The sequence below is a fragment of the Oncorhynchus nerka genome, linkage group LG9b (assembly GCF_034236695.1).
Source record: "Oncorhynchus nerka isolate Pitt River linkage group LG9b, Oner_Uvic_2.0, whole genome shotgun sequence".
NCBI lineage: Eukaryota > Metazoa > Chordata > Actinopteri > Salmoniformes > Salmonidae > Oncorhynchus > Oncorhynchus nerka.
Window position 1 is genome coordinate 4,022,216 of NC_088424.1, and position 131,586 is coordinate 4,153,801.

Here is a 131,586-nt window from a genome sequence, read left to right on the forward strand (position 1 = left end):
TGTTAACCTTAGAAGCCTACTCCCTAAGTTTGCTTTATTCACTGCCAACCCGGATGTCTTAGCCGTGTCTGAATCCTGGCTTAGGAAAAGCACCAAAAACCCGGAAAATTCCATCCCTAACCATAACATTTTCCGCCAAGATAGAACTGCCAAAGGGGGCGGTGTTGCAATCTACTGCAGAGAGCCTGCAGAGTTCTATCTTACTATCCAGGTCTGTACCAAAACAATTCGAGCTTCTACTTCTAAAAATGTACCTTTCCAGAAACAAGTCTCTCACCGTTGCCGCTTGCTATAGAACACCCTCTGCCCCAGCTCTGCCCTGGACACCATATGTGAATTGATTGCCCCCATCTATCTTCTGAGCTCGTGCTGCTAGGTGACCTAAACTGGGACATGCTTAACACCCAGGCCATCCTACAATCTAAACTTGATGCCCTCAATCTCACACAAATTATCTATGAACCTACCAGGTACAACCCCAAATTCGTAAACACGGGCACCCTCATAGATATTCCCCTAACTAACTCGCCCTCCAAATACACCTCTGCTGTTTTCAACCAAGATCTCAGTGATCACTGCCTCTTCAAAGGGGGAGACACTCTAGACCCAACCTTCTACATATCTATTCTACCCTGCTTTTCTAAGGTCATTGAAAGCCAAGTTAACAAACAGATTACTGACCATTTCGAATCTCACCGTACCTTCTCCGCTATGCAATCTGGTTTCAGAGCTGGTCATTGGTGCACCTCAGCCATGCTTAAGGTCCTAAACGATATCATAACCGCCATTGATAAGAGACATTACTGTGCAGCCGTATTCATTGACCTGGCTAAGGCTTTCGACTCAGTCAATCACAACATTCTTATTGGCAGACTCAACAGCCTTGGTTTCTCAAATGATTGCCTCGCTTGGTTCACCAACTACTTCTACGATAGTGTGTCAGTGTGTCAAATCGGAGGGCCTGTTGTCCGGACCTCTGGCAGTGTCTATGGGGGTGCCACAGTGTTCAATTCTCGGGCCGATGCTCTTCTTTGTATACATCAATTATGTCGCTCTCGCTGATGGTGATTCTTTGATCCACCTCTACGCGGACGACACTGTATACCTCTGGCCCTTCGTTGGACACTGTGTTAACTAACTTCCAGATGAGCTTCAATGCCATACAACTCTCCTTCTGTGGCCTCCAACTGCTTTTAAATGCAAGTAAAACTAAATGCATGCTCTTCAACCGATCGCTGCCCGCACCTGCCCACCCGTCCATCATCACTACTCTGGACGGTTCTGACTTAGAATATGTGGACAACTACAAATACCTAGGTGTCTGGTTAGACTGTAAACTCTCCTTCCAGACTCACATTAAACATCTCCAATCCAAAATTAAATCTAGAATCGGCTTCCTATTTCACAACAAATCATCCTTCACTCATGCTGGCAAACATACCCCCGTAAAACTGACTATCCTACCGATCCTCGACTTCGGCGATGTCATTTACAAGATAGCCTCCAACACTCTACTCAACAAATTGGATGCAGTTTATCACAGTGCCATCCATTTTGTCACCAAAGCCCCATATACTACCCACCACTGCGACCTGTATGCTCTCGTTGCCGGCCCTCACTTCATACTCGTCGCCAAACACACTGGCTCCAGGTCATCTACAAGTCTCTGCTAGGTAAAGCCCCGCCTTATCTCAGCTCACTGGTCACCATAGCAGCACCCACCAGTAGCACGCGCTCCAGCAGGTATATCTCACTGGTCACCCCCAAAGCCAATTCTTCCTCTGGCCACCTCTCCTTCTAGTTCTCTGCTGCCAATGACTGGAACGAACTGCAAAAATCTCTGAAGCTGGAGACTTACGTCATTCACTAGCTGTTAGAGCAGCTCACAGATCACTGCACCTGTACATAGCTAATCTGTAAATAGCCCATCCAATCTACCTCATCCCCATACTGTATTTATTTATTTAGCATGTACATATTACCTCAATTACCTTGACTAACCGGTGCCTCGCACATTGACTCTGTACCGGTACCCTCTGTATATAGCCTTGCTATTGTTATTTTACTGCTGCTCTTTAATTATGTGTTACTTTTATTTGTAACTTTTTTGGGGGGTATTTTTCTTAAAACTGCATTGTTGGTTAAGGGCTTGTAAGTAAGCATTTCACTGTAAGGTCTGCACCTGTATAAGTCGCATAATTGACAAATAAGATTTGATTTGATGCTCGGCCCAGGCTCCCGGATGGAGCCATTACATAAACAAATGAATAATGGATAAATAAAAACAGAAGACAATGGAAGATGATTGTCAGACTAAAAAAATCACAAACGGTCCGTCTTTTTATGTACAGTGTCTTCAGAAGGTATTCATACTCATTCCACATGCTATTATGTTACAGTCTGAATTCAAAATGGATTAAATATATTTGTTTTTCTCACCCATCTACACCCAATACTCCATAATGACAAAGTGAAAATATGTTTGTAGAATCTTTAGCAAATGTATTGAAAATGAAATACAGCAATATTTCATATACATAAGTATTAACACCCCTTTGGTAGCAATTACAGCAATGAGTCTTTGTGGGTAAGTGTCTAAGAGCTTTGCACACCTGGATTGTACGATTGTTTTTAATCTTCAAGCTCTGTCAACTTAGTTGTTGATCATAGCTAAATAGATATTTTCAAGTCTTGTCATATATTTTAATGCTGATTTAAGCCAAAACTGTAAGTAGGCCACTCTGGAACATTCAATGTCATCTTGGTAAGCCAGTGTATATTTGGCCTTGTGTTTTATGTTATTGTCCTGCTGAAAGGGGAATTTTTCTTCCTGTGTCTGTTGGAAAGCAGACAGAACCAGGTTTTTCTCCAGGATTTTACCTGTGCTTAGCTGTAATTCCCTTAAATTGTATCTTATAAACTCCCTAGTCCTTGCCAATGACAAGCATACCCATAACATTATGCAGCCACCACCATGCTTAAAAATATGAAGAGTGGTACCCAGTGATGTGTTGGATTTCCCCAAACATAACGCTTTGTATTCGGGACATAGACTTAATTTCTTTGCCACATTATTTGCAGTTTTAGAACAGTTTTATTCTGTACAGGCTTCCTTCTTTTCACTCTGTCGTTTAGGTTAGTATCATGAAGTAACTAAACTAAGCAAAAAAAGAAACGTCCTCTCACTGTCCACTGCGTTTATTTTCAGCAAACTTGACGTGTACATATTTGTATGAACATAACGAGATTCAACAAATGAGCCATAAACTGAACAAGTTCCACAGACATGTGACTAACAGAAATGTAATGTGTCCCTGAGCAAAGGCGGGGTCAAAATCAAAAGTAACAGTCAGTATCTGGTGTACTGCAGTACTGCAGTGCATCTCCTCATCATGGACTGCACCAGAGATTCCAGTTCTTGCTGTGAACTGTTACCCCACTCTTCCAACAAGGCACAAGCAAGTTCCTGGACATTTCTGGGGGGAATGCCACTAGCCCTCACCCCCCGATCCAACAGGTCCCAGATGTGCTCAATGGGATTGAGATCCGGGCTCTTTGCTGGCCATGGCAGATCACTGACATTCCTGTCTTGCAGAAAATCATGCACAGAGCGAGCAGTATGGCTGGTGGCATTGTCATGCTGAAGGGTCATGTCAGGATGAGCCTGCAGGAAGGGATGTCTTCCGTGTAATGCACAGCATTGAGATTGCCTGCAATGACAACAAGCTCAGTCCGAGGATGCTGTGACACACTGCCCCAGACCATGACGGACCCTCCACCTCCAAATCGATCCTGCTCCAGAATACAGGCCTCAGTGTAACGTTCATTCCTTCGACAATAAACGCGAATCCGACCATCACCCCTGATGAAACAAAACCACGACTCGTCAGTGAAGAGCACTTTTTGCCAGTCCTGTCTGGTCCAGTGACGGTGGGTTTGTGCCCATAGGCGACTTTGTTGCTGGTGATGTCTGGTGAGGACCTGCCTTACAACAGGCCTACAAGCCCTCAGTCCAGCCTGTCTCAGCCTATTGTGAACAGTCTGAGCACTGATGGAGGGATTGTGTGTTCCTGGTGTAACTCGGGTAGTTGTTGTTGCCATCTTGTACCTGTCCCGCAGGTGTGATGTTCGGATGTACCAATCCTGTGCAAGTGTTGTTACACGTGGTCTGCCACTTCGAGGACGATCAGCTGTCCGTCCTGTCTCCCTGTAGCGCTGTCTTAGGCGTCTCACAGTACGGACATTGCAATTTATTGCCCTGGCCACATCTGCAGTCCTCATGCCTGCTTGCAGCATGCCTAAAGAATGTTCACACAGATGAGCAGGGACACTGGGCATCTTTCTTTTGATGTATGTCAGAGTCATACAGTTTTCATAACTGTGACCTTAATTGCCTACCGTCTGTAAGCTGTTAGTGCCTTTACGACCTTTCCACAGGTGCATGTTCATTAACTGTTTATGGTTCATTGAACAAGCATGGGAAATAGTGTTTAAACCCTTTACAATGAAGATCTGTGAAGTTATTTGGATATTTACGAATTATCTTTGAAAGACAGGGTCCTGAAAAAGGTTATTTTTTTGCTGAGTTTACCACGTTGTTGATCAATCCTCAGTTTTCTCCAACCAAAGCCATTAAACTCTGTCACTGTTTTAAAGTTACCATTGGCCTCATGGTGAAATCCCTGAGCTGTTTCCATCCTCTTCGTCAACTGAGTTGGCTCGCAAATAGGTGTCCCTCTTTAAGAGGCATTGGAAAACCTCCCTGCTCAACTGAGGGACCTTACAGATAATTGTATATGTGGGTTAAAGATATGAAAAAAATCATGTTAAACACTAGTATTGCACAAAGAGTGAGTCAATGCAACGTATAGTGACTTGTTAAGCACATTTTTACTTCTGAACTTATTTAGGCTTGCCATAACAAAGGGGTTGAATACTTATTGACTCAAGACATTTCAACTTTTCATTTTTTAAATTAATTGTAAACATTTCAAAAAACCTAACTGGACTTTGTCATTAGGCCAGTGATAAAAACAAATCTCAATTGAATCAATTTGACATTTGTCTGTAACACAACAACATTTTGAAAAAGTCTCTGTACAGGCTCTGCACACCCTTAAAATTGTAATACTTGGTTGCGTCGTCAACCAAACTTAATTAAATATTTATTTTGTAATACAGTAAATAGACTAAAGTTCGGGCTATCTTAAAAACGAATGTAGGTTAACAGTATTTATTTAACCTTAAAATGAGTACACATCCATGGCCACAGTTTGAAGTTACTGTAACTATAGTTGTCTTCTTATGCAATCATAGAAAGCATGCATGTTCAAGATAGCATGTAAAGTCACAGATCTGTGGAGCTCTTTACAATTGCTATAATAATCTGTGCAGAATCTCGAAAGGCATTAATCACTTGCACTATGTACTTGTAATGTAATCTCAACTGCTATCCAGGTCATATGGTTGTGCTATTAGACGAAGCACAGTGATAAAACTTAGTTGCTATAATGTTTTTTCATCAGAAATGATTATTTATAGGTACCTTCATGTGTGTGTAAACTATTACTGTGTTCAGAGTTTTAATCTTTAATCCATTGTTTAGCTGGAATGGAATGTTCGTATCCTGTATATTTGACTGTGATATGTGGTTGTCTCAACTAGCTATTTTACTTTTACTTTTAGCATTTGCTAAATTACTAAAATGTCAAATGTAAACATTTTACATACAGATCTCATATTACTGTATTGACTTTGTTTTTGATATATTCATGTCACAAATGTATTTTACATTTACATTTAAGTCATTTAGCAGACGCTCTTATCCAGAGCGACTTACAAAATGTATCATTTGTACAGTTCTTTATTAAATGTTCTGTTATTTCGTTCTGCCCCTGAACAGGCAGTTAACCCTCTGTTCCCACATTTACATTTACATTTAAGTCATTTAGCAGACGCTCTTATCCAGAGCGACTTACAAATTGGTGCTTTCACCTTATGACATCCAGTGGAACAGCCACTTTACAATAGTGCATCTAGGTCTTTTAAGGGGGGTGAGAAGGATTACTTTATCCTATCCTAGGTATTCCTTAAAGAGGTGGGGTTTCAGGTGTCTCCGGAAGGTGGTGATTGACTCCACTGTCCTGGCGTCGTGAGGGAGTTTGTTCCACCATTGGGGGGCCAGAGCAGCGAACAGTTTTGACTGGGCTGAGCGGGAACTGTACTTCCTCAGTGGTAGGGAGGCGAGCAGGCCAGAGGTGGATGAACGCAGTGCCCTTGTTTGGGTGTAGGGCCTGATCAGAGCCTGGAGGTACTGAGGTGCCGTTCCCCTCACAGCTCCGTAGGCAAGCACCATGGTCTTGTAGCGACCACCATGGTCTTGTTCCTAGGCCGTCATTGAAAATAAGAATTTGTTCTTAACTGACTTGCCTAGTAAAATAAAGGTAAAATAAAATATAAAAAAATGTTACATTTGACTGTAAAACATAGCAGAACTCCTTATTTCTCTGAGACTGTGGCAGATATATAGCATTTTGTAACAAAAAACAAACATTATTTGTCTCTCTGAAATTAAATCATCAAGTGATTTTAAACAGAAACATTTCTGTCATTGAACGTTTTAATCACTTAGCAGACACTCTTATCCAGAGCAATTATGGTTAAGTGCCTTGCTCAAGGGCACATTGACCAATTTTTCACCTTGTCGGCTCTGAACCAGCAACCAGCAACTCGAAGCGCTAGGCTACCTGCCACCTACACATTGGGAATTCAACAAACTTTTGGCTGTCTTCTTGAGGGGCTGAGTATAGGTGGCAATCTCAATTATCACGACTCATCCAAATATGACTAAATTGTCCACATTGAAATGACGTGGTGTGCCCAGTGGGATCCATGTTCATGTGTTTGAGTGTGGCCGTAGCCAATGCAATGGATCTCTCCCTTCTTGTTTTTATATCTACTATGTGTCTCTGCGTATGCCCCTCTAATATGATGATGAACCTACTAGGCATGTAAACATTTAGCATGCAAAATGTCATACCCAAATCATCTTAAACTAAACGTTTGTTCAAGCCATTGAGCTACACAACCCCTTTCCGAGATGAACATGTAATGCATATGTTAAAGGATATTGACATTCGTTTTTGCTTAGAAAATGCTCATTATGCTGAAGTAACTAGATTAACAAAACCGAAGTGTGGGTTAAACAGTTTACCCTTGTCCATAGACTGCTTTCAAGGTAAGAAAACAAAATATATATTTGTTATTTACCTGTCCCTTTAAAGTGGCAATCAGCAGTTGCTACATCCATTTTAAATTAAATGAATGATGTACCCAGTGATTATTGTAGAATATAACTGATAAATGCCTCATGGGCTTAGTTCAACTTTCGTACCCCATCATAACCCAAAATGTAAGCTTATTTTTCTCCAATGTTTGTAAACAAAGTAAATGTAAACAGGTACTATATAGCCTCAAAACATGGTTAAAACTATACTTTTATATCATGGATGGTCAGTTCTTGCATCCATAGCTCTTTCTATACATTTGAGAGCGGTTACATTTCTCCAGCCACATTCCTCAAGCTTTTTACCACGTTGTTATTGTTTCTACTGCTGATTGCCGCTTTAAGGATATTATCAATGATTTGATTTGGTGGGAAACTTGTCTATCATCCCTGAGCTATTATCCGTGTGTCACGACTTCCGCCGAAGGTGGCTTCCCTGCCTGTTCGGGCGGTGCTCGGCAGTCGTCGTCACCGTCCTACTAGCCGCTACCGATCCCTTTTTCGTTTGTCTGTTGGTTTTGTCTTATTAGTTTCACCTGTGTGTATTTTAGTTTAATTAGCTTCCCTATATATAGTAGGTTGTCCCGCCCTTGTTTTGTGCGGGATTGTTTTTGTTACTCTGTTGGATTGTCTTTTTCATGTGTGTATTCTCCAGACTGTTTTGTCCTGTGTTTGGGCTGGTCTATTCTATGCGCCCTGTGTGTTGGTGTGACTGTTTGTTTGCCGAAGAATAAATTCACGATATACTGAACCCTGCTCTCTGCGCCTGATTCCAACCCACCACTCCTAGTATCTCGTGACAGAATCCCGCACCACAAACATGAAATCAGCAGGAGCAGCCGCGTCTCCTCTCCCATCGATGGAGGAGAGGGTCCTCCATCATACCAGTGTTCTTCATAGGATTGGTTCGGCCATGGACCAAATGATGGAGAGGATGGATCAATGGGAGAGGAGTGGCCTTCCCACCTCATCTCCAGCACCCCCTCCTTCAGCATCTCCTGTTCCTGCAACCACATCTGGCTCCGGGGCTCTTCGGCTGACGCTCCTACGGGAGTATGATGGAACGGCGGCTGGGTGCCAGGGTTTCCTTCTCCAACTGGAACTGTACCTGGCTACCGTGCGTCCTGCTCCCTCCGGAGAGGAGAGCGTGAGCGCCCTCGTCTCTTGTTTGACTGGGCGAGCCCTCGAGGACTGGGCAACTCTGCGAGGAATGGTCCGGACTCTGCGAGGGATAATTACCCAGAGTTCACCCGCCGATTCCGAGCTGTGTTTGACCATCCACCAGAGGGTCGGGCGGCGGGTGAACGGCTGTTCCACCTGCGTCAGGAGACGAGGAGCATGCAGGACTTTGCCCTGGAGTTCAGGACCTTGGCCGCAGGAGCAGGGTGGAACGACAGGGCCCTGATAGATCATTTCCGATGCAGTCTCAGGGAGGACGTCCGCAGGGAGCTAGCATGTCGGGACACCACCCTCACACTGGATGAACTCATTGACTTGGCTATCCGTCTCGACAACCTGCTGGCTGCCCGTGGGCGTTCGGATCAGGTCTTGTCGTTTCCACTTCCCAGCCCTCCTGCCCCTATCCCAATGGAGTTAGGAGGGGCGGCTTCGAGGGGGACCGGAGGAGGAGTGTCCTCCTGCACCAGTTGTGGTCGGCGAGGGCACACGGCCGACCGGTGCTGGAGGAACTCGTCTGGGAGTCGGGAGGGCAGGCGGAGCACTACTCGATCACCCCAGGTGAGTAAGCACCAGACTCACCCAGAGCTTCCTGTCGGTCATATGTATGTGTTAACTTCTTTCCCTGGATTTTTTCCCTCTCTACAGCACAAGGCGCTAGTCGATTCAGGCGCAGCTGGGAATTTCATGGATCGTGGGCTCGCGTTAAGGCTAGGGATTCCCCTGGTGTCGTTAGACCTACCTTTCCCCGTGCACTCCTTAGATAGCCGACCATTAGGGTCAGGAGTGGTTAGGGAGGCTACGGTGCCGCTGGACATGGTAACGCAGGGGTATCATAAGGAGCAGATTAGTCTGTTCCTTATAGATTCACCTGCGTTTCCAGTGGTGTTGGGAATTCCCTGGCTAGCTCAACACAACCCGGTGATTTCCTGGTGACAGGGAGCTCTTAAGGTGTGGTCAGAGGAGTGTTCAGGCAGGTGTATATGAGTTGCCGTTGGTGCGACTATGGTGGAGAGTCCAGACCACGTTTCCACCGTGCGCATTCCCTCTGAATATGCCGATTTGGCTATCGCCTTCAGTAAAAAGAGGGCGACCCAATTACCACCCCATCGTCGAGAGGACTGCGCGATAAACCTTCTGGAGAACGCTGCACTTCCTAGGAGTCACGTGTATCCATTGTCCCAGGAGGAGACAGTAGCGATGGAAACATATGTTACTGAATCGCTGGGACAGGGGTACATTCGGCCCTCCGCATCACCCGTCTCCTCGAGCTTCTTTTTTTGTGAAGAAGAAGGATGGAGGTCTGCGTCCGTGCATTGATTATAGAGGTCTAAATTCCATCACAGTGGGGTTTAGAGTTACCCACTACCTCTCATCGCTACGGCGGTGGAATCATTTCACGGGGCGCGCTTCTTCACAAAACTGGACCTGAGGAGTGCGTATAATCTGGTACATATCCGGGGAGGAGATGAGTGGAAAACCGCATTTAGTACTACATCTGGTCATTATGAGTACCGCGTCATGCCATATGGGTTGAAGAATGCTCCAGCCGTCTTCCAATCCTTCGTAGATGAGATTCTCTGAGACCTGCTTGGGCAGGGAGTGGTAGTGTACATCGATGACATCTTGATCTATTCTGCCACACGCGCGGCGCATGTGTCTCTGGTGCGTAAGGTACTTGGGCGACTGCTGGAGCATGACCTGTATTGCAAGTCGGAGAAATGTGAGTTTTTCAAACAGTCCGTTTCCTTCCTGGGTTATCGTATTTCCACCTCCGGGGTGGTGATGGAGGATAACCGCGTTACAGCCGTGCGTAATTGGCCGACTCCGACCACGGTGAAAGAAGTGCAGCGGTTTTTAGGGTTTGCCAATTACTACCGGAGATTTATCCGGGGTTTTGGTCAGGTGGCTGCTCCCATCACCTCACTGCTGAAGGGAGGACCGGTGCGCTTGCGTTGGTCAGCAGAGGCGGGCAGAGCTTTCAGTCGTTTGAAAGAGCTGTTCACCAATGCGCCCGTGTTGGCGCATCCGGACCCCACTTTAGCGTTCATAATGGAGGTGGACGCGTCCAAGGCGGGGGTCGGGGCCGTGCTGTCCCAGCGCTCGGGCGTGCGACCCAAGCGCCGCCCGTGTGCTTTCTTTTCGAGCAAACTCGGTCCAGCGGAGGGAAACTATGACGTGGGGGACCGGGAGTTGTTAGCTGTAGTCAAGGCTCTGAAGGCGAAACACCCTTTTCTCATCTGGACTGACCATCGTAATCTCGAGTATATCCGGGCAGCGAGGAGACTAAATCCACGTCAGGCTAGATGGGCCATGTTTTTCACCAGGTTTCGGTTTACCATCTCATACAGGCCAGGCTCCCAAAACACCAAAGCCGACGCGCTGTCCCGCCTCTATGATACCGAGGAGCGGTCCATTGAGCCAACTCCCATCATTCCACCTTCATGTCTCGTGGCACCGGTGGTATGGGAGTTGGACGCAGAGATAGAGAGGGCCTCACGGCTAGAGCCGGCCCCCCCAAACTGTCCAGTGGGGACTCAGTACGTGCCGAGGGGGGTCCGGGATAAGCTGATCCGGTGGGCTCATACTCTCCCCTCCTCGGGTCATCCTGGCATCGAGAGGACAGTGCGGAGTCTTAGAGGGAGATACTGGTGGCCCATGCTGTCTAAGGACGTGAGATGTTATGTCTCCTCCTGCTCAGTGTGCGCTCAGAGCAAGGCTCCTCGGCACCTGCCTAGAGGGAAGTTACAACCCCTCCCCGTTCCACAACGGCCGTGGACACACTTATCGGTGGCTTTCTTACCGACCTTCCCCCGTCCCAGGGAAGTACTACGATCCTGGTCGTTGTGGATCGTTTTTTTAAGTCCTGTCGTCTCATCCCGTTGCCCGGTCTCCCTACGGCCCTGCAGACTGCGGAGGCCTTGTTTACCCATGTCTTCCGGCACTATGGGGTGCCTGAGGACATCGTTTCTGATCGGGGTCCCCAATTCACGTCCAGAGTGTGGAGGGCGTTTATGGAGAGACTGGGGGTCTCGTCAGCTTAACCTCAGGTTTTCACCCCGAGAGTAATGGGCAGGTGGAGCGCGTAAACCAGGATGTGGGCAGGTTTCTGCGGTCCTATTGCCGGGACCGGCCTGGTGAGTGGGCACGGTATGTTCCTTGGGCTGAACTCGCTCAGAACTCACTACGCCACTCCTCAACTAACTTGTCCCCTTTTGAGTGTGTGTTAGGTTACCAGCCGGTCCTGGCCCCATGGCATCAGAGCCAGACCGAGGCTCCTGCGGTTGAGGAATGGGTACAGCGCTCCAAGGACACCTGGAAAGCCGTCCGGGACTCGCTAAGGTTAGCGGGAGAATGGCAGAAGAGGAGCACTGACCAGCACCGCAGTGAGGCCCCCGTGTTTGCACCGGGGACAGGGTCTGGCTCTCGACCCGAAACCTGCCCCTCCGCCTGCCTTGTCGGAAGCTGGGGCCGCAGTGTGTGGGGCCGTTCAAAGTCCTGAGGAGAATAAACGAGGTGTGTTACAGGTTACAACTTCCTAGGTATTACCGTATTAACCCCTCGTTTCATGTGTCTCTCCTCAGGCCGGTGGTGGCTGGTCCCCTGCAAGAAGGTGAGGTGCCTGAGGTCCCTCTGCCCCCTCTGGACATCGAGGGGTCCCCGGCGTACACGGTTCGGGGCATTCTGGATTCGAGACGCCGGGTGGGGGGCCTACAGTACCTCGTGGACTGGGAGGGGTACGGTCCGGAGGAGAGATGCTGGGTTCCGGTGGGGGACATTTTGGACCCTTCTCTCCTGAGAGATTTCCACCGCCTCCACCCGGATCACCCGGCGCCTTTCACCTGTGTGTATTTTAGTTTAATTAGCTTCCCTATATATAGTAGGTTGTCCCGCCCTTGTTTTGTGCGGGATTGTTTTTGTTACTCTGTTGGATTGTGGTTTTCATGTGTGTATTCTCCGGACTGTTTTGTCCTGTGTTTGGGCTGGTCTATTCTATGCGCCCTGTGTGTTGGCGTGACCGTCACTATATACTGAACCCTGCTCTCTGCGCCTGAGCTGTCACCTACTAAGAAAAGTGCCTATTGCTTTGTATAAATAATGTTTTGTTGTTGCATTTAACTGCCGAAAATGCTGTTAAATGCAACAACAAAACATTATTTATACAAAGCAATCTGTTATATGGTTTTTGAACACTATAATTTGTTCATTTGCATGAAAGTTGTACTTTTAGTTTGTGGTTGACAACAGCTTGTTTGCTATTAACCAATCAGCGTTTTGTAGCGTTTTGTAGAGTTCAAAGCATGTGAATGCATCCAACTCGTATTTACGACTTCACAAATGGTAAATAACACCTTCCCATTTGGTTGAACGCAGCATTAGCAAGACTTGAGTAGATTTTAAGGCAAGGAATTTGACAATCTTGTGGCTAGCCTTAACTGCAGGTAAACAACTATCAAAGGAGTGTGTTGGCATGGTCTCATGTTTTGATGAGATTACTCTTGGTTGACCAGACACAAATATTTGGTATCTGCTTTTTGGCTATTCCTCTCTCTCTCCTTTAGAAACATCTACTTAAAACAGAAAAACATTAGAAGAGACCAGCTAGCTACTTCCTTTAAAGAGTCCCTTTGTGTGCTTATATAATGTTTTAAATATTCATGCTCTCCCGTCAGTTCCCGGACACAGTTTTAATAATGGGCTCCAAGTCTGATTTAAGACTCAAATGAATGAATCTGCTAGCAGTGGGGAAAACATAAACGCTAATGCCTGGTGTCCCTTTAAGGAAAAGGAACAGGAAATCTATGTGCTGTGACCCAGAGAAGGTTACTGCAGTACCTTGTAATTGGCCCACAGAGAATTGCCCTTTTCTAGTCAGGATGGAGGGACAGTTTTCAAAGCACAATCTGGGATATGTGGGATATTTTTTTTTATGGTCATTTTCATTAATATCCATTGCTTCTTGAAGAATATAGGTTAATGCCTCATGAGTTTAGAACGGTCTCTTACCCTATCATACACCAAAATACAAGGTACTTCATCAATTAGTTCCATTACTCCATTGATTAGCTCCATCTATGCATTTGAGAGTGGTTACAATTCCCCAACCCAATTCCTCAGCTTTATCCCAAACCAAGTGGTGGGGCTGTCATGTCTGGGCTGAAACACAAACTAAGAACTGTGTCTTTAAAACTACTGTGTGTGTTGATTCTGTGTCTTATCTCTCTGAATTAAGATTTATGAATGCATATTGTTGGCAGCTATTATCATTGGTAGACACCCTACTGCTAAGTCTGCTGTATGACACAGGAAATGTTCATCAGATCAATTTAACACTTGCAATTATAAAGCATTACATTCGTCTCATGTGGTTGTTATCAAGGTTGAGCGTTTCAGCTGACATCTGATGTAAGTTTCAGTCCAAGAAGGCAGGAAAATCATTGAGATACAGCTGAGAATGCCTATCAATGACAACAGTCACCCATGCGCTACGCTCAGTACAAGTGACTCTATAGTTACATCATCAATCTTCATCACTGCAGTGTATTTCTGCAGCATCTATTAGACATGGTTGTGGTTACACACAATTAATCCATTTACAAGGCTGATTCAGCAGGACCACTGCCAATTTCCTAACTGGACAAGCCTCCTCTGCATAGTGATATTTCATTATGGGGAAAATGATTGGCTCACCTATTCCTCTCACACTGTCACCTTGTTTCAATAGTGTGATTGTGAACACTTGTAGTGTGACAAATCCCCCTGGCTTGGGTACATCAAAACTATGATGAATATCAAACACATGACCAGACAGATAGTTTCAGGACCGTTTTCCCTCCACAATTGATTGGACAGCTTTGAGCCAGAAACGCTTGTTGTGATGGGAGCAATCTATTGTAGTCATACAGAGGATGACATATACAGGAGTCGCCATGTCTTCTCATTTGTATCACATGCGATGGACAGAAATGAAATCCTCCCAGAGTAGTAGTTGTGGTGTAGCAAATCAAAGTTTATTGGTTGAGTGCACAGGTCAGCAGATGTTATTAGCGGGTGCAGCAAAATGCTTATGTTACTAGCTCCTAACAATATAGTAAAATGTCAAACAGGTGCAAAAATAATCCATTTAAAAAATGAAAAACAAGAACGTATCCAATTACCAACCCAAATAGCATTGTAACAGTAATCCAAATGCAATGTCATGTCATGATTAAATTATATGACATGCTATTTTGTCAAAACGATTACCTAACGTTTAATTGATTATGGTATTGAATTAAAACAGGCAACAATTAAACCATTAATAACATGGGGCACCAAGCAAGCAATAATTTATATAGAGCGGTTATCTCCCGAACCCACTCTCTTAAAGATCTGAAGATCTTTTATATCAATAGCAGTCAATGATTAATCGTCACCTCGATCGGTCTCATTCTGATTGTCGTAGGTACTTGGTTATCTGCACAAACCCTAGCTAATAAGTTTAATCAGCAATACACACATTGGCTTCATTATTTATTTACTAAATGCCTAAATAATCACACAGAAACACACACCGTATAGATCACACGATATGATGGCTGGTTACACAAAGGGGGTTGGGCTTGAATGAAAGAGCGGGAAGACTGAGGGACAAAGGGATTGGGTCTATCAGACCTTGAGAAGCTACTCTACAATAAATACAGAATCTTATGCATTCTACTAACTGCCCAATCGGAAAAGGAAAATGCAAGATATATATATATATATTTACTCTGAGCTGCGCTTCGATAGATGGATGAGAGCTGGAAGACTGGTTTACCCAGCAGAGATCGCCATTGTCCTTTGAAGAATCTTTCTGGTCGTAGTGTTGTAGATCGGATACGTTAAAGTACCCTGTTGTTCTTCTGAGATTGTCTGTCCTTTTCTAGGCCACGTACGTTTACAGCTGCAGCTGATAACTCGACATCTAGGAGGTATCACTTCTTTAGTGAATAATTGTTCAAAGTTCATACCAAGTTGCTATAATCAACTCACACTTTATTCTGGATGGTCTAGTCGAAATTCATCTCAAAGTTGAAATTAGCCCTTTTTGTTTCAAATATCTTTTATTAAACACACACAAGAATGGTGTATAGGTATACAAGACAGGTATACAATTCTTATCTAAACATAAAAAGAGCATACAGGAAAACAAGACCCAGAGTTCTGGTGGCAGGGCCAGCACATGCTGCCCAAAGGTAGATTCAAATATTACAATTGAAAGTGCGTTAATAAGTACAAATTCACAGCGCCGACACGTCCAAGTAGGAGAGGAAAGGCTGCCAGATTTGATAAAGTGTTGATCATTTATTGTTCAGAATATATCTAATTCTTTCTAAGTGTACAGTGTTTGCCAATTCACTGAGCCATAATTTGGTAGAGGGCGCTTCCCTCCTTTTCCAAAACAACAAGATTAGTTTTTTTGCCGAAATGAGACTGTAAGAGATTAGTTGTTTTTGGGGGTTGGTTAATCCGTTTAGGGACTCAGATACTCCCAGGATTATCAGAAGCAGGTCTGGATCTATTGAAGTCTCCAAAACTTCAGAGAGGATCCCAAAAATTCCACACCAATAACCATGCAAGCTAGAGCATAGGGCAAAGCAGTGGAGTAGTGTACCCTGCGCAGCCTGACATTTATCACATGTAGGGGATGTATCAGGAAATATCCTATGCAGTTTAGTTTTGGAATAGTGTAATCTGTTTTAATACCTTGAATTGTATGAGGCGATGTCTGGAATTAATGGAGCATGTGTGAATATACTCCAAGCTCTCTTCCCAGTCTGCCACCGAGATGTCAGTCCCTAGTTCTTCCTCCCATTTTCCCTTGATGGCAAGAAGCTGTGAAGCTGTGCTAACAGATTGAAAAGCATCATATAGACGGGATATCAGTTTATCTGAGGTGGGGCATATTTGTATGCATCCGTCAAACATTCCCAAATGTTGGGAGGTGTTTTCTAACGTAGTCTCTAATTTGTAGGTATCTGAAAAAAATACTTCTGGGAAGATTATAAGTTTCCCTCAGCAACTCAAAGGAAGCAAAGGTCCCTTCTATGTATAAATCCCCTATGGTACTTATACCCAGCTCTCCCCATCGCTCAAAGGTGTTATCAAGGTTAAAGGGGGCAAAGGAGGGATTCCTGGCGACAGGGAGCATGAATGACATTGGTCTAAGCTCAAAGTGGACTTTAATTTGCTTCCAGATTCGGACTGTGCTATGTATAATAGGATTGTTACAATAAAGTGACATCTCCAGATTGACAGGCGACAAAATCACAGCGCCAATAGATAAGGGGTGACACTCCTCACGCTCCATACTAAGCCAGCTGGATGACGGAAGTGCGTCATCCAGCAGAAACGTAACAACACGGAGGTTAGCGGCCCAGTAATAAAATATAAAATTTGGGAGAGACTATCCGCCTTCCATCTTGAATTTACAGAGGTGTTTTTTACCTATCCTGTGTGTTTTATAATCCCAGATGAAAGGATTGATTATTGAGTCCAGTTGTTTATGAAAGGATTTAGGTATGAATACTGGGATGTTCTGATATAGGTAGTTGCAGTTGTGCGAGGAAGACCATTTTAATGGCATTAATTCTTCCGAGCAGAGAAATTGGGAGAGTTTCCAAAATAGTATGTTTGCCTTGAGTTTTTGTATCAGAGAGGGGAAATTCTCTTTAAATAGTAAGGAGTATTGTTTGGTAACTACAATTCCTAGGTAGGTACATTTTTCTGAAGATAACTTGTGAGATGTTGGGAGATGGGAGATGTTCTAGCCAGGAGGTGTTTTGCGACCGTATGGGCATTAATTCACTCTTGTTCCAATTTATTCTGTATCCCGAGAAGGTACCAAACAAATTGATCACATCAAGGCTAGCTGGGATACTAGCCTGGGGATCTGTTACATAGAGGAGGATGTCATCTGTGTATAGGGAAATCTTAGAGTAAATTTAGAGTATCTTTAGTATTATAGCCGTGTATTGCTGCATCAGATCTAATCGTCTGAGCGAGCGGTTCGATAATTAGGGCGAATAACATAGGCGACAGCGCACAACCCTGCCTTGTCCCTATGTAAAGGTTAAATCGGGGCGACAATGATTGGTTAGTGAGTATTCTCCCTATATATTCCCTATTCTCCCTATATATTCCCTATATATTCTCCCTATATAAAAGTATTCTCCCTATATATTCTCCCTATATAAAAGTTCCTATATAAAAGCTGGATCCAATTTATGAACCCATCTCCAATATTACATTTCTGTAGGACCTTGAATAGATGGGGCCACTCAACTTGGTCAAAGGCCTTTTCGGCGTCAAGAGATATGACGGCAAGGTCCATTGGCGGTCCAAAAGGAAAAATAGGAAAAATAAAAATAATAAACACATTGTCTGGCGATGTGCACGGTCCAGCTGGGGATCCGAATCCAAAACATCCGATCCCATTGCATCCTTCAATAGCTTGGCGAAGAAGTCGGTGGGGCGAGAGCCCGCCTCTACCCCCTCTGCCAGACCAACAACGCAAAGGTTATTACGTCTGGATCGGCCCTCCAGGTCCACCACTTTCCCAGAAAGCCTCTGCACACTATCCTGCAATGACGTGCATAGCTTCTCTAACTCGTCGATCCTACCAGCGTTGAATTCAGAAGCTTTCTCAAGGTCCACAATACTCTGGCCATGTGAAGCGACTGTTCGAATGATGCTCTCGATTTTGGTGTCCAGCTCTAGCAACACATAGCTCCCCCCAAAAAAGCCTGGGTAAATTCTGTAAGTGTCACGTTGTTGCATGTGCCTCCCGCCATGTCTGTCTCGTTGTTTAGTGGGGAGTAGGCCTCCACTGTGGATTTATTGTCCTTTGGTCGCTTATTACTCTGCATTTTCATATAAAAAGTTACAATCTTGTATTAGAAAGAAACATTTGTTGTAAAAAGTGCCATAAAGTAGGTTAAATTAGAATATTTTGCAAAAAAGTTGCAGGAGCCTCTTACACACAGCCGTTCACTCCAACATGCTAGCTCCACCCCGAAATTAGCTGTTTTAAACGTATGGACACCAGTCCTCACGTCATCGGGAACTGAGTTTGACTTCCGTCAACGGGCTTTTGTACTGGGAGAGAAGGGTGTGATTCATAGTTCTCAACCAATGTCTGTTCACTTGGGCGTGGCCACTGAGTGGGCCCACGTTTACTATCTTTTCACAAATAGTTTCATAGTTAAACATTTAAATTTCACAACAATTCCATGTGAATCTGAACTAGAATGTGTAGACTTTCCAAGATACAATTTATGGCCGGGGTAGGCCGTGATTGTAAAATAAGAATTGATTCTTAACTGACTTGGCTAGTTAAATAAAGGTTAAATAAAATAAAATGGTATTGGGGCAGTGACACATTTTTTGTTGTTGTGGCTTTGTATTCCAGATGATAAATGATACAATAAATCAAATCAAAGCCTCCCGGGTGGCGCAGTCGTCTAAGGCACTGCGTTGCTAGCTGTGCCACCAGAGATTCTGGGCTCGAGCCCAGGCTCTGTCGCAGCCGTGGTGGTATCATGGTAGCATCCGTTATCATGGTAGCATCCACATTAATGTAGAAGTAAATAAAAGTGACTCCAAAATGACATAATACATTATTTACCATACATTTCTATTGAGCACAAAATGATCAGAAACACAACCAAAACCAACAGCAAATGCATCCATCAAATGTGTAGTCACAAGCTTGATGTAATCATTGCTTGCTATGAATATGGGTCCAAATACTTAACATTTTACTACTTTAATACACATTTAGCTTGCAGAGAACACCGGAACAAGAATTTTTATTTAATTACCACAGTGAATTATTGTAATGTTTGTTTAATGTAAGGAATGTGTTGGGGATGAGTAAGGGATGTGTTGGGGATGAGTAAAGGATGTGTTGCCAATTGGCGATTTGACACGAAAATAACATTTCCTTCCTATTGTCCCAATTTTTTTGGTCCCCTAGATGGAGAGATTATGTACAAAAAGTGCTGTAATTTCTAAACAGTTATGGATGAAAATACCCTCAAATTAAAGCTGACTGTCGGCACCTTAACCTCATAGTTATTGTATAATTTTAAATCTTTAAGTGCTAGAGTACAGAGCCAAAACAACAACAAATGTCACTGTCCCAGTACATTTGGAGCTTGCTGTATAAGTACATATGTGGTGTGTATAAACAGTGTAACTAAAATGCAATGTTAAGTAGTAGAAATATTAGAAAGAGCTGTGTCGAGAATGTTATTGTAATGGTGAGAGGTTATTATGTCTTGGGGTATGATATTTGTGCGTCTGTAACTTTCTCAATCATCATTATTCAAGTGCTGAAATGCTTTCTCTCCCCTTCCATCACACTTTTATCTTTCCCTTCCCTTCCCCAGATAGGTTGCGTATTAAATGGCACCCTATTCCCGATATAGTGCATTACTTGACCATAGGGCTCTGGTCAAAAGTAATGCACTATGTAAGGAATAGGGTGCCATTTGGGAGGCATAAATAGGCTTTCAGCTTTGATAGGAATGTACATCTCTGCAGTGTCAACCTCAGGTCCATTTCGGGGTTAATTGGATGCGCTTGCTCCAAATCCGTAGCTTTAGTGTTTCAGTCAGAGGAAGTATTTGTTCTGCATGTGCTGCTGTGCTTATGTCCTTCCCCCAGGCAGGGAGGCAGATATTCAGGCAGACAGGCTGTTCCCATGACCCCTCCCCTGGTTCCCAGGCCCCCAGACAGAGCTAGAAGGATTCACCGTGCTGACCTCCTTCACACCACAGCCTGGCTCACTGGAAATCTCAGACCCAGAAGTGTTCTGTTCCTTTTTCATTTGGCTGTGTTTGAGAAGTGGATCATCTATTTGTCAACTAATTGTCACTTCCTCGATTGCTTCACCGATTGATTTCAAAATAGAAACGGACAATATTCATATAATTACCTGAGCTAACCACTTTCTCTCCTGGACTTTACTATTTGGAAAATGTGTGACACGATGTATCAAAAGGATGGGGGTATCGTCGGGAAATCATAGACACGGGACAAAAAAACATTTGACCCATGTGTTTTGGTACAAACCAACATTTCCGCCTTGTGTTTAATATTCTAGAAAACGTCAATCATGAATAAGTAATGTCACCCATATTTTGGTAAAAGCCATGATGGAAGTTGATAGGAGATTGTAAGGGGGGCAGTACAGTTTTTTATATTTGACATTCAATTAATTACATGAAGTCCCACCAAAACATTTGGATTCCATGGACTTTTGGTCTCTCATTATACAATTGTTTATGTGGCATAATACAGTCAATATTTGATGGATACATTTTTTAAAGTTGAGTATCTTAGTCCAATATGCAGATGTTACATTTATCAGAACTGCATTTTTGACCTTTTATCAAAGGTCAAACACGTCAGCAGTAGAATCAACACATGAAATGAGACTGACATGTCGGGAAGTCTTTTGGATCCTTGTCAAGATTTATAACCAGGTCATCCAGGTTGTTTTTGAAGATGTTCATTATGGTAGATATTAGAAGAGTGGCGCATGTGTGTGCGCGTCCGTACATTGCTTGTGAAAGAGACAGGGACAGAGATGGAGGGAGGGAGAGGAATGATATGTAAGTGCAGATGAAAATACTCACCTTATGACTGTGTATATGCAGTTCTGCTGTGAGATGGTTGGAATAGATTGGGAGATTTAGACTTACAGAGACGACCAAATCCAATTCGTCAACTTTTCAATGACGTTTGCTTGGCAGCAATATCTCCATGAATGTGAGGAGAACATGATGAACTTTTGATCAATTGACTCAGCTGTGATACCCTCAAGGTAAACTCATCTTGTGTGAGGGAAGTTATCAGTTTCAGAAATCTGAGTCAAACCCCAGCTATCAGATAACATTCTGTGAACCATATGCTTCTTTAAGCTTGGTTGTCCTATGGTTATTTAGCATACAACCTTTCCAAAACTTTCTGGGAATGGTGCAGGATAGTTGCTTGGCTTTGGAATGTTCTCAGCACATTTAAAGAACTTGACCAACATTTTTCTATTTTATTACAGAAAATTTCCAGGAAGTTCAAACACGATTACATTTAACTTCAATTTTGTTCATGTCCTAGGAATGTTCTCCGACTGGTTTGACATTGGGAATATTCTCAAATAGTTCAGAGAAAGTTAAGAAACAACATGCTTCTCTCTGAATTTCAGTACTTCAGCATACAATGAGTGTACAAAGGTCACATGTTCTTTCCATGACGTAGACTACCAGGCGAATCCAGGTGAAAGCTATGATCTCTTATTGATGTCGCTTGTTAAATCCACTTCAATCAGTGTAGATGGAGGTGAGGAGATGACGGGGATGGGCAAGACAAAATATTTAAGTGCCTTTGAATGGTGGGTGGTAGTAGGTGCCAGGCGCACTGGGTTGTGTCAAGAACTGCAACTCAATATTAGGAAGGTGTCCTTAATGTTTTGAAAACTCAGTGTAGTTTCCTACAGGTTTCCTCGTGGTTCTATTTAAAGTCATGTTCTCAAATTTCTCTGAGAACATTAAGAAAAGTTTCCATAAAAACCCCAAGAAAACTTTAACTTCAGAGAATGTTGTTTAAAGACACAGTTTTCCGCATCAACCAGACTTGCTTTATCCTCTATCTTTTTAAGTGTGTTCAGGTGTGTTGGCCGCGCCCACTAATTGGCCACGCCTGATCTTAATAATGGCTTGTTTCCTTTGAAATGGGCTCTGTTTGAATAGACTAAAATGAACAGCTTTGAATGCATAAAAAAACATGGGATGCTAGCCCCATGTTGATGGAGGCTGAAATGACATTTGAGATTTTTTGTACTATTAGTTTTTTTGTTTTTTACTTGATGAAAATGTATATTTTCTTTAGTTTATACCCATACTATCTTCAACATTTTAATGAATTGTAATCACTTTAAAATTGACACATTAACTTCAAAGCTCACTACTTTACACAATTCCAAAGCCCATTTCAAAGAGAATGTTACAAACTGGACTATATTTAGTAACTTACTTTGAAGAGATGGTGTTTGGGTCTAAATAGGTGTTTGGTAGTCTAAGTTCTGTGTATTTGCCTTTAACTGCCATTTCCCGAAAGTCAGACTCTTCCCACATGTCAACTTTTTTTTCTCAGCTTCAGAAGCATCTGCATTCACCAAATGTTGTGTGGTTATCCTTAGATATATTCTCCAGACTTGCCCAGAGGGAATTGTTTATATGTTCTCCATTTTTTAAATTCTAGATAACATATTTTCTCTGTAAAAATTGGGCAAAAATGCATTTTACATACATGTCTTTTTTGTGTTTTACAGATAGGAAGATGAAAAAAGTATTTATCCAGTATTTATTTTGGAGCTGCAGCTAGCCTAATGGTTAGAGCTGACAAGGAACAAAACTGTCGTTCTGCACCTGAACAAGGCAGTTAATCCACTGTTCGCTTTTAGGCTGTCATTGTAAATAAGAATTTGTTCTTGCCAAGTTAAATCAATAAAAAATACACTATCTACTCTGGTCCTGGAGTGTCTTAATTAAATTAAACCAAAATATTTTGACTGACTTCATCCAGGGTCCAGAAAAATGCATTTGCAAGATATGGAAATATGTACATGTTTAATGAGATATTAAAGATCAGTCGAGCAGTGAATTTCAACCACAAAGACAAAGGAAGATGTATAACGACTAGCAAAGAAGGGCACCTATTGGTAGATGGGTAAAAAAAAATATATCCCTTTGAGCATGGTGAAGTAATTAATTACACTGGATGGTGTATCAATTCACCCAGTCACTAAATGGATACATGCATCCTTCCTAACTCACTTGCTGTAGAGGAAGAAAACTGCTCAGGGATTTCACCATGAGGCCAACGGTGTCTTTAAAACAGAGTGTAATGGCTGTGATAGGACAAAATTGAGGATGGATCAACTACATTGTAGTTACTCCACAATACTAACCTAAATGACAGAGTAAAAATAAGGAAGCCTGAACACAATACAAATATTCTAAAACATGTATACGGTTTGCAAAAAGGCACTAAAGTAAAACTGCAACAAAAAAAATGTAGCAAAGAAATATACTTTACGTCCTGAATACAAAGCGTCATGTTTGGGGCAAATCTAATTTAACATTACTGAGTACCACTCTTCATATTTTCAAGCATAGTGGTGTCTGCATCATGTTATGGGTATTTTTTAACCTTTATTTAACTAGGCAAGTGAGTTAAGAACAAATTCTTATTTTTAATGATGGCCTGGTGGGTGGGTTAACTGCCTTGTTCAGGGGTAGAACAACAGATTTTTACCTTGTCGGCTCGGGGATTCAATTTTGCAACCTTTCAGTTACTAGTCCAACACTCTAACCACCTGCCGCCCTGTATGCTTGGCATCGCGAAAGACTAGGGAGTGTTTTTTAGGATAAAAATAAATGGAATAGAGCTAAGCACAGGCAAAATCCTAGAGGATGGAAAATATATATAATAAATTATCAACCCTGCAAGCGATACAAGACTATTATTATGGTGGGAGATTGTCACTTATAGCTCAAAAGCCCGAAAAGGACAGCATGTCACGGCTGTGCTTTATAACAGACTTCAATCATCGTTCAAACAAAATCAAAAGTGCAATCCTGAAATACTGGACTTTCACAAACAGTATCGAGGCTCTAGCGGAAAATTCTGCTCTGTTTTCATACAATCAGGGACACGCTAGTTCATTCTTTCCAAAAGCCTGACCGTTTGTTCAAACTGGTTATCATTATTAGGGAACTGTAAGTGTGGAAGAAGTGTTCAATATAACAACACTGGGATCAGCCCTCCTACTACTGTAGGGTTTGAGCATTGCATGAAGGTAGGGAGCGGCAGTTCCTCTTGCTGCTCCTTAGGCAAGTACCAAGGTCTTGTAGTGGGTGCAAGCTTAGACTGGAAGCAAGTGGAGTGTGCGGAGGAGCGGGTGCCATGGGATGAATACCAGGTGGGCTGCAGCATTCTGGATAAATTGCAGGGTTTTATTGGCATAAATGGGGAGCCAACAGCGAGTTGCAGTAGTCCAGACGGAAGATGACAAGTGCCTGGATTAGGATCTGCGTCACATCCTGTTGTAGATCATGAACCTGCAGGAGCGAGTCACTGTTTGATGTTTGCAGAGAATGGCAGGGTGTTGTCCTGGGTCACACCAAGGTTCTTTGCACTCTGGGAGGGGGACACCTTGGAGTTGTGATGTGATGGAAAGGTCTTTGAGTGGACAGGCCTTACCCGGGGGGAAGAGCAGTTCCGTCTTGTCGAGCTTGACGGGGTGGGCCGACATCCAACCTGAGATATCTGCCAGGCACGCAGTGATGTGTGTCATCACTGTTGTGACTTTACTTTCATTCACCTGATTATTTATTAATCGAATCAACTATGTTTAAATTAAATGAATCAGGTAACAATTAACTCATTAGGAATGTGGTGCACCACGAGAGCAGTTGTTTAAAGAGTTACCATCTCCTGAAATGAACTCTAAAAGGTCTTTACCTATCACATCCATAAAACAGTCAACGTATTAATCATAACCTCTTTTCATATCATCATTCTGAACAGTCATAACCTCCTTGCATCTGCAAAAACCCCAGCCTTATGATTCAGTACTACACTAATTGGTTTAATTATTTATTTACTAGATAACAACACAGGATAAACATACACACTAAATACATTAGAAAAGGGTCCCTAGTGGACTGACAACATACGGCGGCTTATTACAAAGGAGATTGAGAGGGAGGGAGGGAGACACGTATCATTGATACATTTTAGGAACAACTCTGACAGTAAATCATATACATTGCACACAAACCGCCACCCGTTTGGAGTAAGAAATCAATAATTTATTTACGTTTTAATGCCTTTGTTCGCGGGTTTATCACTGTTGGAACCAGGCCTTCTTAGGAAGGGTGTTGGGTCTTTCCACGGCATGCTTGAAAGGCTCTGATTGTCCAACAATGCCCGTCCCCGTCTCCTACTGTTGTTCACTCTGGAAGATGCTCCTTGGAAGATAGGCTAACCAGAGAGTAGTAGATTATGGTGACTTGAGAAGAGTAGTGGAATAGGAGGGTTTGAAGAGTAGTAGAATGGTCCCACTTAAATTCGCTTTTCTAGATACTTTACTTAGGACCGCTAATCAGCCATACCAGTGATTGTCCGGGAGGTGACGTTCTTGTCTCTACCTCGTGTTGAGATTTCAGAGTTCAAACCAATTTGTACGTGAGCTGCAGCTACACGCCTCTCTGGTCTAAATGTTAATTTCTTTACCAATCCTTTTATGCACTCTGGTCGAAAGGGACGGTTCCGTCAGGCTAACACGCTCTCTGACCTCACTCGGGGCGTGGCTACTTACTGTGCAAAGTTTATAGAAAACAAATGATCTCTGATGGCACCTAAAATCACATCCCTATCTTAACAAAAATACTTGCATAATTTTCCATATTTCATGCACAATGTAGAGGATGGAGATTTCATACATGTAGTGTATATACTTTTAACGTTACAATATTTCCTTTATAACATTTGAATGACATCTCAAAATAACAACCAATATGACAATATTATTCTCTAGATCGCCTCTAGACCATTTCCCACGTTCTATGTTAGAAATCTTGTTCCAGTATTCGATTTAGAACGTGTTAAGAGCTTCGGTGAACAAAGACACATTCCTGTGTGAATTTGGAGAGGGAGACCCTGGATCTCCTCTCCTTTAATTTACAACAGAGCATGAGGTGTCAACCCCCCACCAGCTCCCTCTTCCGCCCTCTGTGGGGGAGAGAGGGTCTGGTTACTGTCATCTATTGCCAAGCTGATCTGACCCATTCAGCTCCTCACAGGACAGTCATGACACCACCAGGGTGTCAGAAGGCGGGAAGGAGAAAAGTAGTTGAGGGTCAGAACAACAGAACATCAATTTTACTGTGGTCCCTTGTTATTCGGTCCGTGTCCTCTTCTTGAACTCATGCACAAACTCAAGCAACTGGTGATCGAATTCCTCCCTGAGTTTTGGCAATAGTTCAGCCATGAAATCAGCTATAAGTGACAGGGCCTCGTGGAGATGATGTGAATAAATTCCATATTCTACATGTCAGACACTTGTTCTATAATATATTTACATCTGAATGTTTTGTTCACATTATGCGTTACATCCTTATTCTAAAATGGAGTAAACTGTTTTTGACTAAGAAAAAACTGTTTTTTTTGGGGGATTTATTACAAATAAAGAACGGAAATATTCCCATTTACATAAGTATTTAGACCCTTTACTCAGTACTTTGTTGAAGCACCTTTGGCAGCGATTACAGCCTCGAGTCTTCTTGGGTATGAAGCTACAAGCTTGGCACACCTGTATTTGGGGAGTTTCTCCCATTCTTCTCTGCAGATACTCTTAAGCTCTGTCAGGTTGGATGTGGAGCGTCGCTGCAAAGCTATTTTCAGAGATGTTGGATTGGGTTCAAGTCCGGGCTCTGGCTGGGCCACTCAAGGACATTCAGAGACTTGTCCCGAAACCACTCCTGCGTTGGCTTGGCTGTGTGCTTAGGGTCGTTGTCCTGTTGGAAGGTGAACCTTTGCCACAGTCTGTGGTCCTGAGCGCTAATGGAGCATGGTTTCATCAAGGATCTCTCTATACTTTGCTCTGTTCATCTTTCCCTCAATCCTGACTAGTCTCCCAGTCCCTGCCACTGAAAAACATCCCCACGGCATGAAGCTGCCACCACCATGCTTCACCGTAGAGATGGTGCCAGGTTTCTTACAAATGTGATGCTTGGCATTCAGGCCAAATAGTTCAATCTTGGTTTCATCAGACCAGAGAATCTTCTTTCTCAGAGTCCTTTAGGTGCCTCTTGGCAAAATCCAAGCGGGCTGTCATGTGCCTTTTACTGAGGAGTGGTTTCTGTCTGGCCACTCTACCATAAAGGACTGATTGGTGGAGTGCTGCAAAGATGGTTGTCCTTCTGGAAGGTTCTCCCATATCCACAGAGGAACTCCAAGGCCCTTCTCCCCCGATTGCTCAGTTTGGCCGGGCGGCCAGCTCCAGGAAGAGTCTTGGTGGTTCCAATCTTCTTCAATTTAAGAATGATGGAAATCATTCCTGTCTCGGAGCTCTATGGATAATTCCTGCTCTAACATGCACTGTCAACTGTGGGACCTTATATAGACAGGTGTGCCTTTCCAAATCATGTCCAATTAATTGAATTTACCACAGGTGGACTCCAATGAAGTTGTAGAAAAATGGAAACAGGATGGAAACAGGATGCACCTGAGCTCAATTTCGAGTCTCATAGCAAAGGGTCTGAATACTTACGCAAATAAGGTATCTGTTTTTTATTTTTAGTAAATTTGCTCAAATTTAAAAAAGAACTGTTAAACTGTCACTTTATTTTTATGGGTTATTGTGTGTGGATTAATGAGGAACATTTTTTATTTTAGAATAAGGCTAAAGTAACAAAATGTGGAAAAAGTCAAGCGGTCTGAATACTTTTCGAATGCACTGTATATGAGCACCAATATGGTTTTATTATGTATGCAAATTGGAGCGGGTCTAGGGTTTCTACGATAATGGTGTTGGTGTGAGCCATGACCAGCCTATTCAAAGCATTTCATGGCTACAGACGTGTGTTACGGGTCGGTAGTATTTTAGGCTGGTTACCTTAGTGTTCTTGGGCACAGGGACTATGGTCGTCTGCTTGAAACATGTTGGTATTACAGACTCAGACAGGGAGAGGTTAAAAAGTGAAGACACTTGTTGGTCAGCGCATGCTCGGAGTACACGTCCTGAAAATTCCGTCTGGCCCAATGGCCTTGTGAACGCTGACCTGTTTAAAGGTTTTACTCACATCGGCTGCGAAGAGCGTGATCACAGTCGTCCAGAACAGCTGATGCTCTCATGCTTACTCACAATATTTATTATTCTAACAGTGATTACAATGAAGGTGAATATTTTTTTTACATTTAAAGTTAACTTGTTTATTTACCATTCCGAACATTTTGCCATGCCTGAGTTGGCTTCATTGATTAGTGTATTGAGATTATTGTGTGATAAAACAAGTTGGTATCATCAGAAATGTATAGGAAGTACAGTAGAGGACACATCAGCAAGGTCATCCATATAGATTTCGATTAACAAAGGTTCAAGGATTGTAATGTAAACATATTGTATGATTACTTAAGGAAAATAGTTCATTTCCACGTTTTTTTTACATTAGCTAGCATGCCCAATTTGAAAACGATAGCTCGAACATCCCTGATCTAAGTATCGTAGCTGACTTGGCCTATTCAAGATAACATGCTACAGATCACTGAAATCAGGCTGGTTTAGACACCGAATAATTACCTAGCTAGTTAGTAATGTTGTCACACCCTGATCTCCTTCACCTGTCCTTGTTATTGTCTCCACCCCCTCCAGGTGTCGCTTGTTATCCCCAGTGTATTTATCCCTGTGTTTCCTGTCTCTTTGTGCCAGTTCGTCTTGTATGTTCCAAGTCAACCAGCGTCTTTTTTCCCGTACCTCTGCCTTTGCCATTCTCCTTTTTCTAGTCCCCCCAGTTTTGACCCTTGCCTGTTCTGGACTCTGTACCCGCCTGCCTGACCATTCTGCCTGCCTTGACCTCGAGCCTGTCTGCCACTCTGTACCTCCTAGACTTTGAACTGGTTTTGACCTTTTTTCCTGTCCACGACCATTCTCTTGCCTACTTGTTTTGGATTATTAAACAACTCCAACCATCTGCCTCCTGTGTCTCCATCTGGGTCTCGCCTTGTGTCATGATAAATGTCGTAGTATAAAGTTGTAATTTACAATCTACAAGTAGCCGTACACCAGAGCTAACGTTCAGAGCTAACGTTCACACTTTTCTTCCGATGTTGTTTGAATCAGTGAGTAAGCCTATCATCTGGCCAAAATGACATGAAAAGTGATCAAAATATATTAACAGTATTGCAGTAATTTCAGCAGTTAAGAATTATTTTGATTTTAGATAGCAAAACAATCGACATCCCATCCTAAACTTGTTGGAAGCAAGAGGCATCCTGCTGTCATTCGTTAGCCATGTCATTTTGAGCTGCATCCCATTTCTTGCTAGCTCTGGCCACTCACCTTAACTCATCTGAAAGATGTAAAAGAATTGGGTAGATGTAGATTAATTGTCTACCAATACAGTTACTACGATCCACTACTTTTAATCTTTGAGGGGGGTGAACGAGTGCACAGGTGAGAAGGGGTGCATGCACATGCCCACTGTCTTCCCATTTTCTAATTAGTCAACAATCATTGAAGCTGACAGCTGACTGTCACTATATTGATTATTTTTAAATAATTTCATGCCTTTAATGCAAACAATACCAACAGATTCTGCTCTAAAAAAAATATTCAATTTGGTGACAATCTTTTTTTTTTAAACAATCAAGCGTGTTGATGTTTTTTTATCTCATGCCCAAATGGAATTAGACAATTTACTCATCTAAAATACATTTGCAAGGCTAGCCATCCCCTCTAATTACTTGGCTCCATCTGCCCCTCTGTTTAAGAAACTCAATATACAATTATGCACCTTCATTTACAAATACACATACCTCCCAGACATCCTACCCAAACCCTTCAATCGTTTCTTCCAAATCCGTGCATACAACACAAGACACTCCGATAACCTTCACCCTCCCCACTGCCGCACCACACATTGTCACTTCTCTCTCAGATACAGAGGTTCCATACTCTGGAATTGATATCTTCACATTGCCAAAACATCATCATCGTTGTACATTGTTTTTGGGGTGTGTGATTTTCATATAAAAACTATTTTGGGTTTCCAAACTCACCTGCACACTGTTTTTACCTTGTTTTTATCTGTACTGTTTTGTCTTTCACTTATCTTCTTTGGTGCGAATAAAACCTATAAAACAGGTGTAGATGATTAAAAGAGTCATTGTGATCTGATTGTGATCTTCCTCGGGAGGTAGTCAGGCACGCATTGTGTCTGGATATCTTACAAGTATAGACAGATCTGGACAGTGAAACCATTTTGTTATCTCGCCTTCTAAAGTGATTGAGAGGTGGCACCATTGACTTACGGCATCAATATGCGTCTTAAAATATTCTTGAAGAACACCAATCAAATTATTTGCATATAGGAAATCTGGTCACAATGCGAACACAGTGGATGGATATGAGACACATTTTAATCCCATGTGTAGACATATTTCTGAGAAGGTGGGCAAAATCAGAATGTGGACAAGATCAGGGCAAATGACGCATGTTAACGGCAGGTATAAACAAGTCTTTTTTTGTGCTCATTGTGTCAATTCAAAGTAGGCAACAATGTCACCTCGATGAACACTGTGATAGTAACCAATGGTGTAACCTTTACTACATTACATGGAGGACCTGTCCCCCAAAAAATTTGAAAGACATTTGTCTATTGATATATTATCATGGAAAGACATGATTTTAGTACAACTATGTATGTGCATGATTATATTGGATAAAACAGCCATTGAAAAGCAATCATCACTGATATCAGTATTCATCCCTTATACTGTACATAAAACACATTTCACAAAGTGTGTGAAAATGTGTCTTAAAAATGTGCCTTCACACGACAGCTGGTCTCGGTAGTCTGCTCTCTCTCCCTCCCTCCCTCTATCTCAATCTCTCTCTCTCCTTCTCCACCTCCCACCTCTCCCCCCGTCTCACACCATTGTAGGTAAAGAAGTACCCTTGGGTCTCAGATCTAAACGTTCTCTCTTTCCTTCTCCATCTCTCTTCCCGTCTCTCTCTCTCCCCTTTTCTATATCCCCCTTCTCTCTCCCCAGGAAGGTAAATAAATGCCATTGAGTCTTAGATCTAAACTACCATCTTGCTGCTCGCACAGGCCTTGATGTTTGTTTCCCCGATGACTCTTCTTCTTCCCTCGCTCTTACAAGATTCCCATGGCTACAATTAAGGTTTGAATTTGCATATTGAAGTGGCAAGCGAGCAGCAAGCGCCGCCCTCATAAGCAGAGATGAGGCTGTTGTTTTTTTATTTATGAGACCGCAACGACTGAGATTACGTGAAGGGATCGTATGCTGTGGCTCAGGAGACCACCACTTGAAGAGGCGTTGACACCTCAGCGGTGAAAGACATCAGCCGAAGACATTAGCAACTTTTTAATGTGACTGTAAAATCCCCGATAGTCTGCTACCTTATGTGTCCCCTGATGTTTCCCGGCATGTACGCATTTTAGCGGCTCTTCATTAAGGACCTGTCCTTTTAAAAAAAAGTCTGTTTCTTTTTGAAGATGATGTTTCTGGAATGAGATGAGTGGTGCTGATGAGATGTGTTTTGATTCATTCTTTATTAACTAATTAAAGGAAAATATGAAAGAGTGTGAAGGAAGCAGAGTGAAGCGGAATAGATCCAAATCTTGACAAAAAAAAACATTGGATTACTTTCCCCAATATTCTTTTATGCTGATTTTCACTGATCATCTTCCTTTGAGTGAATTCAGACTTAGATGTTCTTGCATTGGCAGAGGCAGCTGTGGAGCGCCAATGAGGTGGAGTATGTGGGCTATTGCTGCAAATCAAAGAACAGCTATGTGTCTTGTTTTCGGCACAGTTCTAAATCTCCCTTGGGAGGCTCACTGATGTTGGGTGTGTTGTTGTGTGAATCTCAAATGGCGGGTGTGTAATAGGACAAAATAAAATGAAAACAGCATAACACAAGATAATTATTTGGTGTTCTAGATAATGAATTACAGAGGATGCTATTGGTCCTAGGAAGGATGCAACATTTTCCCGATTGTATTTGTCGCTGAGAGATGACCTATCACAAGCCATTGCCAAGGACTGCTTCTGTCACCTAGAATTCCAATTTGCAACTTCATATACAGTCTGTGTTTGGACAGTTGTGATTTTATCACACCAACTAAGCTGTACAATACTGTCTAATAAATGTGAGTCCTACTTTAGATACCTCTCCCGAGGGCATTGTAAAGCTGTCAGTCTGCCATCTCCCTCCCTCAGGGATTTTCTACTGTCTTCCTCTGAGCTCTTAAGCTTAATGCCACACACACACACACACGCGCGCACGTGCGCCTGCACATGCACAGATAGACACGTGTGCTCTCTCTCTCATATCCACCACCCACCCACTCCAATACAGAGAGCTTTATCTCCAGTAGTCCATGCCTTTGGCACCACCGACATCACAGACCCAGGAGATACCGGAGTCCAAAAAACACTCCTCACCTGCAGACTAGAATAACTAAAAGACAGTATATATATATATTCACAGAAAATGAGTTGTTTCTATGGCCACTCTGTAGGCCTACTTTTGAATACTATTATGGCTTCCGTCATCGTGATAATCGTGTTGAGTAATGTGCACTGTTCCTGTCAAAAAAATATATATATATGTATTTAATGCAAAGCGTGGTGCACTATACAGCCGATAATGCGCCTTTTAAAGGCATTATCCCCGCATTTCCCCCATCGTACTATTGCATTCATGGTAAACACTGTGCATTTTGGCTCAACCATAATTTCCTTTAAAAGTATGTTAGTGCGCCGTGCACCAACATGCCTTGCATTAAATCCCAGTCTAAATCAACTTAAAAGCTAATGAAGGAAAGAGTTCCCCACAAGTTCAGAAATCTATTTGCATTCAAAGTGTGCAAAGATAATGAGAGTAAGCATTCCATTATTTATGACAGTCAATATGAATGACAACAAACATTCAACAGATGAGTATAGTACAATGCATGATTCACATGACTATACAAATGAGTAAATAAACAGTAAATATGATATCATGAGGTATAGAGAGCAATAGTAATAGAGCAATGTGGCGTCTTTTTGTAGGCACTAACTCTGCCATGGCTCGTTGGGCAAAGCCTATGGGGAAATGAATGGTTGATAAACTGCTAAAATAACGTCGGTGGTAAACAGAGATCTTATAAGTTTTGTTCTGGAACACAATGTATATAAGATCTCCTAAGCCTGTGTTAACCTCAGACTTTTCCCCCCGCCGTTTATCCCGAAACCCCATTCTTTCCCCATTCATTTCCGCCATAGCAATGGTTGAACGAACCAGAGGTTACTCATTTCTGTTGTTTTTTTAGGACTACAAGTTGGCGAGCTCTATACTGTAAACTATGAGGACAGATTTTTGCATAGCAACCCAAACAGTTCAGTCACCACCCCTCAAACATGCAAACAAATACCACAATTTACATTTGAGTAATTTAGCAGATGCTCTTATCCAGAGCGACATACAGCTAGTGCATTCATCTTAAGCTAGATATATGTGATTTTCCCACCTCTCAGTCATACTAAGTACATTATTTCTCAATAAAGTAGCTATCAGCAAAGTCAGTGCTATTTGGATGGGGGGGAGGGGATCAAGTGTGAGGGTTATTTCATGAAAGGCAACCAATATTTGGGGTGAGGGGTGAGGTGGGGGTGTGAATGCTGTGGGATTACACCATACTAAAATACTATTTGACGAGGTAGGGTTTCAGACATATTTGGAAGATGAGCAGAGACTCTGCTCTCCTAGAAGAGTTTTGACCATGGAGTGTCTTTAAAATCATTGAGTTCCTAAACTGAGTTTATCCTCTGGAAAGGCCACATTGTGAAAGAGAGAGATACAGTTTAAGACACACGTACATCTATGTTAATTGAAAAGTAGATAAAGTATGGGGATGATACATTCCAAGATTATATTGATTTGCACCACCCCATGCTCTGTGCAATGCAATATGAATTGTAGCACATAACATAATTATGGCATAAAAGGGATGGTTCACTTTGTTGAGGTTTTAGCTCATTTTCAATGTTGTCATTTCATCCTAACCGTTTTACATTAGTTGGTTATTTAGCTAGTTTTATTATTATTATTTTCTAATTTAACGTCCAGAATCTCCCGGCAAGGATGTAGCAGTGCAAAAAAAATGAATTATCCCTTTAACCACCCAATACTACTGTAAAGGCAGGTTGTGTGTAGGTATGGATCAAAAAGAAGACTCTGTCTTGGTGTGCTCCCCAAGACAGGTGTTGCTTCCCAGACTCTCCCTGCTGTCACCAGCCTTAGGGACATACCCCACAGGATCTGAACGGATGATATACCTGTAAAATAGGATGGAGAATTCCTCTCACTCGGAGTGGTTTGATATTTCCAAACATTTGTCTATCCACAGAATAATATGGAAATGGGAGTAATATCGAGTAGGAGACATTCTTGATTTTTTTCGACTTTTATGATCTGGTTTAAGCTCTGACACACCATTAGAACATTGAACAGTGTCGGCAGTCAAACTCCTTGGAAGACCTTGGAAGTCGTCAGCCACTCAGCCTTGTTAAAATAAACCAGAAGGTGGAAGTAGCATTGTTTAGCAATGCATATCCGTGCGTATTGCTTAATGTCTAGCTTCCAAGCTATCTGCGCTAATGTTTCTAGAAAGCCCTTATTTGATACTAGCAAGATGGCCACAGCTAGATAGCAAGATGACGAAGAAACAATTTCATTACCTCTCTATGATCCCATACTGTCAGTACCAGCCCATAGCCAAATGTTTAGCTAGCACATCCATTGCTAGCTAGCTAAGGACACTGCACTAACTCGGCAGCTAACACTGGCAGCTGTTTCATGGAAGTAGCTTATCCATTGTCATTGAATTATTATGTCAATGCTAGCTACAGTGGTTAGCTAGCTTGGAGGAAGTATTTAGTGTTGTGCTACCATCCCATAGCCTACATTGCATATGAAGTGTGACTGGCTCATCCGTGGATGTACGGAGAAAATGCCCCCTTTTTCTTTTTCTTAAATGGTAGGTTCGTTGTTACGGGGTCGTCACGCATCAGGTACAACTTTTGTTCTAGCAAGAGAAGGAATGGCCTTCCACTGTGATAAGTACCTATTGGCAGTGAGATTCTCGGTGTTTCATGCTTTCGTCCGCACATCGTCAACTGTTTGGGTGTGTCTTTAGCCCATACTTAACTACTTACTGCCATACTTACACTATGTCATTCAGTTCCAGTTTGGTGTCAGGAGATGGGTTGATCAACACATATGTGTGGGAATGAGTGCTCTGGTTCTCGCTCATGTCATCTAGAATAGGAAAAAACAGCAATCATAGGCCCTAGTGATCATAGGTCCTGTTCATACTTGTGAACTCTTGATAAGGTTTAAACGTAAACTTTTGATCCATCTCAAAATTTGCATCAGCCAATTAGAATTGTCGACGTAGTTGAACATGATAGAATGCTACATGTTCGCTTTTCCCATGAGCTAGCCTGGCACACATAGCCCTATGCTAGCACGTCCAGCTGGTAGCCTAGTCAACAAAGGTAAACCTTGAATTTTGAGGTTTAAAATATCCCTCTGTTGGCTAAGTTGACCTAATGTAAGCAGTGGTGTGAAGTATTTAAAGTACTACTTACTAAGTAGTCTGTACTTTACTATTTATATTTTTGACAACTTTTACTTCACTACATTCCTAAATAAAATAATGTACGTTTTACTCCATACGTTTTCCCTGACACTCAAAAGTACTTGTTACATTTCGAATGCTTAGCAGGACAGGAAAAGGGTCCAATTCACACACTTCTCAAGAGAATATCCCTGGTCATCCCTACAACCGTAAGGCTCTCCAGAGGGTAGTGAGGTCTGCACAACGCATCACCGGGGGAAAACTACCTGCCCTCCAGGACACCTACACCACCCGATGTCACAGGAAGGCCATAAAGATCATCAAGGACAACAACCACCCGAGCCACTGCCTGTTCACCCCGCTATCATCCAGAAGGCGAGGTCAGTACAGGTGCATCAAAGCTGGGACCGAGAGACTGAAAAACAGCTTCTTTCTCAAGGCCATCAGACTGTTAAACAGCCACCACTAACATTGAGTGGCTGCTGCCAACACACTGACTCAACTCTAGCCACTTTAATAATGGGAATTGATGGGAAATTATGTCAAATATATCACTAGCCACTTTAAACAATGCTACCTAATATAATGTTTACATAACCTACATTATTCATCTCATATGTATACGTATATACTGTACTCTATATCATCTACTGCATCCTTATGTAATACATGTATCACTAGCCACTTTAACTATGCCACTTTGTTTACATACTCATCTCATATGTATATACTGTACTCAATACCATCTACTGTATCTTGCCTATGCCGCTCTGTACCATCACTCATTCATATAGCTTTATGTACATATTCTTTATCCCCTTACACTTGTGTCGTCTATACGGTAGTAGTTTTGGAATTGTTAGCTAGATTACTTGTTGGTTATTACTGCATTGTCGGAACTAGAAGCACAAGCATTTCGCTACACTCGCATTAACATCTGCTAACCATGTGTATGTGACAAATAAAATTTGATTGGATTTGATTGGATTTACTGCCTCGGGTTTTAAGGACTCACTAAACACAAATGCTTTGTTTGTCAATTATGTCTGAGTGATGGAGTGTGCCTCTGGCTATCGTCAAAACATATATTTTTTTAAATGGTGCCCTCTGGTTTTCTTATTATAAGGAATTTGAAATGATTTATACTTTTACTTTTAATAATTAAGTATATTTTAGCAATGACATTTAATTTTGATACTTCAGTATATTTAAAACCAAATACTTTTACAGTATCTTTACTTTACTCAAATATGACAATTGGGTACTTTTCCCACCACGTGCCATTGTTTGATGGATATAAAGTTTAAGATCTTTGATTGACTGATACGGAATTTGGTACAGGAAATAATCGTGGCCAGCTGATATTGTGTTAGCATAGGGCTAAGTGTGGCAGGTCATTTTGTTATACACTGAACAAAAATATAAACGCAACATGCAACAATTTCAAAGATTTTACTGAGCAACAATTCATATATTGAAATCTGTCAATTGAAATACATGTATCTATGGATTTCACATGACTGGGAATACAGATATGTATCTGTTGGTCACAGACACCTTTTAAAAAAGGGCCGTGGATCAGGGGCATGGATCAGAAAACCAGTCAATATCTGGTGTGACCACCATTTGCCTCATGCAGCTCGACAATGGGCCTCGGGATCTCATCACGGTATATCTGTGCATTCAAATTGCCATCAATAAAATGCAATTGTGTTCATTGTCTGTAGCTTATGCCTGCCCATACCTTAACCCCACTGCCACAATGGGGTACTCTGTTCACAATGTTCACTTAAATAAACTGCTTGCCAACATGACGCCAAACACGCTACGCTGTCTGCCATCTACAGTTAAAACAGGGGTTATCTGTGAAGAGCACACTTCTCCAGCCTGCCAATAAGGTCAAGACCCTGGTGAGAATGATGAGCACGCAGTGGACTTTCCTGCAGTCAGCATGCTAATTGCACATCTGTTGCATTATGTTTTAGAGTGACCTTTTATTGTCCCCAGCACAAGGTGCACCTGTGTAATGATCATGCTGTTTAATCAGTTTATCGATACAGTATGCCACACCTGTCAGGTGGATGAATTATTTTGGCAAAGGAGAAATTGTCACTAACAGGGATGTAAAACAAATTTGTGCACAAAATTTGGGAGAAATATGTTTTTGTGCGTATGGAACATTTCTTATCTTTTATTTCAGCTCATGAAACACAGGACCAACACTTTACATGTTGCATTTATATTTTTGTTCAGTGTATTTTGTGTTTTTATGTGCAATTACTGGGAGACTATTCAGCCTGAAGAACACCACGGGAGATTACTCGGGCTGGTTCAGAGCAGGGACTGGCGACTAGGGAGCTGCAGGGAGGTGACTTGACTCAGCGAGGATGGCGAAGCAGTGGAAATATTTGCAAGGCAAGGTGGAACCAGTCTACTTGCAAGTCGTCGCAGCCAACGTGGTTTGGACAGTGATGGTCGCTGGATGATTAGTTCTGTGAGCTATTCCCAAGGAGTGCAACCACTGCCATCTGGTGGACTATTTAAATCTGTTATTGTTTTGGTCTTTGCACAGTTGTTGAATTCTTTTGACCAGGTGATGTTTACTACAGATCAGCATTTAACTATGAATGTGCAAAATGTTCAATGTGCTGAAGAGGACCACAATGTAAATATATTTAAAAAATCTTTTGCTCAACACATTTTATTATGCATTTCTGGCTGCATTGTGTTTTGAAATTGTCAATTAAATCAATCAATCTCATGGGAAAAGCTCAAATGTAGCGTTCTATCACGTCATCAATTCTAATTGGCTGATTTTGAGAAGTTTAAATATGGACACCCAGTGATGGATGATGGACAATGGAGATGGACGAATGATGGACAATGGAGATGATTGTTCTTTAAAACCTCATAATGTCTGCCTTTCCCGCAAATGCAAATAGTTAACTAGAACTAGAACTTTTGACAGACAAAAACGGACAATGATGAATGCGGCAAAACTGAGACGTGTGAATATGTGTTCAATTATATGCATTCATCATTGTCCGTTTTTGTCAGTGTTGACTGTCAATCATCTCTGTCGTCCATCCATCCATTAATCAACTAAGCCTGAGTCTCATGTTTCAAACACATAACGTATTTTGCCTTCTATTCCAGGTCTTGGAAATCCAACTAGCAATCCCCCAAAAACATCCCTCCCCAGGTGTGGTCTCTCACCATAAGCCGTGGCAGAGAGTCCCAGACTCTTCATTCGGTTGTTGACCAGCTCAGCCAGCTCTTGTCTCTCCGAGCGTCTGGCCCTCAGACCCTGCTGGGCCCTCCTCTGAGCCCCCCTCTGGTTTCCCCGTGTGCCTCTCCAGCTCAGCTTTCGTGCCCACTGCATGCTCTTCCTCCTCAGCAGGGGGGCCTTCCCATCCGATGGGTCGCTGGAGGTGGAGCTGCGGTGGAGCCCTCCGGCCACAGGGGGAAGCTCTATGTCGGTCTGCTCCTTGGCGTCGTCAAAGTCCTCGACACATATCGAGAGCTGTGACTGAGTACAATCGAAACACAATGCCATATCAATTAATGAAGTCCATAGTATGTCCATGGTGAAACAGGGTAAAATGAAATGACCAGAACAAAGCCAATTAAAACACACAGAAATATGGAGTTAAATTGATGCCCAAAAAGTTTCACAAATGATCAAGAGCGAGGCCAGAGAATTTGTGTTTTTTATTTTAATTTTATTTTTGACGATGATTTGTTACTGACATTACCACCAGTGGCAAGTCTCACCGCGTTTGTCAAGCACAATTTAACCAAGACATATTACAGCAGAGGAAATCCAACTTCATCTGCACTAAAATGAGATTTAGGGCTCTATTTTTGGCTAATGCTAAAGAGGCGCAAGAGTCAAATGCACGCTAGTTTGCAATTTCTTCATGTAAGAACTGGCACGCTAGAATTTTACACCCCTTATACCAGGTTAGTCAATTGACCTGTCTAACATCAACTGCTCGCTTGCACTGAGGTGGGAGGGGTGGTTAATATTTGAGGTGTGTCCTTAAAATCAAGCGCAAAAGTTACAACTTCATGCAACACTAAAGGAAAATGTCAAGACCCCCCAAAAGCAGGTCTTAACTGATTTTTTAGAGCGGCAGCACAGCCTATCCAACCGGGATGCCCATGGAACGAGATGAATATTTGCTTCCTCCCATTTCATTTCATTAGATTAAAAAACAAGAACAACCTACCCTCCCCTTAATCAAGGCTGGTTTAGCAGCTTCACAGAAGTGCATATTTGTATCCTGGACAAATATTAGCCAAGTAGCCTATGAATAAAGGGGTTTTAAATTATCTACTCAGAGTGTCTTGAAATATTTGAGTCTTTTCTTTTTTGAAGAGTGGGACAAAATTCCTTCAAGAGCGTGGTGAGAATGATCAACAACTACAGGAAGTGTTTGGTTTGAGCAATTGTAGCTAAAGGTGGCTCAACCAGTTATTGAGTGTACTTTTTCACACGGGGGCATTTGTTTATGAGTATGTAAATAAATGTCATTGTTGTGCTATTTGTTCACTCAGGTTCCCGTTATCTAATATTAGGTTTTGGTTAAACATCTGATAACATTCAGTATAAAAAATATGCAAAAGTAGAGAAAATTAAAAAGGGGGCAAATACTTTTTCACAGCACTGTATATGTTTTTGTTTTGCATGGGCTGCGTCTCAGTCCACCGCATCCACCGCTGTGCCGGCCTTCCGCATCTGCAGTGTGAGGTGCCGTGCTGCAGCACTGTTTATCAGACCATGAGACATCCCGAAAATCGGTCTTCTCATGAAAACGGTTTGGCCTAAAAACTAATTTGACTACTCTATGGAAAGATAAGTCCCGTTTGTGAGAGTCGTCTGAAGATAACCGGTACCAGTTTAAAAAAATAAATGGAAGTATAGAGGTGTGTAAAAATAAAAAACTATAACATTTCCTGAGCTTTCTTATACAGTTCAAGTCGGAAGTTTACATACACCTTAGCCAAATACATTTAAAATCGATTTTTCACAATTCCTGAAATTTAATCCTAGTAAAAATTCCCTGTTTTAGGTCAGTTAGGATCACCACTTTATTTTAAGATTGTGAAATGTCAGAATAATAGTAGAGAGAATGATTTATTTCAGCTTTTATTTCTTTCATCACATTCTCAGTGGGTCAGAAGTTTACTTACACTCAATTAGTATTTGGTAGCATTGCCTTTAAATAGTTTAACTTGGGTCAAACGTTTCGGGTAGATGTCCACAAGTTGGGTGAACAAACTGTGGGCCAATCCTCCTGACAGAGCTGGTGTTACTGAGAGGTTTGTAGGCCTCCCTGCTCGCACATGCTTTTTCAGTTCTGCCCACACATTTTCTAGAGGGTTGGGGTCAGGGCTTTGTAATGGCCACTCCAATACCTTGACTTTGTTGCATTAAGCCATTTTGCCACAACTTTGGAAGTATGCTTGGGGTCATTGTCCATTTGGAAGAGCCATTTGTGACCAAGCTTTAATTTCCTTGAGATGCTGCTTCAATATATCCACATAATTTTCCTACCTCCATGATGCCATCTATTTTGTGAAGTGCACCAGTCCCTCCTGCAGAAAAGCACCCCCCACAACATGACGTTGCCACCTCCGTGCTTCACGGTTGGGGTGGTTTTCTTCAGCTTGCAAGCCTTCCCCTTTTTCCTCCAAACAAAACGATGGTCATTATGGCCAAACAGTTCAATTTTTGTTTCATCAGACCAGAGTAAATTTAGTTCATTTCGATCTTTGTCCCCATGTGCAGTTGCAAACCGTAGTCTGGCTTTTTTATGGCGGCTTTGGAGAAGTGGCTTCTTCCTTGCTGAGCAGCCTTTCAAGTTATGCCGACATAGGACTCGTTTTTACTGTGGATATAGATACTTTTGTACCTGTTTTATCCAGCATCTTCACAAGGTCCTTTGCTGTTGTTCTAGGATTGATTTGACCCTTTTCACACCAAAGTACGTTCATCTCTAGGAGACAGAACGTGTCTCCTTCCTGAGCGGTATGACGGCTGCATGGTCCCATGGTGTTTATACTTGCGTATTATTGTTTGTACAGATTAACGTGGTACCTTCAGGCATTTGGAAATTGCTCCCAAGGATGATCCAGACTTGTGGAGGTCGACAATTTATTTTCTGAGTTCTTGGCTGATTTCTTTGGATTTTCCCATGATGTTAATCAAAGAGTCACTAAGTTTGAAGGTAGGCCTTGAAATACATCCAGTTACACCTCCAATTGACTCAAATGAGGTCAATTAGCCTTTCAGAAGCTTCTAAAGCCATGACATCATTTTCTGGAATTTCCCAAGCTCGTTGAAAGGCAGTCAACTTAGTGTATGTAAACTTCTGACCCACTGGAATTGTAATAGAGTGAATTATAAGTTAAATCATCTGTCTGTAAACAATTGTTGGAAAAATTACTTGTGTCATGCACAAGGTAGATGTTCTAACCGACTTGCCAAAACTATAGTTTGTTAACAAGACATTTGTGGAGTGGTTGAAAAATGAGTTTCAATGACTCCAACCTAAGTGTATGTAAACTTCTGACTTCAACTGTATCTGTTATTTTTGCCATTTATGAATGTGTTATTAAATACGTTGCCATGGGATTTGGAACTAAAGGCCAAATTCAATATTTTATCAAAAACATTTATTTGTATTATTTTTTAATCCCTGAAGGGGAACTAAAATAAAAAATCAAATACTTAAATGATCCATGGTATGACCATCTTAAAACAATTCCATATGTCAGCTTGAATATTAATTGGTTTTCACGGAACTTACTTGGGAGTATGGCTCGCATTGCTTATGGGGAAATAAAAAAAGGAAAGAGGAATAATATCAATGACTCTTACTGTGTTGTAATGTGCTTAAATAATCATGAAACCATGCAAACACTAAACATGTCACGTAACAAATGAAGAAAAACACACACTTCAATGAACCATAATGACACTATAACCAATGTCGCTGTAATATGTAATTAACTCAAACATTCAACCTAAACGGGCATTTTACGGCCAAACAAATTATATAACATTATTAGAACATCTAGAGGGCACCTCGGAGGAATCAACCATCTGGGATTCTGTCCTGTAGATGCCGATGGGAATGTCACCGACGGTGGAACACAGTTTCTGATAGAGCCTTCCATACGTCTGGATCCAAAGGTCATCCTCGGAAATCTGCATCTAAAAGGTGAGGAGGAGGTCATTTCTAATGCCATTTCTCTATACAGGAAAAACACATTCCTTGCAGCAGCAACATATTTGATCTAGATTCCAGAAACACTGTGCATTACACTATAACCATGAGAAGTACACCGACTGGAGTCACTTACCTGTCAATATAAGGATGCGGACAGACAAAGGAAGCATGCACTTAGGAAGTTTACTGAGTATATTCTCAGATCTTAGCTTTGCTGTGTTGTCACACATAGGACTACTGTACAGCGGGTGCATCTTAAAATAGTCTACAGAAGCCTCCTTACTTATTTCCTTCCATCTGACATAAGGAGAGGAAGTCGCATTATACTATTGGGATGAACCAAGAAGATCCTTGCCTTTTTGCCTATCATCTGGAATGAGAAGGAAAATACTTTAGACTATTGAGGGGAACCCCGACAGAGAGTAACTCACAGAGCAGAGGAAGCCAGAGCCCGGGGTGGTGTCCAGGCCAAGCAGCAGCCTTGTGATGGAGATAATATAGTCTTTGACAAACGACTGGGAAAGCAGACCAAGACAAACAGAAGAAAAGTTATGGAAAGGAAATTATGTCAAAGAGTGTTTTTGTGCACAGTCATTTAATAAACAGGGGCATTTATGATCAATTCAACTAGCATTATAGCCTATGAACACCGGGATACATATGAACACATTGTATGTTCCATTAAATTAAGGGGTTTAAAAGTAAATATCTGGTTGGTACATTTTTGGACAATAAATAACTATAATCGCTCCAGTACATGCCCTTCAGCAAAACCAGTCTCTGCCACAGAGATAACCTTGTTTTAATTAGCCTCTGTAGGCTAATTAAAGAGATTAGCCTATGTATACAGTACCATAAACCTCTAATTAGGTAGCTACCTCAACAGCGAGTATACATCCAATAGCATTCCTATGCTCTCTGCTGCAGTACAGTACAGGTTATTACCGCCTGGTTACCTGATAGAGGAGAGTGTCCAGCATGCCGATACTGAAGACCCTCCCGGCAGCAAATGGCAGGCGGAACATGAAAGCCAGGTTGGAGCCTTTCTCCCGCTCTTTCTGATAAGTAATAAGTCATATTAAAACATATTTGTAGAGTGCTTTTCAATACATGATGGAATCACAAAGCTCTTTCTGCTCCCATAGACATACTGTATACCAGTCAGGGACACAGAAGACCAACAAACTAATGTTAGGACAGCATCACAGGGTGAAAAATCTGTAGCATCCATTCAGAACTTCTTCTCACCACCAAATATGGTGATGAGAGGAAGTCTAGTGGTGGGAAGTGGGAGAAGATGGAGCTAGATTAAACACGGCCAACATTTTGTCATCAATGAAAATTTCGATCTCAATACAGTTTTTTGTTACCAAAACAAGAGTATATTATGAACAGAGTGCACTAAGCTTTGTAGACTTGACCCATTCAAAAAGTTTCAAAAAATGCCATTGTTTAGAAGCAGTGCAAGGGCAGATTGTTATCGCACATGCACACTTCACAGATTAGGCATTCCCTAACGGAAATATGGAAATACATGCCAATAGGATCTCATTAACTTGAATCTCGTTAGCCTGTGCTTGGCTCTGCCCACATCTTTGTTTGTTCTCCCCGCTATGCTTAATTTGCTCCCATTGGAAACGACACCGGTCATAGTCACCTTCAAAATGATTGCCACCATTGATAAAGACAAAAACAGTATAAAAGAAACAATACAAATACTGGGCTATATTATATGTTCAAAAAAACTTTGAACATTAGATTATTTTATACTAATACAATTGCTCAGAGAAAAATATTTAGTTTAACAAGTCATTTAAAGCCAACAGAGAATTTGTGTCAGCTGGTAACTGTCTTGCAAATAACTGCCGGTTCCGCGGTAATTGACCATTAATTAATATAAACACGTGTAGGTAATTTACGTTAATTAACATAAACACATTTAGCATCTCTGGGCTTCCATGCATAGCCTGCAACCTAGCCTATAAAAGTCACCTTGTCATCGAGAGATTTACACGGTTATCAAAACGTCACGCCGGGGGAAGCCTACATGAAACAGCCTTTATTTTAAGTGTTTCTAAAAACCCTCATGGGAAAAATGAATGGTGAAAAAACCCGATTAGAACCATTTCTCTGTTTGACCGCTAGGTTTTATGGGTATTATAACTCATACCCTGGTAGTCTTTGACCATCAGCTGCATCAGTGCGCTGTTTTGGATAAGCATAGTTACTGTGACACGTGACTGCAGTCAGGACTCGTGACTGCTGGTGTGTTGGTAATATGGTCACTGTAACAGCTATAGGTAAGACATATGTCGAATCCATTTGTCATCCATCACTATCGGAAAAGGTTGCAGAACTCACAAAGAAGAGAAAAATGTTGTTGATCTTCATAATTCAGGCATTGGGTACAAAACAACTGCAAAAAAACAAAAACACATACTATTATTAGAGCAACAATTAAGACATGTATAACCACTGGAACGTTGGTAAACTTGCCTGGTATTGGACACAAGTGTATTTAGTCCCAACGCACAGTAAGGAAGATGGTTTGGGAGGCAAAGAAAAATCAATTAGACACCACCTCCATGCCAATAGGCTCATTGGAAGGGTTGCCGGAAAAAGCCTTTATTGAGAGCAACCAACCAGCCTGGAGTAGGCTAAATTACATTTGCACTTGGATTGTACCCGGTGCTATGGTCAGATGACACAATGTTTAGCTCTTTGTCCATGCACACCAGTGAAGGATGGATATGCAGACAATAACCTCATACTGTAAAATATGGTCGCGAATCTTATGTTATGGGGCTGTTTTGCTTCCACTGGTCACGTGTAACTTGGCCGCAAGTGGATCTTCCAGAAAGACAATAACCCTAAGCACACATCAAAATAAAAAAATGAATGGTTATTGACCACAAAATCAATCTTTTGCAATGGCAATCTCAAACCCCATTGAAAACATGTGGTTTGAATTGAAGTGGAATCCATAAGCTCAGATCAAAGGATATCTAGGATATGGAAAGATTCTGTATCGAGGAATGGCCTAAGATCCCTCCCAATGTGTTTTCCAATTACATCAATTATTTTAGAAAAAGGCAGTTGTATTAGTATAAAATAATATAATTAACCAATTTTTTAGAATACAATATAGCTGAGTATTTGTATTATATATTTTATACAGTATGGTTTGCTCATCTTTATCAATGGTGACAATAATTGGGAGGTGGCTGTATCTTGGGTTTATTACCAGTATCTTTGGAAATGGAAACGCAATATGTTTGTACTGTATGTAGGCTATTGTCCAATCTTTGCATAATTATGTATAACCATCTGTTCCTTTGCTTTGAAGACGACTCAATGTGAGTAGCCTTTGCTGCTGGAGACAACAAGACATTGGTGTAAACGTTGAATTTATAGAGCTACAGACATCTGCACACAATAGTTTGAAGAAATAATTAGTAAAAAAATATGTATACAATCCAATGCGTGATATAGAGCAGCACACTGAACAGACGACAACGAGCTTCTACTTTACGGTTGGGCTGACATCTGCAGCATGATTGCGATCTCCACCAATGTCCAGGACATATGTTGTGTTCTAAACAACTGGGAAATGGGAACTTGAAAATCTCTGACTTCAAACTTCAGTGCGCTCGAGACAACGAGCTCAGACTGGAAAAAATTGTTTTGAACGGTCATCCAACTCGGAATTCCAAGTCAGGAACTCTGGCCTCTTTCTAGTGTTCCGGCTTTCCGACCTGAAGATCACTGACGTGATCATTTCATCGTGTGAAGGTAACCAAGTACAGGGCCGTAAAAATGGCAAAAAGTGCATAGGTGGTAAAATGTACAAAAAATAACGTGACCAAAAATGTGTCTAAACATTTTTTTTCAGACACTCCAAAACCTTGTTCCTTATAATACATTTTTGCCTGTCTGTTTTGCCATTAAATAATGTGTTATTTAATGCGTTTATATGGATTAGCCTATAGCAGGAAAGGCCAAAATTCAATGTTTTGTAATGACCTGACTAGCTCATAAATGAACAATTGTCCAGACAGAGGCCTGAGCTTGCGAATTGACGGTTTATTGAACCAACTTTACACAGGCTACTGTTTGGGCCGTAGCACACGCCAAATAGATAACCCACAATCCAACCGTGACCTTCTCTTGTGAAGCCCAGATGTAAGAGAGAGAGAACAAAGGCTGAACCTGGTCTTAACTTCCAATGCCCAACCCCCCCTCCACGCCACTCCGCCAACCACCAGGATGCCCGGCATCAGAACATTCCAGGCATTCCCGTGATTGGCAGATAGCAGGTTGATTGACATGTCGGACCCCGCGAACACCGGGTACTGGTCAGTACAACACAACCACCTCCTAGCCTAGCACATAACACACAGCTGTCTGTGCGGGTCGCTACACAGCCCCCCCACCACAAAGTCCCTCGTCCCCGAGGGAACAAACAAAGTCTCTGAAGCGACCCGGAGGTCTCCTTTGCCTGCGTGGCCGTGATGGTCGCAGAGTGCCCCTCTGGGAACCAGGGGATGAAGGCAGGGATATGGGGGACAAGGAAGCGGGAACGGGTAATACAGTCCGTGGTTCTGGGGAACCACGCGGTGACACAGGGGGGGAGACAGGGGGAGTGGGCTGTCTGGAGCCTTGTCTGCGGCACCTGAGGGTGGGTGCCTGGAGAATGTCATTGCCAGAGAGGGGAATTGTGGGGGTTCCTGGGGTTTGGGGAGAAGAGGCCCTCTGTATGGGGCTAACCTGTCCCGGTGCAGTGCCACCTTTCTCCCCCTGGGAGGAAGCTGCACCCGGTACACAACCTCCCTACCCTCTCCAGGACACTGCAGGGTCCCACCCAGTGACTGTCCAACTTGGGGCATCTGCCTTTTTCCTTAGGGGGCTGTAGACCCAGACCAGCTCCCCAGCCACAAAGTGCCTTCCCCGGGTGTGCACGTCATAGTTCCTTTTCTGCCTCACACCTGCATTCACCAGCTGCTCTCTGGCGAAGGTGTGGCTGTCTCCAGGCGGTCCTGGAGTCTCCGGGCATACCCGGCCCCGGGAGGAACATGAGGGCTATCCAGGGGCCGACCAAACGCCATCTCCGCAGGGGTGCGGATCTCTCCCCAGCATGAGGAGGGCAGGCGTGCAGGAGGTGGAGTCTTGACAGCGGAGCGGCATGCCATGAGGACCATAGGCAGGTGCTTGTCCCAGTCACGCTGGTGTTTGGAAGAGACGATGGCCAGCTGCTGTCCAAGCGTTTTGTTGAAGCGCTCCACAAGGCCATCACTTTGAGGATGGAGAGGAGTAGTGCGGGTCTTGTGCATACCCAGCCTCTCACACATGGTGGCGAACACACGGGACTCAAAGTTTCTGCCTTGGTCGCTGTGGATGGACTCTGCAGCTCCAAACCTGCTGAACATCCCCGCTGTCAGGCGCCGACGATGGTCTCTGCCTCCTGGTCAGGCAGAGCATAGGCCTCGGGCCATTTTGTGAAATAGTCCATGGCCGTGAGCACCCAGCGGTTTCCACTGTCTGTGGTGGGGAACGGCCCAACTACATCCACTCCCACCCTCTCCATGGGAGCCCCCACTGGGAACTGTTGGAGCTGAGCATGAGAGCGGCCTGGGGGCCCTTTCTCGCTGTGCAGTTGTCACAGCGGCGACAAAAGTCCTCCACATCCCTCTTGTGCTGCCCCCAGTAGAAGCCCTGACGGAGACGGCGCAGTGTTTTTGTGACCCCAAAGTGTCCAGTCCCCACCCCCCATGAGTACTCTGGAGCACAGCCTCCCGCAATGCTTTTGGGACCACCACCTGCCACCTCTCCTCTCCCGTAGCTGACTCCTTCCATGCCCGCTGTAGCACGCCATCAGCCAGCCGCAGTCTCTCAAACTTCGACCACAACCCTTTGGTCGCGAGTGAGAGCGCTGTCACCTCTTCCCATGGTGGCCTCACCTGCGCCTCTACCCACTGTAGCACTGGCTGTAGGTCTGTGTCCCGTCCCTGCTGCTGCCGCCATTCAGCCACGTCGACAGTCTGCAGCTCACAGCAGACAGGCCCGCTCGCCCGACACACTGTGGCACAGACACCCTCCTCTGCCCGCAGCTCTCTCTCCCGTCCCTCTCTCCGTTCACAGTGGCGGCAGCCGTCTGCAGTACAGGGCCGACGGGACATGGCGTCGGGCGTTGGAGTGGCGTGCCCCTGCCCTGTGCACCACCGTGAAGTCATACGGCTGAAGCTCCTCCAACCAGCGTGCCACCTGCCCCTCTGGCTCTCTGAAAGACATGAGCCACTGAGAGCAGAGTGGTCAGTCCTTACAGTAAAGGGCAGACCACCCAGGTAGTACTTGAAGTGTTTGACGGAAGCCACAACAGCCAAGAGCTCCCGCCGGGTGACACAGTAGCGGCGCTCATGTTTGTCAAATGTTTTGCTGAAGTACGCCACCACTCTCTCCCCTCTGGCCCCACCTGGGCCAGCACCCCACCCATGCCCACATTGCTTGCGTCTGTGTCCAGGATAAAGGGCAAGGTGAGGTCAGGGGGGGCGAGCACGGGGGCCTCGATCAGTGCACGTTTGAGGGTGTTGAACGCCTCCTCACACTCCACTGTCCAAGTGAAAGCCTTGTCCTTCGGCAGCAGGCGGTTCAGTGGAGCAGCAACGCTTGAGAAGCCCCGTACAAACCTCCTGTAAGTACGAGGCCAGGCCCAGGAAGCTCTTCAGCTGACGCTGGTCGGTGGGGTGGGCCAGTCTCTGACAGCCCCTACCTTGTCCTCCATGGTGCTGATCCCTCCTTCCCCACTCGGTGGCCCAAGAAGGACACCTCTCTCCTCATGAAGTGGCACTTCTCGGGGTGGAGCTTCAGACCTGCGGCAGCCACCCTCTCCAGCACACGCCGTAGCGCCCCCAGGGCTGACTGGAAGGAGCTGCCATGGGCCAGGATGTCATCGAGGTATACCAGACACTGCTGTCGGGGGATGCCATCCAGCACCCTGTCCATCAAACGCTCAAAAGTAGCTGGAGCGTTGCACAGGCCAAAGCACAGGACCTTGAACTGCCAGTGTCCTCTGTTAGTGGAGAATGCAGTTTTGGCTCTGGCCTCTGGGGAGAGGGGCACCTGCCAGTAGCCGCTGCGGAGGTCTAGTGAGGAGAACCAGGAGGACCCCTAACCAGGTCCAGCGACTCATCGATACGTGGTATGGGGTATGAGTCCTTCCTGGTTACCTCATTCAGCCGCCTGTAGTCCGCACAGAACCTCAGCTTGCCCCCCTTCTTCGGAACCATGACGACTGGCGCCGCCCAGGGGCTGTCTGAGGGCTCAATGAAGTCTGCCCGCTGCATCTCCAACACAGCCTTGTCTGCCGCCTCCTGGCGTGCCAGCGGGATACGGCGGGGACGCATCTTGATGGGTCGAGCATCACCTGTGTCGATCTCATGCTGCACCAGAAGAGTCTGACCCACCTCTTCCTCACTCAACGCAAAGCTGTCTCTGAATTCAAACAGCAACTGCCACAACCGTTCCTGCTGCTCAGGGTCAAGACCAACACAGTTCCTCCCCCATATCTCCCTCACTGCAGACAGTGTCCTCTCCTCTCCCATCTGGGGTAGCTGGGCTGGGGGTGCGGCCCGGGCTCACAGAGGGCTGTGTCATGGAGGTAGCTGGGGAATGTAACACACCGCCGTAGGTGACAGGGGACTGGGGAAAAGTCACACACAGCTGTGGGGGAGGGGCAGCCATGAGTCTCTGCTGCTTTAACTGTTGGAGTAAAGGGTTTGTTGGGTTGAGTGAATGTGACATTAGGGGGGGCCATGGTGACTTCCGTCCCTCCCTGGAAGCTCAGTGTGCCCCTATTTAGGTCTAACTGGCAGCCTGTGCTCCTAAGAAAGTCCAACCCCAGGATACAAGGGTCCTGCACAGCCGCCACCCACACAGGATGACGCACAGTCCTGCCCCCTACTGTCAGAGTCATTATTCCCTTCCCTTTCATGGGTGCCAGCTCACCTGTGACTGTGCGGAGCTGCACAGTTGTAGGCTCACACTGAGTCCAACCTGGCACAATATCTGGCCTCACCAGGGTTACTGTGGACCCAGTGTCCACCAGGGCGGAGCAGGGCACCCCCTCCACAGTGACAGGACAAAAGTCCCCAACACAGGTCCGGCCCACCACAACGACAGGCTCCCTCCGCTTGCCCTCGTCTGCTTCTGGGGGAAGTGGAGCCTTGCTTCCCCGTCTGTGCCGGTGGGCTCCTCCTGAAGATGATGGTGGTTGGGATAGAAAGCCAGGGGTCCGCACTACCCGGTCTATGCGGACCCCGAGCCGTTTCCCTGAGCTCTGGGGGACATGGGGCAATCTCGGCGCAGATGGCCTGGCTGGCCACAACCCCAGCAGACCCTGGGACCAGGGCTTGTGTTTCGTGCCGCCTGTAGCGACACAGCCCGAATGAGTTCTGTCATTTCGGCCACCCAAGCAGGCTTTTCCGGCTCCGGGCTGCTCTGCCCCCAGCTCGCACAGAGGGTGTGTCTCCCTGCACCCCCACCAAAGCCCCAGCTGAAGCCCCAGCCCACACCAGCTCCCTCTCCAAAGCCATCTCCAAGGCTGTCTGCAATGACTCAGGATGAGCCAGCTGGGTCTGTATGCGCAGCCCGTAGGGGAGAGCGCCTGTATGAACTGGTCCCGTGCTAGCTCGCTCTGCACGGAGGGGGCATGTGAGCATATGCCCGCCGAGAGAGGCTCTCAATGTCATTAGCTAGCACCCGTAGAGGCTCTCCAGGCTGCCTGCGTCTATTCCTCAGTTCGGAGCGCAGTAGCCCGGGCTGTACACACTGTCCATAGCGCTCCTCAGTGCTCCCACTAGAGCACCATAATCATGCCTGTCCTCGGGCTAATCAATATCAAACAGGACAGAGCTTCATCCGTGAGGCATAAAGCCAACTGCAGTGCCCTTTCTTCATCCGACCACCCCCTAAAATGAGCTAACAGTTCAAACTGAGCATGAAAAGCTTCCCAATCCGCCTTACCGGAATACCGGGGTCTTAACATATACGGACGCAGCCGGGAACTGGGCGCCGCCATGTTTGTTTACATCCTGAGCCCCAGATTCCTCGTCACGCCGCGTCGACGTCGCCACTTCGGTCCGCCCACCAGAATCCGCGCGAAATACACTCGACGAAGCACTCATGCCCGCTTCAGCCACCATCACTCCAACGTCCTCCCTCAAGCGGCCTCTGCGCTCCGACGCCCTGGCGATCTCCTCAGACAGAACCCCCCGACGTCCATTCACACGCACCTCCTTGGCCATAATCGTCCCCTACCTCCACCTTCACTTTCGGATTCCCTCGAAGCATTTTCAATCCCCGTTCTCACCTACGGTAGCTAGCCACATAAGTCAGCTAGCTAGCTGGCTAACTTGTATCAACGTTTTTACTTCTGACACCAATGTAATGACCTGACTAGCTCATAAATGAACAATTGTCCAGACAGAGGCCTGAGCTTGCGAATTGACGGTTTATTGAACCAACTTTACACAGGCTACTGTTTGGGCCGTAGCACACGCCAAATAGATAACCCACAATCCAACCGTGACCTTCTCTTGTGAAGCCCAGATGTAAGAGAGAGAGAACAAAGGCTGAACCTGGTCTTAACTTCCAATGCCCAACCCCCCCTCCACGCCACTCCGCCAACCACCAGGATGCCCGGCATCAGAACATTCCAGGCATTCCCGTGATTGGCAGATAGCAGGTTGATTGACATGTCGGACCCCGCGAACACCGGGTACTGGTCAGTACAACACAACCACCTCCTAGCCTAGCACATAACACACAGCTGTCTGTGCGGGTCGCTACAGTTTCATCAAATATTCATTTAAAAAAAATGTTTATGCCTACAGGGGTTCTAAAATTCTAAATCAAATGACTAAATTATACACTTTATTACCATCTTTAAACAATTTCATGCAGTACCAGGCAAAAGTTCGGGTCACACCACATTCAAGGGTTTTTCTTTATTTTTTACTCTTTTCTATATTGTAGAATAATAGTGAAGACGTCAAAACTATGAAATAACACATATGGAATCATGTAGTACCCAAAAAAGTGTTAAACAAATCAAAAAATATTTTAGATTTTAGATTCTTCAAAGTAGCCACCCTTTGCCTTGATGATAGCTTTGCACACTCTTGACATTCTCTCAATTTAATGCATTTGAGCCAATCAGTTGTGTTGTGACAAGATATTGGTGGTATACAGTAGATAGCCCTATTTGGTAAAAGACCAAGAAAAGAAACGATAGTTTCTCTGTCCTTTGGTCTGATGAGTCCAAATTTGAGATTTTTGGTTCCAACCGCCATGTCTTTGTGAGACTCAGAGTAGGTGGACGGATGATTTCCACATGTGTGGTTCCCACCATGAGGCATGGAGGAGGTGTGATGGTGCTTCGCTGGTGACACTGTCTGCGATTTATTTAGAATTCAAGGCACACTTAACCAGCATGGCTACCACAGAATTCTGCAGCGATATGCAGACCCATCTAGTTTGCGCTTTGTGGGACGATCATTTGTTTTTCAACAGGACAATGACCCAACACACCTCCAGGCTGTGTAAGGGCTATTTGACCAAATAGGAGAGTGATGGAGTGCTGCATCAGATGACCTTGCCTCCAACAATCACCCGACCTCAACCCAATTGAGATGGTTTGTGACGAGTTGGACCACAGAATGAATGAAAAGCAGCCAACAAGTGCTCAACATACTGTATGTGGGATCTGTTCAAGACTGTTGGAAAAGCATTCCAAGTGAAGCTGGTTGAGAGACTGCCAAGAGTTTGCAAAGCTGTCATCAAGAATCTCAAATATAAAATAATTTGTTTAACACTTTTGGTTACTATATGATTCCATTTATGTTATTACATAGTTTTGATGTCTTCACTATTATTCTACAATGTAGAAAATAGTGAAAATAAAGAAAAACCCTTAAATGAGTAGGTGTGTCCAAACTTTTGACTGGTACTGTATGTTAGCATAGTATATATGGCAATCTAAGGGCTAAGACCTATAGGGATTTTAAAATGTGCTTTGTCCAGTGTGTTGCTCTATATCCCGGCCTTGAAGTACAGTTTGTGTACATTCAGTGACGATTTTACCTTCTCCAGTTTAGAGAGAGCCAGAGAGTACCAGTCCTTAGCTCTGAATTGCATAAACCTCATGTTGGCCGGGTGGGTTAGCTCCGTGATGATACTGAGACTGGAAAACAACCTGTGTGAGAAGAAACACAATATACAGTGCATTCGGAATGTATTCTGACCCCTTCCATTTTCCACATTTTGTTACGTTACAGCCTTATTCTAAAATGTATTAAATTAATGTTTTTCTTCATAAATCTACACACAATACCCAATAATGACAGAGAAAACAGGTTGTTAGACTCGAAATTGAGCTCAGCTGCATCCTGTTTCCATTAATCATCCTTGAGATATTTCTACAACTTCAATGGAGTCCATCTGTGGTAAATTCAACTGATTGGACATGATATGGAACACAGTTGACAATGCATGTCAGAGCAAAAACAAAGCCTTGAAGTTGAAGGAATTGTCCGTAGAACGCCGAAACAGGATTGTGTTGAGGCACAGATCTGGGGAAGGGTACCAAAACATTTTTGCGGCATTGAAGGTCCCCAAGAACACTTTGGCCTCATTCTAAAATGGAAAACGTTTGGAACCACCAGGACTTTTCCTAGAGCTGGTCACCTGGCCAAACTGAGCAATCGGGGGAGATGTTTTGTATTTATGTTTTGTATTTGTAATAAATTTGCTAAGATCTCTAAAAACCTATCTTTGCTTTGTCATTATGGGGTATTGTGTGTAGATTGATGAGGGGAAAAAACGATTTAATCAATTTTAGAATAAGACTGTAACATAACAAAATGTCAAAAAAGGGAAGGGGTCTGAATACTTTCTGAATGCACAGTATATTAATGACCTGATATAGTTTATATCATATTGCTAGAAAATAACAGTGGGTGCAATTCATGAAACATTAACCCCAATGTTTTTCAAAACATGTTTGTGCAAGTTTCTATGTTCTATGTTGTGAGTTGAAATGTTTTGATTAACCTTTTGACAACATGAAACATGAGAACTACAATAGATCAGAAAACAAATTAATTCACTGATGCATTGTGGTAAGGTTGCCAAGGAAACTAGCTCTGCAGTGGGTACCTTTTCCTGTCTTTCATCTACAATCCCTCTCATCAAAATGAATCTTGAAACACACCTCTAAAATGTTAAACTGTGTTTAAAGGTTTATTAAAATATTAGCCTGTATATGACACTTTTGATATCATATAAACGCCTGCATAAAATGCCTGAACATGTGGTCCGGTGTATTGGACTATAAAACAGTTTGACCAAAGATTAAAAACATAACAGTGATTTTGGTAACCCTGTCTGCATATTGATAATGGTATTCTTTCAAATACTTGTTTCGATGTCTCACAATAGGGATTCGCTGATAGGCGGATCACTACAAGAAGAACCAATCACACAGTGTCTGTCAGAGACAGACAGGTCGAGTGGCAAATGAGGTGAGCACATCCGTCCTTATAAGGCGCCACTTGCACCACCCTCTGGTTATTCTCAATCTCATCACTCTGAAGCTCTCCTCAGCATGACTTGATCCACGTCTTCCTGCTTAACTGTTCTCAGGTCAACAGGTTAACACTGCCAAATGTCGGACCTCAGCTCCTGTCGATAGTGTTATGTAGTGATAAAAAGGAAAGTTTTTGCTTCAAGTAGAATTTGTTTTGTACTTCTTAGTAGCTAGCGTCACACGGCTAGCTATCTAGACCTCGTTAGCTCATGCTGCAAAGCTTAAACTAACTTGTCTAGCTCGCTGGAAAGCAAGCTAACCACACTAGCACAGACGGCATACAGTGGGGCAAAAAAGTATTTAGTCAGCCACCAATTGTGCAAGTTCTCCCACTTAAAAAGATGAGGTTGTAGATCACATTATAGGATTTTTTATGAATTTATTTGCAAATTATGGTGGAAAATAAGTATTTGGTCACCTACAAACAAGCAAGATTTCTGGCTCTCACAGACCTGTAACTTCTTCTTTAAGAGGCTCCTCGGTCCTCCACTCGTTACCTGTATTAATGGCACCTGTTTGAACTTGTTATTAGTATAAAAGACACCTGTCCACAACCTCAAACAGTCACACTCCAAACTCCACTATGGCCAAGACCAAAGAGCTGTCAAAGGACACCAGAAACAAAATTGTAGACCTGCAACAGGCTGGGAAGACTGAATCTGCAATAGGTAAGCAGCTTGGTTTGAAGAAATCAACTGTGGGAGCAATTATTAGGAAATGGAAGACATACAAGACCACTGATAATCTCCCTCGATCTGGGGCTCCACGCAAGATCTCACCCCGTGGGTTCAAAATGATCACAAGAACGGTGAGCAAAAATCCCAGAACCTAGTGAATGACCTGCAGAGAGCTGGGACCAAAGTAACAAAGCCTACCAACAGTAACACACTACGCCGCCAGTGACTCAAATCCTGCAGTGCCAGATGTGTCCCCCTACTTAAGCCAGTACATGTCCAGGCCCGTCTGAAGTTTGCTAGAGAGCATTTGGATGATCCAGAAGAAGATTGTGAGAATGTCATATGGTCAGATGAAACCAAAATATAACTTTTTGGTAAAAACTCAACTCGTCGTGTTTGGAGGACAAAGAATGCTGAGTTGCATCCAAAGAACACCATACCTACTGTGAAGCATGGGGGTGGAAACATCATGCTTTGGGGCTGTTTTTCTGCAAAGGGACCAGGACGACTGATCCGTGTAAAGGAAAGAATGAATGGGGCCATGTATCGTGAGATTTTGAGTGAAAACCTCCTTTCATCAGCAAGGGCATTGAAGATGAAACGTGGCTGGGTCTTTCAGCATGACAATGATCCCAAACACACCGCCCGGGCAACGAAGGAGTGGCTTCGTAAGAAGCATTTCAAGGTCCTGGAGTGGCCTAGCCAGTCTCCAGATCTCAACCCCATAGAAAATCTTTGGAGGGAGTTGAAAGTCCATGTTGCCCAGCAACAGCCCCAAAACATCACTGCTCTAGAGGAGATCTGCATGGAGGAATGGGCCAAAATACCAGCAACAGTGTGTGAAAACCTTGTGAAGACTTACAGAAAACGTTTGACCTCTGTCATTGTCAACAAAGGGTATATAACAAAGTATTGAGATAAACTTTTGTTATTGACCAAATACTTATTTTCCACCATAATTTGCAAATAAATTCATAAAAAATCCTACAATGTGATTTTCTGGATTTTTTTCTTCTCATTTTGTCTGTCATAGTTGAAGTGTACCTATGATGAAAATTACAGGCCTCTCTCATTTTTTTTCTTTTCTTGAGACTCTAGGGGCAGTATTTCATTATTGGATAAAAAAACGTGCCCGTTTTAAGCGCAATATTTTGTCACGAAAAGATGCTCGACTATGCATATAATTGGCAGCTTTGGAAAGAAAACACTGACGTTTCCAAAACTGCAAAGATATTATCTGTGAGTGCCACAGAACTCATGCTACAGGCGAAACCAAGATGAAACCTCAAACAGGAAATGAGCAGAATTTTTGAGGCTCTGTTTTCCATTGTCTCCTTATATGGCTGTGAATGTGCCATGAACGAGCATAAGCTCTCTGCCGTTTGTCCAAGGTGTCTGCAGCATTGTGACGTATTTGTAGGCATATCATTGGAAGATTGGCCATAAGAGACTACATTTGCCAGGGGTCCGCCCGGTGTCCTTTGTCTAAATTGGTGCGTAATCTTCAGCTGCAGGCATTTTCCCATGGGCTTCAGAGGAGAAAGCACACTTCCACGAACGATATATCATCGAAGAGATATGTGAAAAACACGTTGAGGATTGATTCTAAACAACCATGTTGTTTACCATGTTTCAGTCGATATTATGGAGTTAATTTGGAAAAAAGTTCGGCGTTTTGATAACTGAATTTTCGTTTTTTTTTTGGTAGCCAAACGTGACGCACCAAACGGAGCGATTTCTCCTAAACAAATAATCTTTCAGGAAAAACTGAACATTTGGTATCTAACTGAGAGTCTCCTCATTGAAAACATCCGAAGTTCTTCAAAGGTAAATGATTTATTTGAATGTTTTTCTGGTTTTTGTGAAAATGTTGCCTGCTGATGCTAACGCTAAATGCTACGCTAGTTACGCTAGCTGTCAATATTGTTACACAAATGCTTGTTTTGCTATGGTTGAGAAGCATATTTTTGAAAATCTGAGATGACAGTGTTGTTAACAAAAGGCTAAGCTTGAGAGCTAGCATATTAATTTCATTTCATTTGCGATTTTCATGAATAGTTAACGTTGTGTTATGGTAATGAGCTTGAGGCTGTATTCACGATCCCGGATCCGGGATGGCTAGTATCAAGAGGTTGGAGAACTTGCACAATTGGTGGTTGACTAAATACTTTTTTTCCTCCACTGTATCTCCCTTCTCTCGTTTTGTTTAATATACGTTCACTCGTTTGTGTCAACTAGACCGACCGTTTTTAGCCTCACGGTTCTAAGGTCATAGGAGAATATCGGACAGAAGTTAAACACTGTGGTTCCCTTCGGCTAGCACTGTGCTAGCTACAGCACATCTTAACCACGCATGGTAGATGCTAGCTAACTAAACCCTTACTAGTCTCATGGCTATAGCGTTAATACTGTGCTTACCCTAGCTAGCCATTAGCCGGAAGGCTTTTAACAAGCTAGCTTACTCCTATTCAAAGCCTCCTTGCTGACACATTGTTTTTACAACAGGAGCCTTGGTATTAGCAAGCCCTGTTCTATACAATGTCCACTGCTACCCCATCCCAGGATAAGTCAAGCACTCAAACCACCATGTTCTTGCGCTTGGGGATCCATGATTGCAGGGGAAGATTTTCACCTTCTATTCATCAACTGCCTGGGAAGGGAACATGCTCAAGCAGCACTTGACGACCCCGAGTCCTTCGATCACTACAAAGCACTGACTAGGGCGGGTTTGAGAAGGCGGCAAAAACAAACTTCTCTCTCTGCCACCCCTCTAACATCAAAGCCACCGGCCGAGGCTGAGATTCAGCTCTCTGCGACCAGGCCCAGCTGGGGCGAAGTCACAGCCTAGATTCCCTCCCCTCACTGTCTGACGACTTGGTGTTAGGGGAACGCCAGCTAGAGGATGACGAGGATGATGATGGGATTAATCTTGTGGTTCTCCTCGAATTTGCAACCGAAAGACCCTGTTCTTCCCCCTTCTTAAGTCCCAATGTCACCCTGCTACCAAAATGGGGGGCTGCCCTCCCCAGCTTGGAGTTCGACATTTGCGAGCGAGCCGCGGCCAGACTTTGGGATCAAGTGGCCCACTCCCTTGGTGTCAGGATTCTGAAAGGGACCTGTACAATGGGAAAATACTCCGCTTCCCACAGTCCCAGCTTGTCTCAGGGAGGCAAAGGGCTCATGGGCAAAAACCCTTACCAGAAAGATCCTTGCTAGGGGCTCTCCTAGCCTGGACATACAAAATGTTCCCCCGCTGGCTGACCACCTCGACCCCACTTGCCAGACAGAGCGCTTTTCTGCCTCTATTTTTCAGAAGACGTACAAAGCCCAGTCAATCAGAGCACACAACGCGATCTCTTTATTGATGGCTTATCAGGCTGAGATACTGAAGGACACTGTAAATCAAATCTAATGTTATTTGGCACATGCGCTGAATACAACAAACATTAGACCTTAGAGTGAAATGCTAACTTACAAGCCCTTAACCAACAATGCAGTTCTTCACTAGGGTAGGGGGCAGCATTCGAAATTATGAATGAAAAGCGTGCCCAAATTAAACTGCCTGCTACTCTACTAATTAGTAGATTTGGATAGAAAACACTCTAACGTTTCCAGAACTGTTAAAATAATGTCTGTGTGTATAACAGAACTGATATGGCAGGCGAAAACCAGAGGAAAATCCAACCAGGAAGTACTATTATTTTGAAAGGCTGTTTTTCCATTGAAAGCCTATCCACCATACAAAGACTTAGGACCCAGTTCACAAGCTGTATGGCTTCCTCAACATGTGACCAGTCTTTAGGCATTGTTTCAGGCTTTTACTCTGAAAAATAAGGGAGATACAGCATTTTCAATCAGTGGCCAGTGGAAATTTCCATTCATCAGCCATGCGCCCTGATCGTGAACGCACCTTTCTTGTTTCTCCTTTCCTATTGACGAAGCATTTGTAGGTTGAAATATTATTTATTATTTATGACAAAAACAACCGAAGGATTGATTTTAAACATCGTTTGGCATGTTTCTACGAACTTTTATTGTACTTAAAAAAAACTTTTAGTCTGGAATTAGTGCACGCGCCTTCTGCATTCGGATTACTGGACAAAACGTGCAAACAAAAAAGGAGATTTTTGCTCATAAAGAGGGACATTATCGAACAAAACAAACGTTTATTGTCTAACATGGAGACCTGGGAGTGCCACCAGATGAAGATCATCAAAGGTAAGTGATTAATTTTAATGCTATTTCTGACTTTTGTGACACCTCTCCTTGTTTGGAAAATGGCTGTATGGGTTTCTGTGGCTAGGAGCTAACCTAACAATTGCAAAGTGTGCTTTCGCCGTAAAGCATTTTTTAAATCTGACTCAGCAGTTCAATTAAGAAATTAATTTAATCTATATGTCCATGCTTAACACTTGTATCGTTTATCAATGTTTATGATGAGTATTTCTGTTATTTGATGTGGCTCTCTGCACTTTCACCGGATGTTTGTTTGAGACAATGCATTTCTGACCATAACGCGCCAATGTAAACTGAGATTTTTGGATATAAATATGAACTTTATCGAACAAAACATACATGTATTGTGTAACATGATGTCCTATGAGTGCCATCTGATGAAGTGATTAATTTTATCTCTATTTCTGCTTTTTATGACTCCTCGCTTTGGCTGGAAAAAATTGCTGTTTTTCTGTGACTAGGTACTGACCTAACATAATTGTTTGGTGTGCTTTCGCAGTAAAGCCTCTTTGAAATCGGACACTGTGGTTGGATTTACAAGAAGTTTATCTTTAAAATGGTGGATAATACTTGTATTTTTGAGGAATTTTAATTATGGGATTTCTGTTGTTTTGAATTTGGCGCCCTGCAATTTCACTGGCTGTTGTCGAGATGGGACGCTAGCACTTGTACCAGAGAGGTTAAGAAAAATAAGTGTTAAGCAAAAAAATAGGTAAGTAAAAAATGTAAAATAAAAGTAACAAATAATTAAACAGCAGCAGTAAGATAACTATAGTGAGGCTATATACAGGGGTACCGGTACAGAGTCGATGTGCGGGGCCACTGGTTAGTCGAGGTAATTGAGGTTATATGTACAGGTAGGTAGAGTTAAAGTGACTATGCATAGATAATAAACAGAGTACCAGCAGCGTAAAGGGGGGGGGGGGCAATGCAAATAGTCCGGGTAGCCCTTTGATTAGCTGTTCAGGAGTCTTATGGCTTAGGGGTAGAAGCTGTTCTTCAGGCTAGGGTCCTTTTTTCTCAATTTCCGCTTCATTGACATGCCCAAAGTAAAATGTATGTTGCTAGGATATGCATATAATTAGTACCATTGGAAGGAAGACACTTTGAAGTTTGTAGAAATGTTAATATAATGTAGGAGACTATAACACAATAGATATGGTAGGAGAAAATCCAAAGAAAAACCAACCAGATATTTTTTGGGAGAGAGAGCCCATGATCTTACATTGGAAAGTATAGGGAAATAATTCAATCTTGCTCCCAGTATGCATTTCCTATGGCTTCCACTGGGTGTCAGCACTCAATGTTCAAGGTTTCAGGCTTGTTTCTTTCAAAACGAGTAAGAATAATGAGTTTAACTACAGGGACACAGACTTGGAAATGTGTGTATGCACAAGCAATGAAGAGGACACGCACCTGCTAATATCATTTTCCTATTGAACATACTTCTTTTTGTATGAAATATTATGGTTTAAATACATCTGAGGATTAAATAGAGACATATTTTGTCTTGTTGAAAGAAAGTTTATGGGCAGATTTTTGGATTCCTATCTTGCCATGTTGAACGAGTGGATAACTCAAATCGATGGCGCCAACTAAACTGACTTTTTGGGATATAAAAAATGATTTTATCTAACAAAGCTACGCTACATGTTATAGCTGGGACCCTTGGGATGACAAATCAGAGGAAGATATTGAAAAAGTAAATATTTTATCGCTATTTGTGAATTTATGAAATCTGTGCTGGTGGAAAAATATTTTGATGTGGGGCGCCGTCCTCAAACAATCGCATGGCATGCTTTCGCTGTAAAGCCTACTGGAAATCGGACAGTGCAGTTAGATAAACAAGAATTTAAGCTTTCAACTGATATCAGACACTTGTATGTACCTAAATGTTTAATATCCATAATTTGTATGATTATTTATTTGAATTGCGCACCAGTTTCACCGGAAGATGTCCCGCTAGCGGGACGCCTAGCGAAGCCTTTTGGACCTAGACTTTGCACTCCGGTAACGCTTGCCATGCGGTAGCAGAAAAAACAGTCTATGACTAGGGTGGCTTGAGTCTTTGACAATTTTTAGGGCCTTCCACTGACACTGCCTGGTATATAGGTCCTGGATGGCAGGAAACTTAGCCCCAGTGATGCACTGGGCCGTACACACTACCCTCGCGTCACTGGTCACCTCGCGTCTGGGTTTCCCTTTGTATTCCGTATGTCCAAAGCTGACTCTCTCCTCTGTTCTCATCCTCCTAGATATCGGCTGCCTTCGACACAGTGAACCATCCGATCCTACTCTCCACCCTCTCAGGGCTGGGCGTCTCAGGCTCTGCACACTCTTGGATTGCATCCTACATGGCTGGCCGCTCCTACTAGGTGATGTGGAGAGGATCTACAGTGCATTCTGAAATTATTCAGACCCCTTCACTTTTTCCACATTTTGTTACGTTACAGCCTTATTCTAAAAAGGATGTTCCTCAATCTACAAACTATGCCCTAAATTGAAAAGCGAAAATGTTTTTAGAAATGTTTTCAAATGTATAAAAAATATAAAACCGATACCTTTTTACAAAAGTATTCATCCTGTTTCCATTAATCATCCTTGAGATGTTTCTACAAATTGATTGGAGTCCACCTGTAGTAAATTTGATTGATTGGACATGATTTGGAAAGGCACACACCTGTCTATATAAAGTCCCACATTTGACAGTGCATGTCAGAGCAAAAACCAAGTCATGATGTCGACGGAATTGTCCATAGAGGTCAGAGACAAGATTGTGTCTGGCACTCCACCAATCAGGCCTTAATGGTAGAGTGGCCAGACGGAAGCCACTCCTCAGTAAAAGGCACATGACAGCCCACTTGGAGTTTGCCAAAGGGACCTAAAGGACTCTGACCCTGAGAAACAAGATACTCTGGTCTGATGAAACCAATATTGAACTCTTTGGCCTGAAAGCCAAGATTCACGTCTGGAGGAAACCTGGCACCATCCCTATGGTGAAGCATGGTGGCAGCATCATGCTGTGTGGATGTTTATTAGCGGTAGGGACTGGGAGACTAGTCTGGATCGAGGGGAAAGATTAGAGAGAACAAAGTACAGAGAGATCCTTGATGAAAACCTGCTCCAGAGCGCTCCGGACCTCAGACTGGGGTGAAGGTTCACCTTCCAACAGGACAACAACCTTAAGCACACAGTCAACACAATGCAGTGACTTCGGGACAAGTCTCTGAATGTCCTTGAGTGGCCCAGCCAGAGCCCGGACTTGAACCCGATCCAACATCTCTGGAGAGACTTGAAATAGCTGTGCAGCAACACTCCCCATCCAACCTGACAGACCTTCAGAGGATCTGCAGAGAAGAATGGGAGAAACTCTCCAAATATAGGTGTGCCAAGCTTGTAGTGTCATACCCAAGAAGACTCAAGGCTGTAACTTCTGCCAAAGTTGCTTCAACAAAGTACTGAGTAAAGGCTCTGAATACTTATTTAAATGTGAAATTTCCGTTTTCTTTTTTATACATGTATATACATTTGCAAAAACTTCTAAATCTGTTTTTGCTTCGTCATTATGGAGTATTGTGTGTAGATTGAGAGAAAAACTAACAATTTAATCAATTTTATAATAAGACTGTAACGTAACAAAATGTGTAAAAAGTCAAGGGGTCTGAATACTTTCCCAACGCACTGTATGTCTGCACCACATACTCTCACTACTGCTGTCCCCAGGGCTTGGATCTTGGCCCTCTCTATACACCAAGTTCCTCGGCTCCGTCATATCCTCACATGGTCTCTCCTATCATTGCTTTGCGGATGACACTCAACTACTTTTCTCTTTCCCCCATTCTGACAGCCTGCGTGCCTGGCAGATATCGTATCGTTCTGCCCATATCAGATATGTCTATGTCCTGGGAAATGTTCTTGTCACTTACAACCTCATGCTAATCGCATTAGTCTACGTTAGCTGAAACATCCCGCGGACAGGACACCGATCCCAAATAAGTTTTAAGATGGCTAGGTGGGACAACCACGTATCGCAGGTATAGTAAGGGAGGGTCAAGCACAATTTTGTTGGATCAGGATTTCTTTTTGGGGGTGTGTGGTGTGTCAAGGTGAGGAATGCTCTCCCTCCGGTCTCAGACTAACAGATCATGATGACGGATTGCCAGTTGCCATCTATCATGGTCCTCCTCTTATGCCCTGCACATTCTGCCTAAAAACTGTCTTGTGTGTGCAAGCGAACACAGTTGAATAGGATCACGAATGCACCTCCTCAGAACGCCACAAGGGGGAACCATCACTCTAGGTGAGCGAGGCAGGGAATAAAACCTGGTAACACCTACCCATTCTCTCTGTGGATTCCTGTCATCCAGTTAATCTCTGGGTTTAATGTGTCTGGCTTCGCAGGGGAACAGGTTCTCTTGGCTCACCACAAAACTCCCTTAGCCCACTCCCTTAGGGCACCCTTATCAGGCGACAGAGCCCCATACAGCTATCTGTACCTCCCTTTACAGGAGCTTCATCTTCGGAGTAGGGACAAGAAAGACCAGACACATAGCTGCTCTACTGCTCAGGATTAGGACGTCTGGGTAACCAATATGTTTCCTTCTTCCTTTTAAGCTACACTGTTTGACGGCTTATGTTATTCTGCCCGGCTGCTCTGTCTTGCAGATATCCCGCTTGGTGACACCGTATAGCCAAACCTGTAGCTGCAAACATGTCGCTGCGCACTAGGGGCACAGTCCAAGAGGGGAGAGCGCCAGCACACCCCTGGCAAGGGTGATGCCTTATGCTTTTTCCTTCTCTATGCCTGACACTCCCCACTCTGTTAAACATAGTGAGGAAACAGGGCTCTTCCTTCATCTTAGAGTCTCTCTACAGCCAGGGAAGCTCTGGTTTACAGAGTTCACTCTCTTGCTTTACAACCAGCCCTGGCAGCTACCATTTACGCATGGATCTTTTGACCCAAGTGAACAAGGAGATTTTCTACTCTCACCCAGGAGCCATGGCCCTCTGGGCCTGGCACGTGAGTGGATACATTTGAATGCGACAGGATTGCAACTCAAGGTCATTGAGACTATCCAGAGTGCTATCCAAAATGAAAGTTGGATGTTGCAATGTCAGAACACTGTTTCAAATGGGGTGCCGTGCTCCAGCGATACAACAGATGCACAAATACAAACTCTGTTAGGGTTTACGGAAGAAATATGGCCAGCTGAAGGAAAAAGGAGACTGGCAAGTAGGGACTCCAAGTGGTTTTCTTGTTTGTGAAGAAAACCACTTGGTCATAGGTGGCATCCTGTTCGAGCATAAAAGGATACACAAGCTTGCATGTAAATCACCAGATCACAGCAGTTAAGATAAGCTCCTGCTAGAAATGTCTAGGCTAACAGAATGCACTCTTAATGTACTATATATTTTTTTAAATGTCCTTTTCAAAAGCTACGAATTTATATGTTTTCTTCAAAGGAAGTGCACTTTTTCCAGCAACAGATTTATCAGTTTCAGGAAAAGCTAGCAAACCACTGAAATCTTCTGAGAACAACTATATCGGAAAAACATATTTCAAGGTCCTCAGGACTAAAGTATTGACATACAAGTGCACGAAGAAATTACAAGAGTATTACATATCTGGAGCATAGTAAAATAATCAGTCAATCTGTGAGTGAACTTGAGACACTTGAAGAGGAGGTAGGCCTAATCCTTTAATGATACTGAACTGAGCATAATTGTATCTTACTATAAGTCACTATTAGTACTATTATATTTCAGAATATTTTATTATTTCAGTAATTGTATAAACCACAATTGAAATATTTCAAAAACAAACAAAAGTTGCCATTAAAAAAAAAATCATCATCCCAGCATAGTTCAAGAGAAACATTGTCCACGACGTTGTCATGGAGATTGTTTGTTTACCCAGAATAATTACAAAGCACAGATGCCAAGAATCACAAAGTATCTGTGCTTTAAGAGATTTGGTTTTTGATGATTCCATACCTCAAGTTCTGAATTTGGCTTGCCTCATATGTGCACTACAATGTGTTATTTGTATTGGTAAAGCTGAAAATTAGATGCATTAAACGTCTCTTCAAATTGTTCCTTGTTGTGATCATCCTTGGCAGAAAATAGGACTCTTTTTCAACTTCAGCTTTCAATGTAGTAAAGAATTCCTTAAATGACTTAAGGTAATCCTCATTACTGTGGGACAGTTCCACTGTCATAAATGTCCATGGTTAATTTGGGAATATCAAGTTCTGCGTCCTTATTTATAATAATAATTATTAACCTGTTCTCTTACATAGGGATAGGATCTGCACAGCACTGTCTTCAATATGGCTGATCTATCATTGTGGACAATAATATATTAGTCCATTTTGTTTTTTGTCTTGGTAAAATCTGCATAAATGGACACAAAGTGGTTTTAAGGAACTACGGTCTCAGATGAATGAATTACAACCAGACAATCTGTCTCTAAAAATACAAATGAAAAGAGACCCAGGACAATATGGTGCAGTGGAAGACCCTTTCTAGTGAGCTACAATTTGTAAGTCAGGCAATGGCCAGCCCAATGAACTCAGTCCTAAAGCAGCCAGTTACACAAAGCTGAAATAAGCCATGTCACTCTACAGGATCACCAGAATTTATGGCAGAGCAAAAAAACTAAACCACTGTTGGACAAATCTGAAATCCTTGACTAACATGCTGACCACACCACTCGGGTCGCGTGTGCTGCAAAATAAATGTACACATACATGTTATTCAATCATTGCACCCACACTACTTGCAGGCATCAGCGAGTGTCTGCGTGGCCAGGCGCTAAAATATGAATTGGTTCTATTTGTGACACTCGACGCGCTGCAAGTCCAGCCTCTCCCATCTCCCCATTGGTTTTTAGGAGCATATACCCACGTGCCATCTCCTCATTAGTTTTACTAATGAGATTAACTTAGGTCCACACTTCAGTAGGTTGTAGTAAGGCTGTAAAGTTGCTTACCAACCACCATATAAAGTCCAATGAAGAAATAGAAGCCTTAAGGAAGGAGGAGAGAAGGCCCGAAATGATTTCGGTTTATCGTTTTATCTATGCATTAATTGTCGGAATTGAAGACCTTGTACATTTCAGGTAAAATAACAACCCAATGTTTATATACCAGGACAAATTAGCTAGCAGCAAGCTTTCTAGCTAAATTGCCATGAATGTTTAATGCTTTTTGAGCTGTCCACAAATTAATATAATTGGCTCAGAGTTTGTTTTGATATTTCAACCTGCGTGTCCTGATCGCTTCTAGTGTGGATGAACAAAATCAATGTGCGCGTCTCCGGTTTGGTCAGCATGTAAGAGTCTATAGAAACAGGAAAGAAACCACTAAAAGACCATCCTGATATCCAGCCCTCAGCTTCCATGCAGACAGGAGGTAATGACAAAATACCTCTAATGGACCCCAATAGAAAATACTCTCAGGTGTCACGTCGACCCCTCCTCCATCATCTAGAGTAGCCACGTCGACCCTTCCCCCATCATCCAGAGTAGCCACGTCGACCCCTCCCCCATCATCCAGAGTAGCCACGTCGACCCCTCCCCCATCATCCAGAGTAGCCACGTCAACCCTTCCCCCATCAACCAGAGTAGCCACGTCGACCCCTCCCCCATCATCTAGAGTAGCCACGTCCACCCTTCCCCCATCATCCAGAGTAGCCACGTCGACCCCTCCCCCATCATCCAGAGTAGCCACGTCCACCCTTCCCCCATCAACCAGAGTAGCCACGTCAACCCTTCCCCATCAACCAGAGTAGCCACGTCAACCCTTCCCCATCAACCAGAGTAGCCACGTCAACCCTTCACCCATCATCCAGAGTAGCCACATCGACCCCTCCCCCATCATCCAGAGTAGCCACATCGACCCCTCCCCCATCATCCAGAGTAGCCACATCGACCCTTCCCCATCATCCAGAGTAGCCACATCGACCCTTCCCCCATCATCCAGAGTAGCCACGTCCACCCTTCCCCCATCAACCAGAGGATCTACGAAAGGCAACTGAAAGACAGAACAAGGAAACTAGCTAACCCAACTGATTGAAGGCCGATTAGGATAACAAAATCCACAAAGACACAACTGGACATCATAAGCCTGACTGAATAAAAAAAAAATCAGAAACCAGAAATTAAGTTGTATCTAACCACAATCTTACTTTGGTTGCAAGAAAACTCACCAAACAGAGGTTCAGATAGGACGACAGTAATAGGACCAAAAGTAACATCAGTCGCATTCTTAAAAGAGATTTGAATCTTTTTTAAGATGAACTAAGGGAAATCAAATGGTCTGAAATCATTTATGGTGTATAATGCCTTCAGAAAGTATTCCTACCCCTTGACTTATTCCACATTTTGTTGTTACAGTCTGAATTCAAAATGGATTAAATTGACTTGTCTCACCCATCTACACACTATACCCCATAATGACAAAGTGAAAACATGTTTTTAGAAAGTATTGCAAAAATATTTGGGAAAGATTCAGAAATATCTTATTTGCATACAGTACACTTCAAAAGTTTGGACACGTTTCTTTCCAGAGTTTCTTTTATTTATACAATTTTAGTGAAGACACCAAAACTATGAAATAACACATATGGAATAATGTAAAGGGTTAAAAAAAATAGAAATATATTTGAGATTCTTCCAAGTAGCCACCCTTTGCATTGATGACAGCTTTGCAAACTCTTGGAATTCGCTCAACCAGCGTCATGAGGTAGTCACCTGGAATGCATTAGAATTAACAGCCTTGTTAAAAGTTAATGTGTGGAATTTCCTTCCTTCTTAATGCATTTGAGCCAATCAGTTATGTTGTGACAAGGTAGGGGTTGGTATACAGAAGCCATCCCTATTTGGTAAAATACCAAGTCTATATTATGGCGAGAAAGGCTCAAATAATCAAAGAGAAACGACATCAAGTGCTATGATGAAACTGGCTCTCATGAGGACCGCCACAGAAAAGGAAGACCCAGAGTAACCAATGGTGCAGAGGATTAGTTCATTAGAGTTAACAGCCTCAGAAATTGCAGCCCAAATAAATGCTTCACAGAGTTCAAGTAACAGACACATCTCAACATCAACTGTTCAGAGGAGACTGCGTGAATCAGGCCTTCATGGTTGAATTGCTGCAAAGAAACCACTACTAAAGGACACCAATAATAAGAAGAGACTTGCTTGGGCAAGAAATCCAAGCAAAGGACATTAGACAGGTGGAAATCTGTTCTTTGGTCTGATGAGTCTAAATTTGATTTTTTTTGGTTCCAATCGCCATGTCTTTGAGACTCAGAGTAGGTGAACGGATGATCTCCACATGTGTGGTTCCCACTGTGAAGCATGGAGGAGGAGGTGTGATGGTGTGGGGATGCTTTGCTGGTGACACTGTTGGTGATTTATTTAGAATTCAAGGCACACTTAACCAGCATGACTACCACAGCATTCTGCAGTGATACACCATCCCATCTGGTTTGTGCTTAGTGGGACTATCATTTATTTTTCCACAGGACAATGACCCAACACACCTCCAGGCTGTGTAAGGGCTATTTGACTAAGAAGGAGATTGATGGAGTGCTGCATCAGATGACCTGGCCTCCACAATCACCCGACCTCAACCCAATTGAGATGGTTTGGGATGAGTTGGACCGCAGAGTGAATGAAAAGCAGCCAAAGAGTGCTCAGCATATGTGGGAAGTCCTTCAATACTGTTAGAAAAGCATTCCAGGTGAAGCTGGTTGAGAGAATGCCATGAGTGTGCAAAGCTGTCATCAAGGCAAAGGGTGGCTACTTTGAAGAATCTAAATATATTTTGATTTGTTGAACACATTTGTGTTTACTACATGATTCCATATGTGTAATTTCATAGTTTTGATGTCTTCACTATTATTGTACAATGTAGAAAATAGTTTAAAAAATTAAATAAAAAACCTTGAATGAGTAGGTGTGTCCAAACTTTTGACTGGTACTGTAAGTATTCACACCCCTGAGTCAATACATGTTCGAATCCCTGTTGGCAGTGATTACAGCTGTGAGTCTTTCTGGGTAAATCTCTAAGAGATTTGCACACCTGGATTGTACAATATTTGCCCATTTTTATTTTCAAAATTCTTCAAGCTCTGTCAAATTGGTTGTTGATCATTGATAGATAACCATGTTCAAGCCCTGCCATACATTTTCAAGCATATTTAAGTCAAAACTAACTTACTGTGAAAAGCGTAGCAACTTTAGTGCCTTGTAGCAAAGCATGTTTTGGAATATTTTTTATTCTGTACAGGCTTCCTTCTTTTCACTCTGTCAATTAGGTTAGTATTGTGGAGTAACTACAATGTTGTTGATCCATCCTCAGTTTTCTCCTATCACAGCCATTAAACTCTGTATCTGTTTTAAAGTCACAATTGGCCTCATGGTGAAATCCCTGAGCAGTTTCCTTTCTCTTCGGCATCTGAGTTAGAAAGGACACCTGTATTTTTGTAGTGACTGGGTGTATTGATACACCATCCAATGTGTAATTAATAACATTACCATGCTCAAAGGGATATTCAATTTATGCATTTGCATTTGTTTTACCCATGAACCAATAGGTGTCCTTTTTTGCGAGGCATTGGAAAACCTGCAATGACTGCAATGAAATGGCAACAACAATTAATCAAATCCAAAGCAAATTCTCAAGGAAAGTCCCTCACAAAAAAAAAAAAACAGAACCTACCTTGGCTCAATGACACTCTTTGGCACCTGACGAATAAGAGAGATGCTGCTCTGACGAAATCCTTCAAATCTGGCTTAGAGGTTGAATGCCTAGTTTACAAGGGACTGAGAAATTAAGTGACTAAGAGTTTCAGAAAAGCCAAAGCTGATTTCTTTCTTAAAATAAAACATGAGGCATAAAACACGAGGCTATCACAATAATTAAAACAAAATGTCAAACTGTAGGCTATTACACTACTATTTATCATTAGGCTACCGCATGTCAGAGGATTGAAAAATGAGCAAGACTGGTGGTGTAGGCCTCCCGAGTGGCGCAGTGGTTAAGGGTGCTGTACTGCAGCGCCAGCTGTGCCACCAGAGACCCTGGGTTCATGCCTAGGCTCTGTCGTAACCGGCCGCGACCGGGAGGTCTGTGGGGTGACGCACAATTGGTTGTCCGGGGACTCCGGTGGCATGCCGGGCGCAGTGTGCGCTAACCAAGGTTGCCAGGTGCACGGTGTTTCCTCCAACACTTTGGTGCGGCTGGCTTCCGGGTTGGATGCTCGCTGTGTTAAGAAGCAGTGCGGCTTGGTTGGGTTGTGTATCGGAGGACGCATGACTTTCAACCTTCGTCTCTCCTGAGCCCGTCCGGGAGTTGTAGCGATGAGACAAGATAGTAGTTACTAAACAATTGGATACCACGAAATTGGGGAGAAAATCTATTTTTTTTAAAACATTTTTTTTTAAAGACTGGTGGTGTAGCCTACACTCCAAAATGCGATGTGGTTAGATGAGAACACTGAAATTTTGCAAAGGCAGAGATGAATGGCAAACACCAAGACGCGTGTGGACAGCAGTGGATGCAGAAATTCTGGTCTAATGACAAATCGCCAAAATGACATTACAATTTGTGGTGTTTTGCGTAACAGATGTCTCTTTCCGTTCACCACTGTTTGGAGGCTGGAAATGTGTTGCGAGTGGATGAACGTACGTGAGTAGCCTAGTAAAAGAGCCCTTCGAAGTTATTGACAAATCAGATGAAAACATCACGACTGGTTTGGTTTATGCCACAATAAAAGGTAATACATTTAAAAAGTGAAATGACAAATCTTTACTATTGAATTAATAGGGGTTCTATATGTAAGCGTGTGCACAAATAGGAGGTCCCATAGCTGAAAGAAATGAAATCTACTTTCACAACTGGTATAGGGTCAACCACTCTACAGAAAAAGCATGTTGCTATCTCCCAGATATGACCAAGGCCAAGCTTGACAAAGGGGGTGTTGTCGGTGCAGTTTTCCTCGACCTCAGAAAAGCCTTCGACACGGTTAACCACAATGTCATCACCAAGGGATTGCACTATGGCGAGTGACACAGGAGTAAAATCGGGGCCCTTTGTTATTCAGCCTCGACATTAATGACCGTCCATCTGTTTGCCAGAGCATGGTGATTTAAATGTATGCGGATGATACAGTTTTTTTTATACGCATGGCAAAAATGAAGTGGCAATCAAACTAACATCAGCATTGGCAAAAGTGGCTGAATGGCCCAACCACAAATGTGGGAAAAATGGTAGCTATGTACTACTCCACAAAACTAAACAACTAGGCTTACCTGGACATACTCATCCACGGACAAAAAAATGTAAACAGTCCCTGAGTTTAAATACCTGGGCATTGTCCTAGACCCTACATTGAAGTTTCTCAAAAAACACATTGAAAAGATGTCCAGCAAAATCACATATAGTCTTTCGAATTTTCGAGACATCAGGAACTCACTCTCTACAGTGGCAGCCAATATGTACTTTATTTACATGCAATGATCTTCTCTCACCTGTCCTGTTCCATTACCGGCTGTTCTCAAACCAATGAAACCCCTTCGATCACTATATAAACAAGGACTGAAGACCGTGGACAGGAAAGCACATCATTATCATCACTGTAATACTCTCCACAAGTACAGTCTGTTCAATGTGGACAACTTGATGTTTTTTCTCAGATGCCTGTCTAGTTTAGATTATCAACAATGTGGCGCCGCCACCTCTGAAAGATTTTTTCATATTAACCTAACAGCAGAGTCACCTGGATCTCCACAAGAGGAGGCCGTGTCATTCCTAAAAGCAAAACCACCTTTGAGTAGTCAACATTCTCCAACTCAGGCACCAGGAAATATAATTCCTTCACCTCTACCTTAAGAAGCACTAGCGACTTCAAATCCTCCATCCTTCATTAAAATGAGCTGTGTTTAGCTAACTCTGGTGCAAACATCATATTTCACTATGTGAAATGTATGTTTCTAACTGCACATGGTCCCTTTAAATGAACTAATATTACAACTATGACTACTACTACTATGTATGCAAAGAATGAGTTAATAATTTCCTTGTTTTTTTATATATCAATACCAAATTCAGTGTAGTTCACCTTAGGGACATCCATGATAGCGATGACCAGTTGATAGGCCACTGTGGAGTGGATTTACAGTGGTTTAAAATGGACAAGTAAAATCAGATTTTTGATTAGTCAATAACTCAATCTTCTTTTCACCAATCCCTTAGTTTTTCTCAAACTAAGTTAAGACATGTACCTTGGGCCAAAGTTGGTGTCCTTTGGTCCTATGGTTCATAAAAATAAAATGTTTGCATATTAACGTACGTGGTAATATGCATCTGCTGGTGTAGTGTGGCCATCTTTGCATGCATTATTTTCTCAAACTAAAGACCAAATCTGGAGTGAATCTGACTTTTGGTCCATGAGATAAATATATTTGTATGATTATTATTATTTTTTTTTAAATTTATTTCACCTTTATTTAACCAGGTAGGCTAGTTGAGAACAAGTTCTCATTTGCAACTGCGACCTGGCCAAGATAAAGCATAGCATTAGTGTTACAAAGTCAAAACAGTTCGTTGTTAATAGTTCCTTGTTTTTTAAGATATAAATGCAAAACTTAGCCTCCGCACCTGGTTTCCTGCAACCCACCCGAGCTTCCCCTGGCCTGCACTCCATCTTCCCCCTGTGTTTCAATAAATACCTTGGTTACTTCATCCCAGTCCCCTCATTGGAGTCTGCTCTTGGGTTCCTCTGTTCCACTCTGCCTGATACCATTGTGAAGTGGATTTACAAAGCATTTAAATGGACACTTACAATCTGATTTCCTGATTAATCAAGAACTCAGCCATCTCTTAACTTAGCTTGAGAAAAGGTATTGGTTAACAGATGTACGGTTGAAGTCGGAAGTTTACATACACCTTAGACAAGTACATTTACACTCAGTTTTCACAATACCTGACATTTAATCCTCGTAGAAAATTCCCTGTTTTAGGTCTGTTAGGATCACCACCATATTTTAAGAATGTGAAATGCCAGAATAATAGTAGAGAGAACGATTTATTTCAGCATTTATTTATTTCATCACATTCCCAGTGGGTCAGAAGTTTACATAATCTCAATTAATATTTGGTAGCATTGCCGTTAAATTGTTTAACTTGGGTCAAACGTTTTGGGTAGCCTTCCACAAGCTTCCCACAATAAGTTTTGTGAATTTTGGCCCATTCCTCCTTACAGAGCTGGTGTAACCGAGTCAGGTTTGTAGGCCTCCTTGCTCGCACACGCTTTTTCAGTTCTGCTCACAAATGCTCTATAGGATTGAGGTCAGGGCTTTGTGATGGCACTCCAATACCTTGACTTTGTTGTCCTTACGCCATTTTGCCACATCTTTGGAAGTATGCGTGGGGTAATTGTCCATTTGGAAGACCCATTGGCGACCAAGCTTTAACTTCTGATGTCTTGAGATGTTGCTTCAATATATCCACATAATGCACCAGTCCCTCCTGCAGCAAAGCACCCCCACAACATGATGCTGCCACCCCTGTGCTTCACGGTTGGGATGGTGTTCTTCGGCTTGCATGCTTCCCCTTTTTCCCCCAAACATAACAATGTTTATTATGGCCAAATAGCTCTATTTATGTTTCATCAGACCAGAGGACATTTCTCAAAAAAGTAAGATCTTTGTCCCCATGTGCAGTTGCAAACCATTGTCTGGCTTTTTTATGGCGGTTTTGGAGCAGTGGATTCTTCCTTGCTGAGCGGCCTTTCAGGTTATGTCGATATAGGACCTGTTTTACTGTGGATATAGATTATTTTGTACCTGTTTCCTCCAGCATCTTCACAAGGTCCTTTGCTGTTGTTCTGGGATTAATTTGCACTTTTCGCACCAAAGTACATTGATCTCTAGGAGACCAAACAAGTCTTCTTCTTGAGCGGTATGACGGTTGCATGGCTCCATTGTGTTTTTACTTGTGTACGATTGTTTGCACAGATGGAAGTGGTACCTTCAGGAGTTTGGAAATTGCTCCCATGGATGAACCAGACTTGTGGAGGTCTACAATTTATTTTCTGAGGTCTTGGCTGATTTCTTTTGATTTTCCCATGATGTCAAGCAAAGAGGCACTGAGTTTGAATGTAGGCCTTGTTATACATCCACAGGTACACCTCCAATTGACTCAAATGATGTCAATTAGCCCATTAGAAGCTTCTAAAGCCATGACATCCTTTTCTGGAATTTTCCAAGCTGTTTGAAGGCACAGTCAACTCAGTGTATGTAAACTTCTGACCCACTGGAATTGTAAAACAGTGAATTATAAGTGAAATAATCTGTCTGTAAACAATTGTTTGAAATATTACTTGTGTCATGCACAAAGTAGATGTCCTAACCGACTTGCCAAAACTATAGTTTGCTTGCAAGAAATTTGTGGAATGGTTGTAAAACGAGTTTTAATGACTCCAACCTAAGTGTATGTAAACTTCTGACTTCAACTGTACCATGGGCCTACATACAGAATTTCCAACATATGGTTTATGAGAATACTGTACGATTTTTAAAGGTTGTCCAAAATTTTCAAGATGGATAAAAATCTATCCTTATGGGTCCTTGAGGCAAATTGGTTCAGTATGAGGAACGACACGTACATATACTGAACAAAAGTATTAAACACAACAATTTCAAAGATTGTGCTGAATTATAGTTCATGTAAGGAAATCAGGCAATTGAAATAAATTCATTTGGCTCTAATCTATGGATTTCACGACTGGGCAGGAGCCCATCCATGCCTGGAAAGGCATGAGCCCACCCACTTGGGAGCCAGGCCGGCCCACTGGGGAGCCAGAATTAGTTTTTCCCCACAAAAGGGCTTTATTACAGACAGAAATAGTCCTTTGCTGTGAACACCTAAATATGTAGAAAGACTTGCCTCTGAAGCAGAGATGGCAGTTAGAAGGAATGACATGAGGTAAGTGTACAAAATCACAAAGAAGGGTATCGCTACCTAAACACTAACAATGGTTGCGGTACCGGAACAATGTTTACACATTGACGATGGTTGCGATACCCGAACAGTGTCTGCACAATGACGATGGGTCCGGTACCTGAACAGTGTCTGCACATTAACGATGTTTACGGTACCTGAACAGTGTCTGCACATTGACGATGGTTCCGGTACCTGAACAGTGTCTGCACATTGACAATGTTTACGGTACCTGAACAGTGTCTGCACATTAACGATGTTTACGGTACCTGAACAGTGTCTGCACATTGACAATGTTTATGGTACCTGAACAGTGTCTGCACATTGACGATGTTTACGGTACCTGAACAGTGTCTGCACAATGACGATGGTTCCGGTACCTGAACAGTGTCTGCACATTAACAATGTTTACGGTACCTGAACAGTGTCTGCACATTGACAATGTTTATGGTACGTGAACAGTGTCTGCACATTGACGATGTTTACGGTACCTGAACAGTGTCTGCACAATGACGATGGTTCCGGTACCTGAACAGTGTCTGCACATTGACGATGTTTACGGTACCTGAACAGTGTCTGCACAATGACGATGGTTCCGGTACCTAAACAGTGTCTGCACATTGACGATGTTTACGGTACCTGAACAGTGTCTACACATTGACAATGTTTACGGTACCTGAACAGTGTCTGCACATTGACGATGTTTACGGTACCTGAACAGTGTCTACACAATGACGATGGTTCCGGTACCTGAACAGTGTCTGCACATTAACGATGTTTACGGTACCTGAACAGTGTCTGCACATTGACGATGGTTCCGGTACCTGAACAGTGTCTGCACATTGACGATGGTTCCGGTACCTGAACAGTGTCTGCACAATGACGATGTTTACGGTACCTGAACAGTGTCTGCACATTGACGATGTTTACGGTACCTGAACAGTGTCTACACATTGACAATGTTTATGGTACCTGAACAGTGTCTGCACATTGACGATGGTTCCGGTACCTGAACAGTGTCTGCACATTGACGATGTTTACGGTACCTGAACAGTGTCTGCATAATGACGATGTTTACGGTACCTGAACAGTGTCTTCACATTGACGATGTTTACGGTACCTGAACAGTGTCTACACATTGACGATGTTTACAGTACCTGAACAGTGTCTGCACATTGACAATGTTTACGGTACCTGAACAGTGTCTGCACATTGACAATGTTTACGGTACCTGAACAGTGTCTGCACATTGACGATGTTTACGGTACCTGAACAGTGTCTGCACATTGACGATGGTTTTGGCGTCAGCCATGTAGTCCTCCTCTGCACTCATGGTGCTCTCCTTGTCCACCACCACCATGTTGGCCGCAAAGGACACACCGCAGCGCAGGAGGTCATCCAGGCTATGCGAGACACACACACACACATTTGAATTGAATTTGACTTCTTGACATGAAAAGGTCAGGAAAAATTCTAGACCGTAGTTATAGACTGTCAGGAAAACCTCTGGGCCCTGCACTTGAGCTAGCTATATTCTGAAACATTCGCTGTGGAGAGAGAATCGTAACTAGTAGTTTCTCAGGGGCTGTCTAGAAAGGTGACTTTGGACACAGGACATATTTGAGAAATTTATATTTCGGTTCACTCAGTCCATTTCCTTTTAGATGTATTCTTGATAGGGAGACTAATAGCATACAAATGCAGTACATGCACTAAATTAGATGATTGATAAGGTCATGTTGTGCGTCACGTACTTATCGATGGAGCCGACCATGTAGAATACCATGGGGAACCAACAGATAGCCTCCAGGAACTGTGTGTCAGGCCTGGTGAGACAACATAACACATCACAACATAGAAAATAATAGAATAGAATGGAATATAATTCAATTGAATGGATCCTCATTGTCCATACGAACAGCTATTGTCATTTTTGTTGTCACAGTACCCGACCCGACATATCCAAAAGAGACAGTCACTTTTATAAAATAGAGAAAATATGGTAGGAAGTGCTGATTTGCTTACGGTTAAAGTACCAAAAAGGGCGCTCATTGGTATCTTGCTGAATTCAAGATAAACTACAGCCATTCAATCTCATTTGACATTCACTTTCCAGCTAGCATATAACGTTTTGAGAAACATATGTTACATAGAGCTTGGTGAACGCGTGGTTGTCCTATGGTTATTTTTTAATACAACCTTCCCACAACTTTCTGGGAATGGTGCCGGATAGTTGCTTGCCTTTGGAACATTCTCAACACATTTAAGGAACTTGACAAAAAAAACTAAATTTTCTTGGTATTTCATTACTGTGTGTGTGTGTGAGGGGGGGGGTCGGATGGTTGAGGAGCAGTTCTCGGGGGAACAGTTGAGGGATCTTGGATGGTTGGTGTCCTGGAAGTTGGGAGCTTGGGCGGGTCCCCGATTTGGCTTGGTGGGAAATCTGTCAATGTGCCCTTGAGCAAGGCGCTTGTCCCTGGTTGCTCTTGTGTGTCACTGGATTGGAGTGTCTGCTAGACGACTGAATGTAATGTAAATGTTGAGCGGCTTCAGTGCAGTTAGAGTCGTTCAAGTTCAGCATAGCTAGCTAGCAAAGTGATTCACATTTCTTGCTAGCTAACCAAATGACACTTGCATCTAGCAGTAGCCACCGAAAAATAATATGAGGGGAAAAACTCAGTCACTCATCCACTCCTCCAATGACATGACATCCTCATAGTAGCTAGCCAGCTAACGTTAGGCTCTGTGTTTTTAGCTTACGAAATCAATTATGAATGAAGCATGGGTGTATGGTGCACTCAAAATGTTTTGTAGTTAAGTAGCAAGTCTAGGCTACGCCCCTCGTGCCCCTCATCACCACAAACGATTTCAATGATGGCAGTCTCAGACTAAAGTATGTCGCGAACAACAGAGCACCGGAATAATTTAGAGTGAGTCAACAGGCTAGACTAAAGTAACACTGACATCTTTTAGGGAGCGATAATGAGGTGACCAATAATGGTTGCAATTGAGATCAGCTGTGCGCGTATTGACGGTCTAACGAGATATCAGCTGGCGATAATCTAGTGCCATCGATGGTTGCAATATGCCCCTTGTTATTTGATTATATTCCAATATATTATACTCCAATCCACTGTCACATAATAAAAGGTGTGAAACCCAATAATAGCCTACTGTTTGTGTTTCTGTGGATGAGTTGATTTGCAATGGTGTAAAGTATTTAAGTAAAAATATTTTAAAGTAGTACTTAAGTAGTTAAGTTGTATTTATATTTTTGACAACTTTTACTTTACTACATTCCTTAAGAAAATATTGTACTTTTTACCTCATAATTTTCCATGAAACCAAAAGTACAAATTCTCACACTTATCAACAGAACATCCCTGGTAATCCCTACTGCCTCTGATCTGGCAGACTCACTAAACACACATGCTTTGTTTGAAAATAATGTCTGAATGTTGTAATGTGCCCCTGGCTTTCCGTAAAAAAAAAGGCATTGTTACTTTTACTCAAGTATGACAGTTTGGTACTTTTTCCATCACTGCTGATTTGGGCCATCAGTTGATTGGCAGATATAGGCTTACTGTAGAACAATACACTTACCTTCAGTGTGGATGCTTGCCCATGTTTTTATAGCTAGGCTATGTATAATTTGTCAGTATACCGTAGTTATGGTCTTTGGCGTGGATGGCCCTAACATTGCTAAACTGTTATACGCCGGCTACAGTAGCACAGGCCTACTGTAACCACTGGACCACACTGACGCCACCAATAATTTATTCTGCTTATTGCTTTCCTTGAACATGTAATAAAACTACATAGGCTACTAGAACTGGCGCCCAGTGGACCTGCAGTCGAAGGTACAACGTAGGTAGCTATGGTTCTGCATTGTATACAAACACTGCTTCCAGCTGCACCCTGGCGGCGATTCTAAACATTCCTTCAGATGTTCAAATCTTCCTGCTGCAGGAATGTCTTCATCCTGAGCCGAAAATCTGTAATGCTTTTACAATGGAGATCCGACCAAGAGGGCAGCACAATAAAAAGGGTAAGAAGATCAAATAAAACGCTGTTCTTACTGATTATCCAGGAGCAGCACAATCGGGTTCAGCTCTTTCTTTAGTCTGTAGGAAGCTCTAAGTGGGACGATGAAGTTGTACAGTCCATTCCCCGCCGTCTCAGCCGACACAATGATCAGCTTGTTCTTAAAGCTATACACTTTGGCGTCCTCAAAGTTGTTATGCTGACAACCCTATGGGGAAAATAACATACATTTTTATGTTGTTGTTTTTTATGTATTAATTCAAATACATAAACAAATATGTAAACAAATATGAATTAAAATACCATAAGCGATATTTTGTGGTCCGGTTTCCCTGGACACAGATTAAGCCTGGTCTTGGACTAAAAAGCAGATTCCCCATTGTGCATGCATTTTAGTTCAGGACTAGACTTAATCTGTGTCTGGAAACCAGCATCAATATCGCCAATGGCTAACATGACTTAATACTACCTATATTGCTTGAACTGAATAAGTGACTTGCATCATTTACCCCTTCCAGTCTGAGGCAACAGTATGGTACTTTCTCCTTCAGTAGATGGCAAAGTGTTGGAGAACTACCGATGTAGGGCAGGTTGGGAGAATAGCCTTTCACATAGCTTCAAATAAACAGACACACAATTCATATTTTATGAGTATGGATCTCCCATTCAAATTCATAGCCAAACAAATGTCATTACTGTATCACAAATCATCATCTACTGCTGTTGTTCTCCAATTCCAGTCTCGGCGAGAGCTAACTGGTGTGCAAGTTTTTGTTCCAGCACTAACCTACCTGAATCAATCAACTATGCATGGTCTTCAGTCTAGAACATACAGGTGTCGGGTCTTAATTTGATCACTCTTTTGTTGGACCACAGGAAATGCAGATGAGCTTTGTGATTTACATAAATTCACTGAAAACACACACTAACACACATTTATATTAACATTATTGGACATGTAACTTACTTTTGGCCAGCTAATAGCCTAACCACTGATCAAGAGACATTATGGACTAAACCAGTGGAGGCTGGTGAGGGGAGGATGGCTCATAGTAATGGCTGGAAGGGAGTAGATGGAATGGAATTAAACACCTTACATTCCATAAAGTCCATTCCAGCCATTACTATGAGCCGTTCTCCCCTCACCAGCCTCCACTGGACTAAACGTTCAAATCCTCTTGCTGCAGGATTGTTTTGCTGCGACAAAATAGGTCAAATGAAGATTCTATATCTGTAGTTAATTGAATCAAGTGCACACAATAGCACTCCAGGACCAAAGTTGGAGACCCGTAACTGAAATAACCAAAAGGCTTACATACTCTTTTTTTTTAATCCCATTTTTTTTTTTGAGAATAAAAAGTAAGACATATTGCATGGTATCAATGTTTCCCAAAATATATTTTTTATTTTTTTGCGGAAAGCTTGGCTTACATCCTCTTATAGAAATGATTTAAAACATACTCCTCAGTTGATACGTCCTCGTCGGAGGGCAGGTTCTCGTCCTCTGATTGGTCGCTATAGAGGTCACCTGTGTGCAGAGAGGAAGTGTCTGGCACCTCTAGCACGGGGCTGATGCTGGGCCTCCTGCTGTTACCCTTAAAGTCCTCTGGGGGGAGACAGAGAGTGGGCCCACAGTGGGGCTTGCAGCCTGCGTCCTGGAGGTCTATGGCCACAGTGCCTGAACAAGGATACAAGTAGAACAACATTTACAACATACTATTAACTGTTGGCATTTTTCTTACAAGTGAATTCATTCACAATATTTCAGAAAAATAACAATTGTAGTTCAATAATGCAGAATAATCCATGTTAATATATACCAATATCCACACTAGCACACTATACTTGTCCAATACATTACTCACTTGTTAGTGTACATCACTTCATACTACGTCGTACATAAGTTTTGATATTGAAATAGAGCTCATATTACTGACCCATGCTGGCGATGACACTGGGTACTGGCAGGCGAGGCCGGCTGACCATCCTCTCTCTCTGGGTCTTAAAGGTAGAATACTCCTCCTTGGTGATGTTGATGTAGAAGCAGGTATCATTGGGGCTCATTCGGAACTGGGGCCCGGGGTTCAGCAGGATGCTCTTACTGTCCTCCCGGCACACCCCGATCAGACACACACCATACCTAAGGACAGAGATAGAGATATAGGGCAAGTGTTAGATTACACAGAGTGGAGATACAGAGGAAAATAACAGAGGGAGAGAAAGCCTATTCAAAGCCTATTTGGCTGGGCGCCTGAGGTTTTCCTGACCACATGACGAGACCAGAGTGTTTGCTAAGGCCCTAGGTTTTTCCAGGTATGGTCATGAGGATTCGCTTGAAGCATAAGAGGAGTTGGAGATGGAGGAATACAATGCAGAGGCAGAGGGCTCGTAGAGAGAATGACAGGCTACTATTCTGAACATTGTGGTGAGCTTTCTATTGCCCAGAGCTGCCGACGCATCACCCAAATGGGTGCTTCACAGAGTGGAAGAGGAGAAGTCCAGTGGCTATTAGATTAATGCTGGTTCCCAGACTTGCCCTCTATAAGATCATCAGCAGACTCCATCACCATACTTTACCATCCTCTGAACAGCTCTCCGCTCAAGCCATGAACTGACTCTCTCCTTCTTCGTAGGATGCAGCTTTCAAAGACTTGGCATCTATTGGTTGACCTGTCATGATATATTGCTTGTTTGTTTGTTTTGTGCTTATGAAGTGCTTTGAGATTTCTGTTATGAAAAGTTCTATAGAAGTTTAATCCATTATTATTATGAATTATTATTATTATTATTGTGGTCAAGGCCCTACTCTTGTTCTTTGACCTACATTTTGTCACCCGTATTAGAATACTCATAAATAGGGCTGTTTTTAAGTATGTAGGATCAGTCCTAATTTCAGTTTTAAAAAACTTGCTGATGTTTATTGGATACCTAGTGTGTTTATACCTAATAGCTGCCCTGACTATCTGCATTCACCCTTTTTGCGCAAACTTTTTGACTCATTCACCTACACCGCTGCTACTGTTTATTAACTATCCTGTTGACTAGTAATTTTACTCCTGGTTATAAACTCAGCAAAAAAAGAAACATTCTCTCACTGTCAACTGCGTTCACTTAACATGTGCAAATATTTGTATGAAAATAACAAGATTCAACAACTGAGACATAAACTGAACAATTACAGACATGTGACTAACCAAAATTTAATAATGTGGCCATGAACAAAGGCGGGGGGGGGGGGGGGGGTCAAAATCAAAAGTAACAGTCAGTATCTGGTGTCACCACCAGCTGCATTAAGTACTGTAGTGCATCTCCTCCTCATGGACTGAACCAGATTTGACAGTTCTTGCTGTGAGATGTTACTCTACTCTTCCACCAAGGCTCCTGCAAGTTCCCGGACATTTCTGGGGGAATGACCCTAGCCCTCACCCTCCGATCACACAGGTCCCAGACGTGCTCAAAGGGATTGAGATCCGGGCTCTTCGCTGGCCATGGCAGAACACTGACATTCCTGTCTTGCAGGAAATCACTTACAGAACGAGCAATATGGCTGGTGGCATTGTCATGCTGGAGGGTCATGTCAGGATGAGACTGCAGGAAGGGTACCACATGAGGGAGGAGGATGTCTTCCCTGTAACGCACAGCGTTGAGATTGCCTGCAATGACAACAAGCTCAGTCTGAAGATGCTGTGACACACTGCCCCAGACCATGATGGTCCCTCCACCTCCAAATTGATCCCGCTCCAGAGTATTGGCCTCGGTGTAATGCTCATTCCTTTAACGATGGTGAGACAAAACCGCGGCTCGTCAGAGAAGAGCACTTTTTGCCAGTCCTGTCTGGTCCAGCGACGGTGGGTTTGTGCCCATATCTGACATTGTTGCCAGTGATGTCTGGTGAGGACCTGCCTTACAACAGCCCTACAAACCCTCAGTCCAGTCTCCCTCGGCCTATTGCGGACAGTCTGAGCACTGATGGGAGGGATTGTGCGTTCCTGGTGTAACTCGGGCAGTTGTTGTTGCTATCCTGTACCAGTCCCACAGGTATGATGTTAGGATGTACCGATCCTGTGCAGGTGTTGTTACACATGGTCTGCCACTGCGAGGACGATCAGCTGTCCATCCTGTTTCCCTGTAACCCTGTCTTAGGTGTCTCACAGTACGGACATTGAAATTATTGCCCTGGCCACATCTGCCGTCCTCATACTTCCTTGCAGCATGCAGGAGATGTGCAGATGCAGATGAGAAGGGACCCTGGGTATCTCTATTTTGGTGTTTTTCAGAGTCGGTAGAAAGCCTCTTTAGTGTCCTAAGTTTTCATAACTGTGACCTTAATTGCCTACCGTCTGTAAGCTGTTAGTGTCTTAACGACCATTCCACAGGTGCATGTTCATAAATTGTTTATGGTTCGTTGAACAAGCATGGGAAACAGTGTTTAAACCCTTTACAATTAATTTCTGTGAAGATATTTGGATTTTTATGAATTATCTTTGAAAGACAGGGTCCTGAAAAAGGGAAGTTTCTTTTTTTGCTGAGTTTATGTACATAAAGTTGAAATCGGAAGTTTAAATGTACTTAGGTTGGAGTCATTAAAACTCATTTTTCAACCACTCCACATATTTATTGTTAATTAACAAACTATAGTTTTGGCAAGTCAGTTCGAACATCTAAGTTAACTGCACCTTTAAACAGCTTGGAAAATTCCAGAAAATTATGGCTTTACAAGCTTCTGATAGGTTAATTTAAATAATTTGAGTCAATTGGAGGTGTACCTGAATATGTGGAAAACTACAAATACCTAGGTGTCTCCTTCCAGACTCACATTAAACATCTCCAATCCAAAATTAAATCTAAAATTGGCTTCCTATTTCGCAACAAAGAATCCTTCACTTATGCTGCCAAACATACCCTCGTAAAACTGACCATCCTACCGAACCTCGACCTCGGTCATTTACAAAATAGCCTCCAACACTCCACCCCACAAATTGGATGCTTCATACTCGTTGCCAAACCCATTGGCTCCAGGTCATCTACAAGTCTCTGCTAGGTAAAGCCCCACCTTATCTCAGCTCACTAGTCACCATAGCAGCACCCACCCGTAGCACGCGCTCCAGCAGGTATATCTCACTGGTCACCCCCAAAGCCAATTCCTCCTTTGGCCGCCTTTCCTTCCAGTTCGCTGCTGCCAATGACTGGAAAGAACTGCAAACCTCACTGAAGCTGGAGACACATATCTCCCTCACTAGCTTTAAGCACCAGCTGTCAGAGCAGTTCACAGATCACTGCATCTGTATATAGCCCATCTGTAAATAGCCCATCCAACTACCTCATCCCCATACTGAATTTATTTATCTTGTTCCTTTGCACCCCAGTATCTCTACTTGCACATTCATCTTCTGCACATCTACCATTCCATTGTTTAATTGCTACATTGTAATTACTTCACCACCAAGGCCTATTTATTGCCTTACCTCCCTTATCTTACCTCCTTTACACACAATGTATATATACTTTTTTCCTACTGTATTATTGACTATGTTTGTTTATTATGTGTAACTCTGTGTTGTTGTATGTGTCGAACTGCTTTACTTTATCTTGGCCAGGTCGCAGTTGTAAATGAGAACTTGTTCTCAGCTGGCCTACCTGGTTAAATAAAGGTGAAATAAAATGTAAAAATAAAATAAACCTGTGGATGTATTTCAAGGCTTATACCTTCAAACTCAGTATCTCTTTGCTTGACACCATCGGAAAATCAGAAGAAATCAGCCAAGACCTCAGAAATCAAATTGTAGACTTCCACAAGTCTGGTTCATCCTTGGGAGTAAACGCCTGAAGGTACTATGCTCATCTGTACAAACAATAGTACGCAAGTATAAACACCATGGGACCATGCAGCCGTCATACCGCTCAGGAAGGAGATGCTTTCTGTCTCCTTGAGATGAACGTACATTGGTGCGAAAAGTGCAAATCAATCCCAGAACAACAGCAAAGGCCCTTGTGAAGATGCTGGAGGAAACAGGTACAAAATTATCTATATCCACAGTAAAACGAGTCCTATATCAACATAACCTTAAAGGCCGCTCAGCAAGGAATAAGCCACTGCTCCAAAACCTCCATAAAAAAGTCAGACTACGGTTTGCAACTGCACATGGGGACAAAGATCGTACTTTTGGGAGAAATGTCCTCTGGTCTGATGAAACAAAAATAGAACTGTTAATGGCCATAATGACCATCGTTATGTTTGGAGGAAAAAGGGGGAGGCTTGCAAGCTGAAGAACACTGTCCCAACCGTGAAGCCAGCGGGTGGCAGCATCATGTTGTGGGGATGCTTTGCTGCAGGATGGACTGGTGCACTTCACAAAATAGATGGCACCATGAGGAAGTAGAATTATGTGGATATATTGAAGCAACATCCCTAGTCATAAGTTAAAGCTTGGTTGCAAATGGTTCTTCCAAATGGACAATGACCCCAAGCATACTTCCAAAGTTGTGGCAAAATGGCTTAAGGACAACAAAGGCAAGGTGTTGGAGTGGCCATCACAAAGCCGACCTCAATCCCATAGAAAATTTGTGGGAAGAACTGAAAAAGCGTGTGCGAGCAAGGAGGCCTACAAACCTGACTCAGTTACACCAGCTCTGTCAGGAGGAATGGGCCAAAATTCACCCAACTTATTGTGGGATGCTTGTGGAAGGCTACCCATAACGTTTGACCCAAGTTAAACTATTTAAAGGCAATGCTACCAAATACGAATTGAGTGTATGTAAACTTCTGACCCACTGGGAATGTGATGAAAGAAATAAAAGCTGAAAAAAAATAATTCTCTCTAATATTATTCTGACATTTCACATTCTTAAAATAAAGTGGTGATCTTAACTGACCTAAGACAGGAAAACTTTACTAGGATTACATTTCAGGAATTGTGAAAACCTAAATGTATTATATAGTCAAGTTATTATTACTCATTATGTATTTATTATTACTTTTATTATTGCGTGTTATTACTTTTCTATTATTTATCTATTTTCTTTCTCTCTGCATTGTTGGGAAGGGCCCATTAAGTAAGCATTTCACTGTTAGTCTACACCTGTTGTTTAAGAAGCATGTGATAAATAAAATAACATTTGTTGGTGAAAAGTGTTTCTTGAGCATTTAAGCCCACATATCCGTCCTCATCCATGGATACAAATTAAATAGCACAGTAAATCTAATCATTAGAACTGGGATCACAAGAAAATATGTTCATTTGTCAGTAGGTTTGTTTATTGGCAAGTCTGTGACCCTTGACCCTAGCCCCCCCCCTAAAACGTATTGGTGTTTTCTACTTACTTTTTATGTGATTTGAAGGAGGTGTAGGTGAAGCTTTTCCCCATGTATTCCGAGAAGAAGACGCTGTCTCTCATGGCAATGTTGTAAACCTCGTTCCCGGAACACTTGCCATAGGTCCTGTGCCAATGCTCTGGAGACTGCTGCCCCTCCCTGAAGAGTCATGAAGAGGGTATTCATATGAAGTGTAACCGTTTAGCTGGGTTTAGTTTAGGCTTTCGCTGCAGACAATTGAACAGGTATCACATGAGGGTCTGTGGCATTTGTTCCTTTTCGACGACTTGATGGGTAGAGTAAAGAATTGGGTAGAGACTCGGTGGGTTGGCGCGTTGCCTACTGTACTTTGCAGATCTTATGGAGTGTACACTATTGAAGTGTTGACTAGATATGAGGGTGGAGGGTGGTTGTGTACTTACAGGCCCTGTGAAGTGTGGACCAGTAGGGTTATGAGGGTGGAGGTTGCTGGACAGATGCAGTTCAGGGCCAACATGGCGTACTTGAATTCCTCCTCACACACAACATGATCTAAGGCAAAAGAGAATAATAACATTTGACTACATTTTAAAAAGAGTATTACTGAGATGAGACTCAATGAGACGAACCGGAATACATAGAGAAAATATAAATGCAAAACTAGAGAAGGAAGGGTCAACCCATTATTGGGGCTACAATTCAGGATATTCCCAAAGAATCTATGCCAAGGTCCCACATCATCTAAACAAATGTTTCTTAACAGTACATTCATCCGTCTTTACCTGCAAATTTCACATGGAATTTATTCTCTGGCTTCAGAATCTGGACATAAATGGGGCACTTTGGAGCGAAATCCTTCACAGCCCAAGCTCGCAGAATTGTCTGATGGTCCTTAGAGGCAAACAAGACAACAGAGACACATCAGAGGTACATTTGTTAGAGCTGTTTAAAGCAACATTGCTTTATGCACTGCAGTGTGGTTATAACATTGGCGCCTAAAAACAATGGGTTACCGAGCACTCTGGGGTCTCGGGCCCTGGCTTTGGAACAAGCTCACGCTCCATCTCCGCAAGCCCCAGACCACCACTCCTTTAAGTCTGAGCTCAAGCAATAATTCTTCAAACTGGCTTTCGCCAATTGTGATACATTTTTGTGGTGTCTTTTTTTGGTCTTATACGTTAGTCCCTGTCGCCTCATTATTTTGTGTATCTTGTATAGTACTGGTGGTTTCATGAATTCTTCAATGCGAATCTACTCATAATGACATGTTCAGAACAGTGTCATAGCGCAGTTTCGCTCCCCCCCGCGAAGTCAGAGCAAGCCCCCCCCTTCCATGGGGCAGAGAAAAATTAGTATTATAGCTAATCTCATTCGATTTTACACATTTTGACAGGCTGAGAGGAAATTTTGCTTTTCACAAGTGGGATCGTCTGAGACTAGCCACACGGACAGCTGATGAAACTGTGGGTTTGCTCAACTGAAGAATTTCTGCACAAACTGTCAGAAACTGTCTCAGGGAAGCTCATCTGCATGCTCATTGTCCTCACCAGGGTCTTGACCTAACTGCAGTTTGGCGTCGTAACCAAATTCAGTGGTGAAATACTCCCTTTCGATGGCCACTGGCACGCTGGAGAAGTGTGCTCTTCACAGATGAATCCTGGTTTCAACTGTACGGTGCAGATGGCAGACAGCGTGTATGGCGTTGTGTGGGAGAGTGGTTTGCTGATGTCAACATTGTGAACAGAGTGCCCCATGGTGACGGTGAGGTTATGGTACGGGCAGGCATAAGCTACGGACAATGAACATAATTGCATTTTGAATGCACAGACATACCGTGACAAGATCCTGAGGCCATTGTCATGCCATTCATTCACTGCCATCACCTCTTGTTTCAGCATGTTTCAACTTGTAGACTTGTTTACGTGCTGCTGTGCGGTTTGTTGCTAACCTTACTTTGCTACCTACCAACTTTACGTTTTTAATTTTTTTTATTACCGTTTTTTATTTTTTATTTATTCCCTCGCTCGACTTCTTTCATTCAACTTTTTCACCCCGGGACGCTTTATCTGGACGTGGTTCGTCAGGACCTCCACCAGCCAAAGCTAAGCAGTAAGAATAACATTATGCCTTCTAATTGCAGTCGCTGTACTCATCATTTACAGGGGAACAATTGCCTTATGGCGAGGATAGCTGTGTTGCAAGCCCAGATTCAGACGCAATCGTTAGGCAAGGGTCATTTAAGTGTAGGAAAGGATGAAACCATGTCTGTGCCACCAATAAGTACAGATAGTAGTATAAATCCCCACGCACAGTCCCCGGACAATTTTCTCATGGCTTCTGGTAGGAATGCTCAACCAGTGTTGCTCATTCAGCGACAGAAACTTTCAACCGGTTCTCCCCATTACCCTCTCTGCGCACGGAACCCGCTAGCGGGCTGAAATTCCACAACATACGGTGATCGCTACATAAATAGTCATTTTAAGCAACGGGTCGGAGTCAGAGGGCGAGCCTTCTCTGGTCTCTCCTCCTCCCGTTACGGGGTCTGAGACACCGAAGCCTCCCACCATTAGCTCTGACAAATTGAAAACCCTAGTCATTAGCGACTCCATTACACGCAGTATTAGACTTAAAACTAATCATCCAGCTGTTCATCATACATCATCATACACTGTTTACCAGAGGGCAGGGCTACCGACGTTAAGGCTAATCTAAAGATGGTGCTGGCTAAGGCTAAAACTGGTGAGTGTAGAGAGTATAGGGATATTGTAATCCACGTCGGCACCAACAATGTTAAGATGAAACAAGCTCAACATAGCTTCAGCGTGTAAATCAGCTACAAATATGTGTCGGCATTGAGTAATTGTCTCTGGCCCCCTCCCAGTTAGGGGGAGTGATGAGCAGAGTCTCACAACTCAATCGCTGGTTGAAAACTGTTTTCTACCCCTCCCAAAAAAGAAAATCTACAGATAATTGGCCCTCTTTCTGGGACTCACCAACAAACAGGACCAAGCCTGGCCTGCTGAGGAGTGACAGACTCCATCCTAGCTGGAGGGGTGCTCTCATCTTTTCCACGAACATAGACAGGGCTCTAACTCCTCAAGCTCCACAATGAGATAGGGTGCAGGTCAGGCAGCAGGCTGTTAGCCAGCCTGTCAGCTTAGTGGAGTCTGCCACGAGCACAGTCAGTGTAGTTAGCTTAGCTATTCCCATTGAGACCGTGTCCGTGACTCGACCTAGGTTGGGCAAAACTAAACATGGCGGTGTTCGCCTTAGCAATCTCACTGGAATAAAGACCTCCTCCGTTCCTGTCATTATTGAAAGAGATTGTGATATCTCACATCTCAAAATAGGGATACTTAATAAATTAGATCTCACTTCCAAGGCAGCCATAGTCAATGAACTAATCACTGATCCTAATCTTGATGTGATTGGCTTGACTGAAACATTGAACACATGAATTTATTGTGTTAAATGAGGCCTCACCTCCTGGTGACACTAGTGACCATATCCGCTGCACATCCCGCAAAGCCGGAGGTGTTGCTAACATTTATGATAGCAAATTTCAATTTACAAAAAAAAAAAAAAAGACTGCATTTTCGTGTTTTGAACTTCTAGTCATGAAATTTATGCAGCCTACTCAATCACTTTTTATAGCTACTGTGTACAGGCCTCCTGGGCCATAAACAGCATTCCTCACTGAGTTTCTTGAATTCCTATCGGACCTTGTAGTCATGGCAGATAATTTTCCATTTTTAAAAACGTTAATATTCACATGGAAGAGAACGTGTAGATATTACTATGCTAACTAATAGTAACCTTTAGCATATGGTTTGCTAGTGCCCATTCAGGTCTGTATTGACCTAATGACCACATGTTGTTTATTCACATAATGCTAATGCTCCCGAGTGGCGCAGGGGTCTAAGGCACTACATCTCCGAGCTAGAGGAGTCACTACAGACCTTGGTTTGAGTCCGGGCTGTATCACAACCGGCCGTGATCGGGAGTCCCATAGGGCGGTGCACAATTGACCCAGCGTCTTCCGGGTTAGTGGAGGGTTTGGCTGGGGTAGGCCGTCATTGTAAATTAAGAATTTGTTCTTAACTGACTTGCCTAGTTAAATAAAGGTTAAATAAATTTTAAAAATGCAAATGCTACATAAGCCACTAATGTTCCTTTATGCTTAGGACACCCCCTGAATGTCACAGTATAATTTGCACTATGACTTTGTCTTTACTTTCAGTAGTACTATACAACTCCAGTCTAACTCCACTCTATGTATTTCTTTCAGTTTATATACCCTACACTCACTAGAAGTACAGTTCAGACTGAACTCTGCCAGAGAGAACAACAGACAAATGGTGTACTGGTGAGGGCAAATAGAGGAAAAAATCTGTACTTTAAATAATCAGACTAGCTGAAACTAAAAGGATCTAATAATATTACTGTACACTGGCTAAAATGCCTTGGGTATCAGCAAGTGTTTTTAACGAATATTCAGCAATGAACAAAATATGAATTTAACCTCAAGCTAACACAAAAAGTCTGTCACACCCTGATCTGTGTCATCTGTCTTTGTGCTTGTCTCCACCCCCCTCCAGGTGTCACCCATCTTCCTCATTATTCCCTGTGTATTTATACCTGTGTTCTCTGTCTGTTGCCAGTTCATCTTGTCAGGGCCTACCAGTATGTTTTCCCATCTCCCTGCTTGCTCAAGTTCTGTTCCCTAGTTTCCCCAGTTCTGACCATTCTGCCTGCCCTGACCCCGAGCCTACCTGCCATTCTGTACCTGCCTGACTCTGACCTGTTTATGAACCTTTGCCTGTCCTCACCCCGAGCCTGCCTGCTGTTCTGTACCTTATTGACTCTGCCCTGGATTATGGACCTCTTTGACCTGTCTTTTGCCTGCCCCCTGTTTTGGGTCAATAGACATCTGTGACTCTAGCTGTCGCATCTGGGTCTTATCCTGAGTTCTGATAGTTTGGACAAATGCCTGGTGGGCTGGTCACTCCTTAGGCCAGTGGACTGGTCTCTTGGTCCCAGTCTGCCACTGATTTAACACTTGTTGTAGCGGTAATAGTAGCAAATGTACGTACTGCGGCAGTGCGGTCCACCTCACAGCGACTGCTTAGGATGAAACAAGCCTCGGCATTGTCCAGTCTGGAAAAGAAGGACAGCCATTCAATACCAAGTGGTAACATCTCAATACTCTACAGTGGCTTCCTCTCATCTCCTCTCCAACTGTATACCTACCCACACTCATCTTAAACATAGGAGAGGTGAAAGGAAAGAAATATGGTGGATGCCTATTGCCTATTCACTATTGTTTTTTACCAGTCCAGCTCTTCCACATCAGTGCAGTTGAAGGAAAGGAGACCAAAGATCCAAAGAGAGGAAACTATTTTAGCGGAATGAGACACAGCCCTTAGTGTTGGTGACTCACTTGGCCCGTATGAGGTCCTGGTCTTTGAGGGCTGACCCCTGGAGATAGATGACACGCTGGGACCACAGGGGGATCTGGAGGACCCGACGAACCTGGGGGTCCATCTCTGTCGGACACAGGATGATGACGTAGTAGTCCTGAATGAGGAGGAACACCGAGGAACAGCCTGGGTCTTGTTCATTCGACACCAAATAGACGAAAACAGACTTAAACAGGGGGGGACTACCTGGACTTGTCTAATAAGTAATGCACATTTCTGTTGCCAAGTGTTTTAAAACCTTTCCTATTACGTGCATGAATGAACAAACCCAAGCATACACGCACGCACACACAAACTCAATCACCCACCCACACGCATGCATGCACACACACACACACACACACACACACACACACACACACACCTGCAGCCCGGGGTGGGCGTAGAACTCATTGAGGAAGTCCATCAGGAGGTCTATCTTGAGGGAGCTGACACACAGCACCACATGTTTCTCCGTCTGGGCCCGGTGACGGCTGTAGTTCCCCCCCGACTTCTGTCTCTCCATCCACAGGTAGGCCAGCTGCTCAAACTGACCAAAAGCGCCCAGCACAGGCACACCTTACTAATACTGCTCATGTTGTGCAAAACAAATGCTCAAATCAACCAAATAGGCTAAATGCATGGCTAAATGCATACAGTTCACCCAATCCGACACATTTCGTAATATAGATTAAAGCGTTTATCTTTTATCGCTGTGTTCTTCCATCCTGGTCCTATTGAGCTATTATTTTCTCCAGCCCAGTACCAACACGCCTGATTCATACAGTCAACTAATCATCAAGTCAGGTGTGTTATTACAGCTAGACAGTACAAAAGCCTGCATACCCTTCGGGTCTCCAGGACTAGTACTAGAAAAAAGCTGCTTCAACAGAACATTGAAATTGTGTCCATAAAAAAGGCCACATTAAATTGCCTGTTTTGTCTTCATTTTATGGCAATATGTTTACAGGGAGTATGGCAGAACAGCAGCAGTAGGGATACTTTTGGCCTACCAATGCCTCTGCAATGCCTCGAGCACGATTATGCACCGTCTAGTTCAGCTGACTCCCTACTCGCATGTGTTCTATCAATTTGGCATTTCCTAGATGTCCAAACATTAGCCCAATTGATTTCCCTTTAGCAAACAATGTGGTCATTTTGTGTGTGTCTGTCTGTCTGTATGTGCGGTGCAATGTGTGTGTGCGTGTGTGTGTGTTTGGCCAACTCTCTCACCTGAATGGGCAGCACCACAAGGGCCACTGAGATCATGATGATCACCAGCAGTTTGGAGGGCCACACGTTGGGCGTGACGTCGCCGTAACCCACTGTGGAGAACGTGACAACACAGAAGTACCAGGAGTCGAACAACGTCAGGTTCTTGCCCGCCCGCTCCAGGTGCTGGATTCCACAGATACTACCAGGGATACAGGAAGCAGTAACACAGAGGTTGTGAAGGGAGTGGTGTCATTGCATCATTTGGGGACAGTTTACTAGACACAGATTAAGCCAAGTCTTTGATTTTTAAGGATTTTCATTTGAGGTTCTACATTGAGTTTGTGTTTTAGTCCAGGACTAGACTTAGTCTGTGTTGGGGAAATTGGCCCTTGGTGTCTACAACACTGAAACATATGAAGTAGGGCCAAGACTTTTTCCAGACCACATGACCAAACCAGGAAAAACACTGTGTCCTTTAACCTTTAACTAAGGTAGATGGTCAAGAAAAACTATTGGTACTGCACATAGGGACAGTTTTCTGGACAGTTGTTACTGTTACTCCTTGAATGTTACTCATTGACTAAAAAGCTCTTTCAACTGAAATTCTCAGTTAGTTTTTTGGACCGGGACTAAACTTAATCTGTCTCCGGGAAACCGGCCCATAAGGTTTTAGCCGAGAAGAAACATCAACCTACAAGACTTTCAACTGAACTCCCCAAAGCCAGGCATATATCCTGAAATCTCTTTGTAACATATATCGCTCATCGAAAAAAATGTATATGTACATATTCTTATTCCATCCATTTACTAGATTGGTGTGTATTAGGGAGTTGTTGTGGAATTGTTAAGATTACTTGTTAGATATTACTGCACTGTTGGAACTAGAAGCACAAGCATTTCGCTACACTCGCATTAACATCTGCTAACCATGTGTATGTGACCAAATGAAAGTGATTTGTTTAGATTTTTTTTTATTGTTAATGATGATCGATATACTGTATTCCCTCAAATATATCTGAGGATGTATTTATTAACAAAAATGCTCTGCATATTATGGAAACGTATTTTTCTCAATTCTTGCATGAATACATAGTATCCATCCCATCAGTTTTTTGTTGTTGAATGTTGTGGTCAGTCATGTACTGACATTGGAAGTAGCTTAACCTGTGATCCCACTGGTCCAATACATCGATTAGTACAACTTGGCCAACTGAAAGAGTGTTCTATTCTTATTTTTTAGAGGAACGTTTACATGGAGCAATGTCGTCATTCCAGTAAACCTAAATTTACCAGCCAGGACAAACAGACCTTAAGAGGAATATTCTGTCTACACAGACATAAGTGTGTCTCAACATGATTTCATTTAATATCCATTTTTACATATTGTTTTTTACATCGTATACATCTTAATATCATCTATAACGTATATGTTGTTTTGAGAACTGATAACTGACAGACTACCAGACAAGGGTGTGTACGCACGTGCGTGTGTGTGTGACCATCATCATGAGTATCACTTTATGACCATACAGGGACAGAGAAAAAAACACTACGTTCGCACACACGCACACACACACATTATGGGCAGGGCGGCAAAAGGCAGAACTGAGATCACTTAGCGGCCATTTCCCCAAGGCCATTACCTACTCATTCCAGGGATTTTCTTTATTTTACTATGTTCTACATTGTAGAATAATAGTGAAGACATCAAAACTATGAAATAACACATATGGAATCTTATAGTAACCTAAAAAAGTGTTTAACAAATCAACATATATTTTTTGATTCTTCAAAGTAGCCACCCTTTGCCTTGATGACAACTTTGCACACTCTTGGCATTCCCTCAACCAGCTTCACCTGGAATGCTTTTCCAATAGTCTTGAAGAAGTTCCCAAGTATGCTGAGCACTTGTTGGCTGCTTTTCCTTCACTCTGCGGTCCAACTCATCCCAAACCATCTCAATTAGGTTGAGGTCGAGTGATTATGGAGGCCAGGTCATCTGATTCAGCACTCCATCACTCTCCTTGGTGAACTAGCCCTTACACAGCCTGGAGGTGATAGTCCCACTAAGCACAAACCAGATGGGATGGCATATCACTGCAGAATGCTGTGGTAGCCATGCTGGTTAAGTGTGCCTTGAATTCTAAATAAATCAGCGACAGTGTCACCAGTAAAGCACCCCCACACCATCACACCACCTCCTCCATGCTTCACGGTGGGAACCACACATGCGGAGAACATCCGTTCACCTACTCTGCGTCTCACAAAGACAAAGTGCTTGGAACTAAACATCTAAAATTTGGACTCATCAGACCAAAGGACAGATTTCCACCGGTCTAATGTCCTTTGCTTATGTTTCTTAGCCCAAGCAAGTCTCTTATTATTGGTGTCCTTTAGTAGTGGTTTCTTTGCAGCAATTCAACCATGAAGGCCAGATTCACAGTCTCCTTTGAACAGTTGATGTTGAAATGTGTCTGTTACTTGAACTCTGTGATGTATTTATTTGGGCTGCAACCTGAGGTGCAGTTAAATATAGGTTTTAAAAAAGTGAATTAGAGTTAACTAGGCAAGTCAGTTAAGAACAAATTCTTATTTACAATGACAGCCTAGGAACAGTGGGTTTACTGCCTTGTTCAGGGGCAGAACGACAGATATTTACCTGGAACGGTGGCCCGTTCCTGTAGGTTCATGCTCTACAACATCCGCAGAGTACGACCCTGCCTCACACAGGAAGCGGCGCAGGTCCTAATCCAGGCACTTGTCATCTCCCGTCTGGATTACTGCAACTCGCTGTTGGCTGGGCTCCCTGCCTGTGCCATTAAACCCCTACAACTCATCCAGAACGCCGCAGCCCGTCTGGTGTTCAACCTTCCCAAGTTCTCTCACGTCACCCCGCTCCTCCGCTCTCTCCACTGGCTTCCAGTTGAAGCTCGCATCCGCTACAAGACCATGGTGCTTGCCTACGGAGCTGTGAGGGGAACGGCACCTCAGTACCTCCAGGCTCTGATCAGGCCCTACACCCAAACAAGGGCACTGCGTTCATCCACCTCTGGCCTGCTCGCCTCCCTACCACTGAGGAAGTACAGTTCCCGCTCAGCCCAGTCAAAACTGTTCGCTGCTCTGGCCCCCCAATGGTGGAACAAACTCCCTCACGACGCCAGGACAGCGGAGTCAATCACCACCTTCCGGAGACACCTGAAACCCCACCTCTTTCAGGAATACCTAGGATAGGATAAAGTAATCCCTCTCACCCCCTTAAAAGATTTAGATGCACTACTGTTCCACTGGATGTCATAAGGTGAATGCACCAATTTGTAAGTCGCTCTGGATAAGAGCGTCTGCTAAATGACTTAAATGATGTAAATGTTGTCACCTCGGGATTCAATCCATCAACCTTTCAGTTACTGGCCCAACGCTCTAACCACTAGACTACCTGTCTCCCCTTATCCTCTGCAGCAGAGGTAACTCTGGGTCTTCCTTTCCTGTGGCGGTCCTCATGAGAGCCAGATTCAACATAGCCCTTGATGGTTTTTGCGGCGCCGCTTGATGAAACTTGAGATTTTCCGAATTTACTGAACTTCACGTCTTAAAGTAATGATGGACTGTCGTTTCTCTTTGATTATTTGAGCTGATCTTGCATTAATATGGACTTGGCCTTTTACCAAATAAGGCTATCATCTGTATACTTCCCCTACCATGTCACAACATAACTGATTTCTTCAAACGCATTAAAATTGAAAGAAATTCCTCAAATTAACTTTAACATGGCACACCTGTTAATTGAAATGCATTCCAGGTGACTACCTCATGATGCTGATTGAGAGAACGCCATGAGTGTGAAAAGCTGTCATCAAGGCAAAGCGTGGCTCCTTTGAAGAATCTCAAATATAACATATATTTTGATTTGTTTAACACGTTTTTGGTTACTACATGATATAATATATATGTTATTTCATCATTTTGATCCCTTCACTATTATTCTATATAGAAAAAATAAAATGAGTAGGTGTCCAAACTTTTGACAGGTACTGTATATTTAATAGATTTGAAATACTTTCCGAAATATATTATGGAATGTATTTAAAGCATATATATACAGTGCATTCGGAAAGTATTTATACCCCTTGACTTTTCCCACGTTGTTACGTTACAGACTTATATTAAAATTGATAATACATTTTTTTACTCATCAAACTACACACAATACCCCATAATGAGAAAGTGAAAACAGGGTTTTAGACATTTTTGCAAAGGTATTACAAATAAAAAACACATACCTTATTTACATAACTATTCAGACGCTTTGCAATGAGACTCGAAATTGAGCCAGGTGAATCCTATTTCCATTGATCATCCTTGAGATGTTTCTACAACTGTGGTAAATTCAATTGATTGGACATGATTTTGAAAGGCACAGACCTGTTTATATAAGGTCCCACAGTTGACAGTTGTGGTAGAAACAGTACGTACAGTTGAAGTCGGAAGTTTACATACACCTTAGCCAAATACATTTAAACTCCGTTTTTCACAATTCCTGACATTTAATCCTAATGCAAGTCCCTGTTTTAGGTCAGTTAGGATCCCCACTTTATTTTAAGAATGTGAAATGTCAGAATAATAGTAGAGAGAATGATTTATTTCAGCTTTTATTTCTTTCATCACATTCCCTGTGGGTCAGAAGTTTACATACACTCAATTAGTATTTGGAAGCATTACCTTTAAATTGTTTAACTTTAACTTCCCTACGGCCCTACAGACTGCGGAGGCTCTGTTTACACACGTTTTCCGGCACAGGGTGCCTGAGAATATAGTGTCTGATCGGGGTCCCCAGTTCACGTCGAGGGTCTGGAGGGCATTCATGGAATGTCTGGGGGTCTCGGTCAGCCTTACCTCAGGTTTTTACCCCAAGAGTAACGGGCAGGTGGAGAGAGTTAACCAGGATGTGGTTAGGTTTCTGAGGTCTTACTGCCAGGACCGGCCAGGGGAGTGGGCAGCGTTCGTGCCCTGGGCAGAGATGGCCGAGAACTCGCACCGCCACTTCTCCACTAACCTCTCTCCCTTCCAGTGTGTATTTGGGTATCAGCCGGTTCTGGCTCCTTGGCATCAGAGTCAGACCGAGGCTCCTGTGGTGGACGACTGGTTCCGGCGCGTGGAGGAAACGGGCCGCCGCCCATGTCCATCTTAAGCGCCATGCTGCGCCAGAAAGTTGGCGCAGACCGTCATTGCAGTGAGGCCCCGGTGTTTGCAATAAAACCCTCGTTCCATGTGTCTCTCCTCAGGCCGGCGGTGGCTGGCCCGCTCCAGGAGTCTGAGGTGCGGGAGTTTCCTCCGCCTCCTCTGGACACCGAGGGGGCCCCGGCGTACTCCGTTCGTTCCATACTGGAACGTTCTGCCCACAGATTTTCTATAAGTTTGAGGTCAGGGCTTTGTGAAGACCACTCCAATACCTTGACTTTTTAAGCCCTTTTGCCACAACTTTTGAAGCATGCTTGGGGTCATTGTTCATTTGCAAGACCCATTTGCGACCAAGCTTTAACTTCCTGACTTATGTCTTGAGATGTTCCTTCAATATATCCACGTAATTTTACTTCCTCATGATGCCATCTATTTCGTGATGTGCACCAGTCCCTCCTGCAGCAAACCACCCCTACAACATGATGGTGCCACCCCCTTGCTTCACAGTTGGGATGGTGTTCTTTGGCTTGCAAGCCTCCCACTTTTTCCTCCAAACATAACAATGGTCATTATGGCCAAACAGTTATATTTCTGTTTCATCAGACCAGAGGACATTTCTACAGTTGCAAACTGTAGTCTGGCTTTTTTATGGCGGTTTTGGAGCAGTGGCTTCTTCCTTGCTGAGCGGCCTTTCAGGTTATTTCGATATAGGACTCGTTTTACTATGGATATAGATACTTTTGTACCTGTTTCCTCCAGCATCTTCACAAGGACCTTTGCTGTTGTTCTGGGACTGATTTCCACTTTTCACACCAAAGTACGTTCATCTCTCAGAGACAGAACGCATCTCCTTCCTGAGCGGTATGACAGCTGTGTGGTCCCATGGTGTTTATACCTGCGTATGATTGTTTGTACAGATGAATGTGGTGCCTTCAGGCATTTGGAAATTGCTCCCAAGGATGAACCATACTTGTGGAGGTCTACAATTTTTATCTGAGGTCTTGGCTGATTTTATTTAATTTTATTTAATTTAAGTTTGAAAATCAGCCTTGAAATCCATCCACAGGTACACCTCCAATTGACTAAAATTATGTCAATTAGCCTATTAGAAGCTAACGCCATGACATAATTTTCTGGAATTTTCCAAGCTGTTTAAAGGCACAGTCAACTTAATGTATGTAAACTTCTGACCCACTGGAATTGTGGTACAGTGAATTTTAAGTGAAATAATCTGTCTGTAAACAATTGTTGGAAAAATTACTTGTGTCATGCACAAAGTAGATGTGCTAATCGACTTGCCAAAACTATAGTTTGTTAACAAAAAATGTGTGGAGTGGTTGAAAAACAAGTTTTAATGACTCCAACCTAAGTGTATGTAAACTTCCGACTTCAACTGTATTTAACTGATCCATTTGATATTAATGGTTAACAATTCGTATTTAACTAATAGTAAGAGATTTCTGTCCTACTAGTGTCTGTGTTTTCATGGGCTCCACTCTCGTTCCCTGCAGCTAATTTTGGCGTACAGTATGGTCCCTGGAGAAGACTTATCCCGAAGCCCCTCCAGCATTGTCTTGGCTGTGTTCTTAGGGTCATTGTCCTGTTGGACTTTTTCCATTTAAGAATGATGGAGGCCACTGTGTTCTTGGGGACCTTCAAAGCTGCAGACATTTGTTTGGTACCCTTCACCAGATCTGTTCCTCGACACAATCCTGCCTCAGAGATTCAAGGACAATTCCTTCGACCTCATGGCTTCGTTTTTGCTCTGACATGCACTGTCAACTGTGGGACCTTATATAGACAGGTGTGTGCCTTTCCAAATCATGTCCAATCAGTTGAATTTACCACAGGTGGACTCCGATCAAGTTGTAGAACCATCTCAAGGATGAGCAATGGAAACAGAATGCACTTGAGCTCAATTTCGAGTCTCATAGCAAAGGGTCTGAATACTTATGTAAATAAGGTATTTCTGTTTATTTTTAATAAATGTGCAAAAATGTCTGAACCTGTTTTCCTCTTCGTCATTATGGGGTATTGTGTGTAGATTGCTGAGGAATTGTTTTTTATTGAATCCATTTTAGAATAAGGCTGTAATGTAACAACATGTGGAAAAAGTCAAGGGGTCTGAAAACTTTCCGAAGGTACTGTAAATACAAAATGCAAGCAGAAATAAAAACACGTCCATCATAAACAGACACATTCATGACTAATAAAGCCCTCAGAATACGTTTTAAGGCATTACATGCATTTGACCAAAGATGCAAATGTGCTACATATGACAGTTTTTTTCATATGGGATGACATTGGAAAGATCAAATCATAGTGACAGATTCACACATTGTATAAGATTACTTCCCAAGCAAAGTCCAATTTGTTTGACATCTCAACTTTAGGTTGTAGCTCAGCTTCTGAATGCCATAGAGACAAACCAAAGATATTCCCATGTGCATCAGAGTCGAGTCGTCCTCGGGCATTTTACCACTTGTTTCTAGCCTAAAGCATAGCAGATGAGTGTTTTAGGTATAAACATTTGCAAATTGTAAAAAATATATATATATATTTTTTTATCCCTCAAATCAAGGAAGGTCCCACGCCCCTACACAAAATGTTGCCCCTAGATTGGGGACCCCTACCTTAGATAACATAGCTAATCACTGTCCTTCCATTTCACTTCCATCTGGTCATTTGACTAACTGTCTACTGACTAGCTGTCTATTGACCAATAACAAACCAATTCAGTGTTGTGACATTCTATTACCATCACGAAAAGCAACGGCAACATCGTGCTAGCATTATACCTTAAAAACAAGGCACACTAGTTCAGTCAACGTTTTTTAATGTAATTTCAGCAAAATTACGCTGAACCAATGTGGATAGACGTTGAATTGATATCTGTGCCCAGTGGAATATTTAATGTTCTAGGCAACGCGAATAAACACAGTGAAATACTGTCTGTTGAGTGCAGGGTTGGTTCTTTGGAATATGTGCCTTCAACTTTCCTTAAAAAATACATTTTCCAGGATATAGTAGTAATTGCTGCCACTACCTTGCTTTTGTGGCATCGCACACATTACATTAATGGTCTTGTGGCAGTCAACAGGAAGCCAGATATTGAGGGAATTGTTCCGAGGTAATTGACCTTGTAATGCCATTTACACAGAGTGCACTGGAGAAAATAGGTCCCAGAGCTGTACACTTGGTAACCCAGAAATATGATGTCAGACGTGGTGCATTAGTGGCAAATGACTGTAAGTGCTTGAAGCTCTGAGGTGGAAAACCACAGATAATGGCCAGCAATTCAATCTGGGCTGACCCCGTAAGATCCTATTGGATGTGGGAGAGGGAGAGATGGTCCAAAGCAGGGTGCTTTGCCTCCTCCATCCACTTATTGAGTTAGCAATTTAGCATGTCCTCTCAGTCTAAGTGCCAACATCTTTTTTGTTGTTGTTTATCGTCGTTTCTGAAACTAATTGTTTGCTTAATTTAAAATTGGTTTTCGAAGTGCCCATGTTTGGGATGCAGACTGCAATCTACCAGTGCACACACATTCACGCACGCACCCACACACTCACCAAGTGAATATGAGGCAGAAGAGGGTGGAGATGAGGATGAGCACCTGGTTGAAGATGGCAGACTGTGTTCGCTGTATGGCACGATGCAGGTCATTCTAGGGGGGAGAGGTTACGGATGGTTGGTAACCTCTTACCTCTATTTTTGTAAAGGATGTTTTTTAATATTTCATTGCTAAATAAGGTAGGTACACATAGTTGAGATGGGGAGACAGAACAGAGGGATAGAGCAATGACAGGACCAGGGATCGAACCGCTGCCTCCAGATGTAATGTGTGGTCCAGAGGCAGCAGCACTATCGCGACATGCTGATTCAGCCGTATCGGAGTTGAGGCAGGTTAACACTCACAATCATATTCTCCAAGGCATGCTTGGCCAACCAGCAGTTCAGGAACACTGGGATGAAAAGGTTCCGCAGAGGGAGCCACATGACCTGAAAGAGCACAGAGATTGTTGTAGGCTATCCCATCTATAGAAGCCCAAAACATTCCTGACAATGTTGCCAGATACAAAGAGATAGGTTATCACAATGTTTCAGCAATGTAGCTGTGTTACCTGGGAAGACTCTGGTCATGATACTCTCTGAGACAAAATATACTACTAGGAGTTTGTAGGTACGTACAGTATATGATGTAACTTAAAACCTCTTAAAATCCCAGTTAAAACCACATACAATTTAGAATTCAGCCGTGTTCATCATTAGCTGTGACTATGGGATGAGACCATAATAGCCCTGCCATAGCATTGTGTTTTGCTAGATTCCAGGGCCCATATTCACGTCTCAGAGTGGGAGTGCTGATCTAGGATCAGGTCACCCCCCTTTTAATTATTATTTAAATGGAAAATCTGATCCTAGGCCCTGTTAGAGTGTGTTAACTCTTACGGTGAGCAGGAAAGGCACTGTGTTCACCATCTCCAGGATAAACGTCAACCGAATGATCTGCTCCCAAATGTTGCCCTGAGGACAAAGTAGAGAGCAGTCATGTTTCTTTCTTTGTATCTCTTTTAGCCCTTTTGGGGGTTTATCTTCTGCTTCCTTTTGTGACATAATGGTTAGAGTGTTGGGCCAGGAACCAAAAGGTTGCCGGATCGAATCCCCAAGCTGACAAGGTAAAAATCTGTCGTTCTGCCCCTGAACAAGGCACCGTTCCCCAGTAGGCTGTCATTGTAAATAAGAATTTGTTCTTAACTGACTTGCCTAGTTAAATAAAGGTTACATTTTTTTTTTTAAATCTCAGTTAATCTGTTTCACAATCTATTGACTTTGTATATAGATATACATATTGACATAACTGTAGAGGGGACATTACAATGAATGTTTCCTTAGACTGAGTGACACCCTATGGAGTGGGATGGTACTTACCTTGTAACTCAGGTAAGTCAATAGAACAGTTTCAAAAAGACAGATAACTGCCACAGACACCTGTTGAAAAAATAGAAGACTCTTTGTTTTCATCGAGGCTCATAAAAAATGACTGAGAAGCAGGTTAACTGAGAAAATAAACGACAAACAGCAGTAACCGCATAGTGCCCATGTATACAGTAGTTAGCAAACAACTACAATTGAATAAATCATGAAGAAAATTTGTTGGCAGATATTTCACCTGTAACGGCCATATTAGAAGACTTCGTTCGACCCACATTATGGGAGACCTGGTGGGGGAAAAAGCTGTGTGTTAGTTTACACCTGGAGATTGAGATGAAGAGAGAGATTTGAATCATGTCTAGAGAATAACTAGCCATCAGTGGTGTGTAGAGAATAACTCATTGGTTGTGCTTGATGTTGGATAAAAGAGTCCCTGAAAACAATACATTGTCCAGGAGTTTTCCCAAACTTAGACTAAGTAGGACAATGTTTCTGTTCAGGATGGTACCCTAGTATGAGAGTAGATTTAGGGACACTGGTGTAGGGTTGAGACATGAAACCACTACAAACATCTGACAAGGCTTTAGAAAAGGCGAACAGCTAAAAGCAGTGGATGGCTGTCCTATTGCTTGCAGTCAGCGTGGTGTGTTCTAGCGACCACCTGTTTGTGCCAATTCAACATGTAGAATTGTTGGGAAAATGGCGGCCGATATTTTGGTCAGAACCACGTTGTTCTGCTATGTTTCCTCTCTAAGTGAGTGTGTTACATTGCATTACATGCATTGTTACCAAGTAATATTGATATTATTAGGTCTGGATATGCTTCTGTTTTATTTAACACTATTAGATAAGAGTAGAGAGAGTAAGCACTCACCAGTCAATCTTTAAAAAGATGTATGTTTGATTGGGACATCCCCAGCTGTAGAGAAAAAAATTCAAAATATTTAACATGCACCATGTACAATAATATTGAAGAAAATTAAATTCGACAGTCATTTCAAAACAAGGACAACGGCAAGGAAACTGACTGTATTGCTATTTTGATACATGAGACTTATTTGATCTAATATAAGTTTCTTAATGCTTAGGTTGTTACGAGTGTACTGATATACAGTGCATTTGGAAAGTATTCAGACCCCTTCCCCTTTCCCACGTTTTGTTACGTAAACAACCTTGTTGTAAAATTGATTCAATTATATTTTTTCTTAATCAATCTACACACAAAACCCAATAATGACGAAGTGAAAACAGGTTTTTAGACATTTTTACAAATGTATTCAATTTTTTTAACTGAAACACATTTTTGTTGTAGTCCCAGACATGAATCACAAAAATGTGTTTAAGTTTTTTACATTTTTACTGCTGTTTTGACTGGAGTTGTGAAACACTGAGCTAGTGTCTAGAAAGAATGATAGACAGTGAATTGAATGATTCCGTACATGTTCAGTGCATTCACTTCCTCTGTTTCCAGGCATAGAAATGAAAGTATTAAAATCATTGTCGTTAGCTAGGTTTCCCTCCAATTGGCGACAGATTTTCATGTGAATATTAATCAAATCTGCATAAAACAATATGGACATTTCCCCACCAGAGATGCATTTCCATCAAACTGACTTATTGCGGATAAAAGGCTGTGCATGATGACATAGTGCACATAAAAATAACTGTGGTTAAATTCCCATGTACCGAATAAAAAGTACAAGTTAAATGGGTTTCCATAGAATCTTCAACTCTACTGATCCCATTGAGCACAAACTGGTTGAATCAACGTTGGTTCAACATCATTTGTCATATTGTGGCGTGGAATCTAAGTGGAGAATACATTGGATTTGAAAAAAGTAATCAATGTAAACTGTTGTTTTGATGGTGACATTTCAGCCACAGGATTACATCATCATGGTAACCAAATTTCAACATAGACAAACCTGAAATATGTTGAGCTTGTACCTTTAAAACAATGTCAGATCTTCAACATTATATCCACTATCAGAAAAAAAAATACACCAGACAGAACTTCCTACTGGAGAGTTGATCTACTGTATCTACACCTACCATTTGGTCTCCTATCCAGGGTTCTAACCAAGTTCAGCCCTTCTTAGCTATGTATGATATTTGTCACTGACTATTACCGATGAGCTACTGTGAGAATGATTGTTGAGAGATCGCCATGTAAAAACTAAATAGATTCCCTGTTGCTATTGAAATCATTCCAGGGTAGATTTAAGAGCAAATGAAATGTAACCATACTTTATCCCTCATAAATCAATTATGCTATTTAGGCCTATATAGCATTTGCAAAGTCATCAACGACTATTGTTTAATTTCATCCCAGAATTCATCAGAAAATATACAATACAATAGGCCTTGGGTTTCCAACATGAATCCAGCATATCAATTATTAATTTGTAGAAAAAATGGAATTAAAGCCAAGTCAGTGGCACAGATGGAACTATCCAAGCAGAATATAAATCCCCTTTAAATGTTTATATTTGGTTGCACTGACAGCTAAATTCAATTCAATATCTCTTTTGAAATACAATACATAGCCTTTTAACTTGGCAACAAGTTAACAAATGATATGCTGAATTCACCACTTAAACTCCAAAAATAAAAGTTAAAGAATGGGATTATGCCAGTGGCTCAGATGGAACTATTCAAGCTGTGAATACAACACCTTTAAATGTTGATATTTGGTTGCATTGCGTTGCCAACCTAACACAATTCAATATGACCTTTGTAATACAGCAAATAGCCTAAAGTTAAGGTTATTTTACAAACTAATGTAACATTTACCCTTAAAAATGTTTAACACATACATGGCCACATTGAGGTTACTGTAACTATTAATTTGTTTTTATGTAATCATGTTCAAGATAGCATGCATAGGTTGTCACAGGTCTGTGGAGATTTCCACAATTGCTATAATAATCTGAGCAGAACATCGAACGGCATTGATCACTTGCACCATGTATTTTAATGTAATCTCAACTGCAATCCAGGTCATTTGGTTCTGCTAGTCGATGATGCACAGTGATAACACATTCCTACTGTATTTGAACTTTGCATAATTAATTATACCGACACAAACAGATCCCACCATGTCGAATGAACTAATTCTCTGTCGACATTATAAAGGTGAACCGGCATTTTCTGTTTCCATCAGCCCGATTTGCGATTTTTTTTTCATGCAACGGGTAATTCATTCGCATGAAATGGCTGGATGGAAACCTGGTTAGTAAGACATTTTCCATGGCATGGAAATAGCTAATAGTCCACATTCTCTACTAATTATCCCTGGTTTCTTCTCTGAGAATTACTATACCTTGAGGGCCATCGTTAGAGGCTGTTGTCAAATTGTAGTCATAAAAATGCAACATTTCTGTGACAATTCAGTGAAGACCAGGTGGTACATGTACCTACGAGACATTAAATTACTATCCTTACCAGCCATGTCCTTTGGATGGGTCATCTGTCACTACGCGACACATGTATAAGATACAGCTCAGGACCTTTAGGGAGAAGTCAAACACTTGTATTCTCAGGCCTGGGAGACAAAGACAGAGGTTATATGTCATACTTAGGGTCAGTACTTCCTCACCATGTGACCTGACCAGGAACATCTCCGGGCCCCTTTGATATAACTGGTTCAACAGTTTGCTATTTGTTACCGATGCAACGGGTGTATTTTTACTATGTCTTTTAAAACAAAGTACAAATAAGATTTATTAGATGGATAGTAACAGCATATAGTGTAGTTCAACTGTGACTACACAGTTAAAAAACATGACTTACTTGATCTTTGGTTTTTGATGAAGAACAGTTTAAGTGTCTCTTTGAAAGTACTTTCATTGGCATAAAATTCGACTTGCACCCTTAAAAAAAGAGTAATATTAGTTTCTATAAATAAAATGAATAATGTCATATTTACTAAGCATTTTCACATGGGTAAGGCTGGATGTTAAACAAGTGCAAGGATTCCACAGGTGCAAACCCTTAAATAATATACAACAATGTTAAACCACATGATTTAAACCACTTTTCTTTTTAAATTGAAGCTAACATGTCAAACAAACTCAACCTACCTGTCATCATTTAGTAAATTCTGGTCCCCGAGGAGTAAGTCCCTGAATCTATACCTCGGGGGAAGACGGGGTACTTCGCTCTCCAAATCAACCATAGTTATCCTTAGCTGTAGCTACATCGGTTGAAACAAAAGCTCAATCCAGATCTCAAAATGTACACTTTTATAACAATGTTTCAAATCAATTGTTGCACTCAGTCGTGCATCCTTATTCCAAGTGCCCGAAAAGACTGCATCCATCACAAAAATATGGTTTAATTATTTGGAAAACAAGGAAGCAGCTATATAGGATAATTATTCAAAGTCGTCCCATTGTTGAGCATCCTTGAGTGCATGTGTGCGACTAGACACCCAGAGCATCATTATGCTCTTGAGACGTTGTGCATGTGTCATCTCACTGCAAGCATCATCCAAAGCGCACATCTCAGTCATTGGAGTCGTCGGTTTATTGGTGATAATGATTAAGCTAATAATGATGATGTGAATATACACTATATATAAAAAATTATGTGGATACCCCTTCAAAGTAGTAGATTTGGCTATTTCAGCCACACTCGTTGCTGACAGGTGTATAAAATTGAGCACAGAGCCATGCAATCGCCATAGACAAATATTGGCAGGACAATGGTCTTACTGAAGAGCTCAGTGACTTTCAACGTGGCACCGTCATAGGATACCACTTTTCTAACAAGTGAGTTCATCAAATTTTGGCCATGCTAGAGCTGCCCGGTCAACTGTAAGGGCTGTTATTGTGAAGTGGAAACGTCCAGGAGCAACAACGGCTCAGCCGCGAAGTGGTAGGCCATACAAACCCACAGGACTGCCGAGTGCTGAAGCGCGTAGCTCGTTACACTCTCCTGTCCTCATCTTGCAAAACTCACTGAGTTCCAAACTGCCCCTGAAAGCAACATCAGCACAAGAACTGTTCCATGGCCGAGCAGCCGCACACATGCCTAAGATCACCATGCGCAATGCCAAGTGTCGGCTGGACTAATGTAAAGCTCGCCGCCATTGGACTCTGAAGTGGTGGAAAAGCGTTTTCTGGAGTGATGAATCACGCTTGAAGTTAGCTACATCCTTTACTATTCAAAACAATACTGTTTTGTTTGAAATACATTCATATGCTCAAAAATGTAGGCTACATAGCCAGAGAAGAAGAGGTGAAGCAAGAGGATTTACTAATCTGTCTGTGTGAGATAAGTACTTTTCACTCCGAGTACAACAGTCTGATTCATAATTTCCATTAAACCTAGCGGTCAAACAGGGAAATAGTTCCAATAATTTTTCCACAATAAAACATTTTTCCCCATAGGGATTTTGGAAATAATTCAAATAAGGGCTGTGTTTCGTGTAGGCTTACCTTGGCGTGACATTTTGATAACTGTGTAAATCTCTCTAGGACAATGTGACTTTTATGCAAAAATGACCCAATTATCCAAGTTGAAATGACATGGTATGCCCAGTGGATAATGACCCATGTCCCAACAGGTTCATTTTCACAGATCTACTGTAACTTTCTCCAACAAGAGATGAGGCCCCACTGCCAGACCACAACCTAGTGGCTTTGGTCTATTTTTACCTGGTAATGCAAATCTTTTTGTTTCCCACTTTTCACCAGACTATTTTATCATATTTAGTGACTCAAATAGAAGCTAGTCCAGTAACACTTACACAGTAACACAGTAATACATCCAAGTATAATGATGACATGATTACAAGGCATATAAAAGGTTATGTTATACCTCGATTCTCAAAGTTACGTGTTACTGTCAAACAGTCGAGGCTAGAATCTAGCCGTACTACACCACTAAGTGTGATATGAGTCCTAGGAACTCAATTGAATAACTATAAAATAACAGGCTCTTGGTTTGGGGAGGGAGCAGTGTAACAGTGACCCAGAACCAAACCAAGAACCTATTACATTCAGTTTCTTGGGCTCATATCACACCTAGGTGGCGAGGTACGGCTACATTCCACCCTTGGCTGTCTGACATTTGGCATAGTCATCAGAATTGGGTTTTTGGGAGCAGTGTGCAGTTGACCAATGGACAGCTTTAAGCTAAACAAACATGATGCTAATATACCCCAGTGCACCCTGGGTGCCCATATTTTTATTTCACCTTTATTTAACCAGGTAGGCTAGTTGAGAACAAGTTCTCATTTACAACTGCGACCTGGCCAAGATAAAGCAAAGAGACACAAACAGAGTTGGAATAAATACACATGGAATAAACAAACATACAGTCAATTTATTTTACCTTTATTTAACTAGGCAAGTCAGTTAAGAACAAATTCTTATTTTCAATGAGGGACTAGGAAAAGTGGGTTTACTGCCTGTTCAGGGGCAGAACGACAGATTTGAACTTGGAAACTTTTGGTTACTAGTCCAACGCTCTAAACACTAGGCTACCCTGCCGCCCCAAATAACACAATAGAAAAAAAAGTATATATACAGTTTGTGCAAATGAGAGCAACTAAGGGAGGTAAGGCAATAAATAGGCCATAATGGTGACATAATTACAATTTAGCATTTAAACACTGGAGATGACAGACGTGCAGAAGATGAATGTTCAAGTAGAGATACTGGTGTGAAAAGGAGAGAAAAAAACAGTATGGGGATGAGGTAGTTGGATGGGCTATTTAGAGATGGGCTATGTACAGGCACAGTGATATGTGAGCTGCTCTGACAGCTGGTGCTTAAAGTTAGTGAGGGAGATATGAGTGTCCAGCTTAAATTATTTTTGCAATTCGTTCCAGTCATTGGCAGCAGAGAACTGGAAGGAAAGGCGGCCAATCAAAATTAAAAGGCCCTAATGGTAATTTGAAGTATGGTGAACAGAAAGAGCCGATTCAGGCGCTTTTAGGCATTCAAGAATTTACAGGAACAAAAATCCGAATGAGGACCTTAATTAGGAAAGATAAGCAACAGGTACTGTAGAGGGGGATAGCGCGACAGAGCCACCAAGATATTTATGTTTTTAGATTCCCTTTACAGTAAGATCAGTTTTAAAGTTGCAAGCAAAAGCCTGATGAGACTAAAAGCATACATATTACGTTTAAGGGAACTAAATTGCAGGCTACAGCAGCACAGCCCAGAGGATGCCTCAACCGACCGAAACCTATTGGACCAGTTTCTTGGACTTGAAGATGGCACCCTGGGCTAGGCCTTTTAGACCTATGCAGTGGTGGAAAAAGTACCCAATTGTCATACTTGAGTAAAAGTATAGACAACTTAATAGAAAGTCAGTCAAGTAAAAGTCACCCAGTAAAATAGTACTTGAGTAAAAGTCTAAAAGTATTTGGTTCTTTCAAAAGTATATGTAATTGCTCAAATATAATTATCAAAAGTAGAAGTAAAAATAATTTCAAATTCCTTATATTAAGCAAAGCAGACACCATTTTCTTGTTTTTAAAATGTAAGGACAGCCAGGCGCACACACCAACATTTACAAAAGATACATTTGTGTTTAGTTAGTCCACCAGACCATAGGCAGTAGGGATGACCACATGTTCTCTTGATGAGTCTGAATTTCACAATTTTCCTATCCTGCTAAGCATTCAAAATGTAACGAGTACCTTTGGTTTGCCAGGAAAAATGTATGGAGTTTTCTTTAGGAATGTATTGAAGTAAAAATGGTCAAATATAAATAGTAAAGTACTGTCACGTTGTATAAATGGTTGGAAACAGGCGTAGGAAAACGTAATAGGGGGTTTTAATACTCAAACTACACAACATGCCATGAAAGGCACGGGGACGAAGCCCAAAACAAACACGTATACAAAACACACAGGGATGTAAACCCAAACAAAAGAGTGAGATTAAATCTCTAATAATTGCACAGGATGAGACCCATAATAATAATTGCACAAATGTATTTATAAAGCCCTTTTAAAAGAAAGAAGAAGAAACCTAGAGAGGAACCAGGCTCTAAGGGGTGGCCAGTCCTCCTCTGGCTGTGCTGGGTGAAGATTATAACAGAACATGGCCAAGATAGTCAAACTTTCCTAGATAACCAGCAGGGTCAGTTAATAAACACAGTGGTGGTAGAGGGTGCAACAGGTCAGCACCTCGGGAGTAAATGCCAGTTGGCTTTTCATAGCCAAACATTCAGAGCACAAAGCACGCAGCACAAAAGTCAAACCAACACCATATGTACTCACAGGACCAACGGATATAGTAAGAAAAACCGAACAACACAATGGTGAACAGAGGGCACATATATACTGTCACGCCCTGATCTGTTTCACTTGTCCTTGTGCTCGTCTCTACTCCCCTCCAGGTGTCGCCCATCTTCCCCATTATCCCCTGGGTACTTATAACTGTGTTTTCTGCCTGTCTGTGCCAGTTTGTTTTATTCGTTCAAACCTACCAGTGGTTTCCCTTGAGCCTGTCTTTCCTATAGTCCCTGTTTTCTAGTTTCCCGGTTTTGACCTTTCCTGCCTGTCCTGACTCTGAGTCTGCCTGCCTTGGTCCACTATTCTGGATTACCAACCCCTGCCTGCCTTGACTTGTCATTTTCCTGTCCCTGTTGTTGCAATAAACATTGTTACTTCAACACAGTCTGCACTTGGGTCTTAACTGAAATGTGATAATATACAATTAATAATCAGTGGGAAATAGGAACCAGGTGTGCATAATTAGACAAGACAGTCTGGGATTGGTGGTAATGAACCAGTTCAGTGACACCTAAAAGCCAATGACCTAGAACTTCGGATTTGGTGCACGGAATGAGCTGCAGTACCGGAGGGATCCGTGACAAGTACAGACACCCCAAAAAACAACTTAAGTAGTACATGAATGTATTTTTACTTAAGTACTTTACACCACTGGCCCTACAGTTGAAGTTGGAAGTTTACATACACTTAGGTTGGAGTCATTTTTCAACAACTCCACAAATTTCTTGTTCACTTCTTGGTGACAGGGGGCAGTATTTTCACGTCCAGATGAAATGCATGCCCAAATTCAACTGCCTGCTACTCATCCCCAGAAGATAAGATATGCATATTATTAGTAGATTTGGATAGAAAACACTGACATTTCTAAAACTGTTTGAATCATGTCTGTGAGTATAACATAACTTATTTAGCAGGCGAAACACAGAGGACAAACCATTCAGATATTTCTTTTTTTTGAGGTCACTCTCTTTTCAATGGGTTTCATTGGGAATCCAGATTTCTAAGGGACCTTCTTGCAGTTCCTATCGCTTCCACTGGATGTCAGCAGTCTTTAGAAATTGGTTGAGGTTATTCCTTTGTGTAATGAAGAAGTACGGCCATCTTGAACGAGGGTAACTTGAAGTGTACTGTTAGATAGAGGCGCGTGACCAGAAAGCTAGCTACTGTTTGTTTTCCTCCTGTATTGAACACAGATCACCCAGTCTTCAATTTTACAAATTATTTATGTTAAAAAATACCTAAAGTTGTATTACAAAAGTAGTTTGAAATGTTTTGGCAAAGTTTACAGGAAACTTTTGAGATATTTTGTAGTCACGTTGCGCAAGTTTGAACCAGTGTTTTTCTGGATCAAACGCACCAAATAAATGGAAATGTTGGATATATATCGACGGAATTAATCGAACAAAAGGACCATTTATGATGTTTATGGGACATATTGGAGTGCCAACAAAAGAAGCTCGTCAAAGGTAAGGCATGAATTATATTTTTATTTCTGTGTTTTGTGTCGCGCCTGCAGAGTTGAAATATGGTTTCTCTCTTTGTTTACAGAGGTCCTCAGATAATAGCATCGTTTGCTTTTGCCGAAAAGCCATTTTGAAATCTGACATGTTGGCTGGATTCACAACAAGTGTAGCTTTAATTTGCTATCTTGTATGTGTGATTTAATGAATGTTCGATTTTTATAGCAATTTATTTGAATTTGGCGCTATGCAATTTCCCTGGCTTTTGGCCAGGTGGGACGCTATGACCAAAAGGCAAAAGGCCTCCTGTGGGGACTGGGGCTGGGATAAAAAATAAAATAAAATAAAAAATATTTATATATACACAGTTGAAGTCGGAAGTTTACATACACTTAGGTTGGAGTCATTAAAACTCATCTTTCAACCACTCCACAAATGTCTTGTTAATAAACTATAGTTTTGGCAAGTTGGTTAAGACATCTACTTTCTGCATGACACAAGTCATTTTTCCAACAATTGTTTACAAACAGATTATTTCTCTTATCATTCACTGTATCACAATTCCAGTGGGTCAGAAGTGTACATACACTAAGTTGACTGTGCCTTTAAACAGCTTGGAAAATTCCAGAAAAAAATGTCAGGGCTTTAGAAGCTTCTGAAAGGCTAATTGACATAATTTGAGACAATTGGAGGTGCACCTGCAGATGTATTTCAAGGCCTACCTTCAAACTCAGTGCCTCTTCCCTTGCAATCATGGGAAAATCAAAAGAAATCAACCAAGAACTCAGAAAAAAACTGTAGACCTCCACAAGTTTGGTTCATCCTTGGGAGCAATTTCCAAATGCCTGAAGGTACCACGTTCATCTGTACAATTGTACTCAAGCATAAACACCATGAGACCACGCAGACGTCATGCCGCTCCTAGAGATGAACGTAATTTGGTGCGAAAAGTGCTAAATCAATCCCAGAACAACAGCAAAGGACCTTGTGAAGATGCTGGAGGAAACAGGTACAAAAGTATCTATATCCACAGTAAAACTAATCCTATATCGACATAACCTGAAAGGCCACTCAGCAAGGAAGAAGCCACTGCTCCAAAACCTCCATAAAAAAGCCAGACTACGATTTGCAACAACACATGGGACAAAGATTGTACTTTTTGGAGAAATGTCCTCTGGTCTGATGAAACAAAAATAAAATTGTTTGGCCATAATGACCATCGTTTGGAGGAAAAAGAGGGAGGATTGCAAGCCGAAGAACACCATCCCAACTGTGAAGCAAGGGGCTGGCAGCATAATGTTGTGGGGGTGCCTTAATGCAGGAGGGACTGGTACATTTCACAAAATACATGGCATCATGAGGAAGTAAAATTATGTGGATATATTGAAGCAACATCTCAAAACATCAGTCAGGAAGTTAAAACTTGGTCACAAATGGGTCTTCCAAATGGACAATGACCCCAAGCATACTTCCAAACCTGTTGCAAAATGGCTTAAAGACAACAAAGTCAAGCCCTGATCTCAATCCTATAGAACATTTGTAGGCAGAAAAAAACGTGTGTGCGAGCAAGGAGACCTACAAACCTGACTCAGTTACACCAGCTCTGTCAGGGGGAATGGGCTAAAATACCCCCAACTTATTATGGGAAGCTTGTGGAAGGCTACCCAAAATGTTTGACCCAAGTTAAACAATTTAAAGGCAATGCTGCCAAATACTAATTGAGTGTATCTAAACTTCTGACCCACTGGGAATGTGATGACAGAAATAAAAGATTATTCTAACATTTCACATTCTTAAAATAAAGTGGTGATCCTAACTGACCTAAGAATTTTTACTAGAATGAATGTCAGGAATTGTGAAGTTTTAAGTTCCTCGGCGTACACATCACAGGCAAACTGAATTGGTCCACCCACACAGACAGCATCGTGAAGAAGGCGCAGCAGCGCCTCTTCAACCTCAGGAGGCTGAAGAAATTTGGCTTGTCACCTAAAGCACTCACAAACTTCTACAGATGCACAATCGAGAGCATCCTGTCGGGCTGTATCACCGCCTGGTACGGCAACTGCTCCGCCCACAACCGTAAGGCTCTCCAGAGGGTAGTGAGGTCTGCACAATGCATCACCGGGGCAAACTACCTGCCCTCCAGGACACCTACACCACCCGATGTCACAGGAAGGCCATAAAGATCATCAAGGACAACAACCACCCGAGCCACTGCCTGTTCACTCCGCTATCATCCAGAAGGCGAGGTCAGTACAGGTGCATCAAAGCTGGGGCCGAGAGACTGAAAAACAGCTTCTATCTCAAGGCCATCAGACTGTTAAACAGCCACCACTAACATTGAGTGGCTGCTGCCAACACACTGACTCAACTCCAGCCACTTTAGTAATGGGAATTGATGTAAAATATATCACTAGCCACTTTAAACAATGCTACTTAATATAATAATAATAATAATTACATACCCTACATTATTCATCTCATATGTATACGTATATACTGTCCTCTATATCATCTACTGCATCTTTATGTAATACATGTATCACTAGCCACTTTAAGCTATGCCACTTTGTTTACATACTCATCTCATATGTATATACTGTACTCGATACCATCTACTGCATCTTGCCTATGCTGCTCTGTACCATCACTCATTCATATATATTTATGTACATATTCTTTATCCCTTTACACTTGTGTGTATAAGGTAGTAGTTTTGGAATTGTTAGTTAGATTACTCGTTGGTTATTACTGCATTGTCGGAACTAGAAGCACAAGCATTTTGCTACACTCGCATTCACATCTGCTAACCATGTGTATGTGACAAATAAATTAGATTTTTAAATGTATTTGGCTATGATGTATGTAAACTTCCGACTTCAACTGTATGCCCGTTGTAACTCAGGAAAGGGATTTGCGGATATGCCAGGAGGCTGTGCTGAGGAACATCATGGCAAAAGGTTGGCTGAGGTAATGTGTTCTGCTTTAGGAGAGTATAATGTTCTGCGATCTCATCCACAGGAAACTGACTGGAAGCAGGCTTTAAAAAGAGAAATCATGGAAGAGGTTAAGGACCAGATGAAGGCGCTAACAAGGGACATCATCCAGGAGCTGAAACCCTTTCAAAGAGCTGACCCACTGTGGCCGAACGGAGGAGGCCATCATCCTACTCTAACATATGGGCTGAAGGTAACTCATTTTGCCACCATTGCCAGGCCGAAAACATAGCAAGAAATGTGTAGGCATTTCTCAGAATCTGGCCCAACTTTAAACTAGCCCTGTTGATGAGGTCCGAGCAGTAGGGTCACCTGGTAATGGTTGTTTAAATGGGCCACCGCAACTTGTATTGCAGATTGACCAACAGTGGACATTCATGTAGATTGAGTTAAACTTCCAGGGGAGCCAGACACAGGCTCGCAAGTAACTCTGATGCAACAACACTTACTGAACCAATGCTTCCTTCATTGTAGTATGAGGGTGGGGGGGAAACCCTGCGGTTTTGACACTCAAGGCTGCTAGTGGCATTGAGATTCCTTACATTAGGGTAAGTTATGGACTTTGAAGTTGGAGATGTCAAAATACCAAATCGAGGATTTATAATTGTAAAGGATGAACCTTCAACTGACCCCCTCATTATTGGTATGAATGTTATAATTGCATGGCTGGACAGACACTGTTATTCAAAAGCCATGGGAACGCAGTGACTTTGCCTTGCCAGATCCCCCGTCCTCAGCCGGTCAAAAGAGGAGCCTCTACCATCTGCCGGTGGACAGACACTGCCAATTGGAAGGAGGGGTCTCTTGGATATGTTGGGCCTATTGGCCGTCATGAGACCCGTATTCCTCGCCCGATCCAGACACTGTGGATGTGAGTGCCCATGGAGCCCAAGACCGGAGTGTGACCAATGTGGTGGTGGTACCTGACCAGCAGGGGGACTCTGGTACACAGGTTATTGAGTGGCAGACTGGTCTGCTGAGTGATCCAGACATCCAAGCTGTCAAACGGTATGTGGAGATGGAGTTGATGCCAGGGGCATGTTGGTGTGTTGTGTAGGAGATTTACAGACCCTAACATCCACGAGCAACGCTTACAGATTGTCCAACATCCATGTACCAGGACGTGTGGACAAAGTACATTGAAGGTGCTGGCCATGTGGGGGTGAAGAGGACCGTGTCTCAAATTCGTCAGCACTTCTTCTGGCCACGCATGGTAGAAGAGGTATGGGGGTTTCACTCTTGGGGGACTATCTGTAGCCTGCAGACAGTGGAGACTAGAGTCCCCTTAAGCCCCACTGTTGTAAGTAGGGAGGTAGAAGCAGTTAATAAGAAGCATAGGCAGAACCATGTCCACAATACCCAGACTTCCTCCCAGGTCCTAGGTAAGCCGGTGTGGTAGGGGAAGGCAGCACAGTGACTGGAGTAGATGTTTTTTATACTGCTCCTGCAGTTGAGCCCACTGGGCAGGACAGAGCAGTTTTATCCTGACGCTCCTACCGTGTGACCTTTGGACAAACGTTAGACCGCTGTGGAAAGCATGATAGATTTATAGTGTAGCAGGAAGGCCAACCTGTATATACTTCTGGAGCCGCAACTACTAGACCAAGCCAGCCTTCGGAACGCCTGAAATACAGCAGTATTGTGTACCTTAAGGTGATTCGCTGATCTGGCTTCACCGTGTGGGAAAGCTGTGTGAGAGAATCTATACTACTGTTGGTGAACCTGTGAATATGGACTGAACTGAGGATGACGTTGGTGCCATCTGTTGGAATAAGACTGTCTTTTGAAAGTGACTTTTTCTAGCGGACATCAAATTAGCATAATATTTTTGTCATTTTTGGCTGAATACTTTTCTGTAGACATTATTTTTATAATTCATCATACAAAACAATATAATCAAAATTATAATTGTGTACACTACTTCAGCCTCCTCCTTTTGTGTAATTGTTACACTGCTCCCCTCCTAAACCAAGATCTTGTTATTTTGTAATTATTCCATTGACTTCCTACTGGGCTTATATCACACCTAGGTGGCGTAGTACGGCTACATTCTACCCTCGGCTGCCTGACATTACCCCCATTCCTTTCATCTGGCAGTGGCCTGCTTGATGAGCTGAAATGTCTCAGAACAATATGTGCATATCCTTGTTATCCTTAAGAGTTGTACTTGTTTTTCAGTTGCTAGATGTGGAGAGAAGCCAACAGTTGTTTAATGGGGATTTTATCAGTAACAACGATCGAAATGCATTGACTTACACATGTAGTAACTTTTCTAAACTTGAGGGCCCAGAGCAAGTGATGTGTCATAGTGATGGAAAATGTGACTTGTTTCGGGAAACTAGGCATATGTCACGCATCTGTTCTTCACAGGAGAGCCATTCAAACGTAAACTGCGTTTTTTGGCAGAAATGCCTTCTGGAACATGTGAACTTTCTTGTGCCTTGATAACAAACTTGTAAGCCATTTGTACATACCCATAAAATTGTTAAATTGGTTTAGCCACAGAAAAAGCCAGCAACCTTCCCACTAGCCACGATTGGCTGAAATAATGAACAGGCTGGACTTGCCAAGAGATGATTTCGGTTTGGTCTGCCATGTAGCACGCTTCTGTCTATTTGAGCTGGTCAGTATGTGTAGGTAATCCTTTCTAACAAAGCTTTTTTTTAAAGATATCACATAGTAGAAGTGCATAAATGTTGCTCTCCACTTTCTGGAGGACTGTGTTATGAAATCAGTGGAATTAGAGTATGATAGCTAAGAGATGGAGAAAACACCTGTCTCCGGATTACAACTTCAAACTAAGGGCAACCATGGCATCCATGTCAGAGGGAGAAGTGTCCATCCATGTATACTGGTAAGATACATTGTCAGATATTACACGCCTCTAAAGTTGTCAGAAAGTTGTTTTCATTTCAAGTAAAAGTGTACTGTTATCTAGCTAGCTAACATTGATCTGTGTAGTAATATTATTCGTATCTCAGAGCCATTTGCTTCACTAGTTATAGCCTAATGTTAGCTAGCTAATAAGCCCCATATTGTTTTTTATTTACTTTTCTGCTCTTTTGCACACCAGTATTTCTACTTGCACATCATCATCTGTACATCTATCACTCCAGTGTTAATTTGCTAAATTGTAATTACTTTGATACTATGGCCTATTTATTGCCTTACCTCCTCACGCCATTTGCACACACTGTATATAGACTTTATTTTTTTCTATTGTGTTATTGACTGTACGCTTGTTTATTCCCTGTGTAACTCTGTGTTGCTGTTTGTGTCACACTGCTTTACTTTATCTTGGCCAGATCTCAGTTGTAAATGAGAACATGTTCTCAACTAGCCTACCTGGTTAAATAAAGGTAAAATTAAAATAAATAAATTGACCCTGGTTGGTTAGCTACCTGCAGATTCATGCAGGGTAGTAACGTTATGAGTTGGGATTATGGTTCATTGTTTAGCTAGCTACATGTCTTAACAAAAGACTCCACTATGCAATTAACCATTTCAATAGAATGTTAATGATGTCACTGCAACAACTGTTGATAGACGTATTTGGTCAATTCGCTCTGGCTATCTAGTTGATGAATTTACGAACGCTCAACAACCATTGAATATGGCCGGTGTCAGTAAAAAAAAGCACCATCATTTGCAAATAAATTCATTAAAAGTCCTACAATGTGATTTTCTGGATTTTTTTTCTCATTTTGTCTGTCATAGTTTAAGTGAACCTATGATGCAAATTACAGGCCTCTCTCATCTTTTTAAGTGGGAGAACTTGCACAATTGGTGGCTGACAATACTTTTTTGCCCCACTGTACCATTTTATAAGCTCTGAGTCTCTACTTTGATTCATTGTAAAGAACACCATTTCAAATTTTGCTACATAAGACCGAATCGAGCCGGTTGGTCACAAATGGTCAAGCAAATCCACTTGTATAGGTAATTAAATGAATCACTAGCTAAAATGAGCAAGATACAATCACACATCCAACTGTCTTGTCTCATGATATATCAACCATCATTGTCTTTTATATCGACTTCCTATATACCAGATCCCTGTACAGTCTACCAAAGGACTTTTGACCTGCTGGATCTTACAAAATATATGTTTGTGAAGGAAGGAGCGAGTCAGACATTTCCGTGTAAAGGACAGGATTCTATAACTTTTTTGGTTACGACATGATTCCATATGTGTTATTTTATAGTTTGATGTCTTCACTATTATTCTACAAAGTAGAAAATAGTACATATAAAGAAAAACCCTGGAATGAGTGTCCAAACTTTTGACTGGTACTGTATATTTACAAAAAATATATATATGGGATGTTGGAAAAGATGCAGACAATTACATTGAAAGAAGCCACAATCTCTCTGCCATATTAAAGTGATCTACACCCTAAAAATATATATTTTAAAAAATAAATATGAATAAGCTCTGATTTATAAATATATAGCAACAACATTGCAAAGTATTTTAAGGATGTAAGCAATATGGCAAACAAACACATACTGTACATTTACACATACATTCAGTGATCCTTTCAGACCTACAGGAACTGCCTAGGGACTGAGCCCACTATTGCAACCATTTTCCCACTTGTTTCTAGCCCCAAGCACTGAGGATTCCACCCCTGAAACAACTAGTTAGAAAGCAAGTCTGTAAGTGTAATGTTGTTTAATTTACGCCATATGATATTACTGTAAACCAAAAAATTGCTGATGCTTTGACTTGATATGGTGCCAATTGCCAATTAGAGGAGAACATATATACAGTTGAAGTCAGAAGTTTACATACACCTTAGCCAAATACATTTAAACTCGGTTTTCATTTAATCCTTGTAAAAATTCCCTGTCTTAGGTCAGTTAGGATCACCACTTTATTTTAAGAATGTGAAATGTCAGATTAATAGTAGAGAATGATTTATTTCAGCTATTATTTCTTTCATCATATTCCCAGTGGGTCAGAAGTTTACATACACTCAATTAGTATTTGGTAGCATTGCATTTAAATTGTTTATCTTGGGTCAAAAGTTTCAGGTAGCCTTCCACAAGTTTCCCACAATCAGTTGGGAGAATTTTGGCCCATTCCTCCTGACAGAGCTGGTGTAACTGAGTCAGGTTTGTAGGCCTCCTTGCTCGCACACACTTTTTCAGTTCTGCCCAAACATTTTCTATAGGATTGAGGTCAGGGCTTTGTGATGGCCACTCCAATACTTTGACTTTGTTGTCCTTAAGCCACTTCCTGACTGATGTTTTGAGATGTTGCTTCAATATATCCAGATAATTTCCCCTCGTGCTTCAAGGTTGGGATGGTGTTCTTCGTCTTGCAAGCCTCCCCCTCTTTCCTCCAAACACAATGATGGTCATTATGGCCAAACAGTTCTATTACTGTTTCATCAGACCAGAGGACATTTCTCCAAAAAGTATGATCTTTGTCCCCATGTGCAGTTGCAGACCGTAGTCTGGCTTTTTTATGGCGGTTTTGTAGCAGTGGCTTCTCCCTTGCTGAGTGGTCTTTCAGGTTATGTTGGTATAGGACTCGTTTTACGGTGGATATAGATCCTTTTGTACCTGTTTCCTCCAGCATCTTCACAAGGTCCTTTGCTGCTGTTCTAGGATTGATTTGCACCAAAGTATGTTCATCTCTAGGAGACAGAGCACGTCTCCTTCCTGAGCGGTATGACGTCTGCTTGGTCCCATGGTGTTTATACTTGCGTACTATTGTTTGTACAGATGAACGTGGTACCTTCACGCATTTGGAAATTGCTCCCAAGGATGAACCAGACTTGTGGAGGTCTACAATTTCTTTTCTGAGGTCTTGGCTGATTTCTTTTGATTTTCCCATGATGTCAAGCAGACACTGAGTTTGAAGGTAGGCCTTGAAATACATCCACAGGTACACCTACAATTGACTCAAATGATGGGGTGGTCTAGTGGTTAAAGCGTTGGACTAGTAACAGAAAGGTTGCAAGTTCAAATCCCTGAGCTAACAAGGTACAAATCTGTTGTTCTGCCCCTGAGCAAGGCAGTTAACCCACTGTTCCTAGGCCGTCATTGAAAATAAGAATTTGTTCTTAACTTACTTGCCTAGTTAAATAAAGGTAAAATATATATATATTTTTTAAATGATGTCAATTAGCCTTTCAGAAGCTTCTAAAGCCATGACCATAATTTTCTGGAATTTTCCAAGCTGTTTAAAGGCACAGTCAACTTAATCTATGTGAACTTCTGACCCACTGGAATTGTGATACAGTGAATTATAAGTGAAATAATATGCATCTAAACAAATGTTGAAAAATGACTTGTGTCATGCACAAAGTCGATGTCCTAACTGACTTGGCATAACTATAGTTTGTTAACAAGAAATGTGTGAAGTGGTTGAAAAACAACTTTCAATGACTCTAACCTAAGTGTATGTAAACGTCCAACTTCAACTGTAGATTATTTTGGGGGGGATACAGGAGCCCTTCCTAACTCAGTTGCCGAAAAGGAAGGGATTTCACCATGATGCCATTGGTGACTTTAAAACAGTTAGTGTTTAATGGTTGTGATAGGAGAAAACTGATGATGATTCAACAACATTATAATTACACACAACAAATTGTATGTTTTATCCTGAATACAAAGCATTATGTTTAGGGCAAATACAACACATCACTGAGAATCACTCTTCATATTTTCAAGCATGGGGGTAGCTGCATCTTGTTATGAGTATGCTTGTCATCTGCAAGGCCTAGGGTGTTGTTTTTATAAAAATGAACAGAATAGAGCTATAAGCACAGGCAGAATACTAGCTGAAAACCTGGTTCAGTCTCTTTCCAACAGACAATGGGAAACTAATTCACCTTTCAGCAGGACAATATTCTAAAACACAAGGCCAAATCTACACTGGAGTTGTCTAGCAATGATCAACAATCAAATTGATGGAGCTTGAATAATTTTTAAAATAATGGGCAAATGTTGTACAATCCAGTCCTTAGGCTGTAAACGCCGCCTAAGGTGCTTCTACAAAGTATTTACTCAGGGGTGTGAATATTTATGTAAATTAGATATGTCTGTATTTCATTTTCAATACATTTGCAAACATTTGTTTTCACTAGGTCTTTTGAGGGTATTGTGGGTAGATGTGTGAGACAAATCTATTTAATATATTTTGAATTTAGGCTGTAACACAACAAAATGTGAAATAAGTCAAAGGGTATAAATACTTTCTGAATGTAATGTACATACTGTATAATGTGTGTGAAACAGTATGTATACATTATTAAAGTGATCCGTGTTCAATGACTGATAGGGCAGCAGTCTTTAAGGTGCAGGGTAGAGTACAGGGTGGTAGCCGGCTAGTGACAGTGTCTAAGATTCAGGGCAGGGTACTGAGCTCAACACTCAGATGGACTGGAGATAAAGCTGTTTATCAGTCTCTCAGTCCCAGCATTGATGCACCTGTACTGTCTCCGCCTTCTAGATGGTAGCGGGGTGAACAGGCCGTGGCTGAGGTCTTTGATTATCTTTTTGGTCTTCCTGTGACCCCGGGTGCTGGAGATGTCCTGGAGGGCAGGCAGTGTGCGTTGGTCTACCCTCACCACCCTCTAGAGAGCACTGCGATTGCGGGCGGTGCCATACCAGGCGGTAATATGGACCGACAGAATGCTCTCGATGGTGCATCTGAAGAAATTTGTGTGGGGCCAAACCAAATTTCTCCTCAGGTTGAAGAAGAGCTGTTGCACCATCTTCACCAAGCTGTCGGTGTCAAGGGACCATTTCAGATCCTCAGTGATATGCATGCTGAGGACCTTGAAGTTTTTGAAACTCTCCACTGCTGCCTGCCCACAACCTATGCACACTCAATGGACTCTACCCACACACTCACACATGCTACACTCACACATGCTAAACTGACACTCCGACACACACACACACAATCTTGTACAGCTAACCTTGTGGGGACACACAATTCAGTCCCATTCAAAATTATATTTTCCCTAAACCTAACCCGTACTATAACCATAACCCTAACTTTAACCCAAAAACCTAACCTTAAAACGAACCATAGCTCCTGACCCTAAACGTAATTCTAACCTTAACCCTAAACCCCCTAGAAACAGCATTTGACCTTGTGGGGACCAACAAAATGTCCCCAGTTGGTAATTTCTTTTGGGGGGGGGGGGGTTGTTTACTATTCTGGTCCACACAAGAATTAGTTAAACACATCCAGACACACACTCATAAAACACATACATGCATATTGACGCCACACACACACACACATTCAGACACTTACACTGATTGCCTAATCACTTTTACCCCTACCTACATGTACTGTACACATGACCTAAATTACTTCAACAACCTTGTACCCCTACACATTGACTCGGTACCGGTAGTCTTTGTATATAGACTCATTATTGTTATTTTATTGTGTTACTATTTCCTTTTTCTTTTCTTTTTTTAAAAAACTTGCTAATCTTTTCTTACTTTTCAACTCTGCATTTTCCGCTCATTTTATGCACGAAGGTGATGACTAAAGTGTCTTACTGGAATGACTGACTTCTCTATGTGGCTTACTGACTTCTCTATGTGGCCGTGTATGGAAGTTATATTTTTAGTTAAATAGTTCAACTGCAGTACCGAAGAAACACTGTCGAAACCGTAACTCAAGACCAGAACCATGGCCCCTTGCTTGAGACAATGTCTGCAATCCAAACACATACCAGGCGGTTGCATTACCGCCTGGTATGGTAATTGCTCAGCATCTGACTGTAAGGCGCTACAGAGGGCAGTGCGTACGGCCCAGTACATCACTGGGGCCAAGCTTTCTGCCATCCAGGACCTATATAATAGGCGGTATCAGAGGAAAGTCCATAAAATTGTCAGAGACTCCAGTCAACCAAGTCATGGACTGTTTTCTCTGCTACCGCACGGCAAGCGGTACAGGAGCGCCAAGTCTAGGACCAAAAGGCTCCTTGACAGCTTCTATCCCCAAGCCATATACCCGCTGAACAATTAATCTAATGGCCACCGGACTTTTTATATTGACCCACCTTCCACCCCCTCCATTTGTTTTGTACAGTGCTGCTGCTCGCTGTTTATTATCCATGCAGTCACTTCACCCCTACCTACATATACAAATGACCTCAACTAACCTGTACCCCCGGTATATAGCCTCGTTATTGTGTTACTCTTTAATACATTTTTATTTTTTACTTAAGAGTTTATTTGGTAAATATTTTCTTAACTCTTCTTGAACTGCACTGTTGGTTAAGTAAGTAAGCATTTCACGGTAAGGTCTACACTTCGGCGCATGCGACAACATTTTTATTTGTGATGTGTTTTTCTTTTTACTTACACTTGTATGTTGACTCCATTTTGACATTGTGGTTTTCATTTTTGGCTAACTTTTCTTGGCGGATGTACAATCGTCGCGAATTGAATTATGGGGAGTTACAGGCCCTGAAGTGAACATAGTTGTACACGCAAACTCGACTAAAAATGAGGGCTGAGGGACTTACGTTGCAAACTTTCCTTGCTTGGCTAATCATTTTGACCGCCCTCCAAGATGGAACCATACTACTAATCTTGTGCCTAACCTTAAATTAACACCAAAAAGCTAATTTTTGTTTTCATACATTTTGTACGATATCGCCAATTTGAAGTTGTGGCTGTGGTAACTAATTTAAGCAGTTGTTAATACTAGAGTCCCATAAGAATCCGGGAGGGTGGGGAAAACCAAGGTGTCCGTCAGGAAACCAAATTTCCCTAGAGTCCAAGAGACTATGTCACCATAGCAATAGTCACCAGTGAAGTACCAAAACTGTGTATAACATACCATTCGGATAAATCTTAGAAACCAGGAAGAAATTAAATCTGGGCAGGTCAATACTCCCTGTTGTCATTAACGTATCAAGACTGCCACCTTGTGGCCAAAAGCGGATACAACTTTCAACCTGAGCGATAAGAATGTGCCATCTATCTGTAGAGTAAACCATTGTAATATCTGTGAAGAGGCCCTCAAATCATCACCCTTAAGATGTTGGGAAACCCAGGGACTGAATATGCTAAATCAATTAGTATATGGTAACATTAATGGACCATCAGAGTAATGTTGACTATGTTAAAATATGTAATTTATCTTCCCCAGAATATGACAAGCCATAATTTGTTTATAATAAAATGCATTAATGCTGTTGTAATACTCACACTAAGGTCAGAGTTCACCATGCTGTGGTGAGAAGTGCAGGGTGCCTCTTGGAGTGCATCTGATATGCTAGTTGCAAAGTTGACCTTGATGAGATTAAAACATGCAACCTTTGGGTTGCTAGACGTTTGAGTTATATAGCCACCCCGACCAACCACCCTCTTTTTGTTTTTGCCTTAAGTAACCTTCTGTCTTATGTAACCAAACTTAACATATCATATTAATTTGAGTGTCCCAGATTTTCAAATCAAATCAAATCAAATTGTATTTGTCACATGCCGAATACAACAGGTGTAGAAGACCTTACTGTGAATTGCTTACTTACAAGCCCTTAACCAACTATGCAGTTTTAAGAAAATTAATAGTTAAGAAAATATTTACGAAATAAACTCAAGTGAAAAAATATATAAAAATAAATAACACCAAAAAATTATAATAATGAGGCTATAAACAGGGGGCATCGGTACCGAGTCAATGTGCGGAGTTACAAGTTAGTCAAGGTAATTGAGGTAATATGTACATGTTGATATGTTGACTTTTTCCACATTTTCTTACGTTACTACCTTATTCTAAAATTGATGAAGTAAATACAAATCCGGAGAAATCTACACACAATACCTCATAACGACGAAGCGAAAACAGGTTTTTAGAATTTTTTTCAAATGTATAAAAAATATACCTTATTTACTTAACTACTCAGACCCTTTGCTATGAGACTCGAAATTGATCTCAGGTGCATCCTGTTTCCATTGATTATCCTTGAGATGTTTCTACAACTTGATTGGAGTCCACCTGTGGTAAATTCAATTGATTGGACATGATTTGGAAAGGCACACACCTATATATATAAGGTCCCACAGTTGACAGTGAATGTCAGAGCAAAAACCAAGCCATGAGGTCAAAGGAATTGTCTGTAGAGCTCCGAGACAGGATTGTCTTGAAGCACAGATCTGGGGAAGAGTACCAAAAATGTTCTGCAGCTTTGAAGATCCCCAAGAACACAGTGGCCTCCATCATTAAATGGAAGAAGTTTGGAACCACCAAGACTCTTCCTAGAGCTGGCCGCCTGGCCAAACTGAGCAATCGGTGGAGAAGGGCCTTAGTCAGGGAGGTGACCAAGAACCCGAGGGTCAGCTCTAGAGGTTCTCTGTGGAGATGGGAGAACCTTCCAAGAGGAAAACCATCTCTGCAGCACTCCACCAATCAGGCCTTTATGGTAGAGTGGCCAGATGGAAGCCACTCCTCAATGAAAGGCACATGACAGCTCACTTGGAGTTTGCTAAAAGCCACCTAAAGACTCTCAGACTATAAGAAATAAGATTCTCTTCTCTGATGAAACCATGACTGAACACTTTGGCCTGAAGCATGGCGGTGGCAGCATCCTGCTGTGGGGATGTTTTTCAGCAACAGGGACAGAGACTAGTCAGGATCAAGGGAAAGATAAACGTAGCAAAGTACAGAGAACCTTGATGAAACCATCGCTGGTTTTACCTTCCAACAGGACAACAGGATAGCCAAGACAATGCAGGAGTGGCTTCGGGAGAAGTCTCTGAAGGTCCTTGAGTGGCCCAGCCAGAGCCCCGACTTGAACCTGATCGAACATCTCTGGAGAGACCTGAAAATAGCTGTGCATCAACGCTCCCCATCCAACCTGACAGATCTTGAGAGGATCTGCAGAGAAGAATGGGAGAAACTCCCCAAATAGTTGTGCCAAGCTTGTACAGTCATCTCCAAGAAGAAGTACTTTACAAAGTACTGAGTAAACAGTCTGAATACTTATGTAAATATGATATTTCAGTTTCTTATTTATCCATTTGCAAAAATTTCTAAAAACCTGCTTTTGCTTTGTGATTATGGGGTATTGTGTGTAGACTGATGAGGGGAAAAAACAACAATCAATTTTAGAAATAGGCTGTAACGTAACAAAATGTGGGGAAAAAATCAAGGGGTCTGAATACTTTCTGAAGGCACTGTAGATAATAAACAGTGAGTAGCAGCAGATATAAGCTGTTAAGGAGCTTTTTGGACCTAGACTTGGCACTCCGGTACCGCTTGCCCTGCGGTGACAGAGAGAACAGTCTATGGGTAGCTGGAGTCTTTGACCATTTTTAGGGCCTTCCTCTGACACCGCCTAGTATAGAGATCCTGGATGGCAGGGAGCTTGGCCCCAGTATGTACTGGGCCGTCGGCACGACCCTCTGTAGCGCCTTGCAGTCGGAAGCCAAGTAGTTCCATACCAGGCGGTGATGCAACCAGTCAGGATGCTCTCAATGGTGCAGTTGTAGAACTTTTTGAGGACCTGAGGACCCATGCCAAATCTTCTCAGTCTCCTGAGGGGGACTCGTTTACTATGTTACGTCTAATCTATGAGACTAGGCTGGTTTGTCCTCCTAATTGACTGGGAAAGGGTGAAACTTAGTCAAGAAGAGAACAACTCAAATGCCTTCACTACAGAATGGCATAAATATCCAACAGAGTGACTACTGTGACCATAAGAACTTATCCAAACCAAAAACGTGGATAGATGGCAGTATTTGCGCAAAACTGAAAGCATGAACCAAAGCATTTTAGCACGGGAAGGTGACTGGGAACATGGACGTGTACAAACAGACCAGGTGGAAATCCCACCTCCATAATGCTATCCCTTACGAAAAAGTCCTTCAGGAATCCTGCCGGAATTCAACCTTTTATGAAGGAATTGTGCAGGTGTCCTGCAGGAATCCTGTAGGTTTGATAAACTCAGGAAAAGTCCCTGACAATAAGAACTTATCCAAACCAAAAACCATGGATAGGTGGCAGCATGTCCTGCAAAAGTTTTGAAAATCCTGCACAAACATGACAATTCCTGCAGGACCAAAACCTTCAGGATTTTCATATTCCGGCAGGATATGGCAATTCCTGCAGGACCTGGTAATTCCCGCAGGACCAAGAATATCCCAACATGGATCCTGAAGAACCGAATCCTGCAGGATTTTGGTATTCCTAGGGCCATATCAGATAGTCAAAGTGCTGGAGAAGATCAAGTGTGTGGAGGTGAAATTTTTTTTTTCAGGTAAGGAGTCAGAAACATACTAAAACTACAACACATTCTATATAAACATGTTAGGGGGTATCAGTTATTTTTGATGTGTTGTGTTTCCAAAATATTTGTAAGTTAGATAGCTTTGCTAGCGTGGTCTCTAACACTGGCTGCTAAATAGCTAGCTAGCTTTGACAACAAACAAAAAACATTTAAAACTTTTGCTGACAAATGAGGTTTCATATCCCTCTTTAGTACTATGTCTCTTTAGTACTGTTACAAGTTAGGCAACCCAAAAAAAATGTTTTGAAATGGATGGTGAAAGATTCTTGAATGACTAGGCTAATGGCTTCTTGGCTAAAGTAGCACTTAACAACACATGTAAATAAGGAAGTGATTGCATTTATATACACTGAACAAAATGTATGAATGGAACATGTTTCATGAGGTAAAATAAAAGATCCCCAAAATGTTCCATATGCACAAAAAAGCGTATTTCCCTCAAATTGTGAGTACAAATTTGTTTACATACCCGTTAGTGAATATTTCTCCTTTGCCAAGATAATCCATCCACCTGACAGGTGTGGCATATCAGGAAGCTGATTAAACAGCATGATCATTACACCGGTACACCGTGTCCTGGGGACAATAAAAGGCCCCTCTAAAATGTGTAGTTTTGTCATGCAACACAATGCCACAGACCTCTCAAGAGCTGTTGCCAGAGAATGTAATGTTCATTTCACTATCATAAGCAGCCTCCAACATATTTTTTGAGAATTTGGCAGTACGTCCAACCGGCCTCACAACCGCAGAC

At 42.5% G+C, this 131,586-nt stretch overlaps 1 protein-coding gene across 2 annotated transcripts; it reads right to left on the bottom strand.

Moving 5' to 3' along the window:
• Positions 1–33,177: 33,177 nt before the first annotated feature.
• Positions 33,178–109,159, bottom strand: LOC115114131 (potassium channel subfamily T member 2-like). Of its 2 annotated transcripts, XM_029642138.2 has the most exons (29): positions 108,928–109,159; positions 108,638–108,717; positions 108,290–108,389; positions 105,720–105,764; positions 105,084–105,132; positions 104,843–104,902; positions 104,363–104,437; positions 103,829–103,912; positions 103,483–103,577; positions 94,754–94,934; positions 93,906–94,070; positions 93,502–93,638; positions 93,155–93,218; positions 88,844–88,952; positions 88,505–88,613; positions 88,092–88,241; positions 82,708–82,910; positions 82,232–82,448; positions 81,280–81,385; positions 80,806–80,978; positions 78,481–78,552; positions 77,995–78,129; positions 54,300–54,411; positions 44,120–44,221; positions 43,595–43,678; positions 43,019–43,147; positions 39,142–39,454; positions 35,513–35,603; positions 33,178–34,621 (listed from the first exon to the last, which is right to left on the bottom strand). In XM_029642138.2, the coding sequence occupies exons 1-29, from the start codon at positions 109,020–109,022 to the stop codon at positions 34,507–34,509; spliced, it is 3,450 nt and encodes a 1,149-aa protein (XP_029497998.2). In that variant the 5' UTR covers positions 109,023–109,159; the 3' UTR covers positions 33,178–34,506. The 2 variants fall into 2 exon arrangements, with proteins under 2 accessions (XP_029497998.2, XP_064869352.1); XM_065013280.1 differs by lacking the exons at positions 108,638–108,717; positions 108,928–109,159 and adding an exon at positions 42,741–42,761 and having other exon boundaries at positions 108,290–108,421.
• Positions 109,160–131,586: the final 22,427 nt, after the last annotated feature.

Excerpts from the sequence above, each read along its gene's own strand:
- LOC115114131 (XM_029642138.2), bottom strand. The coding sequence starts at position 109,022 with ATGGTTGATTTGGAGAGCGAAGTACCCCGTCTTCCCCCGAGGTATAGA. Across the intron at positions 105,133-105,719 it reads ATCTTTTTAAAGATTGACTG|GTCTCCCATAATGTGGGTCG; the intron begins GTGAGTGCTTAC and ends TTCCCCCACCAG. Across the intron at positions 104,438-104,842 it reads TGACTTACCTGAGTTACAAG|GGCAACATTTGGGAGCAGAT; the intron begins GTAAGTACCATC and ends CTTTGTCCTCAG.